Raw genomic sequence first — 109,811 nt, 5'->3', positions numbered from 1 at the left:
GGGACAACGGAATAAGTGAGAGACGTATGGATGGAGAGTCAAGTCAGGGGTCAGGGAATGACCTCGGGAGGAATTCCCACCTCTGAGTCCGCTGGGTTGGACTTGAGATGTCAACCATGGGGAACGAGGCTTCACGTCCCCCCCGGTGCCCAGCGTCGTGCGTGAACCGTCTCGTGAACACTGGATCTGGAGAGGACCAGCCTGTTTTCGGGGCCTGGCGGACCTTCTGGAGGAGGGTGTGGCCCCAGAGCCCGGTCCTGGAGTGTCCACACCATGGAGGGGCGGGGGCGTCCTGCTGGTACCACCGAGGCAGCCTTGATGTTGGGTGTGTCTGCGAGAGTCTGGCTCACGGCCCGCCGAGGAGAAGCCTGGAGTCCAGGCCGTGTGACAGCCAGGGCTTGCTTTGTGGGTGACCCTGAACAGGGCCTTAAAGGCCGCCGTGGTCTGCACCATTTTGCCCGAGTTCCAGCGTGGCCCGAGTTACTGGCCGAGCTCCTACGTGGCCCCGGGCGGTGCTGGGTTCTTTTCCGTCTGCCCTCTCGGCCCCACGGGGTGAGCGACAGCACCCTTTCTCTGCAGGTTAGGGCGCGGATGCTCAGGCAGCTTCCGAATCCACACCGCTGTGGATGTCAGAGCTGGGGCCAAGCCTGTGTCTCTATCACAGACGTTTTTTTTTTTAATTAATCAATTTATTTTGAGAGAGAGAGAGAGAGCAGGAGAGGGGCAGAGAGAGGGAGAGACAGAATCCCTCTGCCAGCGCAGACCCCGACGCGGGGCTCGAACCCACGAACGGCGAGATCACGGCCTGAGCTGAGGTCGAGAGTCAGACGCTCAACCGACTGAGCCCTCCGGGCGCCCCCGTCACAGACCTTTCAGCCAAAGGACCGTAGAGATCGTAGGAGTAGAGTGAACAGGGCAAGTTCAGCTGTTGGGCCTCTCCCAGGGCCACAGCGATAACCTCATAAGTGGACTGCCTGGAGGAGGAGACATCCCCTCCCCCCTGGATTGGTCCCGAGAAGCTCAGATCTCACAGCCCGCTGGGAATACCCCTGTCTGATTTTTCCCTGATTATTCTGAGACGGTCCGAGATCCGACTCCTTCCACGGAGAAGGACTCTGACGCCCGCAGCTGTTCACGTGTTAGCCTCTCCCCGCGGGTGTGGCTGGGCCTTGGGCCTTGACGTCCCCACGAGAGAAGAGCAAAGGAGGCGGCCGGTCACTCCTGCCACTGTGTTATGTGAGGCTGTGACTTCTGTCTTGTCAGCTGCCTCCCTCGACTGCCTTCTGGGCTCACACGCTTTGACGAAGCGCGTCAAAGGGGGCAGAGGGCGGCCTCTGGCCAGAGCCCCAGATCGGCCGAGCCCCGCCGACAGCCCTGTGAGCTTGGAAGTGGACCCTTCCCCGTTCAAAATGCCGGCTCAGCCAATCTCTCGACCGTGGCCTGAAGCAGGGGGCCCAGCGAGGCCACACTGAGCCTCACGTCAAGTGTCAGATGACAAATCGGTGGGTTGGTTTTTTTTTTAAGTTTATTGATTTTGAGAGAGTGAGAATGTGTGAGTAGGGGAGGGGCAGAGAGGGAGGGAGAGAGAATCCCAAGCAGGCTCCGAGCTGTCAGCCAGAGCCCGACACAGGGCTCGATCTCATGATGCGTAACCGACTGAACCACCCAGGCGCCCCGACTCCCTAGCATTAAAAAAAATTTTTTTTTAATGTTTATTCATTTTTGAGAGACAGAGCACAAGCAGGGGAGGGGCAGAGAGAGGGAGACACAGAATCCGAAGCAGGCTCCAGGCTCCGAGCTGTCGGCACAGAACCCGACGCGAGGCTCGAACTCACGAACCACGAGATCATGACCTGAGCCGAAGTCAGACGCTTAACCCACTGAGCCACCCAGGCGCCCCTGAACTGTAATCATCTCAAGGCTCGGCTCCCTTCTGAGTCTCAGTTCCCTCCGCTGAACTTGCTACCCCTCTATACTCCTTCATGTCCTCGTCTCCCCCTCCTCCTGCCTGGAAAATGCACAAGTGGCTCGCTGGGTATATGAATGGCATTCCCAGCAGCGGCCAAGGCTGAAACGAGCCAGGCGCAGGTCAGAGGAGGGCTAAGTTGGCTGCGGTGGCGGTGGCGAAGGACAAGCTCCAGAGACACGTGGAGCATTGACCGAGGGACGTCCGCAAGCACTAGAGATAGAATCTCGTGTCACTGGTGCTGTCCCTTCACTGTGGGGGATAAGCAGGGCCCAAGGACTTCCTCCTTCTGCTGGAGATGGCCGTCGATTTTGTGTTAGAACATTACAGGGTGACCTGTCCCGAGACGTGGTTCTTCAAGCCCCAGTGTGTAAACTGAACTTCCTCCCTGTTCCTAAAGTATCAAATGATGGGACAGGCTTCACTCGAAGACTCTCCCGGGCTCTCCTGGGCTTGCTGATTGTGGCCGCTGATATCCAAACCGCAAAGAAAAAAGAAAATTGTCTTATAAATTTCACGGCAGGGGGTTGCCCCGCTGGCTCCTTTGGGGGAACGTGTGATTCTTGATCTCAGGGTCGTGAGTTCGAGCCCCACGTTGAGTGTAGAGATTACTTAAAACTAAAATCTATAAAAAATTTTTTCTTAATGTATATTTATTTTTTGAGAGAGAGAGAGAGAAAGAAAGAGAGGTGAGTGGGGGAGGGACAGAGAGAGAGGGAGACACAGAATCCGCAGCAGGCTCCAGGCTCCGAGCTGTCGGCACAGAGCCCGACGCAGGGCTCGAACTCACAGACCGCAAGATCGTGACCTGAGCCGGAGTCGGACGCTTAACCCACTGAGCCCCCCCAGGCGCCCCAAAACTAAAATCTTAAAACAATTATGCAGATAACTTTCACACCCGGGATGCCTTTTCTCAGCACTGATTTTTGTCACAGGAGCGGAGAGGCTGGGGCACCGACAGGCCCTGTGCGCTGGGGGGGCTCCCTGGAGAGGGGGCGTAGGGGCTACAAAACCATAGAGCCAATATCTGAAACCAGCAGCAAATGACTCAGTTTAGATGTAAACGAAGTGCCGACACCACATTTCAACATGAGGGTTTACCTCGGCCAAGTTCACAAGCAGATATGAGAGTCAGGGGTACATCTTTTCAATCTGACTCTTATCAGGGCACGGCTGATTCCAGACAGCAAAAAAAAAAAAAAAAAAAAAATACACATATGTGCAAAAACCACTGGTTCAGATAACGGCCAATCCATGGCTTTTGGGTCTCTGTCCTTGGGTCAGGGCCAGCCCAACAGTGCGGAAATCAGTTACTCGAGCGGTTGAGGAGTCAGTTTGAAAGCAGAGGGTTGTCTCGGGGTCCGCGATGGGGTAGATACCTGGAGGGATGTCATGCTCTGCTACGGGAACATTCCCAATCAGCCCGGCTGCCCCTGTCCAGGACCCGGTGTTATAATCCTTCCCATTTTCCGGAGCTCAAAACTGAGGCTCAGAGAGTTTCGGTTACTTGCCTCGGGACCACACAATGTTCCTGATGGGCACACGGGCCTCGGCTCCTACCCTGGGAGCCCTCACCGGCCTGATGCCCAGTTCACACCCAACAGGCCAGGACATGAAGAAACGGATGAATGGTCTGCTGCATTACCCAGATCAAGGGGAAGGTGAGGGACAAGTGAAGAAGTTCCCAGAAGGCCAGGGCAGAGGTGAAAGGAGGTATGAAGATCCTTCCTTGTTTGCAGCCTTGGCCCGAGCCGGATGGGAGAAGGTGCCGGTAACTTCCCTTAGGGACCCAACTCGGCCTCAGCCATGCCTCGGGCTGTTGGTGTTTGGGGAACTTTGGAAGGCAGATTTATTTCACTCCAGGAGTAGAGGCAAAGGGAAGAATGATGGAGGCCTCATCCAATCCCTCCCCCGCCAGCCCCGCCCCCCCAGCCAGGCTCCGCCCTCCTGCTGTCTGGGACATGGGAGGGGGCAGCTTTCCTGGTGGTGCCCAGGCCTCTTTTCTTCCCCCCCAGTGATGAGGTTGTTTGACTCATCTATTGTTTTGATTTAATAAACATGTATAGATAGATATACTGTGTGGGGGGCTAACACCGAAAGCGGGAGAGATCTATAGATCGGGGGGCCCTCTCCTTGAAGAGCTCACTATCCGGTAGGGAACAAAGAAAGGCAGGGAGACTGAAGATTACTACATATGGCATCAAATAATTTTCTAGAGTTAGAGATGGCGGGAAAGTGGAACACAGAGTCATTCCATGAAATATACACGAGTGCATCACCGAGGAAGGACTTAATATTCTACCCAAAGGGATGTTCGGTGTCGGGCACTGGGCTTTGCCGTAGAACGGGGCCCGTAACATCGTCATCCATCCACAGCTATTTTTTTATTTATTTAAAAAATTATTCTGGGGCGCCTGGGTGGCTCAGTTGGTTAAACCATCGACTTTGGCTCGGTTCGTGATCTCACGGCTCACGAGTTTGAGCCCCACATTGGGCTCTGTGCTGACAGCTCAGAGCCTGGAGCCTGCTTGGGATTCTGTCTGCCTGTCTCTCTCTCTCAAAAATAAATAAACACTTAAAATTTTTTTTTTGAAGTTTATTTATTTTGAGAGAGAGAGAGGGAGAGAAAGTGCAAGCAGGAAAGGGGCAGAGAGAGAGAGAGAGAGAGAGAGAGAGAGACACAGAATCCCAAGCAGGCTCTGTGCTGTCCGTGCAGAGCCCGATGCAGAGCTCAAATTCATGAACCGGGAGATCATGACCTGAGCTGAGATCATGGGTCAGACACTTAACCGACTGAGCCACCCAGGCGCCCTCGTTTTTTCAAACATTTTTTAAAAGTTTGTTTATTTACTTATTTAGAGTGAGAGAGCGGGGGAAAAGGAAGAGAGAGAAGGACAGAGAGAGAGAATCCCAAGCAGGATCCTCACTGTCAGTGCAGGGCATGATGTGGGGCTCGAACCCATGAACCAAGAGATCTTGACCTGAGCCGAAATCAAGAGTCGGACGCTTAACCGACTGAGCCACCCAAGGCGCCCCAAGGCACCCGTGTTTTTTAAAAACCACATTTATGGACTTATAGTCCGTATGCAATAAAGTGCACATATTTGACACTTTATACGTTGGTCTGTTTTCACTTGTGAAGTCAGCCCCTCAATCAACGCGGTGAACAGATCCATCACGTCCCAAAGTGTCCCCGTGCCGTTTTGTCTTCCTTGTCTCCTGCCCCTCCCTACCGCCTTCCGTATTCCGGCAGCCAACAATCAGCTTTCTGTTACAGACTTGCCAGTGTTCTAGAATTTTCTACAAATGGAATTTTACGTGGGTACTCTGCCCTGTCTGGCTTCTTTCACTCGGTATAATCCCGTTGAGAGGCATCTGTGCTGTGTGTTTATCAATAGTTTATTTCTTTTCGTTGATGGGCGATATTCTACCGCATAGATAGACTGCGATCTCTTTATCCATTCGCGTGTTGAAGGGTATTTGGACTGTCTCTCATTTTGTGGTCAATTCAGATAAAGCTGCTATGCACATTTGTGTACAAATCTTCATACGGACATCTGCTTTCGCTTGTCTTGAGCCAACACCTACGAGTGGAATGGTGTATGTTTAGCTTTGTAAGAAACTGTCAAACTGTTTTCCAAAGTGGTCAGATCACTGATGTTCCCACTGGCGGTGCGCGAGAGCTGACTCCCGCCACATCCTCGCCAAGTACGCTTTTAAAATTGTGTTTCGCTGTGGTTCAACTCACGTTTCCCCGCGGACTGCTGATGGCGAGAATCTTTTCAATGCGTCTTTGCCACGTGTGTGACTCCTTGGATGAGGTGTCAGCCCAAATTTTCGCGGGTTTTTATGTTCTCTGATTATCGAGTTGTGAGAGTTCTTTATGTATTCTAGATACAAGTCTTTAATCAAATATACACTGTGTGGGGAGCCTGGGTGGCTCAGCCAGTTAAGCGTCCATGACTCTTGATTTCGGCTCAGGTCGTGATCTCACGGTTTGTGAGCTCAGGCCCTACATGGGACTCCGTACTGTCACCCAGAGCCTGCTTGGGATTCTCTCTCCCTCTCTCTTTGCCCCGCCCCTGCTCCTGCACAGGCTCTCTCTCTCTCTCTCTCTCTCAAAATAAATAAATAAACATTTAAAAATATATACACACTTTACCTACATTTTATCTCAGTCTGTACCTTGTCTTTTCATTTTTTTAAGAAGAGCATTTAATTTTAACATAGCCCAATTTGTCAATTTTATTTATTTTGCGGATCATGCTTTTGGTGTCATGTCTAACAAATGTTCGCTCAACTGAAGGTCCAAAAGATTTTTCCTTACGTTTCCTTCTAAAAGTTTTGTAGTTAGGTTTTACACTTAGATGTATGAGTCTTTTCTTTTTTTTTTTTAAATTTTTTTTTTAATGTTTATTTATTTTTGAGACAGAGAGAGACAGAGCATGAATGGGGGAGGGGCAGAGAGAGAGAGGGAGACACAGAATCTGAAACAGGCTCCAGGCTCTGAGCTGCCAGCACAGAGCCCGACGCGGGGCTCGAACTCACGGACCGTGAGATCATGACCTGAGCCGAAGTCGGACGCTTAACCGACTGAGCCACCCAGGCGCCCCGAGTCTTTTCTTTTAAGGTGAGAGAGAGAGAGAGACAGAGAGAGAGAGATTGAGATTCTTTTTCTTTTTAAAAAAAATTTTTTTTTAACGTCTTATTTATTTTTGAGACAGGGAGAGACAGAGCATGAACAGGGGAGGGTCAGAGAGAGGGAGTCACAGAGTCTGAAACAGGCTCCAGGCTCTGAGCTGTCAGCACAGAGCCCGACGCGGGGCTTGAACTCACGGACTGTGAGATCATGACCTGAGCCGAAGTCGGCCGCTTAACCGACTGAGCCACCCAGGCGCCCCGAGAGATTGAGATTCTTAAGCAGGCCCCATGCCCAGCACAGAGCCAACCCAGGACTTGGTCCCGTGACTCTGGGATCATGACCTGAGCCGAAATCAAGAGTCAGACACTTAACCAACTGAGCCACGCAGGCACCCCAGTTTGTGAGTCATTTTGAGTTAATTTTTGTATGTGGTACATGATGTGGATTGAAGTTCTTTTTTTTTATATATATGAATATCCAGTTGTTCCTTCGTTATTTGTCAAAAGAAGTCTTTCCCCATTCTTCTGCACCGTGTCAAAAATCAGTTGTCTCCATACATACTGGTCTATTTCCGGACTCTATTCTGTCACGATCGTCTATTTGTCTAACTTTATGCCAATACCATTATGCGTTGGTAGTTATAGCTTTAAAATAAGTCCTGGGGTGCCTGGGGGTGCTCAGTCAGTTGAGCATACGACTTCGACTCAGGTGATGATCTCACGGTTCGCGGGTTTAAACCCGGCGTCGGGCTCTGTGCCAACAGCTCAGAGCCTGGAGCCTGCTTCGGATTCTGTGTCTCCCTCTCTCTCTGCCCCTGCCCCGCTCACACTCTGTCTCTCTCTAAAACATAAAATAAAAAACTTAAAAATGTACAATAAGTCCTGAACTCAGAGAGTGGTGGTCCTTTCACTTTGTCCTTTTTTCAAAGCTCTTCCCGTGAGTCCAGATCCTTCGTATATCCCTGGGAAACTTACAATCAGCTTGTCAGTGTCTACAAAAGTAAAAACTTTCTGGGACATCGATCGGAATTGCGGAGACTGGACATCTGAACAATACCGAATTTTCCAGTTTGTGCACGCCAAGGATCTTCTGTCCTTGTACCTAGGCCTTCAAATTCCATCAGTAGTGCTCGGTAGTTTCCATGGTATCGTCTTACACACTTTCTGTCATGTCCATTCCTATGTAGTTCATAGTTTGTGATGCTATTAGAAATTATTATTCTTTATCTTATTATTTTTTTTTAACGTCTATTTATTTTTGAGAGAGAGAGAGAGCGTGAGCAGAGGCGGGGCAGAGAGAGAGGGAGACACAGAATCCGAATCCGGCTCCGGGCTCTGAGCTGTCAGCACCGAGCCCGATGCTGGGCTCGAACCCACAAACTGCGAGATCGTGACCTGAGTCGAAGTCGGCCGCTTCACCAACTGAGGCCACCCAGGCGCCCCAGTTTCATAGCTACGACTTTTAAAATTCCGTTTCAAAAGTGGGAAAATGGAAACCCTGAGAGTTAGGCCAACTTTCCCTACCGTCTCCTCTGGTCGCCGGTCTCTACTCTAGAATATGGAGGGAGAAAGAACCTGGCCCCAGGCTGTGCAGGTTCAAACCCGAGCCTCGCGACTCGCCAGCTGTGGGATTTGGGGGTAAATGACTTGTGTTTTGATTTCTTCCTCTGTGAGAGGGGGTAATAAGAGTATCTATCTCATCGGGTTGCTATGAAGATTAAAATGGATAAATATTTAGCATGTACTCAGAACAGTGCCTGGCTAATATGAAGTGCTGTATAATTTTGATCCCCTCTGTTCATTTAGAATCGTAGAAGACAACTGGATTGTGTTCCAGTTAGAATTTTAGACTGGTGGGATTATCATCCAACCCCACCTCCAGCCCACGGCAGAAATGTTTTCTTTCCTTTTTTTTTTTTTTTTTTTAATTTTTATTTATTTTTGAGAGAGACAGAGACAGAATGCGAGTGGGTTAGGGGCAGAGAGAGAGGGAGACACAGAAGCAGAAGCAGGCTCCAGGCTCTGAGCTAGCAGTACAGAGCCCGACGCGGGGCTCGAACTCATGGACCGTGAGATCATGACCTGAGCCGAAGTCGGACGCTCAACCGACTGAGCCACCCAGGAGCCCCAGAAATTTTTTCTTAATGCCCACCCCTGACCAGCTGCTGGCTGCCTTCTGAGCAAAAATTCTTCAGCCTAACTGTCCATTGCAGAAGCCGGAATGCCTCCGTTCTGGGAAAGGCCGGTGATGTCTATTCATGAGGTGACAGTGAGATTTCCCAGGGACTAGCGAGCGAAATTTCCACCTTCACCGTATGCATTGCTGTGCCTTCCAGTTGCTTTCCCCGTGACATCTGCCATGGGTCTTTGCATCTCCTAGAAGAGCCAGAAAGTCCACAGAATGGGTGGCCCGGGAACGGGCAATTCCCCTTTTTCGCCACTAGGGAACCGAATTAGGGTCAAGGATAGGCCTTAGTGACTGCCCAGATCCCGACTCAACACCTGAATAAAGTCTGGGCCCTTTTTATTTAGCCCCATTGTGGGTGGGAGACTGACTAGGCTCAATCCTTTCATGGCATATTTGGAAGAAAAAAAAAAATTAGAAAGGACCCAAAGTGTCTGATTCCCAGAAAGTCTTAGCTAAAGGATCTCTTGGTTTCAGATTTAACGTGAGCGTCTTCCTGGCGGAGCCAACAGACTGCTCTGTTCACTTGAACAGTATTGTTCCATAAACAAGCAAGAGATGTATTTGCGACAAACAGAGTCAAAATTTCCATCAAAATGGTAGCTAATAGGAATAGAAGGACTGATTCAGGCTTTCAATTTTTAAATCTCCCCAGCCTGGCAGCTGTGTTTTCATTCTTTCTACTAAATGCTGTCGTTTAGGATTTAGGGAATTATGGAAAAAAAAAAAAAAAAACAACCAACACCAAAACACCAAAAAACCAAAATCTCTTGCAGCACCAGAACTCAAATGGGGTAGGATTCTCTACCCGGGGGTGGGGGTGGGGGTTGGGGGGTGGGGGTGGGTATTGACTGTTGCATCCACACCTTTTTTTTTTTTTTTTTTTTGCTGATGGTGGGGGGAAAGGGATCCTGAAAATGATCCAGCTAGGAGAGCCCGAGCAAGGGGGGGGGGGGTCTCAGGTTTCTTCCTTTCAGGACTATCCTTTTTCTTAAAATAACTTTGAGAATGAAGTGCAAAACTATGCCCATGTCACATCTACTGTGACAGATAAGTGTGCAGCGTCCAGGCATGTTTATACAGCCAGCAAGCGCTCTGCAAAACCATGAACAGCTCACAGCCCAACAATCTTCCAAAACACGATGCGATGCATTTAAAAGATCTGCAGCTTTGCAAGGAGGCGCCCACAAAGTACCTTCTTTGAATTTGCATATTTGTGTAGAGAACACACACCGTTGATAGAGGATCTAACTAGTTTTAAGTGCTCAAAAGGTCCCCCTGAGTTGCTTTGCTTAAATGCACACTCAAAACTTTATTAAAAACATTTTTCAAAAATAAGCAAGGCATCAGTAAGGCTCGGTGGAGGGGTGGAAAATGGATCGTATATCTTTAACCCGCAGAAGTTAAAAGGCTTTTATTTTTTTTTTGTTGTCAGCTAACAATGGAAACTTTTTTTTTTTTTAAGTGTTTCCCTCCCTCGGTCTTGCCAAGCAATAGAAAAAAAAAAAAAAAAAAAAAAAGAAGAAAAGAAAAACTTGTTCCGCTGAGTTCAACCCCAGACGGGCTCACAACTTCCTTCCTGCTTTCCTCCCCCAAGCCCCCGCCTTTCTCCCTCCTCCCCCTCCCTCCTCCTCCCTGCCTCCTCCCCACTCCCCCCCACATTTTTTTTTTTTTTTTTTTTTTTAAATCGCACATTGAACAAACACTGAAGTAGCCTAGCAAACACTGACAGGGCTAGTATCTGCACGGCCGAGAAGGGCGTGCGGGGCCGGCCCGGCGGATCCTCCGCGCCATCGCCGGCCCCTGCCCAGGAGCTCTCTCTCCCCGCGCTCGGGCTCCCGGTGTTTGTCTTCCGTAGCCAGCCGCGGACGTCGATCCTCAGCTTTTTCACTTTTCGAGCCATCTTGTTCCTACGAGGTCTGCGTCCCTGGGCCATACCGCCCGCACGGGCCCGGGCAGCTGAGGAATCGCAGGTAAGTTTGGCGGCTTTTTCCCCGGCTCTCGCCTCCGAGCCCTCTCTCCCCTCCCCTGCCCCGGAGCGAGCGAGCCCGGGCGTTCTGGAAGAAGAGCGCAGAGATGGGCTGCGGGGGGCGCGGACTGGGAGGGCGGCGGGGGCAGGGGCAGGGGCGCGGGCAGGGGAGGCGGGACGGGGTCGGGCCGTGTCTCGCGCTCGCCTTCCGGGCCGCTGGCCCCTCGCCGCCCTCCCCGCGCGCTCGGGGCGTCCTCTGCACTGGGCGGCCGGGCCGCTGGGCCGGCGCCGGGCGCGGCTGCCCAGGATGCGGACGAGCCCGGCCCTCGGCCGCGCGGCGCGGCGTGGGGAGCGGAGCCGGGGCTCCCTCCGGGCTGCAGGCGCGCGGGCCCCGGGGTTCCTCCGAGTGGGCGCGGGTCCCGGAGCCGCAGAGGTAGCCGCGTCCTGCGGCACAGGGCGTGCGGAGGGCTGCACACGCACACACACACACACACACACACACACACCCCTCCGCAGGGGGCGACGACAGGGGGCGGCGAGTAGTGGTTCCGGTACAGGGGACCGGCAGCGCCTCGGCCCCGGGCGCGCGCAGGCGCGCCCACACTCACAAAACACACTTGTTTGGGGGACCGGCGACAAGGCCGGTGCTGGAAAATGCCTCGGCTGCGGCCCCGCCGCGCGCCGGGGCCTTCGTAGGCCGAGGGATCCGGCCCCAAGCCCGGGGTCCGGGAGGCGAGCGGCCGGCGCGCGGGAGTTCCCCCCACCCCCACCCCGAGCCCCGAGCAGGTAGCGGCTGGGGAGGCAGGTTCCCTCCCGAGCGGGTCCCCGAGGCCAGAGAGGGTGGAGCGGCGGAGGCTGCAGCCCAGGGGCGGGCCTCCCTTCCACCCGACCTGAGCCGCGTTTGCTGGGGGCGAGGAGCCCCGCGGACGCGGACGGGGCGTCCGCACCCTCGGGGAGATCCGAGCCAGCCGCGCCCCGCTCGCAGCTCACTTGGGGACCCAGTGGCCGCCGGTCCGCGTGGCTCCGGGGAGGAATCTTAGAAGGTGGAATTTGTAGCGACCCCCGAGCGCGTCGCAGCAAGGGGTGGGGGGAGGGGTGGAAGCGCCCTCGGGAGACCCACGCCCGCGGCCGGGCTCTAGTCCGCGCCGCGCCGCGCACTCCCGGGAGCTGACACGTCCGGTGGCACCCCATCCCCGACAGACTGGGCTTCCGCGGTGGCGATCGCGAACCCCCTCCCCCTCCCCCGGCCCCTGCCCTCCGGGGTCTGACTCTCCTCCTTGTGTCTCCACAGCGGCGCGGTCGTGTATGGAGCTCTGGGCGGGGGCTGAGCCCTCGGTGTTGCCCCCCGCCCGCAGCCCGGGCCATGCCCCCGCCTGCGCGCGCCGAGCCGCGGCCGCCGGGCCTGCGGGGCTGAGCCGGGGCCGCGCGAGGAGGAGGCGCCGGCGGCGGAGCCCGGGCCGGAGCCGCGGCGGCCCCAGTACTATGGCTGTGTACTGCTATGCACTCAACAGCCTGGTGATCATGAATAGCGCCGACCAGGTGAAGAGCGGCGGCCCCGGGCCCAGCAGCAGCGAGACGCCCCCGCCGCCGGGCAGGGCGGCGCTGAGCCCCGGCAGCGTCTTCAGCCCCGGGAGAGGCGCCTCCTTCCTCTTCCCCCCAGCCGAGCCGCTGTCGCCCGAGGAGCCCGGGAGCCCCGGGGGCTGGCGGGGCGGCCGGCGCAGGCTGAGCGGCGGCGGTGGCGGCGGCGTGGGCAGCCCGAGTTGGGCGGGCCGCCCCAGAGGGGACGGGCGGCAGGTGGTGAGCGCCGGCTCCCTCTCCCCTCCCGGGCCGGAGGAGGCCAAGAGGAAGCCGCGAATCCTGCAGCGCGAGTTGCAGAACGTGCAGGTGAACCAGAAAGTGGGCCTGTTCGAGGCGCACATCCAGGCGCAGAGCTCCGCCGGTCAAGCGCCCCGCAGCCCGCGTTTGGGCAGGGCTCGCTCGCCCTCGCCGTGCCCCTTCCGCAGCAGCAGCCAGCCCCCGGGAAGGGTGCCGGCTCAGAGCGAGGAACGGAGGACAAAGTCGTTGGGGGAGCAATGTCCAGAGACGGCGGAGGCCGGCTCCGGCCGGAGAGGAAGGGCGCCGGGCCAGTGCCTCTCCGAGGGCGAGGAGTGGGTGGCGCCCTTCCCCGGCCCGGCCGTCCCCCCAGGATCAGGGGCTCGGGGCCCAGCGGCTTCTGCGGTGGAGAAGGGGATCCCTGCCAGAGCCCACTGTGGCTCACCCAGAGCTATGCAAACTGACCAGAGGGTCTCTCCGCCTTTGGGAGCGCGCAGCGGCCAAGTTCCCCCGGCGGGGCTGATCCGCGTGAACGTGGTGACGTCCACAGAAGTGGCAGCGAGAACCACATCCAGTGGGCCCCACCAGCCACACGACCCTGGCCTCACTGAGCCGGCTGAGAGGCCCCGCGAGCTTGGGGGTGTGCGCCCCCGGGGGTCTCTGGCGCAATGTCTCCGGCCGCCTCTGAGCAGAGAAAAGAGCCCAGCCCCAGAGAGGGGTGGGCCCTGCAGCCGAGAGCCCCCTGGGAAAGTGGAGGACGGAGATCCGCCCGGTGGCGGCGTGCGGGGCTCCGGGGCGCCTGAACCCCGAAGGCCGGAGGACAGGACTGTGAACGCGCAAAGCTCGGAGCTTTCTGAATCCCCGAGCCGGGTCAAGCCATCTCCAGACCTGGGTTCGGTAGGCCCTGCTGCGACCCAGGGTGGGGCCCCGGTGGTCGGGGAGCCTCGGCGGCGCTCCAGCGGAGTGGATGAAGGGTCTCTGACGCCCGGCCTGCTTGGGGGCAGCCGCTCAGCCCAGCCAGCGACCCGGGAGTTGGAGGCAGGAATTCCCTCTGGCGCGATGCTGGAGCCTTTGCCCTGCTGGACAGCCGCGAAAGATCTGAAGAAACCTCAGTGCCTTCCTGGAGACAGGGTGGGTGTGCAGCCTGGGAGCTCCAGGGTTTGGCTGGGCCCCATGGAGGAAGCCCGGGCCTGGACGTGTGGCACAGGAGTACAGCCACAGGGGACTTGGGGAAGCCAGCCGCCTGACGGAGACGCCCACCCCAGCCCAGAGCTGCTGTCCCCGGATCCGAAGGACAAGCCCTCCCCGAGAGAGGCCCGCAGCCCCAGCAATATACCTGCCGTCATCATTACCGACATGGGTGCCCAGGAGGACCAGACCGTGGAGGAGGTGCAGGGAAGTCCCCGGGGCACCTTGCCCCTGAGGAAACTGTCCTCTTCGTCTGCCTCCTCCACTGGCTTCTCCTCTTCCTATGAGGACTCGGAGGAGGACATCTCCAGTGACCCTGAGCGCTGCCTGGACCCCAACTCCGCCTTCCTGCATACCCTGGACCAGCAGAAGCCCAGAGTGGTAAGTCTTGTTCAGAGATTTTCCTTTAACTAGTTTTTACCCCCCTGTTTTTCTTCCTTTCTACTGAGTCTCTTGGAGACTCTTGATCCATGCCCTGGGGCAGTCACAACTTACAGTCCTCTGCAGGTGCATTTGCTGGGGGGTGGGGGGGGGAGTGCTAGGCACTGACTGTGCACTTTGCAGCTTGGACAGTGAATCGAGTCACTTCGATCGCTATTTCCACGTACATGTTAAAAAACAATTTTTTAACGTGCCTCTCTGGTAGGTCGCCATTCACTTCTTGGGGAGATAATATTCATGAGTATTACCAAAAACTTCCTGATTAATCCCCAAAGATCATAAACAGAGCTGCTGACTAGCTTTTTCGTCTGATGAGGTGAAACATTTAATTCTGCGATACCTTTAGGCGGAGGGAGACTGAGCAGGTCATGGAATTAACCCAGCTTCTAGGGACTGGCCAAGGCAAATGAGCGATGGGATTCTCTGCTGGGGCCCCGAAAGCTGTGGGTGTGCTTGTGACCGGTCTGTTGGGTGCAGAACGACCTAGCCTCAGGTAGTAAAGTCAGGACACTGCAGCGTTTGTGGGACCAGTGTAACTGAGATACAGGTTTGGTGTGTGAATTAAAAACAAAACCATGCTTTGAGCTAAGCAGACAGTTTTTAAAATACCAGAATGTTATGTTCGGTTGAACTGCCCGAGACAGGCACTGGGTGTTACCTCTGGGGTTGATAACTCCTAATAGATGTGCCTGGTGGCTGGTGTAGGTGAATTTCAGATCCGTTTTCAACTGCGTTTCATCATACTGACATCCTGTTCTGGCTGTGGCGGTGGACAGACGGGAGTTTTATTTCTATAACATAGTGAATCTCAGGCCTAGGCTGTTTTCACTCTTAGGATCAGAGCATCTCACGGAAGACGTTAAGAGTTGACGCTAGCACTTCTGAAAAGGTCTGGACTTTCTCTTAGCTTTTCCAGAGTATGGGGAATTTCCTAGGTCTTGTGCAACCCTGGGGTGGGGGGGTGGGGGAAGGAAGTCTGCATTTTCTTGTAGCAGGTAGCTTTCCGATTTCATTTTAAATAGCATGGACCGTTCATTGTACCGCAGTTCACTTCGGCCACGGCTACCGAGAACCGTGGATTTGCACCTCGCATCCTTCTCTAAGGCATTTTGGACCTTAACGCACGTTCCTCTGTGACTCCCGCTGGAGAAATCACAGTTGTGGGCATTTCTTTTCTTGAAGCTCCACTTTCTGCTGATGAGGCGGGGGCAAATGTCTGTGCAAAGTCTGGCCCCGATCAGCCTGGCGTTTTGTGGCGGGACGGGGCTGCGGGCACGGGGCACACCCATACCATCTTGGAGGAGGCATGGTGTGCCTGGAAGGAGCGAGACAGGTGGGTGAAGGGACTGCCTCTCACTGCGGGCGCAGTTCGCATTTCTCTGCCTTCCTGCCCACAGTCGCAGGCCTGGTGGAGGAGAGACGGTCCTCGGTTCTTTTGCCATTTGCTTTTCAAACCGCCCCCCCACCCCGCCGCCCTCCCCGCACGGCCAGAGCTGCTTCGACTTCTTCTCCAGCCTTGCATTCGGCCTCTCTCGTGATGGATTAGCGGCTCCTGTTGGCTAGTTCTCAAAACAGCCTCCGTGTCCCAGTGTCTGCGGAGCACTCTCGTCCGGGAAGCGAGTTAAAGGCGAGATGAGGCACGACAGGTGCTGACTCTTTTTGTTCATTTGCCAACCGAGGGAGCGGACGTTTGAGTGGCGTTGCGTGAGCTCACAGGTCCAGAGGCGGGAGTGAGGCCTGCGGGTGGGTTAGGGTTGGGTGGGCCGGCCTGCCTCCCACCTCTGCAAGGTTTTCGGACACCCACGGAGCGGAGCCAGGGAAAAATCCCCTGCCGGCTTCACTCTGAGTCACGTGGGGCCGACGGGGCGTGCGTGGGGGAGGGGGCAGGGCGGGTAACCAACTGGAAATTATGGGATCCTAGGGACTTTTCAGCTTCTGGTTGAGTGCTTGTGCGCTAAGCCAAGTTTTCTTTCTCTTGTACAGACTTTTGGTGGAGCCTCATCTGGGGCCCCAAAACACCTTCTTGGGTCAAACATCACTTGATTATCCGAGATGGATATTTTGTCCACAGGAGGCCAGACGGCTTGATGGGCTGGGCCTTCTGGCGGGGCCCTCAGGGCTTTGCGGGGAAACCTGGGTGTCGCCGTCTTCTGAGGGGCCACGGACCGGGGTCCTCTCTCCCCTCCCGGCTCCGCTGCTCCTGTCTGTAGGGCTGCCCTGCCCCACCGGTGCACACACCCTCGCACGTTCACACTCACCCCTGCTCACACCCACGCATGCTCACCCTTGCCCTCTCATGTTCACCCTCACACACACCCTCACACCTGCTCGCTCACACCCACCCATACACACAGGCTTGAAATTGCACATTCAGCTGGCCCTCGGACCCACACTGAGAATGTTTTATGCTGCTCTGCCTCTCCCCGGAGTGAAGCCTTTTCAGCCTCGTGCAGCAGGTGCCTTACTTGTGCAGAGGAGTGGGTTTGTGACGCTGTGCGGGCGGTGGCGGGGCGGGGGGGGGGGGGATGCTGAAGCTGGTGGCTTTGTTAGCTCCCGCCGCGTCTCCCGCCACCCTGGGGCCAGTGCACGAAATCCACGAGCCCTCCCTGTGGTTCAAAACAAAGCGAAGAGCAGGTTGTTTGGAAGCGTGCTCTGAAAGTTGCGTGGCCATTCAGATGACGCACGATGGCAGGGGCCTTTTTACTGGAAGGGAATGTGGGCAGCAGGCCGGTCTCTCCTTTGCTTCTGGGAGTGGGAGCTGCGCAGACATCCTCAGAAACGTGCAGAGTGCCTCAGGCCTTTCCTGCAGCGTGGGCTTTGCTTCTGATGAACCTGACAGGTGCCTGCCCCTGCCCTGGAAGGTTCCAAGGTTTTGCACCTGCCTGTCTGTTCGTGAAAGATCAGAGGCTTGAAATGTGCTCAGAAGTGACAGCATCGCCTGCCTCGTGTTCCGAGGGCTTGCATTCAGGCCCATCCCCACTACTGTTCTCTGCCATCTGAAGGGAAGCGAATTGCACCAGCGAGGATGGTGTCCTTGCTCTTGTCCTGTGAGACGACTACAAATTAATCAGCAGTTCCTTACTTTCCTCTGTCTTTCCATTAAAAGTATCTGGGCCATTGAAACGCCAGGCTTAAAGGGTATGTTAAAATATGCATGCAGCTTGGGGCGCCTGGGTGGCTCAGGCGGTTGAGCATCCAACTTCGGCTCAGGTCATGATCTTGCGGTTTGTGGGTTCGCTCCCCGCGTCGGGCTCTGTGCTGACAGCTCGGGGCCTGGAGCCTGCTTCGGATTCTGTGTCTCCCTCTCTGCTCCTCCCCGGCTCACACTCTGTCTCTCTCTCAAAAATCAGTAAAGATTTTTTAAAAATTAAAAAAAAAAACATGCACGCGGCTGACTTTAAAAAGTGGATTTTATTGATTTATTCCAAAATTGTATTATCAGTGACGTGTGCCTGAAACAAAACAAAACACTGGCTACGGACCCGGGGAATACATAAAGAAGTATCTTCTAAAATCCTTCCAAAATCCGTGCCTTCTTTGTGCTTACTGTTTTTTAAGGGCCACTGGAAATTTGTTTCTTTTTCTTTTTTAATATTGAGTAGTTCTGTGTTTTTGTTTTTGTCTTTTAGTGAAAAACGAACTCTGACATGCGGTAAAAATTCAAACCGTTTAAAATGGTTTTATGTGGTTTTGAAAAATGTAAAACCTTTATTTTGGGTAAACCAAGTTAAAATTTAGAAACATTTCCAGGGGTACTTAGAAAAAAATCAATCTAATGGTGAGTACTCTTAGAGAGAAAATTCTTTTCTGGATGAGAATACTGAAGTCTCAGATCTGTGGGGTTCGGGGTCCAGGCTGCACGTGCTATTTTCTGGAGATGGGGTCCCCCTTTTTTCTCTCGGGGAAGATCTTTCTGGTGAGGCCTCAGCCCCCCGAGTCATTTATGTAAGGCTCAGGTGTTAGCCTGATCTGTTTAGGGATGAGGAAACCGAGACTCAGAGAGAGAAGGAGGCCCAAGGTCCACCTCCCTGACTCAGTTTCCTCCTTTTGAAATGTACGTATTGTGTGAAGATGCTCTCGTGGAGATACTCGATCTCCGTCTAGGGCTGTCTCTGTGACGATATAATTCTAGACTTTTGCATCAAACCTGGCGTAGGCGAAGAATGCGTGAGTGTGTCTGGAAGCGTGGCCCTCGGATGCCGAGGCCCAAACCGGGCACGTTTAATTTCGTGCTTTTGCTGAAGACCCATCGGTTGATCCGCCTCTCTTCCTCTCTTTACCGGAAGACTGGTTCTTTGTAATATCGCATTGAAAAAGCGTCACACGTCGTCAGTACCATACCCAAGATTCTTGTTAATAATCAGACTGCTATTTAGAGGCAGTTCTGATCGGAGGCCAGAACGTGAACCTGAGAAGTCAAAGAGACATTCTGTTATCTGAGGGCTTTGACTCCCGCAGATATTTAAGTTGGAAACAGACTTGGACTGCACAGAGCCAGAACATCCCTTCCGACGATCGTGTTACCAGAGGCGACGAGGTATCGAGAAAAAGCGAGCCGAACGGTGAGGCGTTGCAGAAACGCAGCCCAAGCTGTACCTGGCCTTCAGGTTTGACAAGAAAAACGTATTGCACTAGTCAGTTGCTGCTTTTAGAGAAAGGCCTTTCCGGTGTCCCGTGAATCATTTCCAGAACTTTTGTTCTTTACGCGCTGCCGTCACTTTTCTGATTTTTGTTGGCACACGCCTGCCAAGTGTAGTTACAGATTCGATGGAGTTCTGTGCAAGCTCCTAGGAGGATTGGTAACATTGCCGAGGCTTATTCTATTCTGCCGGGTTGCGACTTAACTTACCCGAAGGCAGGATGTGAAAGTACTTAATGGGAAGAATTTTCTATCTTGGTAGAAAAGACTTTGAGGTCCTCCGCCGGTGACTCGAGATTAATTCGGGACGTCCTGCGGGGTGTCGTCGTCGCACCTCCAGCATGGAAAGTGCTACGGGTTTTGAGGGGCAGCGAAGTTCTGCGCTCCAGGCCCTCACATCCATGATTTGCAGAGATTTTTTTTTTTTCTCCTGACCTGGTAGAATTGACAATGGAAAAGATGGCTTTTTCACGAATCCGGGAGCACACTGTTTAGGAAATCAAACCAAATGCAAAGGTGGACTCTTTCATAATATGAAAAGCCATTTAGAGGGCCAACTGCCATTTTTGTAAAGTATATTTATTTTGAGAGTGAGCGAGAGAGAGAGAGAGAGAGAGAGAGAGAGTGTGTGCGATGGGGGGAGGGGCAGACAGGGGGAGAGAGAGAATCCCAGGCAGGCTCCGCACTGTCAGCACAGAGCCCCATGCGGGGCTCGAACTCACGAACCGTGAGATCATGACCTGAGCCGAAATCAAGAGTCGGACGCTTCACTGACTGAGCCGCCCAGGCACCTGCCCGACTGCCATTTTAACATGTGGACGTTTGGGATTTTGTATGTCCGATTCTCCCGAGACCGTGCGGCCTTCCTGTGACGGCCGGCATGCTGTGAGCTTGGTGACTCGAGGTCATTGGTGCTATAGGCGGTCTCAACACCTGGAGCAGGAACACCCAGCATTGTGGCACTCCCTCCGACCGGCGGGTCCAGCGCACCTGGCCGTGGAGGCCACCGTGGAGGTCTGGAGGAACCCGCTGTCCTGGTCCCGTGACCCTGCAGTCACAGTCAGCTTGCGGGGGTTCTGCCACCAGCCTGAGTCTCACTGCGGTCCTGCCAGACATCTGGTGGTTCATTTTTCCAGGAGGGAGCTATTATTTTAAAGACGGTGCGGGTCTCCGTGGCTGGAAGGCACCCTAAATGTGTTTGATCTCACGAGGATGTTGAGCCTCTGTTCTTGATATTAACAAAATAGCAACCACACTGGGGCGCCCGGGTGGCTCCATCGGTTAAGCGTCTCCGACTCTTGATTTTGGCTCAGGTCATGCTCTCACGGCTCATGAGTTTGAGCCCCGCATCGGGCTCTGTGCGGACAGCTCAGAGCCTGGAGCCTGCTTCGGATTCTGTGTCTCCGGCTCTCTCTGCCCCTCCCCTGCTCGCGCTCTGTCTCTCTCTCAAAAATAAATAAACGTTAAAAAAAAAATAAGAAGAAGAACCTTACTATAGCGTATGTAGTTAGCATAATATAAATCCTAGAGCTCGATTCCTCCAATACCCACATTTTACTGGTGAGAACAGCAAAGCCGAAGAATATTCAGTACAGTGGCCAGACCCACCTTTACATTCTTCTTTTTGCTTTAAAAACGTGGCTAGTGGATAAGCTCCTTACTCCCCCTGGGAGATCCTCCTTGGCTTTAAATATAGTGCATGTTTTCAAAACCTTTGTGAAACCGTTGGGGGAATGAATGAATGAATGAATGACAGTATCTCTGCTGCGTTATCTGCGCATGAAGGAAATATAGAATCTTCTAGAAGATGGAGAACGACGAAAGGGGAAAAAGAACAATGAAGACCAGCTCACTCCTTCTTCTGTGACCTTACGGCCACACGGTTCAGGGTGCCCAACCGGGGTGTAGGCGACTTGGTGAGATCCCAGTGTGCCCCTGGCCCTGCGGAACATGGCGAGAGCAGGGGTGACCCCCCGGGCTGCTGCGAGCTGAGTGAAGGTGGGTTTGTGAGAGTGCCAAGCGCCGCGCCTGGCTTGCAGGAGAGGCTCCAGTGGGTGTCAGTCGAGGTGGGGTCGGGAGACATTCTGAGCATTGGGGCCGCATCTGGAAAATTCCTTGGGCCCCTTGCAAGAAATGCCCTGTGGCAATCCTGGGATGGCGTTTCCTCGTGGTGAATCTCCCTCCGCCACAAGGGCTGGGATGAAATGAATTTCTCAGAGACCGCAGTTCGCAGGCCGTCGTGGAAACACAGGCGTTTCGTGCTGCGGTGGTCGCGGGACGTCGAGAGCAAGGCCGGCCGGCCCTTCTGTCCCCGTTTTCCTAGAGTGGTTTCCTTTTGTGTGGTCTCGGGGATGGGATTCCGTTGGGACGGGGCGTCCAGGAGACCCTGGGGGCAGAGTGCATACGGGGCGACCACGCTGGTGTGCTGGCGGGACCTTGCAGGCCTTCTCTGGTGAGGAGTGGCTTGGGCTAAGTCAACACACTGGCTTTGACTAACTGGTCCGGCATGTTTCTCAACAACTGCGTTAAGAATTCCCTGTTAGAAATCAGATCTTTCCCCTCCGTTGAGCTTTACTTGGGCATTTTATTGACTTGTTATCACTTAATGGAAACCCATTCAATGGAAGGTAACTTTGCGGGCGTCTGCAGTCAATACTCCCTCCCCGCCCCCCCCCCCAGGAATTTTTACTTCTCTTTTGCACCAAACCGGCTCAGTTTTATGAGTTAACCAAAAAGCAGGAGCTTCATACAGCCGGTAAGCGAGCAGACTGTCTCTGCCGTTCATATTCACGTATAATGTAATTGGGGGGATACGTTTTTACTCCCCACCTTGGAATAAGCAGGAAAAATTCTCACTCCACCTTGAGGCGGGGCATGGGGGTGACTTTTCATCTAAAGAAGATCCTCCCTCATGAAGTTCACGGTTCATCCTGTGAATCGAGCATTTTGTACTTTTGTGGTAACGATTCGATTCGGGTTTGCCTAACTCAGAAGGTGCTGATGCCGGCCGAGGTTCCCCCCGCCGCCCGCCCAGAGGGCTCTCCCCAAAGGAACCTTTCTTGGCCCCGGTCACAAAGCGACCCTGCGGGCATCCGAGGGCAGGAATGAGGGACTTTGGCCTTGGGCTTTTGGGGCACTGAGAGCACAGACACCCGGCTCAAGGGGCCTCTGCGTCCCGCCGCCCCCCCCCCCCACCATGTAATCAGAATGAATAAACTGGACTGTTTTGCAAGAAGAAGCTGTAATAGGTTGTATATTACCAGGCTTGACTCCGCGGGACGGAGGGATTTGGGGACGGGCCATCCACCAGCTCAGTCTGCAATCTCTCTTGGTATGTTGCAAGCTGGCGGGGCCTGGGTGGTTACAGGGGAGGTCACTGCGCCCCCAGGCCGTTTCCAGCACGTGTTTTTCCAATTTCCCTGACATTCTTTCCAGGCTCAGCTCAATTTGTTTTCCTCTTCTCTATGGCAATTGATGACTGGGTCATAAAGTGTATGATCCTGCATAATCTCCTGCGAGGGCTGCTTCCAGAGTTAATATAGGAGCTGGTGTGTGTCTAGCCCCCGCGGTGCAGGGGTGCGTACTGGTTTTTACAAGTGAGGGACCTGAAGGGTAGATGCGATACATAATACAGTTCGCCTCTCCACTCCGGGGAGCTCGTACCGGCTGGGGTGTCGAGGGGAACTTGGGAGTGTATCACTTCTGTCATCCTTATCTAACCTGAATCTGGCAGCAGGAAACCGAAAAGGCCTGTGTATGACAATGACATAAGCAGTTGAATCTCTTAACAATGTCAAGTGGAAAATCCAGCCGCAGCCAGTAGCGTAAGAAATGGCTGGGACGTTTTGTAGGGGCGGCAAATTCCAGGTTGCTGAGTGTTCAAGCTGGGAGGTTGGGAGACACTGTCTGGGTCTGAGAAAGTGCTGAAAAGTCCTTACAGATGCAGAATCGGCTAATGGGGGGGGGGGGCATTTCACACGCCTTGTAGTGGATATTTGAGTCTAAATGAGGTTCTTGGAAACCTCTTCCCCCTGCCCTGTCGCCAGGCCATCATCACTGTGGCTCCAGCATTAAGGACTCATTAGCATGGAGCATCTTGCTATTTTCAAGTCATTTAGGAGTCCCCTGGGGACTCTGCTGGGCGTACTCCCTGAGTGCAGTGTGCTGGAAAGGCCAGTGCCTCTCGGATCCGCACCTGGCATCTTTGGGCCGTGGGATCCTCATCTGTGAAATGGGTATATTGATAAAGCCTTTCTACTTCGTGTGGTCTTTGTGAGTCTCTAGTGAGATCGCGTCTGTAGAGTCCTTTTGAGAGAGTGTGAGTCTTTCCTGCCTAAACTAGTTTTTTTTTTAAATTTTTTTTTTTTAACATTTATTTATTATTGAGAGACAGAGAGACACAGAGCGTGAGCAGGGGAGGGGTAGAGAGAGGTAGAATCTGAAGCAGGCTCCAGGCTCTGAGCAATCAGCACAGAGCCCGACGCGGGGTTCGAACTCACAAACTGCGAGATCATGCCCTGAGCCGAAGTCGGTCACCCAACCAACTGAGCCACCCAGGCGCCCCACTAGTTTTTTTTTTTTAATGTTTATTTATCTTTGAGAGAGAGAGAGAGAGATCACCAGCACAAAAGCAGGGGAGGGGCAGAGAGAGAGAGGGAGACAGAGAATCCCAAGGTCCGCTGACAGCAGAGAGTCCGATGTGGGGCTCGAACCCACAAATTGCGAAATCATAACCTGAGCCGGAGTCAGACGCTTAACCCACTGAGCCACCCGGGCACCTGCCTAAACTAGTCTTATTTACGAGCACCGTGACACTGCTTTGAAAGCTTTCCCAAAAGAAGACGGACAAAGACAGTCGCTGTGCTCGTGCAAGGTGGTCCCACGCCTGTGTTGCTGGAAGAGAATGGGCCGAGGACGGTGTCAAAAGCAGCCATCACACGCACAGCAGAGCAGCTCCTGCTGGGGACATTGCCGCACGGGCAGGGAGCGGCGGTGAGTAGGCGATTCTGGGGTCCGCATCCTGCTGTCAGTACAGCCGCCCCCTGCCTGAGCCACCCCCTCGGCCTGTGTGGACCGTGGACGGAGCTTCCTGCCCTGTGCTTTGCTGCCTCTGTGCATAGGTCGGGAAGCAGATGTGATGGACATTCGGGCAGCTGCGAAGGGCGAGGAGGGGGCCACGAGGCAGGGGTCCGGTGTTCCTGGAACAGGCCTGTGGGCTCGTGAATAATTGAGAAGGAGACCGTGCTCTGTCTAGGGTTTGAGGATATCTAACGGGAGCATTGATTTTTCCAATACCACGTCGTGATTTTCTCTCCTGGGTCCCGCACTGTGCAAGAGGAGAATCCAGCAAGGTCTTGAATGTTTAGAGCGGACGTTACATGCAGCAGCTATCAACTGGGCACTTCCTAAGCGTGTCTGGGCCCTGGGCTGGACCCGGAAACCTCGGCACAGAGCTGGACCTCGCATCTGGTGGCCGCCCACGGTGACGGGCGGACGTTGCGGCCCAGTGGCTGCCCAGACAGCTGGCGTGTACCTGCCGGCCGTGTCTGCAGATACCTGTGCGGAAGACAACGTCTTAACTGATGCCCGTCCTTGGACATCTGCCCTCTGAAGGCAGAGCCGGTGCCAACAGACATACTTGAGATTTGCGAAACTCAAGAACAGGTTGTGTGGCAGTGAGGACAGGCATGCTCCTTAGACGGGAGCTAATAAGTAGCGAGTTGGCGGGCGAAACACAGGCAGCCCCAGTGCATGTTGTAGAACAACAAACAGGGTGACGCGGGATTGAATTTGGGCACTGGCCCCTGGGAAGGGAGTCTGGGTGAGGCCTTGAGGTTGCTACTTCTGCTAAAGGTGGCCAAGCCAGAGGGACTGTTCTGGATCCGAAGGCTCCAGGAGGTTGGAAAGAAAGGGGGCGGCACAGCTCGTCCCCTGCACCCCCTCCCCTCGCCTTAACGCCACGCACTGGACTCCATGCAGATTGACGGTGAGCCCGACACGGGGCTCGAACTCACAGACCGCGAGATCATGAGTCGAAGTCGAAGACCGCGAGATCATGAATCGCGAGATCATAAAGCTCAACCGGCTGAGCCACCCAGGCGCCCCTCCTTTTCCTTTCTGCCCCTCCGTTTCAACATCTGTCAAACGGGACTGATAACTCCGCCTTCAGGTCGTGGGCCTTACGTGAGGCCTCGTACATTTTGCGGTGCCTCGTACCGGGTCTGGAGCGGCTCGTGCTCTCGAAATGCACAGCAGACAGTAACCACGTGCCTTGGACGCGGCCGTGGGGTCCCTGGTCATCGTTGTCTGCTTGGGTGAGAAGCGGGTTCCCGAGGGACCCTTTTTCCCCTGGAAGGAGGCACAGGGGCTTTGGAGGAGGGGCTGTGCTGCTCCCGGGGAGCACGGAAGTAAGACGGGCACTGGAGAGTGGGGGGCTCAGGCCTTCGGGCCCGAATTCGCCCCCACATTCTGTCCCGGAGTCTGTCCCTTGCGGGGACTTCACTCCTCTGTGCCTCGGTTTCCTCGTCTCGCCCTCCTGGGCCGTTGGGGAGACGAAGTGGGCCGTGCAGCCCAGGACGGGTGTGGGGAGAGGTCCCCATGCCAAGTGCAGCTCGTGGCCCAGGATGACAAACCAGGGAGGACTGACTTTCTCCAAGAGGTTTCTCTGTTGCAGGAGAGGGCCTCACTCTGGTACCAGGGCACAGCCCTGAAGTGTCGAAAACAATGCGCTGTATTCAGCTGCCGGCCAGGGGGTGTCTGGTTACTCACCCGAGACCAGTCCCTCCTGATAATGTTTTGGAGGTGGAAACCGGCCCGGGTCATCCAGGCAGAGGGGTGGAAGGCCCCATCCCTTCTCGCCCCTCCCCCCCACTGCCCTGCTTGCTCAGCGCGGCTCACGGGAGACAGGAGGGGTACATGCGTGTATCTAAGAAACCCCACCACTTTGTCCAGCTGGGGATCATCTGGGACCAGGGACGCCTCGGATGTGTGACTTCATTGGCCTTCCCTGGGCCCTAGCTGCTGGCGGGCTGGGCGCATGCTTACTAAAGCAGGCTCTTTCTCCGCTTCAAGAGTTGCTTGCTTTCGCTGCAGGCCCCACGGAGGCCTTGGGGACCAGGCTGGGGGGTCTCCGCGGGCCGCTTCGCACGCGCCCCCCCCCCCCCCCCCCCCGGCTCCTCCTCCGACGCGAGCAGAGGGGAGCCTTCCCAGCACCTCCTGGTCGCATGGCTGCTCTTTGCCATTGTCCAGACCTGGCTGCTGGACTGTTCCTCAGGGCCGGGGTGGTAGCCGGGGGTGTGAAGGGAAGACCCAGTCAGGTGGATGGTGAGCGTCGGAGCCCCAGCAAGGCCCGTGGGACCCTGTGCAGACGCCGGCGGGAGCTGGAGCTGTGGGGTGACTGGTCCCCACCAGGGCTGACGTCGACATAGCCCCGGGCCCCCGCCTGCCGAATCCCGGCGTCTGCATCACCACCCCTTTAACACGGGTGTGGAAACCCTTCTTTCCTCCTGGCTGTAAAGTGGGGCGGGCGGCCTGCTGCCTTAACCCTCGGGCTCCCCACCTTTCCTGCCTGTGGCTGGTCCACATGAGCTCACGTGTGTCCCAGGACGGCGGCGAGACCTCTGGGCAGAGTGTCCAGGCCCTGAACGGTCGGCTCCTTCGTCTGACGTTTGTGGGCCGTGCCCCTTTCCGGAGAGACGTGTCCCCGGCCCGGCCTGGGGGTACGTCTTCCCCGAGCCCCAGACTCCTGCCCTTTGCAGGGACCCAGAGGCTGGCGTCTGGGAGGAACGAAACCACCAAAAGAGCTCGTTAGTCTGTGGCAGCCTTGACCTCAGGGGCGGTGTGAGAGGCCGAGCTGGACAGAGGCTGCCTTATTTTGCCCCAGTCTGGAAATACACACAGCGCCGTAATTAATTTCGAGCCCAGGCCAAAGCCATAGGAGCAGCGTCTGGGACACTGTTTGCCTTGCGGCATCACACTATACATTCAAAAATCATCCTGCTCCCTGGGGAGAGCCGCTCGCGCCTCACTGAAGGCTGCTGGTCCGCATGGAGAAGCTGAACACCGTCCTGCAGGTCCCGAGGCTCTCCGTGGCGTCCCCTCTGGCCTGGCCTGGGTTTCCCATTTTCAGCCACGGGCCTCAGATACCACATCCCCGGGAGAGTCTCACCCAGGAGCTGCAGCGGCCGGGAGCCCTGGGGCCTACAGGAAGGGTCCTGAGCGTCCCAGATGGCGCGTCACTGGGGACTGTCAGCCTGGCCCCCCACTGTACTTTGGGGACATGTGACACCGCCTTTGGAAAGGAGATTTCAAGAACTTCAGAAAACAGTTCACCGTGCGGGGCCCCGAGTGGCTCAGTCGGCCTGCGCGTCTCGAGTCTTGGTTTCAACTCGGGTCAGGATCTCACGGTTCGTGAGTTCGAGCCCCGCGTCGGGTTCTGCGCTGACAGCACAGAGCCTGCTTGGGATTCTCTCTCTCCCTCTCTCTGCTTCTCCCCCGATCGCGTGCACGCCTTCTCTCTCAAAATAAGTTTAAAAAAAATGATAAACTTAAAAAAAAAAAAAAAGGAAACAGTTCACTGTGACCGCACGACCCGGTATTCTAGAAGAGAACGTGAGTCCTGAATAGAGGTTTCGAACACGAAGGGGCACGAAGGATAGGATGGAGAGGACCTGGCTCATCAGTGCTTCTTCTGACATTCCCCGGGGGTTACGTTACTAAAAATTCAACACGAGTTAACCGTGGGGTGCAGCAATATCAGTAAACAATAAACAGCAGTAATGAAACGAGAGCAGCTACGATTTCTGGCGTGTCTGTTGTGTGCCAGGCGCGTTCCCTGAACGACTTCGTTTTAACTTTTGCGAGGTGCGTGTTTTCCTTCTTCCACAGCCAACGGACTGAGGATCTGATGGACGAGGTTGTCGTCCAGCCGCACAGCCCGTAAACGGCCGTCCGTAGTATGTCACCTGGGAGGAAGGTGGTCCTCTGTGCGCAGGGAGCGCTCGCTTCAGTTCTGGGCCCTGGGCTTCAGGGGGTTGGGGGCTGGCTGTACTGAGGACAGTGAGAAAGGGGTTTGCTGGCCAAGGGGTCTGAGCAGAAGCCGTGGAGACAGATGGTCGAGGGCATCCGGGTCGCCGTGCCTTGGACATACTCTATCATCTGGGGGTCGGGGTGGGGGGTCGGAGAGTCGCCTATCATCTACTTGCCCTGGAGTCACGCTTCAGTCTGGTTCGAGATCAATTTTCGACTCTCCGAGGTGCACCCGGGAGAGGATTCTTTCCCCTGGAAATGAATGGGCCTTTGTACGAACGCACAGACTCAGTCGGTGCAGGCGCGGCAAAAAGGGAGCTGCCGGCGCGGCGTCGAAGCTCCCAGGCCCGGTGGGGAGGGAAGCAGAGAAGTCGAAGCCCCTCGCCGCCGCCCACGAGGCCGGGCAGTGAGCCCGGACTGTGAGGACGGGGAACGCATGCCCGACGGGCCTGCTCCCCAGGGACCCAGCCCGCCGCCTCCTGCAGGGACACCTTCACACGTTTGGAGCTCACGTCCACGCGTGTCCCGGGGCTCGCTGGCTGTCGGGCGCGGCACCCAGACGTTGCGGATCCTGTCCAGTGACACGGGTGGAAACCTGTCGTGCGTTTGTGTGTTCAGACGTACGGGGTGGGCCGAAGCCGGAATCGAACGCATCGTATCGAACTGCCTCCTGCAGACTTGGGTTGAGTTAGGAGACCGCGCACGGTCAAGGGAGAGGGTTCGTTCCACCCGAGGACGAGGGCCTCCTCGGCCTGGCCTCGCCTCCATCTGAGATGCGATTGCACTGTCCCTCGAGGAAGGGGACATCCGCGTGGGCAGCGTTAGGCCGTGACGAAGGAAGCTGCCGTGAACACTCAAGTACAGGTTTTTTCTGTGTGCCCGGGAGCTTTCCCTTGTCTGTGAGAAGCGCCCCGGGCCCGTGCCGGGTCCTAGGGGAGTCCCACACTCGTGTCGGTTTTTGAGAAGTTGCCACGCTGTCTTCCAGAGTGACCGCACCAGCGGTGTGTGAGTGATCCGGTTTTTCCGCATCCTTGCCAGCCTGTGGTGTGGATACTGGTTTTTACGTTAGCCACTCTCTAGCTGTGCGGGGCTGGCTCACTGCGGTTCGAATCTCTTTTTCCCGAATGGCTCACGGCGTTCAACATCTTTTCATGTGCTTCTTGGCCATCGGTATATCCTTTTTGGTGAAGTGATCTGGCTTAAAAATTTTTTGTAATGTTTATTTATTTTTTGAGAGACACAGAGAGAGAGAGAGAGAGAGAGATGAAGCACGGGCAGGGAGGAGAAGAGAGAGAGGGGACACAGACTCCGAAGCAGGCTCCAGGCTCTGAGCTGTCAGCACAGAGCCCGACACGGGGCTTGAACTCACAGACGGTGAGATCATGACCTGAGCCGAAGTCGGACGCTTAACCCACTGAGACACCCAGGCGCCCCCGATCTGGTTTTAAAAAAACATTCCCCAGGGGTGCTGGAAGATGCGGGCAGGGTGTCAAAAGCCTTGTGGATTGGTCCCCCCACCCGCCGTGTGTCCCATCGCGGGGCTGTGCCTCTCTGCGCTCCAGGGAGGGTACTTGGTCACCCCTGAGGTCCCGTCCCGCTCCTACCTTCTCTGTCTCCCAAATAGAGTGGTGACCGTGACCCAGAGCAGCCTCCCCGCTGACGTGGCCCCCACCCACACCATCACCCACCCATCTGTGGCCACGGGATCCCATCGAGGCTGACTCACGCAGTGGGGGGGCGGGGGGGCTGTAGTTAAGGCAAGTTGTCTATTGATTGTTGGGCCCGGAAATAAGGAGAAAACCAAAGGCACGAGCCCGTAGTGTCTCCTTGGCCCCTCAGTGGGCCTCCCTCCAGGCCTCCCTGAGGACCCCGGCTAAGGAGCAGGCCCCCCAGCCAGCTTCCCTTTGCACCTCTTCAGCCCGGCCTGCGCTTTGGGGTTTAGTTTTGCAACAGGGTCGTGCTGAAGGTCCCAGAAACGCTTCCCTTTTTGTGTTGATTACACACGAAAGAAAAAGCGAGTGTAGAATTTAAAACTGCTCGAAGCAGTGGTGACCGGGGTCCTTTTTTTCTCTCGAAAACCAGCACCGAGGTCGCACCTCGCATGGCGGGCCGGTGGGCAGCGTTGTTGATGGTTTTTTGCCTCTTGCCCCCTGTCCCAGGAGGGGCAGCAGGAAGTGGCCTTGGGTGTTAATGGGGTGAGGTCCCGCGGATGTCCTCGGCTTAAGAATGTGTTTACTTTTGTTTTTCCGCCTCGTGATGTACCTGGGACTTCACAGTGTGTGTGAAATACGCATCCTTCGTCTGTTTCAATGAGTCATAAGAAATGAAAAGGCGTGACTGTTTCTTCCTCGGTATAATGAAGTATAATATTTGCCAAACCTCCTTTGGTGAATTTGTACAAACAGTCTCCCACAAAGAAGGGATTGTTTTCTGTGTGGCTCAGGGGGTTCTCGGAGAATGAACAGAGCATTTTGACAGGAGTCCCCTGAGCCCGGCTAGTGGAGATAGTGTCATGGGGGTAGATGATCGCAGACTTTCCACACAGTCCCTGTGGCCCTACTAGAATATTCTGGCCCCTCTCAGCCGTCATTTGATGGGGCCCAAGATCAAAGAGGTAGCTGAATCACATGACAGTTTGGTTCAGAATATTTTTCTGGTTTGGTACTTTTTCAAAGCCTCCGTTTGAGGGGGTGGGGGTGGGCTCCTGGGTGGCTCAGTTGGTCGAGCGCCCGCCTCTTGATTTCGGCCCAGGTCACGATCTCACGGTTCGTGAGTTCGAGCCCCGCGGAGGGCTCTGCACTGACGGTGTGGAGCCTGCTCGGGCTTCTCTCTCCCCCTCTCTCTCTGCCCCTCCTCGCCTCTCTCTCTTTCAAAATTAAATAAATAAACTTAAAATAAACCAATAGGTTTGATTCCCGTTTGAACTTGTTCAATAGAGGCGAGGAAAGAAGGGGGGGGAAACCCTCTTGTTACACTCCTGGTTCCAGCTAAAACTTGCTATCTGTGCTCGGGTTGAGGTCGAATAAATAAAATGTGTTATGGCTCTCGGTGACTGGTTCATTCGGCTTCAAGTCGCTTCTCCAGATAGCGTCGCGGTCATAACATTTATTTCCCGTGAACCTGCATTCGTCCAGGGTGCTGCGCGTTGGCCTCGTTGCTGAAATAGTCTGGCTCACTGAGAGTTACCGTAATGGTGCTCGTACTTTGCAGTCAACTGGAAACGACAGGATACCCGACGCGCAAACCCGCGAAGGTCGGCTACACGCACAGACCCTGGTCCTTGGGGGACCAGGCAGAGGGCTTTGTCCACTACTTACAAACGGGTGGGTTTCCGGAAAGGGTCCGCTCTTTCCTGACACAGCCCACAGACACTTACTGGGTGCTGAGTGTATCCACGTTGTGCTGACAGGGAGGGATCTGTGTGTATACGTCACGCGTAGACCCTACCTTCTGGGAACCTTAGTTAAGTGGCAGCGGCTGGGGCCTGTGTTTGCTACGGCTACGCATTGAACGAGGGGTCACGTGACGTGCCCCAGATCACAGTCACGGAAGCCTCAGGACGTGAAGCCAGGCCTTCGAGCTGTGGAAAAGGGTGTCTCAGATGCGGCACCCCTGCTGTCTGGGGCCCGATAAGTTTTGGTTTGGGGGGAGCTGTTGTGCGCATCTGACGGATGTGCTCCGTTGGGGGAAAAGTCGGTGCTCTAGAGGTTGTCCTTCGAGGCGCCTTCCCGACGCTACGTGCCGCCTTACTGTGTCCTTGTGCGCGGAGGGCGAGTCCATCCACAGTCCTGCTGGAAGCAGAGGTTGTCGGGAAGAGAACCCCCAGAGATGGCGCTCTGGGATTTGGTGGCAGTTTGAGGGAGTTCACCCAGGCAGAGAAAGGGAACCATCTCCGGAGCAGAAGGACACAGGCCTACAAGCAGGAGAGCGTGAGAAGACAAGGCAGATTTAAGGAATGACAGACAGATAGTTAGTTTGCTGTGGACCCTGCGCTTCCGTCCCTCTTGCTGTTTTCTCGTTCCTTCCTTTCAAGCAGCAAGCAGGTTCACAGCAGCTATGGAACGTTTTCAAGCACCGGTTTGCATCGGTCAGGACGGGTGAGGCTCTGCAGGCGTAACAAACAGCCCCACAAGCTGCAGTGTGAAACCGCCAAGGTTTCTTTCTTGTGCCTCCTGCACACCCGGTCTGGGTCAGCCGTGGGCTCTGCTGCGTGGTGTCCTCACTCTGAGCCCCAGGCCGACGGCGCAGCCGCTCTCCGGAGCGTGGCCGGTCACCGCGGCAGAGAGAACGAGACTATGGCGAGTCACGTTCTGGCCCAGAGCAGTAGCACGCGTCACTTCTGCTCATACTTCGTTGGCCAAGCAAGTGTGGTGTCCTCCCCTAATGTGAAGCGGGCAGGGCATCGAGTCCTACCACGGGTCCAGGACAAGAACTGGAAAGACCTGGGGGACGGCGCTGATGTCCAAGGCGGGTACCTGAGCCGTGTGAGCGTGGGCACCTTGCCGTGTCTCTGGCGGCCTCCTAGCGTGGCTTCAGGGAATGGCCTATCGCCAAGCTCAGTGAGAGACCGTTGAACGAAAAGAGAGAATTCGACCATCAGGATGCCACAAAATTTTAGTTGCCCGAAAAAGTCAAGGAGGCCCTCATCGGGTTAGGATCGGGTCACGGGCCCTCAGTTTTAGAGTTACAACGTTGGGCGTGGGAGAGAGCGTTCGTGTCGACACGACCTGGATCCAGTGGCTAGCGTCCGTGAGGGGGGAGTGGTTGATCGGGATACGGGTGTTTATCTGGACCCCGGGAGGCTTTCTCCCACCGTTACTGGAGGAAACAGAACAGCTTTCGAGCCCAAGTCAAGTGTCGAGCAAGATGATAGCCTTTGCGAACCATAGATTTTTGAGATGGAAAAGTGTGATCACGCTGGGCGTGAACAGCCCTGACCGAGGGCGTCCCGGGTGCTCTCCAAAAGCCTGAACAAATGCTCGATAAAACCAGGAGTGTTTTCCTTGTTGGGAACTCATTCAGACCGCGACTGTGTCCCAGGCCCTGGAGAGGGGAGATAGACACAGAGCCTGGCTGCGGTGACTCTAAACTGGGAGAAAACCGGAAACCTGTGGGGAGGATTCAGCCCTTGTCACCCCTCGACAGGGGGCACAGAGGTCTTGGAAAAATAGAAATAAAAATAGCAGCCGGTGGCCACGTCCCTCCCCGGTGACGTGCTCTCTCCAAACCTGGTTTCCACTCTATTTCTGAATTGTTTTTCGCCCTGGTGTGTAGGGAGCCGGGGCAAGTGAGGTGGACAGAAGTGTGTGTCGGGGGGAGGGTACGGGTGGACTCAAAGGGAGACAAGATTAGTCACCGTCTGGGAACGGGGAGGTAGGGGGCATTCCAGAGATGGGAAGAGCCCAGGACAGCCGGCTAAGTCCAGAGTCCCGTCACCCCTGGGGTCTTGCTGGAGCACACACGCGTGTGTATGGGTGTGGGTGTAGGCATATGCCTGCATGTACGTGGGTGTGTGTGCGCACGTGTATGAGTGTGTGCACACGTGTGTGTGGGTGTGTGTGGGTGTGTGTGGGTCTGTGTATGGGTGTGGATGTAGGTGTGAGCGTGCACATGTCCGCGCTCATGCGTGTGTGCACACGTGTGTATGAGTGTGCATGCGTGTGTGGGTGTGTATGTGTGTGTGTACATGTACGTGTGTATGAATGTGTGCACATGGGATGGGTGGGTGTAGGTGTGTGTATCCGCATGTGTATGAGGGTGTGCAGGTGTGTGCGTTCATGTGTGTGTGCATGCACGTGTGTATGAACGTATGCATGTGTGTGGGTGTAGGTGTGTGCGTGTGCATGGGTGTATATGTGTGTGTATGAGTGTGTGCATGGTGTGCATTCGTGTGTGTGCATGTATGAGTGGGTGTAGGTGTGTGCGTCCATGTGTGAGTGTGCATGCGCGTGTGTGGGTGTGTGTACATGCACACATGTGTGTGCATGCACGGATGTATGAATATGTGTACATGGGTGGGTGGGTATAGGTGTGTGCATCCCCGCATGTGTATGGGGTGTGCACACATGTGTATCAGTGTGTGCATGTGTGTATGGGTGTGGGCGTGTGTGTGTTCACACGCGCGTGTATGAGTGTGTGCACAGGTGTGGGTGTAGGTGTGCATGGGTGTGTGTGCGCTCATGTGCATGAGTGTGCATGCACGTGTGTGAGTGTGTGCATATGTGTGGTGGGTGGAGTGTGCACGCATGTGCCCCCCCCCCAGGGGGGGGCTGCCGCCGAAGGGTGTGCAGACAGGGGAGTGTCACCAGCAGCCCGCGGTTTGCTGCCGGGCGCCTCAGCCGGTTGTGTGTATGTCCCCCTCCGTCGGGTTCTCAGGGGCACCTGTGATGCACCGGTGGCTCTCTAACATTTTTCACCGCCCCCCCGCCCCAGCCCGTGCCGTTGTTCTCTTCTCACTCTGAGGGCAACAAAGCGATGTGGTCCTTCTAGAAGCTTCGGCAGGCCGTGCATGACCAGCGCACGTAAGACCAGAAGGCCAGCTGCCCTTCCCCCCCAGCCCGGCGCTCCCTTGACCGTGACCCCGGTGCCTGCAACACCTTTACTTTCTCAGCTGCAGAATGGGCATGCTGCATTCGGCTGAGCAGGAAGCCTCGCACATGTGCCCGCTCTGGGAATTTGTTTCGGTAAAGGAGGCCCCAGCGGTGGCATTGTGGCCGGGCCCTCTCCGCTGCCTTTCCCCACCGCACCCCGAGCGTGGGGCTGCCCTAAACACCTGCTTCCCCCTCGCTCGCCCCGGCTTCGGGTCCGTGCCCACGGTGGCCGGGAGGGCGGGACTCCAGACTGGTGTGGACCTCACCGCGACCGGACGGTTCCCCGCAAGAGGCCCCGGGCTCCCAGAAGGGTGGCCTACCCCTCGGGGCGGTAGAAGGTTCACCCTGGTCTCACCCTGTGCTCTGTGGTCTCCGGAAGACACAGGTGCTATATATAAAACCAAGGCCATTATCTCACTCTTGCTAAGTTTCCACCCTGGCAGCTTCACTGCGTGCCACCGTGAGATTTCCTGGAGCCCTCCTCCCAGACCCCTGGGGCCAGGCCGACGGGGGGGGGGGGGTGGGGTGGGGCGGGGGGAAGACGACGACTCTCTGTGGGAGACTGAACATCCCCCCCCCCCCCAGGAAGGCCTGTTGTAGGCCTGCTTGGGCAGAGGGAGGAGAAATAAGGATGTCTCGACAGACATCCCCCTCCCACAAGTGGGGTCCCCCTAACCGACGGTGGGGGGAACAGCGGGGTCCCAGACTGCAGGGAAAGCCCCTCCTTCCCCTTCTCGCCTCTGGGTGAGGGGGAAATGGTGGTGGGGCAGACGCCCTAGTAGGTTCGGCTCAGACCTCGAAGGGACCACGGACAGCAGTCACGAGGGATTTCTGTTGTTCAGGGACGTGACAAGTGAGAGTGGGTCTAGACGGTAGGTTTCCATTTAATCTCGTTACTGGTAACTTTGCTGTGCAGTTTTTCCAAGTGGGGCATGATTGGCATTTGGGGCTTTACCTTCTTTATTTGGGGCTGCCCAGTGCCCTCAGGTCATTCAGCCTCTCTGGCCCTGGGGTGTCCTTTGCCAGTGGGAACCCCCCCGCCCCCCGCCGCCACTGTGCGGCCCCCTCCCCCCACTTCCAGACACACTCCAGGGTCCGAGCAGGTGACTGTTTCCGGTTGGGGAACCGCTGCGAGAAACGTTTTACTTTGGCAGAATCTCGAGAGGATGTCAAGCCGAGTTCAGGGATTCTGGGGGGGTACTGGGGGGGCAGACGGTGCATGTCCCACTAAGAACTGTCTTGTCAGCTCGGAGAGAGTGTGGGCCCAATTTTTTTTTTTTAATTTTTTTTTTTAACGTTTTATTTATTTTTGAGACAGAGAGAGACAGAGCATGAACGGGGCAGGGGCAGAGAGAGGGGGAGACACAGAATCGGAAGCAGGCTCCAGGCTCTGAGCCATCAGCCCAGAGCCCGACGCGGGGCTCGAACTCACGGACCACGAGATCGTGACCTGAGCTGAAGTCGGACGCTTTAACCGACTGAGCCACTCAGGCGCCCCTGGGCCTAATTTTTTTAAGTGACAAAAGTTAAATATTTCATCCTATGTTAATGAGCCCCCGGGCATCCTCACTTAACAGGAGGAACTTTTGTGTTTTTTTTTTTTTTTTTTTTTCTTTTCATTCCTCCTTCTCTCTTAATGAGCACCGTTAGTTACCTCAGGACTGTGTCCTCGGCATGTGACCAGCACAACCCGGGGCCCTTCGCTCCCACGGTCGTGCCCTTGGGTCGTGCCCTTGGGATTTAATGCTCTGAAACCATGGTCTTGAAATTCTTTTTTTTATGTTTATTTTTGAGAGAGAGAGAGAGAGAATGAGCAGAGGAGGGGCAGTGAGAGAGGGGGACAGCAGATAGGAGGCAGGCTCCAGGCTCTGAGCTGTCAACACTGAGACCCGTGCGGGGCTCGAACTCATGAGCCAGGAGATCATGACCTGAGCCCAAGTCAGATGCTTAACCTACTGAGCCACCCAGGCTCCCCCCACCCTCCCCTCTTGAAATTCTTAATCATTCTCTCTTTGAGTGTGTGTTTTGTAAATGAAGCCCAGTGACACAATGGAGCCTGAGTCCCCCAGGGACTCAGGCCCCAGCCGGCCTCCCTCTCCCTGCCCCCCAGCAACTGCTCACGTGGGCCCAGAGTCCCTGCTGCTGGTGTGCTGGTGTCCCCAGCCGGGATGTGACTTCCGTCCACACCCCAGGCTGGCGGAGCCACACAATGAGCCGGTTCTGAGAGGGAAAGGGGAGACGCCCCGCCCCTGGCCAGAGTCGCAGGGAGGAGGCCCCTGGGTCCCCGGAGGGTCTGATTCCCCCGGAGACATCAGAGAGTAAAGAAGCGAGTAGATCAGGTTGGGAGAGCGACTGCAGAAGAGAGATTTATATTTCATTACCTTTCGTGGCCCTCTCGCCTTGTTTTCCCCCTCCTTTTTGGGGTGCCGCACTGTGTCGCTTTCACACAAAGCCCTGTGGATTGTGTCGTGGGCTCTGCTCGCTTCCTTCTTTCCTGCCGCTTCTGGTTAGTTTTCTCCGCGTCTCTGCAAAGAACAAAGGCAACTGACCAAAAGGGATCACAGCCGCCATCGGAGGTTCTGTGTGTCCCCTCCCTGCGGTCCTCCCAGGGGTCGAGGTCGCCAGCCCAACCCCCTCCCCCTACCCAACCCAAGCTGCTTTTCTAGCATCACCTGTTAGCACAGCACCTTTGACAGGAGGCAGCAGACGGGGGTGAGAGGGGGAGGGAAGTCTGTCTTTCGCTGGGACTTGGCTGAAGGTTGTGGCCGGTCGGTCATGAGTCTTCCACGGTCGGTGAGCTGTTTCTTCACAGGGACCAGCTCTGGGCAGGACACTGGAGGGACAGCAGATGGGACATTTCCAGGAAATGAGACCCATATCACGGGCCAAGCTCACTAAAGGGTCGTTTGTGAGCAGGTGGATGGTGCCACACCAAGCACCTTCAACAGACCTTGGCCTTGGCCTTGGCCTTGGTCTCAGTCTGGGGGACCATGCGTGGCCTGCTGGAGGAAGACTGAGCCCAGCGTGACCTCACATAAGGTGGCTGTAGACGGTGGACAGACGAGGGCTAGGGCCCCTCCCTCACTGGTGCTTTCTGTGGCTTGTTGACGGTCTTGGGGGTTTCATTCCGAGACAGAGTAGACATCATATCCTCTGCTCCATCTGAGACATTCCTTGGGGGACACTGGATGTCAGGGGCCACCGTGAATCGTTCCCAACCCTCCCAGGGCCCCAGGGATGCCCACTCCCCCTCTGCATTTCCAGTATCGGCCACGTCCTGTTTATGGCTGTAAAACTCATGCTAGACCTTTCCAGAATCCTCGGAGACCTCGTGGGGCCAGACACACCCAGGGCAGCCCGGATGCCGAGGGGGCAGAGAGGCCCTTGTCCCTGGTCTGGTACCTGGCAGAGAGGAGAGACAGCTGGACCAGAAGCACAGAAAGCCTCCCGTATGGGACATGTCTATACCAAAACGTGACTCGTTGTTTATCTGCAACTCAGACTGAGCCTGCTGTCCTGTACCTCTTCTGGAAGCCTGCTCCAGAGGGCAGTTCTGTCACAGCCTTTGTGAGACGTGGCACTCCGGAAATGGGAGTGCTGGTGGCCAGGGGGTCCCCTATTAAGGGGCTAGACGTCTGGCGCCCTGCTGCCCAGTGCTGTCACCGGCTCGCCGTTTCACCTGGAGCCGTCCTTAGGCCTGTGTCCCCGCCCCTGGGCTCTCTCCACGGCTGGGACACGGTGACACGTCCTGGCACAACCCATAAGGCTCAGAGACCCGAGGGGCCTGCCTGGGACCCTTGCCTTGTTAGTTAAGGAGCCCTCAGCTGCACAAAATGGGAAACAGAGAGAATCCCAAGCAGGCTCGCGCCGTCGACCCACAGCCCCACGCGGGGCTCGAACTCCCCAACCGTGAGATCACGACCTGAGCCGGAGTCAGACGCTTAACCGACTGAGCCTCCCAGGCGCCCCTGTTCTTTGTGATTTTTTTTAAACATAAACTTAAATATTACTGAGAAAGAATCTAACGATACCCACGGCCAAGGGGCCGATTTAACTCCTTCCAAGTGTACTCGGGTCTTTGATAAGCTGCGTCATTTTGTTTCGCATTAACTGCAATCCGATCGTGCTCGTTTTTATCTTTTGATTTCATCGTGGTGATGACCTCTCACATATTCTGTTTCGTGAGTTGACCTAGGTCCTCTGCTTGTGATTTTCAGTGGGTACAGTATTACGTAATAGTAATAGCCGCTCACTGAACCGGGCACAGCTCTGGGTGTTTTCTGTGAATGATTTCTCTTCGGGCTGAGCAATCCCTCTTCAGATGAGGCGGACGGGGGTCCAGGAGCGTAAGCAGAACCCATCACAGAGCCACCCGCAAAGCCTGAGTACTTTGGTTTCTCCGCCGCCACTGGGTTTGCTTTGTTTTTGGTACGGCTCGTGCCTTAAAGTTTGAAATTTGTGATCCTTTAGTTTTCAAGTGGGGCTCTCCGTGTTTCCTTGTGATGATGGCCCTTAATTACTCCTCTGTAAACTCCTGCTTTTTCCCCACGGAGCAAGTGTATAAATGCCCTGCAGAAGTGATGGCCCGTGTTGATAGCGTTTTTATATGGTGAGCTCTCAGTGGCTATTTACAAATATTTTTCTCTTCTGTGGTTTGCTCTTCAAATCCGACTTTATTTGCAGCCATGCTGCCCTTCTGACTTATCCTGGTAGAATTTTCCTTTTCCCCTTTTCGAGATTGTTCGTAATCATCCTGGCCTGAACACGGGGACAATCCGGTCCTCGTGGGAGATGGTTTTTCACTAATTTTTCTTACGCGGCCGACCTTTGTGATGGGTTCTTAGAGGACTGAACTGTGCCTCGCCCTAAGAAGGGGTTTTTTTTTTAAACCCCTTTTTGAATTCCCAGATAGCATTCGGCTGAGAGCAGGTGCCTGGGTGTTAGCTAGCTGGCCCCTGGCCAGACCCAGCCACCCCCAGTCTCCTGGCCATCTGCACACCTTGGCAACAGAGTGGCGACCGACACACCCAGGCCCAGAAAGCCAGACAGAGTGGCGGCTGGAAACTTCACGGAATCCTTGTAATTAGTAAGGGAAAAGGCCTGTTAGCTCATGTGGTGCCTTCCTCCTCCCACGGACCCCAACCAGCTTTAGAAGGTGACATATAATTTGCTCTGTCACCTGGAGCACTGAGTTGAGTTTTCTGGGGCTCCTCTGTGAGCTAGGCCAGACCGGTGGATTTTAACCCCTTTGGGGTCTCGTGTCATTTTGGAAAGCGGTCGAAAGTGGTGTTCCTTCCCCGCTGGGGAAATGCATACGTCCCAAACCCTCGTGCACGCCCCTTTAGGACATCCATGGCTGGAAGCCAGCCTCAGCTGCAGTCTGGAGGTTTAGAACCCAAAGACTTGTTGATCTCCTGAGCTCCCTTTCAGCAAGCTCTAGAAAGTTCCCCGTCAAGGAAGCTGGGGAGGGAAGTAGGCGAAAGGGAGCTGCGAAAGAAAGCTGGGTGTGTAGTTACTAGGAGGAAACAGCTGTCCAGCCCCAAATGGTTCACTGTCAGGTATTTGTTACTTGTTTTCTATTATTTGTTATTTTGCGGGGTTGAATTCAACTTCCGGACACCCTGTTCGTCCCCTTCACCTGACTCGGTAGAAATTTTATACTGCCTTGGGGCACCTGGGGGGCTCAGCTGGTTGACCATCCAGCTTCCGGGCTCAGGTCATGATCTCACGGTTCATGAGTTCAAGCCCCGCATCGGGCTCTGGGCTGATGGCACAGAGCCTGCTTGGGATTCTCTCTCTCTCTCTCTCTCTCTCTCTTTCTGGAAATAAAGCTAAAAAATATTTGTACTTGCCTCTGCCTGAAACTCTTGAAATCTTTCTGGTTAGTGGGGTGGGGGGCTTCTGAATGCATTTGACCTTCACAGCCCAGGAAGGGCAAGGGGGACCATCTGCCCAGATGTTCCCGGCAACTCCCCGCGGGTGGCACCCTTAGCCCTCAGCTGCTTGGAAGGAGAGAGAGCGGGCTGGTGGGGTGATGTTTTGCGAGTCGGTGGGCTCCTGGAGTTGGGAGACAGGGAGGAAGATCTCTTCTGGTTGATCACAGTGCCTTCCCAGCACCCCTGCGCTTGCTTAAGACGATTTGCTTCAGTCCCAGGGACTTTTCAAATTCCTCAAATGACCTGTGTTTGTTTTTTTTTTTTTTAATGTTTATTTATTCTGAGAGACAGAGAGAGATAGAGAGCATGCGTGCACAAGCTGGGGAGGGGCAGAGAGTGAAGAGAGAGAGCGAATCCCAAGCAGTCTCTGTGCCATCAGTGCAGAGCCCGACGCGGGACTCGATCCCACGAACTGCAAGATCACGTCCTGAGCCGAAATCGAGAGTCAGACGCTCGACTGACTGAGCCCCCCAGGTGTGCCTCAAAGCCTCAAGTGACCTGTTTGAGAGGGAGCTGCTCCAAGATCTGTTCTCAGGGGCAGGAGAACGCTCCCAGCGTGGTTTCACGGTAGCTGGCGGGGAGACGCCCGCGGCCTCCGGCGTCGAGTCCAGCCCAGCCTCGTGGGATGGGGTGGAGGCCGTCACAGACCCAAGTCCTTCTAGTTGGCGGCTGAAGGAATGGGTGCCCATGTGCACTCAGGTGCTTCTGAATAGCGACGTGACCCAGGAAGTTGGCAGGACACGGGAGGCGGGAGGGAGAGAACCGGCGTTGTGGACCCCAGTTTTACGTTTCCCCGATCTCTATCCTCCTTCTCGCCGCCAGAGTGTTTCTGTAAAATGTGAGGTGAGTGAGCGATCAATGAATTAGCTCCTCAATCTTCTATGAGATTCTGGGATGATTCTGCTGTGTGGACAGTGACCTGAGCGCAGGGAACCTCTGGGTCTGATTTTACCGGAGTCACTGGAGCTGTTCTGCTTCTCAGAACATTAGACGCTTTTTAAAAATGTTTATTTTCGGAGAGAGAGAGTGCGCACGTGTGCACGCGCACACGTGAGCAGGGGAAGGGCACCGAGAGAGAGGGAAGAGAGAATCCCGAGCAGGCTCCATGCTGTCAGCCCACAGCCCAACTTGGGGTTCAGTCCCACAAACTGAGATCGTAACCTGAGCCGAAATCGAGAGCCAGACACTCAGCCAACTGAGCCACCCAGGTGCCCCTGTTCATGTTTATTCTATTCATTCATTGAGCACGCCCTTTTTATTATACTGCAAACAATGCTGACTTCAGGCTAAGCCTGAATTATCAGACATTCCCGTTCCCAGTGGTCTGGACAGACAGCACTGGAGTCCGGCCTTCCCACAGTCTGCAGCCAGGAGTCTGGACAGACAGCAGGGTCTGGACAGACAGCATGTGGCCTAGCCCTCCCTGGTCTGCAGCCTGGGGTCTGGACAGACAGCCTGCGGGCCTGGGCCTCCCGTGGTCTGCAATCTGGGATCTAGACGGACAGAGTGCAGCACTGAGTCTGGACAGACAGCCTAGGGCTTGGCCCTCCCGCAGTTTGCAGCCTGGGGTCTGGACAGACAGTATGGGGCCTGGCCCTTCCATGGTCTGCAGTCTGGGGTCTGGACAGACGTCTGCAGCCTGGGATCTGGACAGACAGCATGGGGCCTGGGCCCCTCCGGGTCTGCAGCCTGACACTGGGGCGCAGACCCGGCCCCCTCTGCAGGGCAGTGTGAGCCGAAGGGACCGGGCACTGGGGTTCGCGCGCGCATCGGGCCGTACTCGAGAGCGCAGCAGCGCCTGCAGCCGCGGGGTCCGAGAAAGACCCCCAAGTTGACGGGTTGAGAAGTCAGCCCTGGGCCCCAGGCGGGCAGCCCACGTGGCGGGGTGACACGCGGGGCCCTCGCCGCCGGCCACCACCCCCGTCGCGCGCCCTCGGTGAGCCCCCCGCGGGGAGCCGCGCCGCCGGGTGCACAGGCCTGGCCGAGACGCAGGGACCCCTCCGGGCGGGCGGTGGCGGCCCGCCCCGTCACGTGACCGCCCCCGCCCCCGCCGCTCGTCACGTGACCGCGCGGGCGCGCGCTCCGCCGCCGAGCATGCCGGGAGGCGGCCCCCCGCGCGCGGGTCTAAGACGCGTGGGCGCGGGCGGTGGCCGCGCGGGGAAGAGGCCCTTCCGGACGCCGGCGGTCCCGGACCCGCAGTTCCCGGCCACCGGGAGGGCTGAGGGCCGCCGCTGTGGGGCTGGGGACCCGGCGCACAGTTCAGGCTCCGCGCGCAGCGTGTCCTCGCGCAGTGCGCGCACCTGCCTCCCTCCCTTGCCCGGACCTCTGTCTCTTCTCGCAGAAACACAGGGCATGTTTGGCTGCGGTATCTTAACTGCTGTAAAAATAAGTCACCTCCCGCAGGGGCACCAGCTGAGGTGTTTCCCTCGACAGCGTCCGTGTGGATCGTGCACCGGAGGGGGAGGTGTGAGATTCGAAAGGAGTAAAAGCGTTCCTTTGAGGCTGGGGTCAGGGACAGTCCCAGAAAAGTGCCGCAGCGGCCGCTGGGACCGACCTTCCCCGTCCGGGCCCATCTTGTCCAGGCTCAGAGAGCGGGGCCCGGCTCCGGGGTCTTTGCAACCGCTGCCGGGCGCGCGCGTGGGTTCATGAGTGTCTTGTGTTCTCGGTGCGAGTGTAGCCAGCGCCGCTGGGCTCCGGGACCCGGACAGGCGGATCCAGCGAGGCCCCGGGAAGCACACAGGCGGCCAGCATAAGGTGGTCCTCGGAGGGGCCTCGCCAGGGTGAAACAGGGGGGTTGTGCGTGGATCTTTCTGTGGGGGAAGGAGTTGCGCTGTCCGGCATAGCTGATGCGCCGTTCTTGTCTGTCCGTGTCCTCTGGGTTTAGGGAAGCATTTGCTGCCTTTTCTGACTCTCCCTGTGTGCAGGGAGTGGTAGAGGAGGGTTTCTGATAAAGGAGCGCTCGGTGAGCGGAATGAATGGCTCTTGGCACTGACCGGTCTACAGAACTGGGGAGTGTTTCGGTGCCGAAGCTGTTCGGTGGGTGGTGGTGACACTGAGCCCTGTCATCCCGACCGGGTGGGTTAGCGAGGACCCCCTGAGGTGTGTTCATTCTGGGCCCAATCAGCAGCAGGCTTGGGGAAGGCTCCCCATACCTCCTATTTAAAATTTTTCTTTATTTACTTTTCTTGAGAAAGAGACAGGGTGCAGGTGGGGGAGGGGGAGAGAGAGAGAGAGAGAGAGAGAGAGAGAGAGAGGGAGACACAGAATCCGAAACAGGCTCCAGGCTCCGAGCTGTCAGCACAGAGCCCGACGCAGGGCTCGAACTCACAGACCGCGAGATTATGACCTGAGCCGAAGTCGGCCGCTTAACCGACTGAGCCACCCAGGCGCCCCGAAAATCAACTTCTTGAAGCACAGCCGTTGTCAGTAAGACGTACGAGCCTGCACAGTTCCTGTAGGAATTCTCTTGGGTCTGTGCATTCTGTTCCTCCAAAAGCAGGAGCTCGGGCTTATCTAACAGGGTGCCTTGCCTGCAGCTCTCCCAGACCCCGCGTGGCTGGCTTCGGAGCAAGAGGGTTATTAGGAGCACGTGAGATTCGTGCAGGATCCGCATTTCCATGGAGAATCCGTGTGATTGAGCAGCTGGGTCCTGTCGAGAGCTCTTGTCCCCATCTGCGTCCACACAGCCTGTTTCCACACTGCCCGCCTCGGTTTCTTACCCAAGGCGCTACGTGCTACCGTGCAATGAATGCCCCGTGTAATCTAAACACCCAGAGGCCAAGGAAAAGCCGTTAGGTGATGGCCAACCGAGATCCAGGAGACGAGACACGGATCTCTACAAGATAGTGAATGGCTTCTGACATCTCCAGCTTTTCCCTTTGTCGCTCTCCTCCTCTTCTCGCTTGACTGTCGTCTGGGCCCCCCGTTCTGCACAGTAAGTGCTACTGATTGTCCTGATTTTCAGTTACTGAGGCTGGGCGGTGGCGGGGGGCTGCGGGGGGGGGGGGAGAAGGATCCCAGCAAGGGCGGCACTCCGAGAGCCCCCCCGGCAGTGACGATGTTAATGGCTAACTGTTGAACTCTGTTACGGGCCAGGTCTGGCGCTGCAGCGCTTTAAATACTTTGGCCCACGCAGTCCTTGCGGTGGCCCTCTGAGGGAAGCTCCGTTAATGTGGCTCTTCTGCAGGCGGGTCACCTGAGGCCCAGAGCGGCTGCGTAACTTCTCAGGCGTCAGAGAAAATTCCAGGACGTGAACGCAGGCAGCCCGGCGGGCATCTGGGCCCTCTCCGTGCAGGCTGTTAGATTTCCTTCTGGGCAAATGGGCCACCGAGTGCTTTCCTTTCGGCTGAGACCTTCCCGCCCTCCCGGCCTGATGGGCCCTTATCATCTGCTTGTTAGAAAGCCAAGGCCGGTCTTCACGGGGGGGGGGGGATGGAAGGAGGGAGAGAAGCTCGAGGAGGATTGAGGGCACTCTTCCTTCCCCGCAGCTCTTCCCTGAGCCCTCCCCGGCGGTTGTCGCAGGGTGCAGCCGACTCCAGATTGGCGCCAAGGTCGGACTTCTTAATTTTAAGCACATCCGTGCCGCAGCCTGAGATCCGAGCAGGGTGACAGAGCCGGCGCCTCTCAGGGCTCTCGCTGGAGACCCGTCGGCATCTGAGTGAGTCCTGAGTCAGCAGGAGGAGAAGCCAGGGCCCGAGCTGAGCGGGGAGAGGTTGCCTCGGCGGGGGGTGGGGGGGTGCTGCCTTCCAGAACCTCCTGCGGATGATGCCTTCCCTCTTCCTGCTCTGACCTCAGTCGTCAGCGCCTTCGCTTCGGGATTGGCCGCCCAGGAGAAGAGTTTCCTTTCCATCCTCCAGCTGCTGGTGGGTTGGGTCGTGACCCGTTCACTTGTGAGTGAACACTGCCTGTCCCCTGGGCCTCTCTGTCTTTTCCAGGTGTGGTTGAGCTAGGCCCCACTCTGCGTCCAGGAGAGGCAAAAGGAAGGGGAAGGGCACACGCTTTCCAGCCTGGCGGTCACGGGTACCCGTACCCTCCTTGGGGAGAGGCTCCCGTCCCCTGTGCCTCAGCATCAAGGCCCGCCCTGGAGCCCCGTGCCCTGCACCTGCCCCTTGAGGGCCCCGGAGGAAATCTTCACGCGACATTTATTTCCCAGGCATCCGCCCTATGCCAGGCACCTCGCTGCGTGCTGTGGAAACAGAAATCCAGCCAAGCTTCTGCCCTTAAAGGAACTGTCCGATGTGGGTGAGCCCTCTGGCTCCTTGACAGTTACACCCGTGACATTTAGGGGACAGAAAACAAGGTTTGAACCGGTCGGGCAGACCGGCAAACCCGGAGCCGCCTTCCAGCCCACAGTGCTGGCCTTCCCCGGGGGTGGCATCGTGCTCCCGGTGTCTGCGCGAGACCCTGCCTTCGGGTCTGGTGGCTGTGACCGGGGCTGCCCCAAGAGGGTGTGAGCTCCCCTCTGAGACCCCTTCCCGCGCAGGGGTGAAGGCACCCGTTTTGCCTGCTGCTCTTGTTCGCCCTCCCGGAGTGATCTCTGAAGAGACGATTCGGCTCTCATGGGCGTGCAAGAGGCCCTTTGGGGGGTACCGTGTAGCAGGGGACTGGCCGCGTTGCCAAATTCCGCTATTCCCTCTAGGACTGGGCTTTGGCCGTTACTGTCCCCGTTGTGCACTCAGCGTGGGGGGGAAGGCTCCGGAGCCTGTTGCCCCACAGACCTGCACCCATGTGTGTGAGGTCTCCCAGGAGACACCCACCACTCCCCTGACTCCCACCGCCTCCCCTAGCTGACTCCCGCCGCCTCCCCTCTCTGACTGCGTCTCTGTGACGTGCCGATCCGCGCACTGGCCACTGCAGAAAGCCCAGCTCTCCCCCCGCAAACCCAGTGTTCGATCTCAGCTTCTCCCTCAGAGTGCTCCAGCCACAGTTTGCTGAGCTGGAGACTCGGATGCAGAGAGATCCCCCACGTGACCTCAGACGACAGGGGTGACGAGAGGAGGAAACAAGCCCCCCCCCCACCCCATTGCTTGTGCCCAGGCTCGACTCGGCGACGCTTGCTTGTCTGAAAGGGGGAAATTCTGTTTCTCGTACTTTCTGCACTGCGTGTTTGTGATAGTCTCAGATCCGCCTGTTGGCGCAGGAAGGGGAAAGAAACTTAACGTTTGTTGACTGTTAGCCAGACGCTGTACCGTGCCCTTGAACGCATCACGCCTTACGTCCATTTCCGTCACCTTTCAGACGAGGAAACAGATTCCAGAAGGTTAACCGAGTTGTGACAGGCACGTAGCCTGAATCCGTGGATTTCTTCCTGGACCTACCGGCTTTTCGTTGATGCTTGCGCACGTGTTCTGGTTCAATGAACTGTATTTTGTTACTCTCAGATGATAACACCTCCAAATTCGATCGAGCCAGTTTGCTCAGTGGGTGCTGGTATGGTTTGTTCCCGGGAGGCCTGGACGAGTGAACATCAGGATATGCCCTCTTTTTAATGCGGGATATTGTGCCTGTCCTCCCTGTAGGAAGCTGGCATCCCTGAGGGTGATCTGGGCCCAGATATTTTCCTGGGAGTGGGGGACGGGTGGTGACCGGCCCCCCCTGAAGCTGGTAGGGGGCTGCAGGCGGCACTCCGGCCTCGCCGGGGAGGCCCGGACCACACCACCTCTGCCGTGTCTCAGCTCTGAGAGCCTGTGACCTTAGTGAGTGTGATGAAACACTTAGAAACTATTCAGAGCCCTCACCGCATGTTAACCTTTGCGTTGTTGGCCTTTCTCGTTGCCGAAGCCAGCAGCGAATTCTCTGGAGAGAGTCCGTCCTCTTCGTGGTCACTTTGTCACCAGAGGGACCCTGAGAAATGGTAGCCGTTGATGCTCCGAGGACAAGACGGTGTTCTCAGGAAATGGGAGAGAAAGTCCAGGCCCAGGCCTGCCGTCGTTTCTTCTCTGACCTTCACCTTGTCCGAGGTGGGGGCTGACGTTTGGGGTATAAGACGTACTCGCTGTTTGCCTGTTTACCGGCCATCACTGACGCCGGCTCCCAGCGAACTTGCCGTGTGCCGAGTGGATTCTCTCTGAATCCCAGAAGCAAAACCAGGAGGCTGATATTAGTAATCCTTTCCTAGCGACAGAAACCGGGGGGCTTCGAGACATTGACTAATCGGCCCCCAATCACACTAATGGGTAGAGCCAGGATTTTAACCAAATGTACTGGATCCCCAAGACTCCCAGATGGGGACGTTCGTGGATGGGTATTGGGGGTCGGCAGGTGCCCTGGGTGAGGAGCGGGAGGAGCAGAGGAGGAACAAAGACGGACCCCTTTAAAGCCAGATTACGGACCTTTGGGCTCCTCTAGTATTGATTTCGGCCTAGCACTTCAGTCAGGATAGCTTTGGTTCTTGGTCTCCACCATCCATCATCTCCGCTCTCCCTCCCAGCTTTCGGAGAGCGTAGGAGGAATTGAATTGAGACTTGAAGGCAAATGCTGACCCAGCACCCTCTTAATTCTGGACCGTGATCAAGCCACTGAAGCCAGTGGGTTTCAACCAGGGTGATTTTGGTCCCCGGGGGATGTGTGACAAGGTCTGGAGACGTTTTTTTCCATCGCCGCTGTAGGGCGAGTGCTCCTGGCATCCTTGCAGGGAGTCCATCCGCCCAAAGCGTCCGCACGGCCGGGCTTGAGAAACCCCGACGGCCGAGCCTGATGATGCCTGGCCCTCTGCCTTGAGAGGGCGGAATGAGGTAAGGCATGTGAACGTACGTGGTAAAACTGTGAAGTTCTAGGTGTGGGGCCGGTTCGTGCATTTATCAGTTACGATCAAAGGCATGCCACGCCATTACCATTGGTTCACAGATTAGAGAAGTCGTTGACGGCCAGCGCGACCAGTCTGAGTCCCCAGACTCCGGGGACTTGGGTCTTCCTGGAAGCATTCCTCAGGGTTCCTAAGGGTCTCTGTTATCAGTAGCCTCCAAAATTGTCCACCCCCTCCCCGAAGCAGATTTATTTCTGTTTGTTTTTTTTGTGTGTTTTTTTTTTTCATGCAACTCAAGGAGATCCAAACGTATTCTCCGTGGCACTCTTTTGGGTTTTATAGCCCGCGCCAGAAGAAGAAATGAGGTTGGTTTGTTGAGATTTTTTTTCTTACTGAACCCATTTAGACGGCTAGTGATTTCTGCTTTTCCCTGTAAATGTTCACAAATCACTTGTTCTGTCACCCGGCCAGTCAGAAGCCTCCAGAGTCCAATTTGGCAAAAACGTTAGACAAATATTTACCCGTCTTTAGTCTTCTGACCCTTCTCCCATTCTCCGTGCTGTCTTAAAGGTGGAGTGGAGATCTTACAGGATTCTCCTTGGAAAGACCAGGAAAGCAAGCAAGGTGTGCCTTGAGAACCCGCGGGGGCGGGGCCGTGGGCTTATCTGAATTCTGTTCAGAGCACCGGAGGCGCGGGGCTCTACGGGGAAATTTCCAGAAAAGGGCAATGAGACAGAAACCAAGCCCCTGGTGTAGAATTTCTGCCTGACCTATGACGTCAGCCCACGATGTTTGCCCGGGAAGGTAGGATGCTGGCTGCAGGAGCCACGGCGGTTTTACAACCACCTCCAGTGGGGGTCGAGGTCACAGCCAGTCAGTTTTAACGAGTTAGAGGAGAAAACACCTCTCCGAGTGCATCGCTCAAAGCAGTGTAAGTTCTGTTACCAGTGGTGCGTGAGAGAGAGAGAGAGAGAGAGAGAGAGGAATGTACGGGGCACGCTGCAAATGTGATTGCTTCCGAGGGGTCACGGGACAAGGCTGGGTGGGAGCCGGCGGTGGTCTCTGGACCCACGTAGGAAGTGGGTCTAGGGTCTAGAATAAGCTCTCCCGCCACCCTGTCAGCCTGTGTGATCTCTGCATGTGACAGGCTGTCGGCCTTGCCTGGCAGGTGGTCAGTTTAGACCAGCCAGGGAAGGGTTGCTGCAGGGGCCTGCGCACCTCCAGAGCCTCCGGGGCTCCCCAGCTCTGCTGGGGGGAGGGGGGAGGCTCCTGCCCTCCCCCCTCCCCTCCCAGCAGCCGCCTCCATCCTCCTGAGAAAGCCGGCCCGGTGCCGTCTGCTCGCAGGAGGTCACCAGAAGAGTCTGTCCCAGTGCTGCTGCCTCGGGGGGCTCCTGGGTCCCTGGACGAGAGCGGCGCCCACACGGGGACCAGACGTCTGCTTGTCAGGGATTTCAGCCGAGGCCCGCGCCCTCAGGTCCAGGACTGGGCCACGGCCAAGAACTCAGGAGCCACATGTTGAGATTGTGTCGTCTGCTGGTTGCTGGTGCTTGTTAGGAAAAGAGGAAAAAGGAGGAATGAACGACAGTGTTCGCCTTGGTAAAAATACATGGAACAGTGTTGTGTGGGGACTGTCTCCCTCCCACCCCCCTTCCCTCCTCCCTTCCTCCCTCCCTTCTCCCTTCCTCCCTCCTCCCTTCCTCCCTCATCCTCCCTCCCTCCCTCCTCCTCCTTCCCTCCTTCCTCCTCCTTTTCTCCCTCCTTTCTTCCTCCCTCCCTCTCTGTTTCTCTTTCTTTCTTTCTTTCTTTTTTTTTTTTCTTTTTCTTTCTTTCTTTCTTTCTTTCTTTCTTTCTTTCTTTCTTTCTTCTTTCTTCTTCTTCCTCCCTCCCTCCTTCCTTCCTCCCTTCCTCCCTCCTCCCTCCTTCCCTCCTCCCTTCCTCCCCCCTCCTTCCCTCCTTCCCTCCTCCCTCCCTCCCTCCTTCCCTCCTCCCTATCTCCCTTCTTCCTCCTTCCCTCCTTCCTCCTTTCCTTCCTCCCTCCTTCCCCTCCTCCCTCCCTCCCTCCCTCCCTCTCTCTCTCTCCTCCCTTCCTCCCTCCCTCACTCCTGCCTCCCTCCTCCCTCCCTGTCTCTCTCCTCCCTTCCTCCCTCCCTCCCTCCCCTTTCATGTTAAAGAAGTTGGCATCCTCCTCAAGCTCGATGATCAGTATTTCTACTTTGGGCATTAATAATTCTGCATTCGAAGGGTAAATCCCTCAAAGGACACGCACCCTCAGGCTCTCTTCCCGACAGCAGGACCCATGGTGGTTTGATGTGGCTCTGCCTGACCGGGGCCTGCTCAGAGACGGCCTGCCCAGGTACTGCCCGGGCCCCCAGGCTCTCTGAAGGAGGAAGGAGGCCTCGGAGGCCGAGTTCAGCCTCAGCTGCTCCGTGCAGGGCGGGGGAGGAGCGGCCCTGGTTTATGTTAAGGATTCCAGGGCTGCAGAACAGGAGCGCTTTCTGGGGAAGCTCACCCTGTAAAAGTGATTTCCACTTTCTTATTTATTTAAAGAGGCTTTGGGGCTTGTGTTTATCAAGTCTCTTCTCGCCACTTCACGTGACTTGGGACGAGCACTGGGACGAGGCTCTTTTTACCCAAATGGAAAATTGGGCTGGGCCGGGCCTACGGAAAACACGGAGAACTTTGGAAGCCAGGCAGGCGGGATTCCCCTCCCCCCACCAGAAAACCCAAACAAACAAAACAACAAAACAAAAACACAAAACACCTCATTCTGAGAGGCAGTCCAGTGTGATAGAAAGAATGTAAACTTCGGGTCAGGTGACTCATGATGGGAGTCATATTGGTCATATTGCTGAATTTCTTCTTAAAACCGCGACAGGGCTGCCTGGGTGCCTCAGTTAGGTATCCGACATCGGCTCAGGGCATGATCTCACAGTTTGTGGGTTCGAGCCCCATGTCGCGCTCTGTGCTGCCAGCTCAGAGCCTGGAGCCTGCTTCGGATCGTGTCTCCCTCTCTCTCTGCCCCTCCCCTGCTTATGCTTTGTCTCTGTCTCTCTCTCTCTGTCTCTCTCAGAAATAAAATAAACATTAAAACATTACTTAAAAAACATGATAATTATAGGATTGCGAAAGCTCAGTGAAAAATGAAGGCATAGCCCCTTGCGCATAGTAGGCCCTTAGCCCCTTGTGCACAGTAGGCCCTTGACAAATGCTCCCAGGCCTTGTATCTTTGTCTTCCTGAGACTTATTTTCCATCACTGGCTCTTGGTAGATCACCCATCGGGATTTCGACAGGTGCCCGGGAGCCCAGAACAAAGGGTGCTGTGCACGCCAGGTGGGCCCGGAGGGGGCGGGGAGGCCTCTAGGGACCTGGGCACGCCAGCCTTCAGGATGAGGGTCCGTTAAATCTAGTGCTATTCCTGCACTCTCCAGGGCTTGGGTTTTGGCTTGGGGGCCTTTAAACTTGAACCTGTCCAGTACAATGACGTGAGGGGAGAGAGGGAGGCAACGTACACGGATGCTTGGCCTTACAGCATTATTACGTGTCGGGAAGGCTGAAACGGGTCAGAGAACCAAGTTTTCTTTTCTTTTCTTTTTTTTAATGTTTATTTTTGACAGAGACAGAGCACGAGCGGGGGAGGGGCAGAGAGAGAGGGAGACACAGAATCGGAAACAGGCTCCAGGCTCTGAGTCGTCAGCACAGAGCCCTCCCCGGGCCTGCTCGGCACCACAGCCTGGCCCCCCACTGGCATGCGAGGCCTTACAGCCCGAGATTGGGAAGAGATGAGAACACACTGATCTTAGCCAAGCGTCTACAGTTAGTGTGGGGGAAAGAATGTGCGTCCTGGCCCCGAAAGAGAACAAGCTCATGTTGAGTTTGTGGTAAAATACACATAATCTAAAGTTGACCACTTTAACCATTAGAAACCGCATTTCTGTGCACCACTGTTGGGTGACCCTCGTTTCATCTTCCCCAACTGAAACCCTGTCCCCGTGAGCCCCCGCCGTCCCCCAGCCCTGGTAGCCACCGTTCTGCTTCCTGTCCCTACGACCCTGACTGCTCGACGCGCTTCCTATGGGTGGAATCGTACAGCCCCCGCCTCCTGACGGAGTCTTCCAGCGCAGCGCCCGCAAGGTTCGTCCGTGACGTAGCAGGCGTCCCTGTGTCCCTCCTTTTTAAGGCTGCGTAATATTCCGCTCTGTGTATACACCATCTTTGTTCACCTGTTTGTCCATCCACGGGCACTTGGGTTGTTCCTACCTTGTGGCTCTTATAAGAAGCTCATTTTTTTTTTTTTAAGTTTATTTTGCGAGAGAGAGCGAGAGAGAGAGAGAGAGTCCCAAGCAGGCTCCTTCCTATTAGCGCAGGGCTCGAACTCATGAACCGGACAGAAGACCACGCCCTGAGCTGGAATCGAGAGTTGGACGCTCAACGACTGAGCCACCCAGGCGCCCCTACGAAGCTCGTTTTGACATGCTGAGATGAAGTCCTGCTTTCCCTGCCTCCCCGTGAGGTCGACAGGTTGAATTGCCCGTCCTCCGTATGACTAAGTGTGGTATGTGCGGGTGCGTTTGAGTGCCTGTCTGTGTTTGCGTAAACGGGGCAGAACAAGTCCTGTTTTCTATCTGGACGAGCTCTCCCCGCCACCTGGCTTGTGACAGACTCTAGATGAAAGGGTAAACAAGAGGTGCTCGGAGGCCGGACTCGGTGTCTCAGAGACGCGTGGTGGGCTCCTGCCCCGGGTCCCGGATGACGCAGGTGGAGTTCCCCCACTGGGGGCAGCTGCTCCCCCCAGCCTCGGCCAGTGCCTTCTGCACGGGGATGAGCCGTTCCCCGCAGGCAGCCGGGGGTTGGCTGACATTGGCTTAGGACCTGGCTTCCCTCAATCTCACCCTTTGCGTTTAAGAGAATTTCTTCGAGCCCCTAGGTGGCTCAGTCGGTTAAGCGTCAGGCTTCAGCTCGGGTCATGATCTCGCAGTCCGTGAGTTCGAGCCCCACGTCGGGCTCTGTGCTGACAGCTCGGAGCCCGGAGCCTGCTTCGGATTCTGTGTCTCCCTCTCTCTCCCCTCCCCCACTCGTGCTCACTTGCTCGCTCTCTCTCAAAAATAAATGTTAAAAAAATTAAAGAATTTCTCTGTGCGTGTTAAGGGCAACAACCCAGGGCCGCCTGGGTGGCTCAGTCAGTTGAGCGTCTGACTTCGGCTCATGGCATGATCTCACGGTTCGTGAGTTCGAGCCCTGCGTCGGGCTCTGTGCTGACAGCTCGGGACCTGGAACCAGGTTCGGATTCTGTGTCTCCCTCTCTCCCTGCCCCTCCCTGGTTCGCACGCTGTCTCTGCCTCTCAAAAATAAATAAACATTAAAAAATAAAGACAATCTCTCCGATGCTGTCGGCCCAGTACTGCTTTGTGGTGCGTGTTCAGAAAATCTTTGGTTTCCATTCTCCTCCCTTCTCTACCCTGAGCCCCTTGCCGGGAAGGATCTTGCTTGACTTACCTCGAGGGCCCCCAGGGCCTCAACAGAACCCCACACACAGTAAGGCTTCCACCTGAATGCTTATGAACGTTGTCCTCAACGCTCTGAAACGAAGGCTGTCCCACAGCAGGACTTTCCAGAAACGTTCTGAGCAAACACAGCACCGTGGACTGAGAGCAGGACCTTCTAAAGGGACCATTATTTATTTGGAGGGGTAGATCCTGGCTTGTTTGAGAAACACAAACCTAATTTTCGGCCCCATTACTTTTTTGGTCATCCCCTCCTTGGCCGCGCGTAGAGTGCTTTTAAAAAGATTATTGGTTGGGACTTCAGAAATAGGCCAGTTGTCAGCTGTCTTGGCAGGAAGGCATATCCCGATGTCTTGAGGAATTTTCATAAAGCTGAACATCTCAGAGAGGGCTGTTTTGGTCGAGTCACCAAACAATACCCCGAGGAGGTCGGAGCGCGAACTCACCCGGTCCCAAGCCGGTGGCCTGGCATGTGGTTGTCCGTGGAGTGGGGAGCACTTGTGTATCAGGTGGGGGGGGGACCAAAGGGCTGCTCATGGGAGCAGAGAGCGTTCGAACCATTCCTTCTGGACCCCATGCCCACCCCACCCGAGGGCGTGCGTCTTTGGTTTGGTCGGTAAATCCTACCAGCCAGCCTCCGTGGGTAGTTTGTGGCTCGGGCAGGGAGAAGGACCAATACAGGGGTCGTGGGTGGGTTTCCGCACGTCCGGTGGAGAAACACAGGTTCCTGCGTAAAAGCTCTGCCCTGGGTTGGACGGGCTGAGTGAGACGCTCTCGGGCTTGCTTCTGTGATGGAGACCGTCCTCTCTTCCCCTGGTGGCTTCCAAAGGGGTGTTTGTCTTTCCCGGGACCCTGGAGGCCTGCAGGGATCTCTTTTATAGGAACGTCCCCAGCCCGATGTGTCATTCTCAGACGGACTCAGAATCCTAGCTCGGCCCTGTCAGGAGGGTTAAGACTGTCGGAAGCATTGAGACTTGGACTTGGGCCAGACTTGGTATCGGCTTCCACTTACGGAAGGCTGAGGGAGCTTGGGGGCTCTGTCCTGTTTCTTGTTGTGGGAGGAAAAGTTGCTGCAGGAACTCGCCTGCCGGCCCCGCAGACTCCTGGCCCGCGGGACCAGCTCTGCCCTCTCCCCAAAGGCCTGTGGCAGTTGGTGAGGTCCTCGAGGATGGTGTCTTGTGACCTCGGTCTGCGTTGCCTTGAGCAGAGGGCCGCACGCAGGGGGCCCTTGAAGCAGAGCGGCCACTGTGGCCCCATCTCTGCACCAGGCCGGGCCCCCGCTGAGCAGATCTGAGCTCGCCTCGTGCACCTGTCTCCGTGCAGAACGCCGTTCCCGGAACGCAACGCGGTCTGCTCCCCGGGCCGGCCCCTGAGCTGGAGAACAGACACCCGGCGTCTGGGGGCGACGCGGCCGTGGCATCCTGCAGAGGAGGCCCCGGGCCCCGCCGGCCCCCCTCTTTTAGACCCGTCGTGGACAGCCCGGCGTGGGCGGTGGGTGAGATTTTTCGTTTTCATCCGAGGATGGGAGCCGTAGCCTCGTGGCTCTGAAAGAGCAGCGTTCACAGACGGCCTGTGGTTCAGCAGCATTCCGCCCCGTTTCTGCCCTGTCGGCTTGACCAGAGGGTAGTTTGCTCTGCGCTGAACTCCCTTCAGCCCCAGTGTAAGTGATGCCGTAGAGAGATCCCTTCTTTAGCCAATTCTGTTTGCTCACTGGCTGCGGTGCTAGGAACCCAAGGCGATAAATGTCCCGCGCCTCACATCGGTGAGGCAGGTGCGGTCCAGGCCGTCGCGGCTCCCCGGAGGCTCGGACTCGGGCCCCCCCCCGGCCGAGGCTGGCTGCCCCAGGGGGCTGGGTTGTTGCACACGGTCAGGCCTCGGGGAGTAGCCAGGCGTCGCCCTATGTGCCCCTCTGGTCACCGTCCCCACCCGGAGCCCCCAGGACACCCTGGCAGGTGCACACTTCTCACCCAGGACAAGCCTTAGGAGGGCCGGACACACACCCAAGCTCTTGTCCAACACCGCGCACAGCTACATAGTACCTTCCGGAAAGGAATCCCAGTTAGGAGGTACGCGCCTAGAGATCCCCCGTCAGCCCTGGCTGGGTTTGGAGGGCACACTGGCCCGTGGCTTTAATGAGGTTTCCTGCTGGTGTCGGTCAGTGCTGGGGTGGAGGGCGCATCACACGGCAAGCTGGATGGGCTTCGGGCCTCTCAGGGTAAGGAGGGGCAGGGCGGGAGCCCGGGAGGCTTCAACGGCCCGATCCTTGAGAATGTGTCCTCATTTCCCCCAAGCCCGAAGGGGATCCCCGGCTCCGGCCTAGGAGATGCTCTCTCTGGGGGATCCGAGGCCGGTCGTGGGGTCTCCGTGAACCGAAAGGAATTTTTCCACGTCCTTTGGTAACTAACCATCACCTCCTTTCCGTCCGGGCCAGAAATGAAATTAGGCTCCCTAGGAGGTTGGGGCACCGTCAGAGCCTTGCTGCTGATCTGGCCCCTGCCCGCCCACCTCCGCCGCCTCCTGTCGTGGCAGACAGACCGGTTAGGAGGCCTGCTCGCTTGGCTTCCCCATGGGTCCTCCCAAGGTTCTCTGCTGGGCTCTGCGCGTGGGCCTCCCCGGCAGGCTGGACAGGCTGTTCTCTTGCCCACGGCAGCCGCCTGGTTAATCTTTCTCCTCCCCGCCTCTGCGCCCGCTGCCCACACGGTCCTCGGCTCCCTGGGGCCCCAGGGGAGAACCTCTCCCCCCACTCCTCACGCTCCGAAGCGAGCCCCTGGCTTCCCCGGATCCGCAGTCTTATGACCAGAAGGGGATTTTTTTTTTTTTTCCCGTCTGCTACATAGTTCGTCTTGGAGACACTGAACCAGATGCTTGGTACCGTCCAGGACCTGCCCCGCAGGAGGGGTAGCTGGTCACAGGGACGTGCCATCCGATGGCGGGGCCCGGGAGCGCCAGGGGCAGGGCGATGGGGCACAGCCAGGGAGGGGTGTCCTCTGCCCTGGGCATGCGGGGAGGTTCCCCAGCACGAGCTGGGAAGGCTTCCCAGAAGCGGGGACGGTCAGGCCAGATCGTCAGCGCCCAGTTGGGCTCCCGTGGCGGGACGGGGAGGGAGGAAAGATTCCGGGTTGAAAGATCCCGCAGCCCAAACCCGAGACGATGTGGCGGGACCGGGAGATGGTGAGTGGGATCCCCCGGGGAGCAGGGGGTGGGGCGCTGGGGCCCGTGTCCCGAGCATCCTGGATATGGAGCACGGCGCGGGCTGGGTTTGGGGGTGCGCGCCCTCCGGGAACAAAAAGACCCCGGGGGTGACCGGAGGACACGTCTGGTTCTGAAAGGGGCATCAGCGAAGCCAGGTGGAGAGCGGTAGGACCTCTGAGCACGGGGACCTGGGGACGCCTCGAGCTGCGTTTGTGCCATCCAGGGACTGCTTCCCCCCTGCCCCGTGGAAGGCAGCCCCCTTCAATCTCCACCTCGGTGTCGGTGTCCGCTCAGGCTTCAAGAGGGAAACAGAAATCAGTTTTTCCTGACCCCGTCGTGCCGTCCCTGGGCAGGACCAGTGGACCGGCCCGATCCTGAGCTCCGTCTTCCGCCCCCACCAATGCCAGCCTTTGCCTGTGGAGGGTCGGGGTTGGGGGAGGGGGGCAGGGTGCCCTGCTGGGCAGCGCGATGGCCCTGGTGCCTCTGGACTCTGAGCCCACCCGTGCGTCCCCACGCAAGTCCTTTAGACCCCCTGTGCCTGGGTCTTCTTATCCCTGGTCACACGTGCACGACTGCCTGCCGTGGGGAGTCCCCACGAAGGGCCCGTGGATGTCACTTGAAGAGCACGAGGCCTGATATCCTCACATGTTCCCAGGGGCTTGCTGGCCAGCCTCCTCCATGGTGGGAGGGACTTTCTGCCCAAGGACGTGGGCTCTTTGATCTTTGAGATCCCGGTCCTGGGACCGGAATGATTTCGGGTTCGTATGGGCCGAATCTGGGTGCCCCGCTCAGGGGAAAAAAAAAAAAAAAAAAAAACAACCCCAAACCAGCTCTTTCTTGTTCTCCCCTCCCCTGCGCGTGGACATAAAGACTGTTTTGTGAGTCCAAATGTAGGCAGAGGCCACGCAGGCTTCGGAGAGAGGACAGTGGGGTCCCCAGGCTGGCGGGGCAATCTCCCAAGTCGCCCGGGCCATGCCCCAGGGCGTTAGCAGGGTAGACCTGCCTTCTTTGGCCGGAATCGGACATTTTCCACTTTGGACCAGCAACTTAGAGACGCCTTGGCACGAATGTAAGAGGAGCGCTGTTCTCTGGAACAGACTCTGCAGGGTGTGTGACGGTGGGATTTTCTTTACCGTGGCCCCGGGCAGGTGGCTCTGCCGCTTCTCAGATCAGGATAAGAGAGGCGTAGAAAAAAGGGGGTGATGTGTGGCCCAAGTGCACGGTCTTAGAACTGAGAAGCCAGCCCCACACCCCCATTTCCCGTTTGGATACCACCCAGAGAGCAAGGTGCCCAGACCTGGATTCAAGTCCTGGGCTTGCTTCTGAGGACTTCTGGGACTCTGAGCGAGTCCTAGGATCTGCTGAGCCTCTGTCTTCTCGTTGGCGAGTCAGGGCCATCTCAGCCCCTGCTGTCCCCTGCCTCACCGGGCTGTTTTGAGCGTCGTGAGAATACCGTATGTGAAAAGGAGAAAGGAAAAGGAGAAATCGGGCTCCAGGGGCTCCTTGGAGCACAACTGGGGGGACTGTCGCTCCAGAGCTGGGCTCCCCCGTGCTCTGTGCCCGGGGACACCTGTCACACAGATTCCCAAGGTATAGCCCTCCCACCAGGCTTGCCCGAGTTTGTACAGAACAGGTGACAGGCGCAGAGGAGGGAGCGCACGGGCGTGGGTCCTGGAGCAGACCGACCTGTCTCGGGCAGAGCTGCTTGGGGTGACACAATCCGGGGTGACACAATCCAGTCTCACTGCCACCCACTGTGGGAGGCGGAGCTGCGGCCCAGGCTCTCCCCGGAAAATAGACCTGCCCCCTGAGGCTGAACTTGGGAGCGGAGAAGGTGGAGGAAGTGGGCTGGAGGTGGGGAATGACCGCTGGAGTGTTGGGCAGACTGTCGCTGTCCTGCCTGTCTCCCACACCAGCACGTTCGGCGTCTTGTTGGTGCCGGGCCTCCCCGAGGAGGCGTGGATGTCACTCTCGCCAGGGGTGCCCTCCAAAGGGTGCTGTCGGCCACGGCATCTCTTCTCTTCATACCAAACAGGCTAAGCCCCGGTGCAGTTTGGTGGTTCACGGTCATCGACATCATCCACTGAGGAGCTACTGTGGGCCAGGCAGTGTCCTAGTACGGCTAGTTCTTAAGACAGTCCTGTCAGGGAAGTCTGATTGCCCCCATTTTACAGATGAGCAGACTCCATCTCGGAACCCCTGAGTGGCTCGGCCTCAGTCACAGTCACACCCTGGCCAAAGTGCCGGAGCCAGGATCCCAGCCTGTGCTCTACCTTGTCACCGCGCCTTCACTGTCCCCGCCAGTACACAGAAGTCCCTCGGGGCTTTCTCTGTTCTCACGAGCCCCGCGTGCCTTGCTCAGTGTGGCCACTCACTTCTTCCTAGTTCTTTCGGGCCACCGTGACCCAGCACCGGCCCCGTGGTGCTCGCCCAGGAAACGTGTGGGAACTTTGGGAGGGTGGAAATGTGGGGGTCGTAGCCAGGCCTGTGCTAGAGTGCACTCCAAGCCGATTAAGTCAGCATCCCTGAGCCGGGGGGCGGGGGGGTGAGGGACCCAGGCAAAGCTCACAGTGGGGTCAAGGACGGCTACGTGCACCTGCTGGGATCCTTCAGGAGGCCGAGAAATTCTTCAGCCAGCCTTCTGGGTGGCCCCCCGATACATCGGTTACCAACTATTTATATAATGGTGTCGTCCTTCCTATAATTCTTCTTCGAGGCTCACGAGCGGCACCTGGACTCCCAGCCCGGGCCTCTCGGGGACAGACGCTAGACTACAGACACTTGTTTTGAAGGGGGAAGTGAGGTGTGGCCAGGAGAGCGCTGTGTTCTGCGGGGGGCGGGGGGGGGGGGCGCCAGGAGGATGGTCTGCCTCTTTCGGGGGCCCGGGTTGAGGCACTTAAATATTGCTGCAGGTGGCGAGGGATAAAACCCGGATCCACATCTGCACGATGCAAAACTATGCAAATTGGCCTTTAAAAGAAAAGACCGTAATTTTGAAATCAACTCTTTGACCTTGAGGTAGGCGGTCCTCTGTGCGCCCGCAGGCAGTCGGGGGACGGCCGCCTGATGTCTCTGGGCCTCGCTGGGATCAGTTTCTACGCTTCCACCCCGCGTTCTTGCCAGCATGGCTGGTGAGGACCCAGGACGGATACGGGCTCCGGCAGCATGCCGGCACCCCGTGTGCACCTGGCACTCGTGAATTCTTTCCCCTTCCTTCTCTGCCCCATTTCACAGATGGGCATGTCTGCTCTGTGACAGTCCCCTTGCCAGCCAGCTCCGGGGGGACTACACTGACACTGCCAAAGAGCAGAAGGGCGGGCCTGGGCCAGAGTGTGATCCTCGGGCTGGGAAGAAAGCCACGTGGCTTCTCCCGGGGGAAGTGACAACGGCCCACTGGGCTGGGCAGTGCCCAGTATTAGACCTTCTCGCTGGACCACTGCGTGTGACACGGTGACAGGAGGCCCACGGTCAGTTGTCTGACCAAGGTGCTCAGCTGAAAGGCTGCCCGGGGTCGGGTGGGCGTGGCGCGCGTCGTTCGGGCCACCCTGGGTGAATTTGGGTTTCGGAGGGCGGTGCCTCTCAGGTGCCGTGACTTCAATCACAGGTAGACACTTTCTATTTGGGGACTTTTTCGTAGCGCAAGGAAGGAGCACGCGCACTTAGCTTACTCCCAAGGGGTGTCGGTCTCTCTGTCTGCTGGGGGTGAGGTGAGGCCTTGCATTCACCCAACATTGTTTCTCCCAGGGACAGGCTAGCTCTCGTGCCCAGTGGGTTTCAAGGTGAGAGGGCAGCACGAATCCTCAGGTGAGGGAAGGCATGGAAGATGCCTCTTGGACGGTACTTCCCTCCATCTGCCTTTTCTTGGGCTTGACTTGCGTCTCAACAAAGCCAAGCTTGCTGGGGCCCCCGAGCGGCTCAGTCGGTTAAGTGTCCGACTTCGGCTCAGGTCATGATCTCACACTTTGTGGGTTCGAGCCCCGCGTCGGCCTCTGTGCTGACAGCTCGGGGACTGGAGCCTGCTTCGGATTCTGTGTCTCCCTCTCTCTCTGCCCCTCCCCTGCTTACCTGTCTCTCTCTCTGTCTCAAAAATAAACATCGAAAAAAATTTTTTTAATTAAAAAAATAAGAAATGCGAATTAGATCTCAAGAAGCGGAGCGGCCTCTCAGGGGGTCTCAGCTGATCTGGGCCCAAACAGCGGAGCGAGGGTGCGAGGGTCCCAGGGTCCCCCGCCCTTCGCCTTTAGTCCAGTCTTCCGCCCCGCCCCCTGCGCTCCGCCCCGCCCCTGCTCCGCCCCCTTGCCCTGAGCCACGCCCATTGCCCCGCCCCCTTGAGTTCCGCCTCCGCCCTCCTGCCCTAGGCTCGGTCCCGCGTCTGTGAAAGGCGCTCCGCGCCCCGCGCTGGCTGTTGGGGACCCGGCCTGGGGCTCGGTCCCTGCGGCCCCGGCCACCTGTGTGAGGCCCGGAGGGGGTTGGTTCCCGCCAGCACGTCCCAGGCGCAGACCCGGGGCCCAGGTGTCAATCTGAGTGGGAAGCATCCATCTGGGTCGGGGGGTCGGGTGGGGGTGGGGGTGGGGTGCTTCCCTCATCCTCCCTCCTCCCTCCTCCCCTCCCGCGTCGCGTCACACTGGGGAAGACCCGGACTTCAGAAGTGAGACCCTTCAACGTCTGCCCCGCGACACAGAACTGCAGACAGTAACCCTTGATGATTTAACGCACGTTGTGCGTCCGTTGGATACGCCCAGAAAACTGCAAAGGGACGAAAGTCACCTGTTCGCACCCTGTTACCCTTCTTCCTGAACACCGGCGAAAATTGTTTCGTGTTGTCAAAATGCAATTTTCAGTATGCTCTTCTGTGTTGTTCTGAGAAGGAAGAAAACTTCCATTCTTTTAGGTGCTTTCTCCCTTAAAAGCCACTTCAGAAGGGAAGCAGAATGTTCAGGCCGGTCAGTCCTCACAATTCTGCCTTTTCTGAGACTGTCCCAAACCACGGGATGTCAGGGCCAGCCATTATTTTTGCGCTTATGTGGTTAATCCTTCCGTTTTGTGGACTGACACTCAGAAGTGGCCTGACCCGCCAGGGGTGGTGGAATTAGCCATGGACCTGGGACCCAGCAGGCCCCGGGCGTTCTGTGTCCAGAGTCGGGCTCCTCCCCAAACTCCCGGACTGCTGACTGGGGACAGGCCTTTCTGGGTGGAGGCTTCTGATAAGAAAGGCCGAGGAGGGCAGAGGATACAGGCAGTTACATTAGAAAGGGAGCGTTTCCTTCTGTTTTCTTCTTACAAATGGAAACAAAGCGTCATCTCGTAAAATTCTAAATAGACGCTGCCCCCGTTGGGAGAAAGCAGCAAGGAGCTGCGGGGAGAGGCGGGGGCTCTGTCTTGGAGAGGCGCCCACTTCTCTGGGACGCACGGAGCAGCCCTTGCAGAGGTGGGCCCAGACACTCTGGGAGCCCCGGGTCCTGACAGCTGCGTGCCCTGTCCGTCGGGCCAGCCACCTTTCGCTTTTGGTCTGTCAATGGCACCTGCCTGGGACCTGCCCCCGAGGAGGCGCCTCCTTCCAGCACCCACTCTGAACCTGCCCTCTCTCTCTTGCTGGGAGCATTGACTCCTTTGTTGTCACTTCCCGGGAGGCCTCCCTCGTGACACAGGGACGTCTCCTTCTGGAATAAGTCTATGGTGTCCAGACCTTGTAAAAACCTGACCAAAGCCTCAGCCCAGCCTTGCTCCTTTTGGAATAGGTAACTAACTCCTCCTTTTTCTCCCTGCCTGGGACAGATAATTGATTTTTTTAAAAAAGGCACATCTAGAAAGCACGTGTCCCCAGCTCGTTTTACAGATGGGGAGACATACGGGGCAAAGACCAGCTCGCCTAAAGTCGCCATGTTTCTAACCAGGAGGCGAGGCTAGCTGGTTCCCCGCGGGGACCCGGCCCTTGCCCTGTGGCAGCGGGCTGTGACATCCCCAGCCATCCGCGCCGGCCTTGTCCTTTCTCCCCTTCTGAGTGAGAGTTCTGAGGCCTTGCAACAACACCGGGTTGGTTTCTCTGCACTGCCCTAAGTCTGCATGGCATTTATTTTTTTTATTATTATTTTTTTAATGTTTATTTATTTTTGAGACAGAGAGAGACAGAGCATGAACGGGGGAGGGTCAGAGAGAGAAAGGGAGACACAGAATCCGAAACAGGCTCCGGGCTCTGAGCTGTCAGCACAGAGCCCGACGCGGGGCTCGAACTCACGGACCGCGAGATCACGCCCTGAGCCGAAGTAGGACGCTTAACCGAAGTCGGCCGCTTAACCGACAGAGCCACTCCGGCGCCCCTGCCTGGCGTTTCATTTTGTTTTCCGTTGGCCATCGTTGTCATTCTTAATAACTGGCATTTAGCGGTCGGTGCTCTTGCAAGGATTTTTCGTGTGAGTCATGTGAGGAAAGTCATCTTTGTCAGCTTCCATGCCCCGCTTTGGGTTGGGACAAGTGTAGAGGTGTGGCCAGAGAGCCTCTTCTGGAATTGGAGCACTCTGATCAAACACAGACACCACCAGCGACTGGCAGCGCATTTTATTATTATTATTTATTTTTTATGTTCTTCAAAGTATTTAAGAAGTAATGCCTGCACAGGCTTGGTCTAGCATTTCAAGTAAATGCCTGCACGCGTGGAATGATGCATTCGTGGATGTATGAGGGTGACGCTAGCCATTGCCTCAACCCTGTCCCCTCAGTCTGCGTTAGCTCCATTCCTCTCCTGGGCAGCTGAGCGTCCCCAAGGCCGGTGTCTCGTCTGTAATGCAAGGATGGTGCCCCCCTGTATGAAGGACCAAGGGTGGTGTACCTGTAAGCTGCTCTTTAAATTTTTTTTTTAACGTTTATTTATTTTTGAGACAGAGAGAGACAGAGCATGAATGGGGGAGGGACAGAGAGAGAGGGAGACACAGAATCGGAAGCAGGCTCCAGGCTCTGAGCCATCAGCCCAGAGCCCGACGCGGGGCTCGAACTCACAGACTGCGAGATCGTGACCTGAGCTGAAGTCGGACGCTTAACCGACTGAGCCACCCAGGCGCCCCTGTAAGCTGCTCTTTAAACGGCAGTGGCTCCGTGGAGGCCACCTGTGCGTCGGGCCTGCAGTACGTTGGGTTTTGCTCTGGACGGAGGGGTTCTCGAACTTTCCCCGCTCCGTTTCTCTGAGTGCCTCCATTTTGCAGACTCGGGGACAGCCCAGAGCCCAGCAGGGTGAGTAGGCCCGCTGCTGGGTGACGGGCCAGGCCCCGAAGGCACAAGGGGAACACGCCTCGGCCACCTGGGGCCCCAGCCAAGGTGGGTCTGAGGTCCAGGGCTTCTGATCCTGGGGCTGGGCTTGCCTGAGGGTCAAATGAGGTTAGAGAAGGAAGGAGGAAGGAGAGACTGTTTGAAGCCCCACCTCTCCCCCCCCCTCCCTCTCTCTGGCTCTCTCTCCCCTCCCTCCTCCTCCTCCTCCTCCTCCCTCTCTGGAGGAAACCTCAAACAGCTAGCTACTCCTGCTTGCCTCCTGCACACGCACCTCTTCCTGCCTTCTCTACCTTGACACAAAGGTCTCCCCAGCCCCGTGGCATCTTGCCTGGGGTGCTAATAATAGACAAGGGTGGCTCTGCTAGGCAGTGAATCAGAAGGCCGACCCAGTTCTGCTCTTTCGCCGGGATCCTGGCAAACTCTAGTGGGGCTGACTTGGTAAATATCCTTTGTGAGCAGAATAAGCTTTTGTGCGTCCTGGAAACTTCTGTTCTCCCCCCCCCCCCCCCCCCCCCCCACCGAGGGTTAACACCCTCCTGGAAGGCTGATGGGGTTGCCTTTGGCCTGGAGACCTTAGGAAAACTTAGCTCTGGGCTTCCAACCCAGCCTGGGGGGCGGGGGGGGGGCGGGCTGGGAGGGCTTGTAGGTTTGGCTCAGGAGCGGCCAAGGTGTTCCAGGCAAAGAGGTTGGAACAGAGAGGGCGGAGGGTGGAGTCCAAAGGGACCTCGTTCCGGCTGTAGCTACAAGGCAACACAATACACTAAGATTGTCCTTTTCGCGGCTCTCCAGCTGAAGTCAGAGCCAGGGAAGAAAAGTGGGAGAATTGTAGTTCTCCCGTGTAAAACAACAACAACCACACAAAACCTAAAGCCGGCTTACCACTCCAGCGAGTTGTTTTTGTGACTCGCTTGGATAAACTTAGAAATTGTTTGTGAATGCCTCGGGGCGGCTAGCTTAAATTCTTTCCAAATCTAGGGAGGACCTACGTCCCTTAATGGATTCAAATAAAACATCTCCGGGTTCAAGGGTTATTCTCAAGGCACTCTGGCGGGTACCCTGCACTCAGACCACGTCGGTGGTTTCCAGAGCACTTTCCCAGCCGTCTCCACTCGTGCTTGTCACAGTAACCTTGGGAGCTGGGCAGGGCCTGTCCCGCTCTTATCCCCTTTTTACAGTTGAGGAAGCCAGGGTTCCGGAAGGGTGGGTGGCCCGTTCAAGGTCACACGGGGACGGGAGCAGGGACGGAGAGGGTGCTGTGTGGCCCTGAGCTGACGCAGCACGTGACTCCTGAGACCCGAGCCCCCGTGGAACGCTCGGGTGAGAGCGGTTCTCCGGTTCTCCACGCGTGTGCGTGCTCCTGCAGGCCGTGGCTTCTCTTCGTTAGGATGTGCCTGTGGGATTGCAACCCAGGTGGCTGCCTGGAGGTTCCTGCGCCGGGCCACGCGGCACGGATCAGCACGCACGGGGTGGCCTAGATGATTCTGTCCGCCTTGCCTTAGGCCTCAGATTGCCTCTGCAAGTGAGCAGTGAGCGAGCCTTGAGACCGTGCACGGGAGGCGTCAGGCGGCGGCCAGATGTTCATTTTAATACATGGAAAATATGACTCAGAACTGGAGCCAGCCTGGCCCTCCAAGCAGGCAAATTAGTCAGCGAGGGCGAAGGCTGGGTCTTTGGATGGTCGGGCGCTGTGGGAGCGGGAAGCCCGTGGCGTGGACTCCTCCCCGCTTCTAGCCGGTCCGACCACACACCCCGTGGGATGTTGGACGATTCCGCAGAACTGGGGGCGGCGTTATAACTGAGGCTCAGAAGGGTGGCGCGGGGACGTACGTCCTCAGGTGCTCAGGTGGAGCGCTGGGGGCCGACGCTGCAGAAAGCTTGCTGAACTTCAACCTTTGAGGGTGACCCCCTGCATTTGCACGCGCTTTAGGGCTCCCCGGGAGCCTCCGGCTTGAGGCCTTCTGGCGCCCGAGTCTCTCAACAAGCAAGGATGTGAGCAGAGCAGTTAATAATATCGCCAGTTCGTAGAGAGGAAGTAGAAACCGAGAAGCAGGAAGGTTGAGTAATTTGCCCAAATTTCCACAGCTAGTAAATGGCGGGGCTGGGACCCCAGCCGAGGTCTGCGGACCCTTCCTTCCTCCTCCCCCGAGCTCCCAGGGGCTCCCAGCCGGTCCACCTGCTCAGGGTAAGGGAAGCAACCACGGGAATTTTTCCAGGGCTGAGATGCCTCTGGGCACGAGCGGACCTGTATCTAGGTCCCCATCTGTGCTTTTGTAGGGTTTGGGGCAATAGCACCGGGTCTGAGGCACTCAGCTCTGGAGAGTGCTTGTGCAAGGGTTTCCAAGCGTGGCGGCTCGGTGCGCGTCGCTAGTGGAAAATTGTAAGAGTTCCATTTTCCTGTTTCAAGCGAGCATTTCCCCCCTGGGGTTAGAGTAACCACTTCCTCCTCAGCACCCAGTGGTGCATGGTAAACACCGGTGACAGCAGAGTATTCCCTTCTGAGAGCTGCGCTGGGTTCCTTTTTCTTTTTTTTTCTTTTTTTGTCTTGTCTTCTGCGCACGTCTACACACACACACACACACACACACACACACGCCTGGTTCTGAAGGACCCGTCTCCTGTCCCTCTGGTTTACTTTTCCCCTGGGAACAGAAAACCCCCACCTAGGTCAGGTGCAGTTTAAACTGAGATGCTGTCTCCTCCTGCTTCGTTTTGGGGAGAACTGGATTGGGGTCCACACAGTAGGACTGTCGAGGCCGTTCAATGTGGGAGGGACCACGGGGTCAGCCAGAGGCGTGTGGGTGAGCAGCAGAGTCACCGACTGGATGGGTCACCCGGAGCGATAAGCAGCAGATCCTGCAGTTGTTCTGGAAGCGGCGGGGGGAGCAGAGCACGGCTTGGTGGGCAGGACTGGAGGGAAAGGGAGCGAACGGGGATCCTAAAGAAATCAAAAGGTAAAACTCTGGCACAGTTGCCTAGCCCAGAGACGGAAACGAAAATTGCGCACGGGCCCGTCATGGCTCCTGCTTTGTGCCGAGAGAGATACCGCAGCCGAAAGAACAAGAAATAGAAATATACACCGTGCCTAATGTGTGTGATGTGTATGAGGTGCCACCCCGTGTCTCTGTGTTGAGCTTCTGGAAGGCCCCGTCAGAGATGTCCACACACGCAGAGAGTTCAGGAAGGTTCCTTGCCAGGCAAAGAGCGGAGGCTTCTTCGAAGCACTTGCTGCCTCCGGATGGACCGTATGTTTGTTCATCGTCTGCGTCTCTCCACGTAGAACCGTCGGGGACTTTGCTGTGTCCGCTGCTCTGTCCTCTGAGCCCAGGACAGTGGCGCACGGTGGGTGCCCCCGAAGCATCGGTCCAGCAGTGAAGGGATATGGGAACCCGTTAGCACAGGGGGCTTCTAGACCTTGTGCTTGGGCTTCGTGTTTGCAGCAAGGGTACAAAGAGGAATCCCACAGTCCCCGTCCTGGGGGCGCTCGGTTTTGTCTTCTCGGCGGGAGGGTTCTGCCCATCCCGTTCACCGCTCCTGTTCTGCGGGTGCTTTTCAAATAGTGGGAGGCCCGGCACCGGAAGATTCTAGCCGATTGTTACTCGGGCTCCTGGACCTCTACGGGGTCCCCTTCTGGGACCAGTGTCCAGTCCTGACCTCACGGAACGTGCACAAAGGGGAAGGAAGCCCTGTTCCTCCCTCGGATGAAGGGACATCTTGGAGGGAGGGGGCTGTGTTCTCAGATCAAAAGCAGGGAGAAGGTGCTGGGTGAAAGACGGCCGCGGTGGGTTCACGTTCCCTGGCGTCGCGGGGAGCTGGACACTTTTTAAATTGTAACGGCAAACTGACCACATGAGAGACATTTTGAAAATAAAGGACGAGGATGCATGTCATCATCGTAACCCTGTCATCGTCACTAAACCTGACGATTCTGTTGGTTGTTCACTGGCTAATGGCATTCCATCTGATTTCAGAAAGGACTCGAGAGTGCTTAGAAACTTACACGCAGTACGGGGTAGTGTGAGAACTAGCTAAGAGGAGGGCAGGGCGCCTGGGTGGTTCAGTCAGTTAAGCGTCCGACTTCGGCTCAGGTCATGATCTCAGGTTTGTGAGTTTGAGCCCCGCGTCGGGCTCTGTGCTGACAGCCCAGAGCCCACTTTGGATCTGTCCTCCTCTCTCTCTCTCTCTGCCCCTACCCCCCTCTCAAAAGTAAACATTAAAAAAACTAATAAAGTATGTACGAGTTTTACAGCCTATCCTGCTTCCTCCCCGCCCCTGCCCCCCACTTCATAGTATCCAGAAAGTTCCATGTGTCTTTCTGCCGCTGAGGACTTAATGATCAGTCCTAAGGATGTGCCTCTGATTTACTTGATCATTCCTCTATTGTTGGATGTTAGGCTATTTTCAATGCTATTGTTAAGTAAACAATGGCATCGTTAACATCTTTGGGCTGGTAACTTTTTCCATATTTCCTTAAGTAGATTTCCAGAGGTAAAATAACTGAGGAAAGTTTCAGACGTTTTTTTACGGCCCTTGACACATAGCCCTGGGCTGCTCACCCCACGGGTTGGGTGCTTTTGGGGCACCGCCAGGCCCACGTCGCTGGGTGTTCCTCTGGGTCCTCCCCGCCATGAGCCCTTGTGCTCGTATTTTTCTGGTTTTCTGGTTTTTCGCTAATTTCATAGGGAAATAGCACATTGTTGTTTTCACTACGTGTACGTTGAATTATATGCCCGGTGCCAAGTTTATCTCTTGGCATCTGAGAGGTTTGTTTTTTTTTTTAATGTTAATTTATTTATTTTGAGAGAGGAGAGAAAGCGCGCGTGAGCGAGTCGGAGAGGGGCAGAGAGAGAGAGAGAGAGAGAGAGAGAGAGAGAGAGAGAATCCTAAGCAGAGCCCTCTGTGGGGCTCGATCTTATGAGATCATGACCTGAGCCAAAATTAAGAGTCAGACGCTTAGAGTTTTCTTTTGTTTTGTTTTTTTTTTACCTGTTTGTTGAGTTCTTTATGCACTAAATTCATTAACCCTTCCACAATAGTGTATTTTATAAAATATTTTCTCCAGTTTATTTGACTTGGCCTTGGGTTTGGGGATTTCTTTGCCTTTGATCCTTATAGTGTTGCATTTTAGAGGGTCCAAGAAAGTTCTGGTGCTGTCCTCCCTGTCTGCCCACCTACCTGGAGATCTGGCCCCAGGGCATTAGCCCTGCGGTCAGCCTGGGACATCGCCTGGTTCTCCTTTGCAGAAACCTCACCTTCTGTTCCCCGCGTCTGGAAGCCGAACTAGGCACTGGGTGTGGATGATTTTTCTAGCACTCCTCTCTCCTGTATGAAAAAATTATTTTCAGTAATGATCAAGAAATAAAACAAATAGTGAAAATGGCTGGAAAATCATCGCAGATGGTGAAACTTAGTTCCTCCTGTTGAACTTCGTGTATGTGATCATGCCAGTAAAAAAACGGTGTGTGTGTGGGGGGGGGGAGGCGGGGGCGGTTAGTAAAGGATTTAATACTTTGTATTTTTTTAACTCAATTTTAATTTCAGTATACTTAACACACAGTGTTATATTATTTTCTGGCATGAAATATAATGATTCAACACTTCTGTACGTCACCCAGTGTCATGCTTGTGGATACATTAATGCATGCTTGGGAAAGGGGGGAAATTACACTTCTCTATCTGCCGGTGGTGGTAATGAATTATAACATCATAGTTTCTATTTTGAGTCTTGTATGGATTTGTCAGACTTCATAAAAACTGGTCCCTGCCTATTCACATTCGTGGGCTGAGCCAGATTTGGCTGGCTCTCTTCCTTTTTGGTTGGCCTGCAGAGTACTCCTTATTTTAATTTCGAAAAGTCTCTTTTTTAAAATCTTTTTCATGTGTATTCCTTTTCGATAGAGACAGAGCGCACCTGGGGGTGGGGGGTGCGCAGAGAGAGAGGGAGACACAGAATCCGAAGCAGGCTCCAAGCTCCCAGCTGTCAGCACAGAGCCTGACGCGGGGCTTGACCCCACGAATGGTGAGATCGAAGTCGAACGCTTACCCGACTGAGCCACCCAGGCGCCCCGAAAAGTCTCTTTCAACCGAAGCAACAGAAATACAAACAGGAAAAAAAAAATCTTAAAGATAAATTTGCCAGAAATTCACAAATTTCCCCTTTCACAGGAAATCCAAAAATTGTAACTCTGTCTTTCCCTGTATTTCTTCGGGATTGATTAAACGTAAATAAAACAGCAAAGGGTCTCCTAGAACCGGATGGAGGTTAGCAGCCCCAGCCCGGCTTCTGTCTTTTTTCTGCGTTCCCACCGTTTGTTTCTGGCCCGCTCTTGAAGTTCAAGGACAGGACTTGGGGACACGGGCCCCCCTGGGTCTGAATCTTGGAGGGCTGACTTTATACCCGAGAGTTCTCTGAAGCACCTTCTGTGTGGGGTGCGCTACGTATCAAAGATAGCTAACACATCCGGGAAATGGAAGCTTCCACGTATTGATAAAATGAAGCCGTAGGGCAGCAGGTGTAGAGAGAAAGGCTGGAGGCTCGGCGGCCTGGACAGAAGCTGGTGGGCGTGTGTGCGATCAGAATTGCCGACTCACCACGAGAAAGCTGATCCCTTTTCTACTGCGTTAAACTCCCCTCAGTTTGCCCTCTGAATCGCTTGCCTCTGAGACAAACTGTCCAGCACCGGATGCCGCGCTGAGCTATCTGTGCCCTTTTGTCTCTGCGTTATTTCATGCTTTTGCCCCAGGCCCGAAATCCTACCCAGTTCACACACACACGCACATACACGCACGCACACACAGCTCATCTTCCTTATTTTTCACAGGGTAGCTTAAACGCACCTTTGCCATGAAGCTCCCTGAATTTATTTCCCGCCTCCCACAGAAACTAACTCGCCGTGGCCCGGTATCTGTGCCTCCGTAAACTCGCTGATGTTTCCGGCCGCCTTTTATGTTATTTAGCCCCATGCTCGTCCTCCTTAATGGACTGTGGGCTCCCCAGGACGCAGCACGGAGTCCCGTACGTGTTGCTGGATTTGAATGGGTACAGATCGTCCCAGCCAGGGAAGGCCAGGAGGACGGGGAAATAGTCAGCATTGCCACTAGATTTCGGGTTTCGTAGACAGGAGAGACAGCAGTGGGGGCTGCTTCTTCCAGGAAAACCCAGGGAGATTGGGGGGGGGGGGAGCACTGTCACGAAGGCTGACCCTTCTGGAAGGGGAGGGCTCATGAAAGGAGGTGGCCTCTTGGTGGGACCAGCGTGGGGCTGGGTGTGGGGAGTCCTGGTCTCCGTGCTGAGTGCGGAGCCCGCTTGGGATTCTCTCTCTGTCTGTACCTCGCTCACACTCACTCTCTCTAAAATTAAAAACAAACAAACAAAGCACACAAAGCCTTTTGGGAAGTCTGCGAAACTTGAAAGCAAGGAGGTGCCTGGAGTTGGCGTGCTGAGATTTACGTTCTAGAAAGTTCTCGGGCTCAGGTGTAGAGGGGCTGCTGAGGATATGCCTGGAGGCGGGGAAGGTTGTCATCATCCGGGAGAGGGAAGAGCAAAGGCTGATGGGTAGTGATCCCCCGCCCGCCCCCCCCCCCCCCCGGGGAGATCTCGGTGACCCGCATTAGCTCCACAGGGCGTCAGACCGCAGGTGTGAGTGCCCTCGGGCCACCAGGAGGCCTTGACTGGGGGCGGTGACCAGCGCTGGGGGCCCCGCCACCCGGGATGCTGGGCCGAGGGACTGGTGGGGGGGGGGCGGCTGGTAACTCGCAGCCCCCCACCCTGAGTTGTCCTGCCCGCCAGCCCCGGGGTCATGGGTGCCAGGCCGTCACCAGCGCCCCCTACCTGCAGCCTTCCCCGCACAGAGCCCGTGCCTCCCGCGTTTCCCCCGGAGGACCTGCTGGCCTGTGCGGGTCCCTGTCCGTGAGGAACCCTCTGTGCCCGTTCCTGCCATCCCGTTCTCATTTCCAGCAGGCTGTGGGGGGAGGGGACGGCCCGGGGCCTCTGGGTCTGGTGTGGGTCAGCACCCAGGGTGCACTTGGCCGCTGTGCTCTGAAGTCCCCTGGCTTTCCCCTAGCACCCGTGTCGGGCCTCCTCCGGGCCGACCTCGGATGCCGTCGTGTCCCCTCCCCCAGGCTGGGCCGCCGCTGGCAGCGGCCCCATAGCAGGTGCCCCGGTTCTAGAATCTGCTGAGCTCTGTCTGCTCGGCCGTGACCGAGCCGTGTCCCACGTCTCCGGTGCGCAGACAATGGAGCGCCAGCCGCGGCCGCACGGTTGGGCGGTTCAGAAGTCCCAGGTTCTATTTCAGGTTCTATGCCCGGCTGTGCCCTACCCGCCGCGCCCCCCTGCCCGGCTGCGAATCTAACCAGAGAGGCCAGCTTTCTTGGGGCATTTGATTTTTTTTCCTTTAGACCTGAAGGGCCGGTGTCGCGCGCGGCGTGTGATCCAGTCAGGCGTTCAGAGTACCCCCTCATCTCCCCGTGTAATCTTTCCTCCGGTCTTCGAGGCGGGGCCGGCATCTCTCGCAGATGGAGAAGCTGCGAGAAAAGGGTGACAAGTCTGTCCACGCTCACGTGGCCAGTTGAGTAGACTACTTAAGAGCAGTAGAGGTCCTGAGGCCATGCTCGCGTTCGGCCCTCTTCAAGTCCAGGGGTGGGACCCTCATGCTGTCAGCGGCTGGGCCGGTGACAGTGTAGGAACAGGGCCTGGTGACCGGAAGGGAAGCCCCGTCTCCAGGTAAGTTGCTCAGCTCCAGCCCGTGGATGGACGCCACGCGGGAGCGTGGGCCAGGTTATTTCAAAGACAGCTGGAGATCTGGAGTTTTGTGTGAAATGCCCTGATTTGTAAATGTCGGCCGCTGGTTTAGAAAAAAGGAAAAATTCTGACAAAGAAAATAAAGTCAGCTGGCCACTGGCTGGAGTGTGTGTGCGTTGAATTATCTGGTCGCTTGTCACGAAGTGGCCCTCCTCTGGGCCTGATTTAGCGTCGAGGGGGACCTTTGCCAGACTTTGCTGGGAGGGGGAAGGAGAGAGCCTACTTCGGGGCAGAGAAGAGGAAACTCTGAGAAGCTGCCGGTCAGGTCACGACCTGGGGGCCAAGTGCTGTGTGAGTCGGTCGGCCGCCTGCGTTCCGGGGCAAATACGCTCCCATCTCCCTCCATCAGCCTGGAATCTGGGGGTCCCTGGAGGTTTATCGCCTTGCTTCCTTTTTGAAAAATTGAAATGACGGGCTTGAAAATGTTTTCTTCGGGGGCACCTGGGGGGCTCAGTCATTTAAGCGTCCGACTTCGGCTCAGGTCACGATCTCGCGGTTCGTGGGTTCGAGCCCCGCGTCGGGCTCTGTGCTGACAGCTCAGAGCCTGGAGCCCGCTTCCGATTCTGTGTCTCCTTCTCTGTCTGCCCCTCCCCCGCTTGTGCTCTGTCTTTATCAAAAATAAAGAAACGTAAAAAAAAAAAAGAAAATGTTTTCTTCAGTTGGGTTTTTCTTTGGTGACTTCACTCGGAGACAGATGTGCCCTAATAATAGCATTGAAAGTTAAGAGGAATAAATCAGCCAGCTGTTTCTGTTCCCGAGAAGTGATGTCAGAAAGTTCCTACATGTGGGCCGTCCCCAGAGGCCTCAGAGGGACCGAGCCTGCGAGGGGGCTGCGGCCGCTGTGAGATCCCGGATCCCTCTCTGCGGGACCGCGTCCTCAGGGCTCTCTCTCGGTGACTTCCTCCAGGACACGTGTACTGCCCGGCTCGAGGCACGCGGACGGTCATCGCCTCTTCCCTGTGCCCGGAGGCAGGCTGGCGCGTGGGGAGACCCCGCCGGCCTGGAGCAGCCCCGACCTCCCAGTGTCTCTCTAGTTCCTTCTGTCCAGGATCCAAGCCCTTGGCGGGGAGGACTTCCCGAGGTCATTAAGCCCGGTCCTCAGCCTCTGCCATGTTTCAGATAACCCGCTCATGTCTCTTACTAGTGTTTTATTTCCCTTCACTCAGTGGGAAGGAGGCGAACTGCGTCGGAGAGAACAAGCGGGCAGGCCGTGCAGGCGACAGGGGACTTTTGTGGGGCTCAGGCTTCGGGGCAGAGGGCGTTGTGTCTCAGGTGGACAGAAAGCCCGGCTGCCGTACGGAGATGCGTGTCCGTTGGCCGGCTTCTCGGTGATTCTGAGGGAGCAGACGGGCGGGGCTGGGTGGAGCCCCTGTGCGCCCCGTCTAAGGAAGGACGGCCGGTGCTGCTTTGTCGAAGCCCACCCCGCCTGGAGCCATCCCGGGAGCCTCTGGAAGGGGTCTCCGGATGAACGGAGTGTGAACTCATTGTAGCCTAAAGCGAAAAGTGAAGCCAACAGGTGTGGTGTCTCTGCTTGCGGTGGGTGGGGACGCCCCCTCCCTCCCCCACCCCCCGACAGATGCCAGGGGTACGTGGAGGCGCAGCCCCCATGCCTGTCCTCTGATGGGGAGTCCCTTCGCCCCTGTTCGCTCCCCTGGGAGGCGAGGCAAGCCTGCCTCCTGGCCTAGAGGCTCGTGAGCTGTGGGAAAGTGCTAAGTAAGCACTCAGGGCCCAGTTGACAGAGATGCTTGGGGGAAGCTCGATGAGTCAATCTGTTTATGAAAATCACACGTTACCGAGGAGGCAGACGTCAGGATGACCCGGGGGACAGCTGCCGAGTCTGGCTCCTACTTGGGGGACCACGGGTGTGTCTTCTTAGCGGCCCGTTTCCTGTGCCCCCGGCCGTCTGCACGTGAGCAGAGACGGGCTCTGTCCCGGGCGGCTCTGGTCGGGACAAGGAGGCCGGGTGACTCACGGGCGAAACCCAGAGCCAGGCATCGGCAGCCTCTCGGGGGCAGGGCTGTGGCGCTTCTTTGGAAACGAGCTCGGGGTTTCTGACCGTCTCTGCCCTCTGCTCGGTGCCAGCTAGCCAGGGGCAAGCCCGAGGAATCTGTCAGAAGTCCGAATTGCACCAACGTATCTTGCTGGGAAATAATTTTCTAAATATAGCTCTGTGGTTGATACTGCTTGTAAGTTCTCATGCGGGTATGCAAGGCTCTTCCTGAAAAGTTTCCTTGTTGGAAATTCCTTACGTGGGAGTTCCCAAAAATCTGGCTTTGGAGTTCGCCCAGAGCAACCCCCTTGGCCAATGTCTTAAGAGCACTTTCTGGGTTCTCAGAAGCCACTTAGGAGGCGGGGCTGTGTCCGTGGACATTCTTGGCCTGGAGAAGTAAACTTTCAGCAAGCTAGAGGTCGAGGAAGCCTTTGCCGTGTGCAGTCGTGTCCTTAAGCTTCCTGATTTATAACCAACCCCAAGACTCTCCATCCCGGGCTATCTTGGGAGAAATACACGGGGGCGGGGGGGGGGCCGTGAAAACTCTAACACGGAAGTTTGTTTGGGTAGCAGGGCTGTGCTCTGCCGTGACGTTTTAGATCCTTCAGCCGTTTTGCAGAAAACTGCCTTCCGTTTTCCTGGCGGTGTCAATGTCACGTCCCTGCGTGGGACCAAGGTGCGCGGCCCGGCCCGGCCCCGTCACCTGGTCGAGCCTCCGGGAACGGCTTCTTTCAGACCGTAGGTCCCCAGGGGAGGACGGGACGGGGGGTGGGAAGGAGGTCGTGCGGGCAGCTGGTGACACAGGCCGGTGGCTCGAGTGCCAGGCTGCCTCTGCCTCTCACCTGCTGTCTCTCGCACTTGAACGCGGCTCCGGGGCCTTCTGGGTTTCCAGAAAGACTCTTTAAGGTGAGCCCAGGCTCCACCGGGATTCATTTCATGGTGAGGAATGGGACCCTTGTGGGGACACGCTTCCTGAAGGCTGTGGGCTTCACCCCCTGCACTTGCCTCAGCGGGAGGAGGGATCCCAAGGCCAGCGCCCCGGGGGTAGAGGAGGGGGCCCCCAGCCCCTGCGGCTCACATCTGCTGAGCCCACACAGGCGGAACCTCTGCCGTTGTTTCACCCCCCAAAGAGGCACCCCCTTCGGGGCTCAGAGCAAGACAGGACCCCTAGGAGGTATGCAGTGTTCACCGCACTGGATGCTTCTGTCCGCCAGCAGGCGCTGCGGGAAGGGGATTCAGTCCCTGCCGGGTAGGCGGTGGGGTGGCATTCACCTTGTGCAAGTAAGGTGGGGCTCGGACAGGCTGCTAACTTGACTACACCGCCAGCCAGGAGTAACAGGATCGAAACCCGCTTTTATCTGGCCGTGAGCTTATTTGCCACCGATGACAACGGGGCAGCCCAGCAGAGTGACGAAGCGTCTGCACCCCTGGAGCCAAACGGCCCGGGTTCGAATCCTGCCTTTGCCACTTACCAGCTATCGAACCTTGGGCCGGCGATCCAGTCTTCTGTGCCTCTGTGTCCCCATCTGCCACGCGCGACAGTGAGAGCCCCCGCGGGGTAGGCTGAGACACTCGTGCGGCACCTACATGATACGTAGTACTCAGCCAAGCACCGCGTCTGGCTCTAGTCGTCCATACGGGTTAGGTGCTTCTGTTACTGGCATGGCCCACGGGCTGCCGGCGTCACCACACTGCCTGCGCGGCCTCGCCCTTAGTGTCGGGGAGCTGGGAAGGAGGGGTCCAGCGCCTCCGGCCCCCCTCCCCCAAGCTAGGGGAGCAGGTGTGTGGGGCGGGGCTGGGGCAGGGCTGGCCCCCTGAGGAACTGGCCAGGGTGGGGGGCGCTGGGGGCACCGAGTGGCCCCAGCCCTTTGGCACCCGTGTCCGCTGACCAGTGAGGACCTTCAGTAAATTTCCACCCTCTGTAACTCGGCTTTGGTTTTTTGTTTTGTTTTTTTTTTTTGCATCTTACCAAAGTGAAAATAAGATCTCTGGGGAAGGGTGGGAAGGGACCCGGTGTGCGTTGCAGGGGTGGACCCCCCTCCCACCACCCCCTCCAGCTGGGCAGAGCCCCGGGTGCCCTTTCCCAGAGGAAGAGCCGGGCCCTTCTGTCCCGTGAGCTTTGTGCACTGGGAAGTCAGCTGCTGGAGACTGCCCTCCCCCAGCCCCAGCTCTTCCCGCCTCTGGCCTCTCCCCGGTTTCCTCCTATTGTTGATTCCAGCCTGCAGGGCACAGCCTGGAGGCCCCCTGGCTCCTGGAAGGAGAGGCACTGGGCCTCTGCCTGTACCAACTTTTCCCTCCCTCCCTCTCTGTGCCCCTCTTTCTGGCTTTCCTTGCCCTCCCCCTCCCTCCCTCCTCCCCCCACCCCTCTGTGTTTCCTCCAGCCTTCCATTATTTTTAGTTCTTAAGAGGATGGAACCCAGGAGGGAGGAGGAAGGAGGAGCCAAGTTGGGGACCTTCTAGACCAGAGACGGAGCTTTGTGGGGCCCCGCCTGGTAGGGAGGGTTGGGAACATCTCCATGAGTGAAGGCTCCCTCCGTTCCTGGGTAGCCAAACAAAGGCTGATTTGGCAAGACTGTGGGTCCACGGATGCCAGCTCCTGTGAAGCTAGGAATTGGGGCGGGGGGAGGTCTGGAGTATGCAGGACTAGGAGAGCTTTCTTTGCTCGGTTGACCAGTTTGAGGGGGGGGCGGCCGCCAAGCCCTCACGCGTGTGTGTCAGAGACCCCTGGGGCCAGCCAGGCTGTCAACTGTCCAGGAACCACAGTGGGTGGTTAGTGGGTGTAGAGAACCAGGCAGACTGAGCAGGAAGTTCCTGCGAATATGCCACCCCCCACTCCCCCCCGCCTCCCTGGAGAGGTCTCTGGAAAAGTCCAGGCCCCGGCAGGTGAGTCCACGGAGGCGTGAGCCAGCTTGGGTGGATTTCGTCGTGCAGGAGGAGGGATGTGGCAGGGCCCGAGCCCTTGCTGTGTGCGGGGCCTGGGACGGCCGGCGGGCGGTCCTCCACTGCGTGTGTAGCTGGGGGGCCCACGGCGGTGCCGGGAGGAGCTCACCCTTCATGGGCAGACACCGCGCCGAACACACAGTCAAGAAGCACTCGCACCTTCCCCTGCCTCGCGGAGGGCCCCGGAACCGGGCGCGTGGCTGGATTGGTGTCGAGACCCCTCGGAGCAGAAGGGCCGGCTCGCGGGTCCCAGCTTCGGAGGCAGATAGGACGCAGATCAGCGGGAGGGAGGAGGGGGCCACTGCAGGCAGGGCGCCTGCACCTGTGTGAGCAGGGACCTGGGGGCGCAGCAGCCCTCTTCGGAGAGAGAGGACAGAGCGCCAAGCCCAGGACCCCGGGCAGTGCCCGCCTCTCGCACCCACAGTGGCCAAGAGGCTCGAGAGGAAGGCCCATCCTTGCCGCACTGGCCTAGCCCAGCCGTTGATCCAGAGTGGGGCTCCCTCCGTCGCTGGGCTCTCCAAAGGACAGGTGCGGGGCAATGCAGGGGACCCGCGCCCAGCCCTAACCTCTGTGGAAAGTGTTCTGAACCCCCCACCCCCTCCAGCTTTGGGGCCGTCACGTGGGGGAGGCAGGAATGACAGAAAACCTTCCTCGGGTCTTTCTTGAAAAAAAGTGTTTCTGCATTTGGTTTTCAGGGGACTGTTCTTATTTGTTAAAGCGGGGGGGGGGGGGGGGGGGGGGGGGGGAGGACAGTTAGTCTCCAAAGCCAGGCTCTTGTTCCTAGCCGCAGCCACCTGCCCTGCCAAGTCCTCGGGCTTAATTTTTCCGATCCTCGGGGTCTCAGTTTTGAAAGGCCTTCCCTCACCTCCCCCCCCCCGCGCGCCCCCCCCCGCGCCCCCCCCCCCGCCCCCTCCAAGCTCACAGCTCACTGTTGGCAGGGGCGGGTTTCGATTTTGGCCCCAGCGAGGTTTCTAACCGGGGTTGCAGGAGGGAACCGCTGGGCCTGGGGGGGTGGGGGGGGAGCTCTACCTGCCTGGGCTCGCCTAGCTGGCCCCACGGGAGCGCTCTGCCAGGGGGAACACAATGAACAAAGTTGGCCGGCCCCGGGACTCAGAGAAGCGCAGGCTTTCCCCCAGCGCCGGAGACAGAACCATCACCGGGGAAACCCTTGCTGCTGTTTTAGACCGAAAGAAGAAGGAAGAAAAAAAGCGTTTTTTCCAAACATGGACAAGTCAAGGAGTCGCGTTCAGACTTTTGCAAGATCGGAACAAAGGCGCTGACGCGGCGCGGGCCATCCGCGGGCCGGGACCTTTTCCATCCACTTGCAGGGCTTTGTTAAGGGTGTGTTGGGGAGGCAGTGCTGGGAACAGACTTGGAAGGAGGCAGGGCAGGCCTCTACTGAGGCCTCCCCCATCTGAAAGGTCACTCTTTGGACAAAGCCCTTGCTGTTGGCCTGAGGCTGTTTTTTAACTGGGGGCGAGGCCGGTCGCCCCAGCACGGGGAGAGAGGATGGGGGGGGGGCCTAGTTACCCTGTTGGCTGAAATACAACAACATCCTCGGAGTTAAATGGTGTGAACCAGGAAGCTGTGTGACCTCGGGCAAGTGACTTAACCTCTCCGGACGCATGTCATCATTCGCAGAAGCAGCGTCGTGCGTGAGGGTGACCGTGAGGTGTTACTGATATGCCCGGCAACACGCCAGACGTGTGACGGGCGATGTCTTCGCCCGTCTCCCCCGCAAGCCAGTCACCGCCACTCACCAGCGCGCACACACGCTCGTGCGTACGCGCACGGGAGCAGCGGAGCCCAGGTTCCCAGCGTGTTTTCGAGAGTCGCGGGGTCCAGAGAAGATTCCCCTTTTCTGATGTCTTCGAGATTTGCCCTCGTCTCTTTCAGACTTAAAAGAAAAAAATGGAGACTCTCGTGATTTTCTGCAAAGACCAGGTAGCCAAGTAGTCAGACTGTTTAGATAAAAAGGGACGTGCTGGAGGAAAAAGTGGAAAATTGGGGGAAAAGTTAGGTGGGGAGAAGTTAAGGAAAGGATATAAAATCCCCTTTATAAAATGAAACTTGCTCCGTAATCTCTTTGCCCCCCCAAATAGCCGTGTTCCGCGGTGCTTGGCAGATGGGGTTATTTGGGAAACTTTTCTCTCTTGGGCAGCTTTACGGATTCTCTGAACCCGAAAATTTTGCCAGTGCCTGGCCTGGCCTGGCCCGGCCGGCTCGGACTCTCCCCGCATCTGGGGCCTCGGGAGGTGCTGTGCGGGCTCCCACCGCATGAGCACCCACGGGGAGGCTTTGCAAGCGGCTGACCGCACAATGAGCTCATCTGCTTGCCACTTAGCCACGATCCGATCCTCTGGAAGTGCCCAGATGGATCCTTGCCAGGCTTCCGTGCGTTGGAGGTGAAAACTGTTTCAACTAAAAAGGAAAAAAAAAAAAAAAAGACACAGAAGTCAAAGCAAACTGAACACCTAAGGTTCGCCTGCCCCGTGACCGTGTACGGAGCCCCTGTACATATGTATTCTTTCCTCCGCAGTCCTCCCCACGACCTTATGGGCCGGGCATGTGCGATGTTCTCGAGCCCAGTTTACAGATGCCAACGCTGACCGACAGGTGCAAAGGCTTGCTCGCAGCTGCAGCCGAGAGGAGGTAGACCGAGGGGTCCCTCTGCCTCCCAAACATGATCGCGCTCTGTTTCATCGTGCTGCCTTCCAGAAGGCAGCGAATTCCAGCATGAAGGCCAGCCTTTCCAGCCCGGGCCTGGCGACGTCCAGGGAAGGGAGGCTGGAGGAAGGGGCTGGCCGCGCTGGGGTAAACATGGGGCCGTGAGTAGCTGTCTTCAGGAGGCCTGCTTCTCCAGACGGTCCAGGCAGTGCCGTGGCCGATGGGAGTGGGGGGGGGGGTGCAGGGCCCCGAAGAGCCCGCACCTGTCCGGAAACCTCAGCTTGTGCCAGGAGGCTCCCAGTGGGTCCCAATGGGCAGATGCAGCCTCCCTCGCATGCCTCTTGGCTTTGGTCTCCCTCTTCCTGAACCGCTGGGGCTGTGCGCAGCCTGCAGGCCTGGAGGGCCGTGGTGGCCTCTCGGGGACCCCCTGCAAGGGAGTGCGCGGTGGGGCCAGGTCCTGGGGGCCCGGCTCTCAGGGGGCTCACGCTTGCCCGGGTAGGAGCTGGCGTGCAGGTGTCTTGTGCCCAGAGCATTCTAGAAACACCCGGGGGGAAGGGGGCAGCTGAAGCAGAGGAAGGGCTTCCAGGGAAAGGGGCACCGGGCTGCGCAGGGTTAGCGAAGTTCTCTGCAGCCGTTCTGGGGAGAGATCCCTGACGGCAGAGACAGGCACCTGGCAGGTGTCTCAGGGTGGGTGCGGGGAGGTGTGTGGGGCCAGGCTCACGGGCCTGGGACACCGTGTTTGGTGAACGGCCGCGCGGCCGCCTGTGGATGGGAGTAGGGGGCACCAGGCGGCTAAACGTCCCATAGTGCGTGAGGCAGCCCTGGAACCAGAGGGATCTCTGTCCCCGGCATCACTACCCTTTTTATTGGCTGCGAGGGGCAGGCGGTGGCTGGAAAGAAGGCAGGAGGCAGACCCCAGAGGGCCCTGAGGGCTGAGCTGAGGAGAAAGAGTGCCAGCCCTGGGCAGCTCCTGCAGGGGCGGGGAATGGGCACTAGGCTCTGACACCCCCCTGGGGGTCTAGTGTCCTCTCCATGTGCAAGAAGGAGGCCACCAGGGAAGACAGAGCAAGTCCAGACCCAAGGAACAGGCAGAAGGTGAACGAGGGGAGGGCTGACTCGTGACCATCCTCCCCTCTTCCCTGCGCCATTCCCTCCTCCCCCTCCTCCTCCTCCCCCTCCTTCCCTCGCCACTCTCCTTGTCTGTTTATGGAAGACTGAGGTGATCCTAGTCATTAGCCCTTTCATTCATTGGAGGCGGGGTTTCCCTGCAACAGACGTGGGGTATCTGGGGGACCCAGCCGGAGGATGGCGTTTTCCCAGGAGCCACAAGCATCACGGGGAGGCTTGGGGTCTGGTTTAGAAAAACACACAGATGGGGGCCTGGGGGGCTCAGTCGGTTGAACGTCAGACTTCAGCTCAGGTCACGATCTCACGGTTTGCGAGTTCGAGCCCCGAGTCGGGCTCTGTGCCAACAGCTTGGGGCCTAGAGCCTGCTTGGGATTCTGTCTCCTCTCTCTGCGCCTGCCCTGCTTATTCTCTCTCTCTCTCTCTCTCTCAAAAATAAATAAAACCTTTAAAACACACACACACACACACACACACACACACACAATCAGACACCCCCTGGGCCCCCTCCCTGGGGCTCAGCCTGGGCCCCGCAGCCCGCTGGCCGGTGAATACTTTCTGCCCAGGCTCTCAGGGGCTCTGGCATCTCTGAGTCCAAGATGAGAGATGCGGCCAAGATGAGAGAGAGGTGAGGAAGGGACGCGTCTCCGGGAGCCGCGACCACACTGAGTGGGTCTGACCAGCCCCGGGCTCGGTGGTCTTTACTCCTTAGTAACCACGGCGACGCCTGCGCTTAGCTCCAGACGGGCTGCTCCCCGGGGTAACTTCAGAGACCCCCCCCTTCCTTGAACGCAGAGCTGAGACCCTCCCCCACGTACCCCGTGATCGCTGAATGGCTTTACCTCCTGGGATAGGGGCGGGGGGGACCGAGGGTTGCTGTCATCCTACAGGCAAGATAATAAGGCCACCGGGAGGGTCAGGAGCCTGTCCAGGGTCAGTCAGTGAGGAGGGACTGGAGCCAGGACTCGGGCCCGGGCCGACCCGCCTCTTCCCACTGCGTATGCTGCCCTGCCCCGGGCCTCCTGGCCTCACCTGCTCACCCTCGTCCCCCACCGCCTCCAGCTGCCCTTCCCAGCAGGCCTGGACCCAACCGTTCCAGACCCGGGCCGGGGCTCTGTCACACAGGCCCCTGCCTGTGACAGTCTTCCCCCTGCCCCCACCCTGCCTCTGCCGGGCGCAGCCAACACGAAGGCCTTCCTTCCCAGCATTCCCCCGTCTTTGCACGCCCCTCCCTGGCCGAGGGACCACCGCGTCTGCAGACACAGTGTGAGGTCACACACCGCAGCCGGGTGACAGCTCTAGTCTTCCTCCGAGGGGCTTTGCAGTTGGGATGCGTGTCCCCGGGCCCCTGAGGGTCCAGCAGTCAGTGCAAGGAGCCCGGTGGCCCAGCTGTCCCTCCCTCACGAGGCAGAGGAGGAAACTGGGGCCCGAGAGGGGCGTGTAGAAGGGGAGCGTGGGTTTATTGTTCCCTGACGGGGCAGTGGCCCGGGATGGGGTCACGTGCACCTGCCAGACCCTCGTCCCCCTCCCCCGCCGAGCTCTGCTGGCGGGACGTGGCTGGCAAGTGGTGGCCAGCTGTGCACGTTTCCTCTGGACCCACCTTGACGTCTCCCCACTCCCCCCTCCCGGCTCATCTCGTGCAGTGAGGTTTTCCCGTTGTGCCTCCCCCTGCATTGTTTGTGCGCCCTTCTGGGGGCTTAGATAAGAAACTCCTCGGCCTTCCTTAGCCTTCTTTGGTGATCTCCATCGGAAGGATCTAGAAAAACAACCTTGCCAGCAGAGGCCCGGCCCTCCCGTCACGTGGGCTGGCGAGGGCTGGCCTCGTGCAAGAATAGACCAGGTCTCGGTGGCGGGGTGAGGGTTTCTGGCACCGGAGGAGGATTGCCAGGTTCCAGCAGACGCCTCTCCTTAAACAGATTTTCACTTGAGAGCCGGGTGACAGCGGCGGCTGATGTGACCTTGGTTTCACCTTGGGCACCCGCAGCCTCCGCAGCCACGCGGCCGTGGGGCAGGGAGCGAGCCCCCCGGGTCTTCGGGGTCCCCGGTCGAAGCGGGCCCCTCCTCACGCCCCCCCTCCCGCACAGCTTCTAGCCTCTTCTCCCGGCGCCGAGCCTCGTGGCTTTGCTCTGTGTTTTGCCAGTCAGGGACCCGCCTTCTCAGCAACCGGTGGTGGTCCCCTGGCTCTGACTTGCAGCTCGGGTTCTCGGGCCTGTGCGCTTCTGCAGAAACGTTGACTGCCGGGGGAGGAGGGGATTTTTGTAAAGCAGTGGTGTGGGTGAAGGTTCCAGAACCGTCCCCGTCGCTCGTGTCCCTGAGGCTCGGGCTCTCCCCGCCGACGGGACGGCGACTGTCCTGTGTGCCTGTTGGGACGATAAAGTCGGGTGCGAAATAAGTGTCCGTTCTCCTTTCTGCCAGGGCGCCCTCCTGCACACACACGCACACACACACACACACACTCTCCTTACTTGAGAAACACCCTCAGAAGGAGAAGTACCTTGAAGAGGAGGGAACTGCGGGCCCACTCACCCCTGTGTGCACCCGAGCCGCGGGGTGGAGGGTGCTGTCCCCGGGGAACTCCCTGCAAGGTCTCTCTTCAAACCGCCCGCAGGCAAGAAGGGCCTCTGTGCAACAACGTCTGCAGACACAGTGTGAGGTGACACACCGCAGCCGGGTGACAGCTCTAGTCTTCCTCCGAGGGGCTTTGCAGTTGGGATGCGTGTCCCCGGGCCCCTGAGGGTCCAGCAGTCAGTGCAAGGAGCCCGGTGGCCCAGCTGTCCCTCCCTCACGAGGCAGAGGAGGAAACTGAGGCCCGAGAGGGGTGTGTAGAAGGGGAGCGTGGGTTTATTGTTCCCTGACGGGGCAGTGGCCCGGGATGGGGTCACGTGCACCTGCCAGACCCTCGTCCCCCCGAGGGTCCCCTTGCATCTGGGCGCTTTGTCGAGCTCTCGCTGGCCGTCTGCTGCGTAGATGAGGGAGGTGACGTCCTTGGAGCCCTGTGGGCTTGACACTTGTCATCCTGGGGCCACAGGCAGCGAGTCCGCTGGCTTTGGATTTGTCCTAGCCAGAAAGCAGTAGTTCCCTTTTTTAAAATGTGTATTTATTTATGTGGGGGGTGGGGAGAAAATTGGGCATGTGAGTGGGGGAGGGGTGGAGAGACAGGAAGAGAGAGAACCTCAAGCAGGCTCCGCCCTGTCAGCGCGGAGCCCGACCCGGGGCTCGATCCCACGAACCGCGAGATCGTGATCTGAGCCGAAACCGAGAGTCGGACGCTCAACCGACTGAGCCGCCCGGGGGGCCCCTGTGGTTTCCTCGCTAACGGAGAGTTTTCCCATTCGCTTGTTTCTAGAGCAAATCATGGCGGAAAATAAAAAACATGGTGCACTGGTCCCCCTTCGTCATGTCCTTCAAGAAGAAATACCCCTGGATCCAGCTGGCAGGACACGCAGGTAGCCGCAGGCCCTCGCGGAAGTTCCCCCGGGACCCTCTGCTCTCCAGGGAGGGCCTGGCCCCCGATGCTCCTCGAGGTGGAAGCATCTGGAACGGGATCTCTCGGAGACAGTGGCGTGCTCCCCGGATGCGGCCCGAGCACTGCCCTGAGAACACGGGAGGACAGCACCCCCTCCGGAGCCTGTCCCGTCCCCAGACGCACACGCAGCCCCCCTTCCTCGTCTCTGTCTCTTTCGGTGTCTCCGTCTCCCCCTTCTGTCTCTCCCCCGCTTCACCTCAGCAAAATACGCGAAAGCATCATCTTCCAGCTCGCCCACCATCTGCCATCTTGGACAAAGAGGCAAGGCTCAGCGTGCCATTGGGCGCCCACCGTATCCCCACGTCGCCATGGTCTTAGGGGTCACGGCATTCGTGGAGATGTGGGGGTCTGCCCCGACGGAGCTTGTAGGAGGTGGAAGGTGGAGGCAGATCACCCCACAAGCGAAGGACAGTGTAGAGTCCTGGGTGCAGGCGGCCAGGGCGCCCGTCGCCCGCGGGGGACGAGGGGACATCTGTAGCCAGAGCCTGAGCGCTGGCTGGTCCACGTGCGGGGGCCCCTTGGTGGGCCTCATCCCCTGGGAGGTTTCCGTGGCTGCCCCGGACTTGACCTTCACGACCACAGACCAGCCCAGGGTCCGACACCTCTTTTATATCCCCCGCACGTGGGCCCAAGGCACTTGGGTGGACACCCTTCCTAAATAAACACGTCCCCGACGGCGTGACTCAGGGTCACGTCGCGGGTGGCCCGTGCCGGGCCTCGGACCCCCGCTTCTCAGCCAGCGTCCCTGCCCTGGGACTGAACCTGCCCCATCAGAGCTTCTGCCCTGAGACCGGAGGCACCGTCACTGCCCGAGGACTGGACCGATGAGGGGGTGGGGGTGGTGACAGTGACACAGGAAGAGGAGTGGCTGGGTCTCGCGTGTGTGAACCCTGCAGTGAGCGCTGGTGCCCCTCCATCTGCAGAAGAAGAGCCTGGGGTCAGGGAAGCTGGGGACCCAGCCCGGTTTGCAGCCAGGACTTGCCTCCACTCCCCTTACAGCGCTCGGTCCACGAGTGGGGACCTGCGGGCACCTTCAGCCCCGGTGCTTATTGGGCGAGCAGCCCCGGGAGACCTACCGCGGGGGCTGGCGGGCAGGTGGGGGGAGGTGAGAGCGGGGAGGGTCTCGGACACGGACCCAGGGTCTCCCCCGACCTTGCTCTGCAGGGAGTTTCAAGGCGGCTGCCAACGGCAGGATCCTGAAGAAGCACTGTGAGTCGGAGCAGCGCTGCCTCGACCGGCTGATGGCCGATGTGCTGAAGCCCTTTGTCCCCGCCTACCACGGCGACGTGGTGAAAGACGGAGAGCGCTACAACCAGATGGACGACCTGCTGGCCGCCTTCGACTCGCCCTGCGTGATGGACTGCAAGATGGGCATCAGGTGAGCTGGGCCTGGGGTGCGGCAGGGCAGGCTCGGGGCGTGGGTGACGCCATCCCGCAGAGGGGACGGGACCCCGGCTCTGCCCCTCACGGCCTCCCCCCTTTTCCAGAGCCAGTAGCTGTGGGGCCGGAAGAGGGGCTCCGTGCTGAGCCTCCCTGGGAGGGGTGGGGCAGAGAGAACTGCCTTTCTGGGCGGGTGGGATCGCCGGGCAGCAAGGTGGTGGCCGCACGGGGAGACTGGGGTAGAGGGTCTTAGCGCCACCCCCGCGCCCCCACCCGTGGGAAGGGGGAGCTGGTCAGTGGAATATGTTGGGGTGCCCACGAAGGTTCGCCCCTGCCCTACGAGTGCGGTGGAGGGGGACCCCGGGAGCTGCTTTCACGGGGGACGGGTCGGGGTGCTCCAGGGCGCCCGGAGAGGGCACAGAGGCCGGAAGGGGGTGCTCGGGCCTGTGCGCGGACTCGGATCCGACTCCTGGCGCCTGCCCCGGGAGATAAGCCCGAGCTTGGAGAGGACTCGGAGGGAAGGAGACCGGCAGCGTGGCCAGGAGGAGACCGGGTGATGCGCAGAGCCGAGGGGACCCGAGACCCCTCCGCCCGCAGCTCTGGGCCCTGCTTTGGCGGCGTGGTTTTCTCCTCCATCTCGGCCTTGGGCCGCTCCGTCCCAAGGAGTCACCGAGCGGCTCCCTCTCTCCTGCTGCGGGCAGGGCTCGTGAAGTCCTCCCGGGCTGTTGGCCACGTGGTATTGGGGTGCCGTGCTCCCCTCGGCGGGGGAAGCCGCCCGGGCTACACAGCCAGACGCCCGGCTCGTCCGTCCGCCCACGGCTCGCCGGGGAGACCGGGCTTCGGGGAGCGGCTCAGAGCTGGGGCCTGGGTTTGCTTTGGATGGTTTTTATTCTTACGAGAATGAGAAAGAAGCATGTGTGTGTGTGTGTGTGTGTGTGTGCGCGCGCATATGCGCACACGTGTGCAAGGCAGGCAGGGGCCAGGAGACAAGAGGGCCCGACAGCCCCCTTCCTTCCCTCCTCACTCCTGGGACTGTGTCCTCAAGTCAGACCCTGCAGGCCGTGTTCGTCGCGAGGCCCCCAGGCAGGGACCGGAGATGGGGAAGTACAGGCCCTTCTATTTGCTCTCTCGCTGTCCTTGACCTCCCTCCCCCGCACCCTTCCTCCCTCCCTCCGCTCCAGCCCACAGGGAGGAAACAGAATGTCCCTCCAGCCACCGCTTGGCCGCTGCCCTTCCCCAGAGTCTTATTTCTGTCCCCGGAAGGCCCTCCCCGGTGCACCAGGATGGGCCCTCTCAAGGGAAGACACAGAAATATTCCGATTAGCGTTCACTCAGACCGTGGCCCAAAAAAGCACGCGCTGCGGGAGGGATGTGTGGAAAGTCCGTCCCACGAGGCTGCCCCGTGTAGCTGTCTGTTCCCTGGGAGGCTTCTGGGGACTGGCGCCCCCTGGGCCCTGCCTGTGTCTTCAGCTTCTGTCCCACTGCGCCCCGGAGCGACCGGCGAGGCTGGGACAGCGTCAGCTCACTTGGGAGCGGGGCCTCGAGGCGGAGGCTGTGGGGTGAGAGAGAGGTCTGTGTGGAGGGGAGGGAAGAACTGGTCCTGCCCCAGCTTCTCCTCCGCTTCACGATGCAAGGGATGGGCCCTCCTCCGCTCCTCACTGCCACCGGGAGACGTGGGTCCTGCGTGGTCCAGTCCGAGCAGGGGGACATCAAACACAGAGGTGCGGGGACTCGGACTCAGCAGGGCCCCGGGTCCGTGCCAGGCTTCCAGCTGCAGACCATGCCCCGAGGGGGCTCCGTGGGGCCCCGAGTCCATGCTGGGTCGATCCAGAACCCTTAACCCCAGACAGAACCCGTCCTAAGACCAGCAGTCCTTGGCCACGCCCAGTGCTTGCCAGAGGGAGGAGGCCGGAGCCCAGGGCCACCACCATCACCGAGTCCCAGGCATGAGGGGTTGAGACCTGTCACGGGGAAGCAGTAGACGGCTGACCAGCCAAGCCAGCTTCAGCCACAAGCTGGGGGGAGGGGTGGGGGGCGCTCAGGAAAAGGGGACGTGGCACCTGTAGTGTCCTAAATCGGGGGCATCGGGGACGGCGGTTCCACGTGGATGTATGCTTGTGTTCCAGGGACTTTTCTTAGATTCTCCCCCGGAAGCCTGTGTGCTGTGGGTCACACGAGTCTTCCTGATGTCGGGGCTGGGGGTGGAGACAAGGACCGTCCCCAGCTTTGGTGCGCGAGCTGTGGGTGCCCACAGGCTTGCCGCCTACCCACCCTTCGCCCCGAGTGGCCGTCCCCCCACCCCCGTCCCCCGCAGAGGCCTCTGCTCCCCCATCCCGCTGTCGGACGGAGGCGGGAGGCCCGGCCAGGCCAGCACTGGGGAGCTCAGGCCCCGCCGTGTCGCTGCTGACCGGTGCCCCGGGCGGAGGGTGAGCGACCCCACCCAGACTGGCTGCAGGGGCCCTTCCTGGAAAAAGCCCCAGGCCTGCTTCCTGTTTAAGGAGCTACTGAAAGCTCTCTGCGGAAGTGCGGCCGCCCACCCGCCCCGCAGGCCCCCACAGTGGGCCCCGGAGCATGTGGGGCGGCCAGCCCACCCCCGGCCACGTGGCACGCACACACAGCCGCACCCGGGCCGGCGCGACATGACTCCACGCAAAAGCATCCTGCCCCTCGGCCTCTGCCTTGAAGCTCCTGCCATCCCTGACCTGGCTCGGCGGGCACCGTGGTGTGTGGGTGTGTGCGTGTGTGCGTGTGTGCGTGGGGGGGGGTGTGCATGGCTGTGTGCATGCATGAGTGTGCGCGCACGTGCGCGTGGGGGTGTGTGCGTGTGGGATGAGTGTGTGCATGGGGGTGTGGGTGCACGTGTGTGTTAATGGCTGTGTGCGCACGTGCGTGTGTGCGTGTGTGTATGCACGTGTGCGTGGGGTATGCATGGCTGTGTGCACATGTGCATGGAGGGTGTGCGTGGCTGTGCGCAAGCCCGTGCGTGGGTGTGCATGGCTCTGTGCGCGTGTGGGGGTGTGCAAGTGTGCGTGTGGGTGGGTGTACATGGCTGTGTGTGCATGTGTGTGTGGGGGGATGCATGGGTGTGCGTGCGTGTGGGGTGTGTGTGCATGAGTGTGTGTGTGGGGTGTGCATGGGTGTGGGTGTACGTGTGCACGGGGTGTGCACGTGTGCGTGCATGGCTCGCACACACTGCGTACGTGCATGAGTGTGCACGCGTGTGCATGAGTGCACAGTGTGGGTGTGAGTGTGTGTGCGTAGCAGTGTGCATGGCTGTGTGTGCATGCACGTGCATGGGGGTGTGCACGTGGGGGTGTGCATGTGTGGGGGTGTACATGGCTGTGTGTGCATGTTGTGTGGGGGGGTGCATGGATGTGCGTGCGTGTGGGGTGTATGTGCATGAGTGTGTGGGGGGGGTGTGCATGGGTGTGTGGGTGTACGTGTGCATGGGGTATGAACGTGTGTGTGCATGGTTTGCGTGCACTGCGTATGTGCATGAGTGTGCGCGCGTGTGCATGAGTGCACGTTGTGGGTGTGAATAATTGTGCTTAGGGGTGTGCATGGCTGTGTGCACACACGTGCGTGGGGGTGTGCACGTGTGGGTATGTGGGTGTACATGGCTGTGTGCACGCGTGTGTCTGTGTGTGCACGTGTGCATGGGGGTGTGCGTGCGTGCACACGTGCATGGGGGTGTACCTGCACGTACGTGTGTGTGGGTGTGTGCATGGCTGTGTGCGTGCACGTGTGCGTGGGAGGTGCGCACGCCCGTGGAGGAGGTGTGCACTGGTGCAGGCGAGGGCTGCGGGAGGTTCTAAATGACCAGGCCCACGTTCGCAACCCAGGACTTGTCGTTTCCTTATATTTGACACGGTGGTTGGTGCAAACTCGGCCTCTGAAGGCATCATGAGTTGACGCGCGGTCTGTCCTGGGTCCCCAAGCAGCAGGTGTGAGGGGAGGGTGGGGCCGGGCCGCCGTCACGGCCGTCGCCCACAATGGGCCAGCACAGAAATCTTCCCTCCGCTACAGCTCTGTCCCGTGATTTGTTTCAGGAAGGGTCCGGGGCAGCGGTGGAGCCCGGGGTCAGGGGAGAAGAGGGGGGTTCACTGGGGAGCAGGGGTGCGTCTGCAACGTGCAGGATGCCCGTGTGTGTGGCAGGGGTGACGCCCCATCTCTGTTTGGCGATGGGGGTAGGGGAGGCATCGCGGGCCGGGGATTCAGCCCCAGGCTGCTGGAGTCCTGTCCCGCCCCTCCTCCGGTTTCCGGGGGACCCCTGCCGGTTCGACGGCGGGACAGTGAGCGACTTCCACTGGCTGTGCCTTCTCGGGCCTTCGGGCTGCGGGGCAGGTGTTGAGGAGGCACGGGCTGGGCGGGGCAGGCCGTGTGGCCCCCCTCGGGCTTCCCCCCCACCCCAGGCACAGGCTTCCCTCTCCGCCACCGCGGCCCCTTCCGAGGCCACCTTCTGGCTCGGCCTTAGTGCTTGGTGTTGGCACGAGGTCGCCCCATGCGCAGGGCCGCCCCCAGTTCTGCCGGTCGGGAGCCGGCCCCGGCCTGAGCAGAGCGTGTGCGCATCCCGCGTGAGCGGCCTGCGGCTCTCATCACCGCCCCCCTTCCCACGCAGGACCTACCTGGAGGAGGAGCTCGCCAAGGCCCGGAAGAAGCCCAGCCTCCGGAAGGACATGTACCAGAAGATGATCGAGGTGGACCCCGAGGCGCCGACCGAGGAGGAGAAAGCCCAGCGGGCTGTGACCAAGCCTCGGTACATGCAGTGGAGGGAGACCATCAGTTCCACCGCCACCCTCGGCTTCAGGATCGAGGGCATCAAGGTGAGGCCCGCCAGGTGCCTGGGGAAGGAAGGGACGGAGGCTCCCGTATCCGCCCCGGGGGGCGGCGGCGGCCCGCAGGGCCTTCCGAGGCCGCGAGCCTCCTTCCTCACAGGCCCAGCGTGTTTGGGGAAATCCGCCCGCTCCTTAGTCGGGACCGGGGCCCCGGAACAGGGTGGCTTCTAGCCGGCCCCAGGGGTCAGCCCTCTGCCGAGGACCCTACGCTTAGCCCTGACCATGCCCAGCCCTGACCGGGAGCCCACCTAGGAACCCGCGTGCCAGTGCGGGGGCCGCGCACTCTGCCCGTGGCCTGAGAGCTGGGGATGGGCCTCGAGATGCAGGGGCGGGGGCGTGCCGGCTGCGGTGACTTCCCTGCCAGGACCCTCCCTCTGCCCGGGCAGCCGGACCAAACGCCCCTCCTCCGCGTCCCCAAGTGTCCCCGCCCTGGATCTGATGAGCAGGTGCGGGCTCGCACTTCACCCCGGGGAGCGGGCTGCGAGGTGCCGGCCGGCCGGGCAGACAGCGGTCCCCGCGGCCTTCCTGGGTTTCTGTCCTCTGCCTGCTCCGGGTCGTCACCGAACAGCCCTAGCGTCTGGGTTTGGGCCGAGGGTGGCGCTCCGGGCATCCGCCCCTCCCCAGCACTGCTTTGTGAGCTCTGGGCCGAGAAAGCCATGTGTCCCTCCCCTGTCATCTGAAACCAGTTTTTTTTTTTTCCTTTTTTGCATCCAGCCCTCGTACGGGTTGCAAGTTTCATGCTTCCCTCTCAAATGCTCGTTTTCCTTCATGTCTCCGAAACAGTCCGCTTTCCCCTTACCTCTCCCTCTCAGGCTGGGTGCCCAAGCCTCCGTTCGTTGTCCGGCTGCAGGAACAGCCAGCAGCCCGTCTCCCCTCCCCTGCTCTGGGCAAACGCCCCGCGACGAGCCCCTGTGGGCAAGTTCCCCCTCCGCCCCAGGGTCCGTCCTAATCTTCAAGAGGCAGCCACATTGCGTTACCTCGTCTCCGGCCTGCTGATGCACAGACCCAAGTCTGGGGGCTCCTTGTGGAGCCCTGCTTCCTCACCCTTTGTCCTTAACTAAGAACAGATCTCGGGGCGCCTGGGTGGCTCAGCCGGTTAAGCATCTGACTTCAGCTCAGGTCATGATCTCGCGGTCCGTGAGTTCGAGCCCCGCGTCGGGCTCTGGGCTGACAGCTCAGAGCCTGGAGCCTGCTTCGGATTCTTTGCCTCCCTCTCTGCCTCTCCCCAACTCATGCTCTCTCTCTTGAAAATAAATAAAACTTGAAAAAAAAATTTAAAAAAAAAGAACACATGTCCTCCTGGGGGAGCTAAGCTCCATGTGCTTTCCGGGAACAGCCTGGAACAGACACAGCGCCAGGCTAAGAAGATGAGTAGTCTCTTGCAGCAGGCGGGTCAGGGAGCAGAGATGGGCAGGCAGTGACATCTTGGCTATGTTCAGGGAACATATGGTAAAAGATCTTAAGCTACAAAAGGAACCTCACTGAACTTGCGGTGGGAGCACCTCTCTTCTGTCTGGCGAGGGAGGTCGCCCCCAGATGGCAGGGACCCGTGGGGCACTCATGGGGGTTCCCAGGGCCAGGCCCCGAGGGAAGCCGAGACATAGGTGTCTCCTCCAGCCCCTGCTGCCCTCAGCCCCCTCCTCCAGTCCTGGCCCGCACCCCCCAGGCCTTCCCTGACCGCCTTCCTCTGCCCGGCACACTGAGGCCACCCTCCTTGTTCTCAGTCGGGGCTCAGGACAGGCTCCACGGTGCCGCCCGACTACGCCCTGTGCCTGGCGGTGCAGATGCGGGTCTCCTCGGGCTGCCCGCGGGCACCGTGGTGCCTCCACTGCCCCCGAGAGCTGCTGGCGGGCGGGGTCCGTGCCTGACCCCTCCGGGGCGCGTATCGTTCTCAGAAAGAAGACGGCTCCGTGAACCGAGACTTCAAGAAGACCAAAACGAGGGAGCAGGTCACCGAGGCCTTCAGAGAGTTCACTAAAGGAAACCGCAACATCCTGGTGAGTCGGGGCGCCCCCCGGGAGGGGCCGGCCGCGCAGGGACACCTGTGCCCTGCAGACATTCTTGTCCAGCCCGGGACCACACTGGGCCACTCTGCCCGCATGGAAAACGCCGGCCCCAAAAGATGAAGCGGGAGTTGGTGGCCAGCCTCCAACTGGATATGTGGGGACACTCGGTGGGCTTGCCCTCCCTCTCCCTGGCCGCCTGCCTCTCTGCACTGAGGACGGTTCCCTCGGTGGATTTCTGTAGCCTCGCTGCCCGTCGAGAATGGTGTGCTCATCAGAGCCGCAGGCAGCCCTCTGGGGTGGGTAGGCTCTTGTGCCACTTTTCGGGTGAGACACTGAGGGGTCAAGGACACAGCAGGGACAGAGCCGGACCTCACACGCAGGTCCCCGCGCTCCCCGAGGCCTCCCGGGCCTCTCCCAGGCGCTGAGGCCACCTGAGGGAAGTGCCTGGGGCGGGGGTCGGAGCCTCTCCGAGCCCGGGGCTGTGAGTGTCACAAGTTGGTGACAAAGTGACTTCACGTTTGCCACTGCAACGGTAGACAGGCTGGACAGACACCTGACCTGTGGGGTCAGGACCTTGAGGGCCCCCCCACCCCCAGGCAGAGGTAGGGTGTGCTGAGCCTCTAGGTCCCTAGGGAAGGGCACCCTGGGACGGACCCAGGGGCCCCGGGGACATGGGTCCTGGACCCCCTGGGAGAGGTGCCTTGCGAACAGCCTCCCGGGGTGTGGAGCAGGGAAGGGTGGACCCGGACCGCCTTTTCTCTGGGCAGACTCCTCGCTGGCCCTGAGTCTCCCTCCCTCCTTTTCAGGCTGGGCTGGGCTTCCCTTAGCCCCCCGCAAGGAGGCTTTGGTCGTGGGGCGCGCACCCGAGTTGTCCACAGCCCGAGCCCTCTGCTTTCCGGTCACCTGCTCCTTAGCCGGGCCCGCCACGGAGTTCGCACACCCGTGCCTGCACGGGCCTGTTCGAGGTGCTGAGCCCCAGGCCACCGTGTTGCCGCGGGATGGTGTCGAGCGACCCCGGGGCCCCTGGGGACGGCAGGCACCCCCAGAGCCGGCACAGCTCACCCCTGGTCCGCGGAGAGGCCTCTGGAGAGATGCTGGCGGCTCCCCCGCTTACTCTGCCCGTCGCAAGGTCAGGGGCACGGAGGTTTGTGTTCCGGAGGCCACCGTGGCAACGGGCCCGCTCCGCTGCTATCCCCGCACTTGCGCCGGCGTCCCAGAACCCCCGCCACCCTTGGGGGGAGCCCCGAGGGGCTGCCCTCCGGCGCCTCCCGCTCTCGAAGGAGGGCAGGTGCGCACAGCCCCGTCTGGGCCTCCGCTCCTTCGTGTCGAGAGGAGGAGGTTGAATACATGCCCAGGGTGTAGCCTCCCTTCCGCTCTGACACTTGAAGAGTCTGGGCCACACGGGGCTTAGAGGCCACCTCGCCCCCCATGTGTTTACAGCTCTGGCCTTTTTCTGTTCCCAGATCGCCTACCGGGACCGGCTGAAGGACATTCGGGCCACCCTGGAAGTTTCTCCCTTCTTCAAATGCCACGAGGTACATACTGGGCTTTTGTCCTCTTGGGCAGAGAGCCACGCTCTGTGTGGTCAGCCGTGACCCTCGGGCCTGCTGGCCTCCCACGCCGGTAGACCTGCCCGTTCCGGAAGCCGGAGCGGCGTTTTTAGGGTGGTGCAACCGCGGGCAGACCCCTCCGATCAGGTCCCCCGCCCCTGCAAGCCTGAAGCTCTGTCCCGAAGGCAGCCCCTCTCGAGGTCTTGTGTGGAGGGAGCCTCAGCCCGAGCCCTGCCCACAGGGAGGGCTAGGGGTCCAGCGCGAGGAACAGGAGACAGGTGGTCCCGGGGCTCCGGGCAGAGGGAGTGCCCCCAAAGGGAGGTGGGCCAGGCCCTGCTAAGCCTCACAGCATCTTTGTGCAGGTGACCTGGCTGGCCCTTCCTCCAGGCAGGCAGCCCAGCTTGCCCTTGGATTTTATCCCCGACTTGCCCCTCGGCCCGGGGGCACCTGTGCCACCACACGTGGTGGCTCTGACCGCAGGACCGCCCATGAGGAGGGACTGGGGTGCCCAGAGGGCAGACTGGGTGGTCTCTGCCCTGAGCAGTGGCACCCAGGTCTCTCAGGACGTTCTTTCCTCGGTCACCTCCCTGGGGCCCAGGGTGTGCAGGGCCAGGATGTGTTCTCAGCTTGATAAAAGGTCTTGGTGCAGCCTGCTGGAGCCTCCCTTCCCCCCCCAGCCTCCTTGCTCCAGAGGACAGGGCTGTGGGCTGGGGGCCTCGAGCCCCAGGACCCGCCGCACCGGGCGGAAGGACCCCATCACCCCCGTCAGCACCCAGGCTTTGCTGTTATTTCTGGAAAATTGGTTTTGCCGTACTCTTTCTGGAGTCTCGCTCAAGAAGCTTCAGGCCTAGAAAGAGGCCAGATTAGCTGGGGCTTCTGGTATTTTCCGCCCGGGTGGAGGGAGCCCCTGTGTGGGCTCCGTGTTTCCAAGGGGTAATTTCCAGGGTCTTTCCTGTCCTGCCCGGGATGTCTGCCCAGGGTCCTGCTGCTGGAACGAGGCCGGTCTGGGCCTCGCTGTCACCCCCCTGGGGTGCCGTGTGCGCATTTGGGGAGGTCCTTTCCTCTGCCCCACGGGTACAGTGTGGGCTCCTGGACAGAAGTCAGGGTGGAGTGTGGCGGGGGTGGGGGGAGGGGGGGAGGGTGGAGGGAGAGGCCCTGAGGTTCAGCCGTGGCCTGAACTAGAGGACAGTGTGCGGCCGCAGCTGGCGGCCAGGGGTCTGTCATCCAGCCTCCCTCCCCGAAGGCAGTTGCTGCCCTGGTGGCCGGTGTCCTCTGTCCCCTGGGTGGCCACCCTGGGGCGGGCCTCCCCCCCCACCCCCACCCCCCGGCAGTCCCCCTCCTCAGCTGCCCCCTCCCCTTCAGGTCATCGGCAGCTCTCTTCTCTTCATCCACGACCAGAAGGAGCAGGCCAAGGTGTGGATGATCGACTTTGGGAAAACCACGCCCCTGCCCGAGGGCCAGACTCTGCAGCACAACGTCCCCTGGCAGGAGGGGAACCGGGAGGACGGCTACCTCTCGGGCCTGAACAACCTCATCGACATCCTGACGGAGATGTGCCAGGCCGCCCCGCTGGCCTGAGGGCCGGCCCGCCTCGCCCCCCCACCCCTCCTCCCTGCCGCCCCCTTCCTTTCTCCTTCTGAATTTCCCCTTGGTGCCGCCCCAGAGCCGACCCTCCCGAACTGCACTATGAGACACTTTGTAAGAGACCAGGTGGAGATCGGAGAGGAGAGGAGAGGAGAGGAGAGGAGAGCTTGCCGGGCTCCCACTTCTCTTTATAAACAGGATCTGCTGGCAGAAGAGGAGTGGGGGACGGGGGGAGCCAGGCTCAGGTGGCAGTGAGGTCCCCAACGCAGGAGCCGGCCCCAGCCTTCCAGTGGGGGCCTGCTGCCCCCTGGTGGCCGCCCCCGAGCTCAGCCTGTCTTGGCCCCATCCCTCCGGCCTGGAGCGTCTCCGGGTTGGGGCACAAAGCCACTGGCAAGTGCACGTTGGCCACGAGTAAAGCATTCTCCGCCTAGCGGCCCAGGGGCTCCCACAGACGAGTGGTGGCCTGCTAAAGCAGGGACCCCACCCAGCTGGCATTGAGACCCTCCAGCTGGGGGCCGGACCCAGGAGCCAGGAGAATGCTGGAGTCCACTGGCTGTGCTCTCTGACCTCGACCTTCCCGGGAGGGGGCAGGCGGGAGCCCCCCTCTTCCATCTGATTATCACCCAGGATTTCAGAGGGACGCTCTGCAAACCTGACCTTGGGGGAGGCCCCGCCCCCACCCCTACCCCCAGAACCACCTGTGCCTCCGGCTCCCAACCTTGTTGGGACCAGGTCCGCGGCACTGGGTGGGGCGGCCCGGGGCACAGCCGGCCCCCGGAGGAAGATCGGTTGTCTCACGTCCCTTCACCCCCACCCCCCACATCCCTGGGCTTGTTTCACGAGGTCAAGTCCCCAGCACGTTCGGGGGACAGCTCTGGGCAGGGAAGAAGCAGATTTCTGGCCTTCCTGGCCTCATTTTTCTCCCGTGAAGTAACTCTTCCAGCCCGAAGGGCTTGGACCCACATTCCCCGGATGCGGTGTGGGCAGCTCCCAGGGCGGGTGGCGGGTGCCGGGTGTCAGGAGGGTGCTCCCGGCAGGGGGAAGAGTCCTGGGGCCTCTAAGTTGCTTGAAGATGACTGGGGAACCAAGTAGGCCGTGTTCTCATTTTAAAGCAAGGCAAGTCTGTATTATGGGGAAGAACGTGAAACTGGCATGACTTTTTAAGAACAAACCTCTCAGCTCCGTGGCCCTTTGGGGCTGTTAGAGGCGCACCGGTGCCCAGAGCCGAGCTCTGACGGGGTAGCAATCCGCAGACAGCCGGGTCGGGGACATGGTGGAGGTCCGTGTACCCCGGAGCGTGAGCCCAGAGGGGCCGATCCAAGAGTCAGGGTTTCCGGGGCTCCCCCCTCCCATCCCCCCCATCGCCCCGGGGACTCTGGGAGACCTCTGACCCCAGCACGTGACCCCGGCATTTCCCCTTTCGTGCTGGGTGAGTGACAGTCAGTGGGGGCGGAGGGTGGGACGCATGAGGCTATCTGAGTACAGATTTTAGAAAAGGAAATCAGTCTGAAACTTCCTGGCTCTGGTTCAAAACAGTGGGGAGCTTGTGTGGGGGGCTCTCGCCAAAGGTCACACCCCGTCCCGGCCGAGCGCGAGAGACCTCGTGACAGCATGTGACCCTGTAAAGGCGGGAGCACCAAAGCCAGCGCTGGGTGGCCGCAGCTGGAGTCGCTCGTGGCTCGGGGGGGGACCGGGGCATCAGCAGTCCGCGGGGAGGGGACATTGCTCAGTTGGACGTCCCGATTCCACCGCCGTGGGTGGACCACAGGTCACCCTCAGTCCATCGATGAAGGAAATTTGCTAAAGCAAATGAACGCTCTGAACAGAAAAGTGCAGGGGACCAGCTTGATCTCCTAAGAGAACACATTTTCCAAGCACTTTAAACAGGCACCCGTTGTCTGCAGACAGCGTGCTAAAAAAAAGGCAAAGCGACGTGTTTATTAGAGGAGGTCTGTGGGGCCTCTTCCCGGCGACCGGTTGCTTGGGGTGACATTCTGTCCGTGAAGGTGGTATAAAGCGGCATTTTTTTCTTAGGGTTATTCTCTTAGGGGTTGGGGGGGTTTGTATTTACTCGCTAGCTCTCCTCTCCCGCACCTGCTCTCGCAACCTCCCCTCCCCTCTTCCCTGTCCCCCCCCCACCCCCCCATCCTGGAGGGATAGGTGGATCCCGAACCAGAACCCTTCCGAGGGACTCCTCGGGCTGCAGGTGCCGGGACGGCGGGACAAGCCACGTCCTTTCCCGCCCCGTCCTTGCCGGGTCCCCCGGGGGGGGGGGGGGACTCCTCAGTGGTCAGCGTGCTTAGCGTTCAAGGAAAGTTTCTCAACTGCTTGCCCGCAGACTTGCCTTTAGCGCCATGTAAGAAGTTTTTAAGTTATATTTATTTTTTCCGGTTTTTTAATTGCACAAAACACTAAGACTGGGATGGGAGGCTGGGGATTCTGTGTGTCCTTAAAAGCTGTGCCTTCTTTCTGAATTCCCTTTCCCACTTGGCGGAAAGAGCCTGGACACAGCCCTGCCCCCCCTCCCCGCCCCCCTGCCCCCCCCCCCCACGGACTCTTGCCTCTGTGAGCTGTATCTAGCTTTGAGTTTCTCCTGCATCCCGTCCACCCCCGTGTGTATACAACCCAGGCCCCTGGCTCGGGAAGAGACCCTCTGCCGTTGCTTTTCCTCCGGAGGACAGGACCCCCCCCCAGAGGGCTCCCCCTCTCTCTGCACCCCTTTCGCCGCGACACGACACCTTGGAGGAAACTGAACTGTTACAGACTCTTCCCACCCCCCCCCGACACACACACAGTGCCTGTCGAACAGACTGCAATGCTCTGTACCTTCCCGAATAAAGGCCCTGGAGACCACCGTGCCGTCTGCAGTGTGGTCTTTCCGCCTCGGGATGGGTGGTCCTGACGCTCTTTGGGAACCGGGGGGTCGCGCTGGGACTGCGGGGGTCCCCGGGAGTGGGGGTCAGATTGGATGTTTCGATCTGCAAAGGACTGAAGACACCTTTCAAAACTAGGCACTTCAGAGCCGCCTGGGGGGGGCTCAGTCGGTGAAGCGTCCGACTTTGGCTCAGGTCACGATCTCACCGTTTGTGGGTTCGAGCCCCGCATCGGGGCTCTGTGCGGACGGCTCGGAGCCTGGAGCCTGCTTCCGATTCTGTCTCTCTCTCTCTCTCTCTCTCTCTCAAAAATAAATAAACATTTAAAAATTAAACAAAACAAAACACTAAGCCTTTCAACCTTCTCCACAAAACGTTTGCGTAGCAGTTCCACAAAGTGCTTGTCCCGCACCCCTGGGTCTGGGGCAGCTCCGCGAGGTCCTCACGTATGGAGCGCAGCTCTGTGCAAGGTCGGGTGCGGGCTGCTCGCCTCTGTGCCCCCCCATTTGCCCCCAGACGCCTCCACAAACAGGGCTCTGTGGTCTCCGTTTTAGAGACGGGGAAGTTGAGGCTTGGATCCATTGTGACCTGGGAAATAAATGGGGAGCAGAGATTCGGAGAGCAGGCTTTGCCCGGTTTCAGATCCAGTGCTGTCTTCCTCCTCCCCGGGGAGCACCTGCGGGCGGAGGGCCTTGTCCTGTCTTCCCGGGGTCCCCGGCCGGAAGCAGGGGGCCTGGCGCTTCCTGGCCTCGGCCCCCCGCTTCCGCAGGCTGGGGCTACACCGTCTCCCGGAACGTCAGGCTGCTTCCCGGAGAGTCTGAACAGAAGAACCGCCAGCCGAGTTGGCTCCAGGGTCGGCCCCTCGGAAAGGCGTGTGGACGCTGGGTGGAGGCGAGGCTCCCCCAGGCCCCGTCTCCCAGTGACCGTCCTACCCACACCGCCTCCGTGTTCGCGGCCACCGACGGGGTTTAGGGTTAGGACTTAGGCTCTGTCCGCTCCATTGGGATGTCACCTCGAAGGCGGGGGCTTGCCCTGTTCATTGCTGTTTCCTCACCCCCTAGCGGCGCCAGGCACGTGACAGGTGCTTAGTGGACGTGTGCCGACGGTCCCCGAGCGCCCTCGGTGACCACGGCCGTTGGGTGCACGAACGCTCGTCCTCAGGCAGGAGAATGACTCACAGGTGGCGTGGGCTCCCTGGCCCCTGGGTCCTGCGCCCCCTGCGGCCGTCCCTCCTCCAATCACAACCCTTTCCTCTGCTGCAGTGGCTGCAAAGCCTAAAATACTATCTGTCCCTTTACAGAAAAGTCCGCCAGTCCCTGCCTCAAAGGAACAGGGGCCACTGAGGAAGAGTTACCACCTGCCAGGCACCATACGAGGTGGTTGACGACTAAGCAGGACAATCCTTACGAAAACCCTGCGGGATGAGCCCCGTTCACCCCCATTTTGTACCTGAGAACGCAGGGGCACAGAGGGGGTGAGCGACTTATTCGAGATCACGCAGCTGGTAAGCAACTCGGACCCCGGCTTTGAACCACAGCTCAAGCTATTTCCGTGACGCTGCGTGACTGAGTCTACCTTCCGAGCCGGCGGGGGGGGGGGGTTCGCTGGGCCGGCGGCTACGTCACAGAATTTGGGGGGCGGCCTGGGGCCAAGCCAGGAGTCCTGGTTTTTTGGTGGCTATGACGCTGATTAGGCGCTGCAGATGTGGGTCCCAAGCGTGGCCCTGTCCTGGGGGTGCCGGCTGGGCCGCAGAATCCCGCGAGCCCAGGGGGAGCTGGGCAGCCTGGATCAGCCTGGATCAGTCGGGGAGGTACCGTGTGCTGGGCTCCCCGCGCCCCTGCGCCTGCCTGGGCGGGGCCTGCCGCCGTGCCCCCCGCCTTAGCCTGAGAGGGGTTCTTGCCCGCGCTGCCCCAAATACAGTCGCGAGGAGGGTTGGGGCTCCCACGTGTGAATTTGGGGACACACACGTCGGTCCCCAGCCCCGTTGCTAACATCACAGGCTGTTTCCCGCTCTACCTTTCATCCCGCACCTCCCAAACTTGTGAATGAGTTAGAGCGGTTTGGGGTGCGGCGCGGGGGGATGGAGGGGGGGGAGGGCCACGCTAAGTTCTGTGGGTTTCGATGAGGCAACACGCATTTGGGTTCTTTTAAAAATAGTTTCTGCAAGTCCTGGGCAATCAGTGTCTCACCGGGGCAACCTGCTGGCGACACAGCAGCCCTGTTTACCCGCGGTGGAAAAGAGGCGCCCAATTTTAGTCCTGTTACCGCCGCCCACCGCCTGCTGCCCCGCCCGCAGGGGAGGCCGCCCCCCTCTGGCCGGTGCTGGGCAGGACAGGCGCCCCCAAATGCCAGGGGCCTAAGATCCCTTCCCCTCCTGGCTTCTCCCAGCCAGCTGCTTTTTTTTTTTTTAAGTTTACTTATTTATTTATTTATTTAGAGAGAGAGAGAGAGAGAGAGCATGGTAAAGGGGGGGGGGGGGGCAGAGACGGGGAGAGAGAGAATCCCAAGCAGGCTCCACACTGTCAGCGCAGAGCTGGACACGGGGCTCGATCTTACAAACTGACATCACGACCTGAGCCCAAATCAGGAGTCGGATGCTCACGGAGCCACCCAGGCGTCCCATGAGCCACGCAGGCGCCCCAGCTTGCTGCATCTCCGTCCTGAGGGGACGCAGGGGCCGTGGCGGCCGTCCATTCGGGTTGGTGGCCCGCACCACCTTACCCCTGCAACAACCAGAGGGGGGAGGGGTGGGGGGGGCAGGCATGTCCGTGGATCACCTGTGCTGTGTAGGTTAGGAAAAGTGAGGGCAGGACCCAGGCCAGGACTGGAACCCAGGGACAAGGCAGGCGTGGGGGTGGACAGGTAAGCGGGCAAGGGCAGTGCACCGTGGGAATGTCCTGTGGGGGTCGGAGGGGCGCAGAGCAGGGCGCCTGACCCGGGAGGGTGACGAGGTCGCTTGAGGGGGGCTCTGCAGAGGCGGTGCCACCCGAGGTCAGGGGTCAGGTCATCCAGAATTCTCCAGAGGGTCGTGGGGGCGGGGGGGGGGGGGGGGGGCGGGGAGGGAAGCACGTGCAAAGACACTGAGGCCCGGGATCAGGCTGGGGCTATGGTGGCTCCAGGCAGCGGGGGGAGCTCCGTGTGGGGCCCAGGTGGGGGTGGGACTGGCGAGCTGGGCGACCCTCCGTGGTGGCTGTGGCTGTGTGGGGGTGGGGGGGACACACGGGGTGCCCCGCTGAGCAGCTGTGGGCTGGTGGGGGATGGGGTGCAGAGCAGCTCCGTCCCCCCCCCCCCCGCCCCGGGCCCCGAGTTAGAAGTGCCGGGGGAGGGGGGAACACCCCCATGGGAACACGGCCTGGAGTCCCCAGCGAGTCCCCCAGAGCCCGGAGTAGGGCGCTGCTCGCGGGATCCCATTCGCTGACAAAAGCCGAGTTCACGCGAGCCGTTTGTTTTCCTTCCTGACGGTTTCCTGTTTATCCAGCGCGGTCTGAACACGTTCCGCACATGCGCGTTGTCAGGATCTGAGATGCGCTCCTCCCCTCCTGCCCCCTCCAAAGTCCGCTCGGGGAGCCCTCTCAGGCCCCCTGCTCATCCTGAGCATCTTCTGGCTTCCAGAACCTTCCTGCTGAAAAGGGCTGGCCTGTGGCCACACCCCTCCACACATGTTCTCCCACACAGGCCCCTCCACACACACCCCTCCACACAGGCCCCTCCACACACACCCCTCCATACATACCCCTCCACGCACACCCCTCCACCCCACACCCCTCCACACGTGCCCCTCCACATCCCACCCCTCCACACGTGCCCCTCCACATCCCACCCCTCCACACGTGCCCCTCCACACTGCACCCCTCCAAACAGGCCCCTCCAGACACACCGCCCCTCCACATCCCACCCCTCTACATCGCACCCCTCCACACCCCACCCCTCCACACGCGCCCCTCCACACCCGCTCACACGCACTGACAATTTAACACGTGCGCTGGGACTCCTCGATCAGAACAGGGTATGTCCGGAATCCAGGTCACGCGAGTGACGTTCAGAAGGGCCGAAGGTGCTCGCCGTGCAGAAGGCAAGCCGGGGAGGCGGAGACAAGCCGGGCCGGCCGCCTCATGGGGGACTCCCGCCTTCTCCTCAGTCTTCGGGTCTGAGGGATCCGCAGGGACTGATGGGCAGCTGTTGCCGGAAAGTAGGGGCGGCTCAGCCAACCCGTCTCTAGCAGGTCGTCGAGTCCCGCAGAGGAAGGAGGCGCCGAGTCCTGGTCGCTGGAGGAGTTACATGGAAGCTTCCTGAACACTTACCTGCGAGACGGTGGAGGTTCACAGAGAAGGGCGTCATGCCCTTGAGATTTCGTGGTTCCTCAGGAGAGCCGTTGAGGAAGTGATTTTCAGTCCACACACACTCTTGTTTTTCAAAAATTTTAAATGATTTTTATTTATTTTTGAGGGGGGGGTGGGGGCAGAGAGAGAGGGAGACCCAGAATCCGAAGCAGGCCCCGGGCTCCGAGCTGTCAGCGCAGAGCCCGACGCGGGGCTCGAACCCACGAACCGTGAGATCATCACCTGAGCCGAAGTCGGATGCTTAACCGACTGAGCCCCCCCCCCCACCGGGCGCCCCAGAATCTTCCAGAATGTTTTAATGGACACATGTGGCTCCCACGGTGAACAGGAGCCCAAGTTTACTGTATCAGATTCTGCAAAACCAGACGGGCCGCCGGGGTCTTGAGGAGGGGAGACCGGCCGCAGAACTGACGGGAAGTGAGCCTGGAAAGCGAGCTGGGGGGCTGGAGGGCGTCGACCCTCCCCACCGCGTCAGACCAGACTACTGTGGGCTGGAGAGAGAACCTGAGATTGACTCTGACCGCACGCTCGGGGCAGGGGTCCCCGCCGGGGCAGGCCAGCCAGAGTCCCTCACCTCCAGCCCCCACGGTTGAGGGAGGAACCTTTGCAGGCCGGACCTGGAGGCCGAGGAGGCAGGGAGGCCCACGCTCACGGTCCTGGCATCTCTGCGAGGTACGGCTCGGGCACAGCCCTGCCCCCCCCCCCCGAACCACGTGGGGCCCCAGGACTCGGGGACCACCACGTGGCCACACCAAACAACGCCTCTTGAAGTCAGAGCTGAGCGGGAAGTGAAAAGCTTTCACGGAACTCGCGAGGCGCTGTGGAGCCCCGTCGAGCCTCCGAAGTCCCGCCACCCCTGCCGAGGTTTGATGCTCATCTTTCCAAGCGTTGCTCTCTTTCTGCCCGGCTGGCTTCTCTCCGATCTGAAATCCTTCGAGCCCGCAGGCCTGTCGGCTCAGGCTTCTTTGCGCGGCTAAGCAACCAACCCTCCAGACGGGCCAGAAGCCAACGGAAACAAATCCTGCCTCTGCACTGGGTGCGGAGGACTCACTGCATAAAACAGTTTCCATTTTAGGTAGGAGGGGGCAGGTGCACTCCGTTAGCCGCTTACCACGTCGAATTCCACCCTTCCTGCGCGAAGAGGTTTGCCTGGAACGGGACCCGGGTGGCACAAGAGAAAGAAAAGCGTTATAGGACCCCGCACGATGTGGGGGAGGCGTCTCGTGTCTGAGAAACCTGGTTCCCTCTGTCAAGGGACTTGAGCCTTGCTGTGCGGCCGGTCCGGCAGGTCTGGGCGGCTGGACGCCCCGAGGATCCCGGATCGCAGAGAATTCATGCAAGGACTTCAGACCGCCAACCTCTGGGTGCGGTTTTTCACGTGGGCTCAGAAAGGAGACACTGATCTTGGTCCTGGGACCCCAGCCCTGGTTTCGTACGCTGTAACTGACCCTCATTAACCAGGCGGTGCCCCCAGCCCGCTGAGATGTCCTGCCTGGCCCTCACCCGCCTGGACATCCACACGTGCCGTCAGCTCGATGGGAAAAGAAAGGATTTGTACATGTGGCTTAACATTTTCTGGACCTTTTGTTTATTTACTTGGAGAGAGACAGAGAAAGCTTGAGTCAGGGAGGGGCAGAGAGAGAGACAGAGACACAGAATCCCAAGCAGGCTCCAGGCTCCGAGCTGTCAGCACAGAGCCCCATGCGGGGCTCGAACGCACGAGCTGTGAGATCATGACCTGGGCCGAAGTCGCTCAACAGACTGAGCCACCCAGGCGCCCCAACTTTTTCTTTACGTATTGTGACCTTTACAGGAGGGGACGGTGGAGCGGGAGGTGGGTGGTGCCAGCGGGGACAGAAGCCTGTGTTACATCAACGCGAAAGGCTTCGCCGATCACCTGCCCGGGCCTGGCGCGTGTGCATGCGAACGTGCGTCCGCGGTTGGTGAAGGCCAAGGCTCCTTTTGTTATTAGTGAGAGAAGCTCAACTTGAGCCGGTTCACAGGAAGGAAGGAGCATCAAGAGAGGCAGGAAGGGCGGGGAGCACCGTGGCCCGTGATGGGAGGGGCGAGGCTAGCACCGGCCTTGGGGACCCCCTCCTCCGTCTCCCTGCGTGCCGCTGTCTTGTCCAGCCTCAGGCCCGATGTGGCTTCAGGCTTGCAAACACAGCCTCAGGACCAAAGAGGAAAGATCCCAAGGATCTCAGGAAAGACCCTCGATCGTTGCAGGTTAGCTGAGCGGGAGGGCTGGGTGGGCTGAGTGGAGGGATAGGCGGCCTCCCCCTGCATCACGTGGGTGGTGTGGGTTGTGGGGGGGAACGGCCGGCCCGGGAGCAGAGGGGTGGAGGGCAGGGCCACAGGACCAGTCTGGTCTCGCTCGGTGGTTACAGTTCTGGAGCTGGGCCTGGGGCACCAGGGAGGATTTGGATGGGGGTGGGGGGAAGTTTCTGAGTGTTTGCAAAGTGCTTGCCTCCTCCGCCAACGACGTCCCCAGTTTTAAAAGTTTCTTTGCTTTCTAGAGGGGTGTGTGTGCATGTGTGTGTGTGTTAAGCGTGGCTATTTTTGGCGAAAAGAGAAACGTGTGCCGCTCTGACCGCTCGTCTCAGAGCCTGATCCCTTCTGGGGGCCCAAACCTAGTCAGTGGAAAGAGGAATGGCCCACCCAGGGGCCATTCAGGCCGCCCGTCTCCGCAAGGACACGGGCCCCGGAGCCGCGGCGTCTTGACGGGATGGGGACGCCCAAGCTCCCCCAGGCCCCGGAGGTCCTGCTGCCCGTGAGGCTGTCAAAGTGTGCCCCATTCACCCGAGCGGCCACTGCCCCGTCCCCGCTTCTCCTCGGCAATTCCTGGTTTCTGTCACTGTGTGAGGTCTCAGCGATCCGGCTGGCCAGGCCCGGTCCACAAACCCCAGCGCGGCCCTTCTCGTGCCCGGGCCCTGTGTGTCCCTCCCTGTGACGGGCCTCTCCCAGAGCCTGGGGGCTGGGGATGTGGGGCATTCTGGGGCACAGATGCCTTCACGCGGCCCAACGTGGCCCCCACGCCCGGAAGGGGGTCCCTCTGACGCTGCACTGTTCCGCGGGGCCTTCCCGGGGTGATCTGAGCCCAGTATTTGGAAGATGCACCTGATCAGGAAAGGCTCCCTGGGGTGTATCTCGGGTCATCGCCAGCCTTAGGCCCGGGTTTAGCAGAGACTGAGCCAACCCGAGGCCCATTTCTGGGGCCTTGGAGGTCGCCCCGCTTGAGCCCGGAGTCTCACGGACTGACGGGACTTTGAAGCAGTCCCGTGCTAAACACTCAAGGGCACTGCAGCCGACAGGCCAGAGAAGCCCCAGCACGCGACACCTGGAGACTCGCCTTCCCCGGTGCCGGGCGCTGCCTGCGACTCTACAGACGAGGCATTCCAGAACCCCCTCCTCCTCCTAGTGCACCTGACTCACGGCGCGAGGGACTGCGAGGGGCGCTCGCTCCCCGGGACAGCTCTGTCGCTGAGCCCTTAGCGTCAGCTCACAGATCTGGGGCCTGCCCGTCAGGGGCTTTCTGAATCCCGGTTTGTTCGTCCGCTTGCTCCTCTTTGTCCACAAACTCGATAAGTTCTCCAGGCCTTGACCCCGTCGGTGAAGAAAATGCCGGCGGGGCCCTGGACCGTGCTCTGCCCTTCCTCCCAAGTAGTTCAACCGGTCCCTTGTTAGGGCTGAACAGCTCATTAGAAGTGCTCCTAACCGCTTCCGAACACGCCCCCGAACGTCTACGTCACACACGTTTCCCCCACCAGGCGTCTATAGGGATGAATCCCGTCTGTACCCTATTCCTGGCGATCCCGGGGGCGGGGGGGGGGTGGGGCGATGCCCAGGGTGGCGGGCGAATTCCCAGTTCCAAAGGGATCAGATCACCAAAGATCTACCCCCAGGAGAAGGGGAGGGTGGGAAATGAAGCCCTGCCCTCGGAAGGACAGACAGCCTTCGTGCCGAGAGAACAGCATCAGCAGGTTTGGCGGAGCGAGCGCGGGAGGCGCTGGGGACCAAGTCTGGGTCCATCCAGCGGGAAAAATGAGAGCACACAGGGGGTTGAGAAGCCACCAGAAAGGTCACATGAACGTTTATTACATAGAAAAGAGAAACAGGAAGAAAAGGTGTCTAAAGTTGTATTTCCAGGATTTAAAAAAAACACAGATTTGGAATGCCAAAGGATTGCCATGCTTTGTGTATTTATAATAGGAATATATAAATATGTACACAGGGCTATGTATACAGGTTCCTAGCGTCATGCACGCTGTCTGCCATGACGTATACGGCATGGCGTTTGGGCTGTGACTTCTGAAGCTGGCGGGGCGCTGGGGAAGTCGGGGCCCTGCTCGGCGCCTCGAGGGGCGCGGGGCCCCAGGCAGCAGAGGGGCCCGGGCAGTGGCGGGCGGGCCTGCCGAGGGCTCCGTCCTGAGGACACTGGGAAGGCAAGGCTGCAGGCCTGGGCCCCAGGCTGCAAGTCTGGAAGCTTCCCCAGGTCCCCAACCTGAGACTTTCTCCCTCTCGTAGAACCGAGGAAGGCTCCCGTCCACGGAATGTGCCGGAAAACCCCCTTGGCAGGCTCGTAGGACCCCAAGGGAAGTGGCCGCGGGTGGGGTGAAGCCGCTGTGGGTCTAGGCAGGAGTAGAAAGAAAGAGCCCTGGGAGACCGGGCAGCGGGTCTTGCCAGAGAACCACGGAAACGAACAGGGATTCGCTTAACAGAAGGAAGAGAGACCCAAACAGTCAATCACGGGTCAAAAACTCCAAGTCTCAACACAACACTCGTCCAAATATAAATTCGGCTAATATGCACACACCCAGGCTTGTGTTTATGTATGTTGTTTAAAAAAGTTTGGCACCAGCTACGACAGGCCTATCACTCGGCCTGTGCAGAGGGCCAGCCAAGTGCTCCCACAGGGTGCCCGGGCCAGTTACGGCCACCATCGCCTGCTCCCCGGTGGGGACGCCCAGCCAGGCGCTGACCCAGAAGGCGGGGTGGGCCTGACCTCCGTCCCCTTCTCTCCCCGCTGCGTCCCGTCCTGGGGCCGGTGGGAGGGTTGTGGGAAAAGGAGCCTCAGAGGAGAGGACCGTCTAGCCCCAGAAGGGCCCAGAAAGGGATCACGGTCCCCGCCGCTCTGGGCAGACCCACGCTGTCCCTCCCACAAGCCAGGCGTGGGGGACGAGCACAGCTGGGTTTGGTGGGTGGGGGTATTGAGCCAAGGGTCCCCAGGAGGAAGAGCTCCAGGCCCAGGGCCCTGCAGATGATAAAGGGGAACTGTACCCACCAAAGCCACGCCGGAGGGACGGCTCCCGGGGGGTGTGAGAGGCCCCTCTGCGGACGTGAAACACCCAGTCCTAAGTCCCCAGACAGTCTCGTCCTCACCCAGCAACCAAAGGGGCTGTGAGCACACGTGTGTGTGCGTGGAGTGTTGCACGCATGTGTGACAGAGCGTGCATGTGTCTGTGCGCCTCACCTACGGTGACAGTGGCCCGGGCTGGACTGCGGGTGGCTGGCATTTTGGCAAATCCAGGCAGGAAGGGAGGGGCCGGGGACCAAATCCGAGGAGAGAGACAAGCTGTACTGGAAACAGGACCCGTACTCGTGCGACCCTGTCCTCTGCCTCCCGCTGTGACAGGATCGGGACGGGACGGTGGAATCGAGGGTCGCCCGGGCTGGGCTCATCCTCCAGGCCCTTGGCTCGGAGAGAAAAGGGACCGACCGGCGTTGGCTGCCCAGCCCCTCCTTGTCCCCAGCCTACAGATGGTCAAACGGAGGCACGAGCCGGGAGGAGAGACGAACGGCACGGAAGCTGGAAGTCACCCCCGAGGTGCCCCACGCATCACCACAGGGAGGGTCCCACGTGGCTTGCACGCCTGCGACCCCGTGAGCGTTCTGAAGCCCTAGGAGCCCGGCGGGTGAAGAACGCGGGAGCCCGAACATCGCCCACCTGCTCAGGCTGCTCCCGGCCTCCCCTCCCACTGCCTGGCCTCCTCGCCATCCCGACACACACACAGCGCCCTCTGCGGAAAGAGGCGCCCCTCCTGCCTCCACTCACTTTGCTGTTCCCCCCCCCCCCCCCCCGAGGGCGGGAAGGGCAGGGCGTGGCAGC

General features: G+C 58.7%; 1 protein-coding gene across 1 annotated transcript; it reads left to right on the top strand.

Moving 5' to 3' along the window:
* The first annotated feature begins 10,486 nt into the window (after window positions 1–10,486).
* ITPKB (inositol-trisphosphate 3-kinase B) lies at window positions 10,487–99,029 on the top strand. The gene is made up of 8 exons (XM_042976772.1): window positions 10,487–10,765; window positions 12,053–14,142; window positions 84,958–85,057; window positions 86,302–86,515; window positions 91,136–91,340; window positions 93,248–93,349; window positions 94,822–94,893; window positions 96,271–99,029. The coding sequence occupies exons 2-8, from the start codon at window positions 12,067–12,069 to the stop codon at window positions 96,484–96,486; spliced, it is 2,985 nt and encodes a 994-aa protein (XP_042832706.1). The 5' UTR covers window positions 10,487–10,765; window positions 12,053–12,066; the 3' UTR covers window positions 96,487–99,029.
* Window positions 99,030–109,811: the final 10,782 nt, after the last annotated feature.

This window comes from Panthera tigris, chromosome F3 (assembly GCF_018350195.1).
Source record: "Panthera tigris isolate Pti1 chromosome F3, P.tigris_Pti1_mat1.1, whole genome shotgun sequence".
Lineage (NCBI taxonomy): Eukaryota > Metazoa > Chordata > Mammalia > Carnivora > Felidae > Panthera > Panthera tigris.
This window is presented reverse-complemented; position numbering and strand designations above follow the sequence as displayed.

Coding starts and splice junctions, on each gene's coding strand:
- ITPKB (XM_042976772.1), top strand. CDS start 12,067: ATGGAGCTCTGGGCGGGGGCTGAGCCCTCGGTGTTGCCCCCCGCCCGC. Junction 14,143..84,957: donor ACCAGCAGAAGCCCAGAGTG/GTAAGTCTTGTT, acceptor GCTTGTTTCTAG/AGCAAATCATGGCGGAAAAT. Junction 86,516..91,135: donor GACTGCAAGATGGGCATCAG/GTGAGCTGGGCC, acceptor CTTCCCACGCAG/GACCTACCTGGAGGAGGAGC.